Source organism: Stegodyphus dumicola, chromosome 4 (assembly GCF_044657685.1).
Source record: "Stegodyphus dumicola isolate Sdum_Otavi_A_Nest chromosome 4, ASM4465768v1".
Taxonomy (NCBI): domain Eukaryota; kingdom Metazoa; phylum Arthropoda; class Arachnida; order Araneae; family Eresidae; genus Stegodyphus; species Stegodyphus dumicola.
Genome location: NC_140771.1, coordinates 98,543,917 through 98,665,812, shown reverse-complemented (window position 1 = coordinate 98,665,812; position 121,896 = coordinate 98,543,917). Strand labels below are relative to the sequence as shown.

The window sequence follows — 121,896 nt, the reverse complement described above, 5'->3', positions numbered from 1 at the left end:
TCGAAAAGCACTTCTTAAATGTTTAAGGAAAGCTTTGTTCTTTTCAACTTCACTGATATTCGAAAGAATTCAACATCTTAGCAAGAATTAAATATCGGAACTTATATTAGTTTTTATCTCTGTCTGTTTCTGCAGTTTTAAATCTTTCTTTTTTAAAATTAATTTAATTTTAAATTTGCAGGAAAAATAATTTAAACTTAAATTATAAAGCAATCACTAAGATGTTTTCTTTTAACAGAAAAAAAAATTTAGCAAAAGTGTTTTGTATAAATATGTGCCATAAAATCAGCAGAAATTCACACAAAAATCAAACATTTTAATAATTGTTGTATTACAATCCAATGAATCCATCAATTTTTTGTTCGTTTGCTACTAACGGATAAAAAAGAAAGATAAAAATATAAATATGTTCAAATTTTTAGCTAGTCCATCATTTATTTTCCATACCGCATGTGTCCATAATCATCAAACTTCTTATGCGATTCTGTGCCACCAGTGCTTCTTCCGAACCTCATGTGCCCGTAATCGTCAAACTGTCTTTTGTTGATATTCTCTGAATCTTCGTCTTCAAAATCATTCATACCAGTATCCATCATCTCTGGTTCACCCTGTCGCCGAGTCAGGGAAGAGTAACCATCTAGGGACCGAGCGAGAGCGAGGGAGTGGCGTCCAGCTGGTGTTCCAACGTAGGGAAGGACAAGACGAGCAAGTCTTTGGAGCTGACTTGACTGCAAGGCCACTGATATGTGTAACAACATTATGAGAACGCTGACTGTCCCAAGGCATTTCATGACTGAACCTGCTGAAGAAAAGCATTACCGACATTAGTACATCAGCAATGATTTGTCAAGAATAATTAAAGTAATAAACAGTAAATAATTAAACAATGCGTGCGTTCAAGAAATGTTAACAATAAGTTAAAATAATAGTCAAAGAAATATATCACAAATATAACCTGTGCTATAATGTAAAGAGTCTTGAACCTCTAATCTTATAGAAAACAATGAAGTGCTAGCATTCTGCTAATCTGCCCTATGAATATAATATGCGCTCAAGTGAATCTGAAAGCAATGCAAAGGAAACTAGAAACTGCAATCTTAAAGTTAATAATCAAGCACTAGCTAGTTGCTAATTTATAAATCAATGTTAATTTTATACCATGAGCAATAAAGCGTGAGATGTTCGTGATAAATTTCAAAAAATTGCATTTGACAGTGAGCGCAATTTAATTAATATAAAGTTGAAGAAGATTATGGCTTATCTATTTGACAACGCAAGTAAATTAATAGATTTCGTTATTTAGGTGCATCACGCTTTTATTATTCGCGATATAAAACTGTAGATGAATTCTATAATAGAACTTATTTAATCTATTAATAAATTAAATAAGTTAATTATAGATGAATTCTATAATTAGCTTATTTAATTTATTCTATAAACTATACAATAATTTTTTTTTCTTTTAGTGCACTAATTATCATATATAATTTAAATAAAAGCTTACTGTATAAAAACAGTATATATATTTTTTTTGTCTCAGTTCTACGTTATCAATAATGATGTTTTTATTATTAAAACATATCAATAAATTATGCAAAAATTATGAATTAAAGAAAAATAACCAACTACATTCAGGGAATAAAAAAACTGCTTTGAATATTCATTCAGTTTCAGAAATCGGATATAAAAACAGTGTTACTTAACGAGCATTTTACCTGAAGCTAAATAATAAATAATAATAAAAAAAGAATCTCCAATTCGTTATGAAGTGTGCCGACATAGCAAACTTTGTCATTAAGTGCGTCTGCTTCAGACTCTAACATATTTTAAAGAAGAAATGCAGAAAGAACATCGCTCAACTAATATATTTTTATCATTCTTGTTTTAAAAATGCACGAAAAGTTTGTCTTATAATCTCTGTTAATTTAAAAACTTTATATCTGATACATTTTTAGATTTTGAAATTTTCAAATTATAAACAACCAATAATCTAAAACATCAAGCAATTTTCAAAAGTTCTTCCAAAATATGGAATTTAGGTTACAATTTTCATGTAAATTTTATTCAAAAGAATTTTTCAGCTCTATTCGACGGTGCAAACAGTAAAATTCAGATCTGCTTAGTTTGTTCGTTAAACGAAGATATGTGCGAAAAACCGTTTAAAAATTAAATTAAAAAAATCTAAATCAAATTTTGAAAAAGCATCCATACATTTCACATTCGTTGACCAACACTGCATGTATAAATTAGAGCTCTATAGCTCATCAGGAACAAGGTTAAAAATTGATGACAAAATTTCACTACAGTGAAACACTATGAGTGCGCTAAATAAAAGCTTGTAAAAAATTGCTTCATCGTATTGCATTGTCATCGACAAATAGCGAATGGCCAAAAGAATACGACAGCGTATCAGGAATAAAGTTAAAAAATGGTGGCAAAATTTTACCCACAGTCAAGCATCGTAAAGAAATAAAAGCATATTGTAAAAGAAATACTTGCAAGCTTTCAAAGTTTGAAAAATGAACACTGCTTCCAAAAATTACATCATCAAAGTAGAAAATTTACTTATTGCAGCCAACCTACACAATTGGTGAAAGGCGTTCATAAATTCGTGAAAAAAATTTCTTAAGCGATTTGTAGGATTTTGTCATTAGATTTCAGTGATTTATGAGCTTTATAACTTTCTCACTTAAAGGAAAATGATTATTTTCTTGGAATAAATATAAAAATTTAACTCGTGAATTTCAGAATAATAGTGTAATATGTTTATTTAAAAGGAGTGTTCAGTTTTATTTTGAGGGTTATGATGATTTAAATACCATGCGATAATTTCAGTAAACTGTATAAATAGTATGCTATAGCTAAGAAAACTGTGGTATATTAAAGACTTTAAAGTGTGCAATTGTAAAACTTTGATGTCTGCATTTCAAAGGCTTCTCCTCTCAATGCAATTCATTTAATTAAAAGAATAATCGCGCAAGGTGTGTAATGCCTGTGTCTAATAGTATTTTAGAAGCGTATTTCATAAGCATTAACATATTGTAACATAAACGTAAGCGTATTTCGCTTAAATATGTTTGCAAACATAAGCGTATTTCGAAGTGTTAACATGTTATTAAGTTGAATTTGAATTACCTTTTTCCCTTTTTACTACCGAACACTAAATATATAATAAATTGAACGGGAAGTATTTTGAAATTTCATTTGAAACAAAGATTTAGAAAAGTACTAACAATTCAAACTTTACTACAAACTGTTTACAATACGAAATAAATGCAAATAGATTCATGATTTTGTGATTAACAATTAAAGACAAAAATGATAAATTTTATAAATATCGTTCACTCATAAAATTATTTTTAAAGAAAAATATTTCCTTACAGTATAACCGGATGAACACAGTGAATTTGTTTTAACGTTTAATGACAATTTTCCAGTCGAAACCTGAGTTATGAACGATATAATATACACAGTATTTCAAAAGATATATTATTTTGAACCATAAAAATTCTCAATAGTAAAATTTAAAGTTCTGAAAAGGTAGCTATTGTTTTTGACAGTAGATTATATAATATAAAAATACCTCATGCTGAGCATTTTCTGAAATTACAATGCTAAATGAAATTCATATAGTGCAGTATTTAGCAATAATAACTTTTTGTAAACAAATGTGGCTATATTCGCTGAATTGTAATGACAGTAATTTAACTGCATTTGTATAAGGCTGTACAGAAGATTTATTTATATGGGTTTTCATCCGCAGAGAACAATCGGATTCCCTGTGGAAGTGATTCCAAAAATAAATGTTTAAATATTACTCTAACTATATTTGAAAGCAATGCTATAACAGTGCCCTTATAAGACTCATGATCCGAAAAGCTTTGGTTTTAAATGTCTCGAAAAACTTTCAATTACTTCTGCAAAATTCATACCCACGTAAAAATTACTACACCGAAGTCAATTGATTATACAGCAAAACGTTCCTAAAACAATCAACTCCACAATTCGAGATAATGCGAGTTTCCTGTAGCCTGACAAAACTATGAATGATTTTTAAGTCCTGTTATTTAATTATTGTCCTGACAAATGTGCCATTATCAGAGGTGGTCATTTAAGAAAATAACCACTATATGAGGTTTCAACTAAATGTAATTTTTTTCAAATAAATAATTCACTTTTTATACTCCCAAGACTAGTACATTTAATATTACATAAATCTTATTCACAAATCTACTTCTATTTCAAAAGCAATTTATGAAAAACACATTTGAAATTTTCTTCATCAAACTAATAATAATGAAAATTAAAGTATGCATAAAAATGATTATATGTGTTTTAACAAAATAGCACAAAATATTTAATGTAAAAATGTGGTTCTAGTCTCATACTTGTAAAGAAAAATAGACCAAAAAGAAAAAAACAATGTAAGCTACTATGATCATCTAAATTTTCACATAATTTTAGTAGTGGAAAAAAGATTCCTTAAGCTTGTATGTCTTGTCTACCCCATTCAATAAGTAATAAACACATTAAATACTTCAATGTTTATTTCATTAATAAAACTTACCTTTTTTGCTCGCGAAATATAATTAGTACATTTTTTAAAACGTAAAAATGTATTCTTTTTGCTCGGCCACATCACATTAGTCGAAAAATTCAAAATTGAATCATGCAAGATCATTTTTAAGTAAGGTATGCTCAAATTTATTAGTACATAATATTCAAATGATAAAGCATCTACATGAACAAGCTTTAAAAAAGTATTTCTAAACTGTAATCAAAAAAATAAATTTTCCAAAATACAGTTTCAGTAGAATGCAAAAACTACATTTCTGCATCTGCACACTGAAACAAATTATCAAGCCTGAAATTATCACTTTTCAGTCTTTAAGCACATTGTTTTTCAGAATAAAAGTAAAGATGGAAAATCAATTTCACGCTCAGAAACTCCATTTCACAAATAGTCAGTTATCAGCAACGTTCTCTCAAACATTAGACACGATTACACGTGCATGGCTTTAGTGGTATATTCATAGTCAGTGCTGGTATTTTATTATTTATTACTAATTTCTAAACAGTAAAACATAGTAAAATTTGTAATACAGTAAATCCTAGTAAATAATATATTGCATTACTACAACCACGAAGAAAATAACACCACCATCACACAACAATGACTAGAGCGGCGCCATATTTCTTGTTTGGGAAACTTCTGAGAGTGGGAGAGGGAGGGAGAATTTTTTTCTTCACGTCAGCGTTAACAGGGAGAAAAGTTTTGCGATTGTGAATGAACTTGTTCGCGTTAAAGAGATGTTGGTTGATACCGGTGTTTATTTGTAATATCAGAAATGTAAGTGCTTATGTGTGTGTATTCAGAGAACCAACTCGTAGCAAAAACCACCTCCCTAAGACTACCGCCTCTGAAAGAGACCAGTATTTCTGAAAACATAAGTATACTTTTTTATTGAATATTCCCTCTGTAAGGCGACCATTCACAAAGAAAATTCTGCAAGTGTGTCTGGTCGCCTTAGAGAGATTCATTCCGTAGATGCAATCTCCCTAAGACGACCACCTCTAAAAGATAAACGTATCCCTGAGAACGTGAGTATCTATTGGTATAGAGCATCACCTCTCTAAGGCGACCACTTGCAAAGATGAATTTTTATTTGCGGCTGGTCGCCTTGGAGAGACCTCGTTGTGTGTGGTGTATATGATTACTGTTATTGTTTCCGAAAAAAAAATTAAATACAAAAAATCAGCATATTTAGTAAAAACCCTCTCTAAAACGACCACCTGCGTTTACAGGTTACTCTGGTGGTCTTAAAGAGATCATATTTTCATTCTGTTAATTTTATTGTTTACAAGAAGTATATTAACGTCAGATAAAAAAATAGCACAAACCCATATAAACCAACAGAAGATTTATTATTATATTGATACCAGTAAGAAAACCAGCAAAAGTCAATATAAACCTATACAAACCAGTACAAAGTTCTGCCATTGAATGTTGGTTGTATGGGTGTTAATTGATACCAGTAAGAAAAACTCACAGAGATCAATAGAAACCAGTAAAAGTCAATAGAGACCATCAAAAATTCTATAGGTACCAGTAGAAAGTTTTACTGGTTTCTATGGGTCATTTTGAAACCAGTAAAAAAAAAAACCCACAGAGACCAACAGAAACCAGTAAAAGTCAATAAAAACCCATAAAATCTTATGGGTACCCATAAAAAGTTTTACTGGTTTCTATGGGGCATTTTTAGTAGGGTATATATATATTAGTAAATCCTAAATCTTTTGACTTATAGATCCAAGGTTTTAATGTAAGAAATGAAGCAAGCACAGTGGTACCTCGGTATACATCATTAATACGTTCGATATCCTTGGAAGTACGTGAAATGAACTTTTCCAGTAACAAATAAAAAGAAAATAATTAATCCGTTCTTATCAAAGATTCTATTGTTATTATTATTATAACACCATTTAATACTAAAATATAAATGCAGTACTTGAAATATAGACTGTATATAAATAAATTGCTACACGTTATACTGCACATAAATGTTTTCTGATATCGAAATCAAAAGTGATTTTTCAATATGCTGTAGCATCTCTGATCTTTTTTTTTTTTTTTTTTTTTTTTGTTTTGTTATCGATTTCACCCCCTTCTCAACGTTAGCCAATTTAATAGAGTCTTCTGTTTTTACTGTCGTACACACTGTCATTCTCGGAATACTGTATGCAATAGCCAAGTCCGGATAAGCATGTCATCTTCATACCTTTCAATAATCTTTTTCAGCATCTATGTTGATACGAACAATTTTCATCACTGTTTGACTCTTCTCATTAACTTTTTTAAAACTCACTGTTAATGAATTTACAAAAAATAATGAAAAAATTAAGCGTTATAGCTCGAGTTAAAAATTTAGAGTTATATCGTGGATTTTTTTTTTTTTTTTTTTTTTTTTTTTTTTTTTTTTTTTTTCTGAATAGTAACAGAAGGTTTGCTGACGTTCATGGGCAGACGCAGCCTTGTCTCGAAAAAGGTTAAGGATTTACAGTCGTGACTCATCGAACTCAAATCGTACTCCAAACAAATGTTGTAAACTAAAGAAAAGTTTTCATGCCTAGACAGGAAGTATATCATGTTGAGCGTGTTTCAAAGCGGACGTAATCTAGTTACTTTTACTTGTATATCTTTTTATTTACTATAGACTATATATCTGTAGACACATGACTTAAAGTTAAAGATATCAATTAAATAAGATCAGGCTACGAAATGGTTCGTCACTAAAAATCTTTTAATAGAATTTTACTAAATTTGAATTTTATGCAAGCTTCATATAACTTAACATTATCGAGAAAGGTGTTTTCTGAGGTCATTAACCAGCCTAATTCTTCTGCCCCCCCCCAAAAAAAGAAAAAATTCTAATATAATCAATATAATACTGAATTATTACAAATTAAATTTTCCGGAGACTCCATGCAAATAGCTCTGTGTATGTATGCTAACTTTCTGAACGTGAATTATTAAATTCCTAAATTGCCAAGCCATGATTTGTACCTTCTCTTAAAGTTTTAATGTAGGATAAAAGATAATTTACTATTTGGAGGTTTCTTTGGAGAAAGTTTATGTAAAACATTAAATTTTATATACATTAAAAGTGCCACTTGATTGAAATTTACGTATGTTGGGGTACTCTAAAGTAACCAGAATGGCAGCACTGCAGACCAAGTATTCGATTTTCGTGCCTTCTTGCCATTTTTGTGATGTTTGCCCAAAAAGAGCAAAGAATGTGAATGAAATGGTTTCTTTGTGTTTGTTAAGGAAAATTGTTTATGAGACGATTATTAAGATTTTGTAAAATTTTAAATATGTTGCTTTGAACAAATCACAAATGCATGAGTAGTTTTCCAGATTCAAAACTGGTGATATGTCAAGTAAAAGCTGCTACAAACTTAAGTATCCATTGATGAGCAGAAATATGAAAAGCATTTAGGAAGTGCTACAGAATACAGTGGAAGATCGTCGGACGTCCTTCTTTAGATTTCTGAAAGAATTATCTGTGTTTAACAGTTCTTGAGGAAAAGCAGCAAAATATTTGTACCTCAGTCACGCTACTTCCAAAATCATGTTCATTGAGAAACAACAAATCTTCATGTTCTTAATTTTTCATGACAGTTTTCTATTCCACGGATAAAGAAAGCCCACAAAAGGAAATTCAGTGATGTACAAAGTTCAAGAAAATACATTGCTTGCCTTACATTATTCCCTGATATTAGTTGCAGAAATTGTTTCTAAGTTTTCATCAGGAAACAAGTATCACTTCTGGTGAAAATGGCTGGTAGAATAACTTAATAAAATAATTACAGCTACTTTTGAGTAGCATCTCGTAATTAAAGCCTATCTTAAATTATCTGTTTCTTAATCTGGCGCTATGTGTCTACGATCAACCGTTAAAGAGATATTTAATAATGGAATCTCTCTGGAACACCCTCAAAGGCACAGGGTGTGAAGTTACGTATTCGAGCAACCGCAGGTCTTCATCAGTTTTCACAACTACTGGTTGGTAAACTTTTTTTGCTTACTTCTAAAACGCGAGTGCGTGGCAGAGTTTAAATACTAGTAATGTAACATTCAGATTCAAATCTTGGTGAACACTGTGGCTTACACGAGCATTTTAATGATTTACTCCATATGTAATTTGAATACAAGTCGGTTCTGCTTAGAAATTTCTCCACAAAGGCGTTCTTCCCCACGATTATTTTTTCGGAAGAAATATTTTTTCCAAGACAGTGGAAGAAATCAGCAGGTTCGAAATTTCTTCCTTAATTTTTTTCACTTTGTTGAAGAAATCTATTCCTTCTGGAGGGTTTTTTTAACGTTTTCCCACATGTCTATCTCCCCCCCCCTCTCCGATGTGGAAGAATCTTGCCAATCCTTCTCCTCGTCTTCGGAAACAGACCTGGTGTGCTCTGTCATATTCCCATAACCCATCTCAAAATGCGAGAGTACTGCATTTAGCACGTCGATGCTTGCTTCAGTATTTCATGAGTTTTTGCATTATTCGTGAAGCTCTATGCTTCGCATAGAACATCTTACTGGTTTCTTCATCCAAGAGAATATAGCAGAGCTTTCGAATCTGTGATCAGCGGAGTCCTAAGCGTTCTGCAAATACTTTCAAGGACTTCTCCGCCGCTCCAGGAAAATAAAATAAAAACTGAACGAATTAAAAGAATAAGAAACAAAAAGCAGGATCAAATTAGGAAATTTAGAAATCTCCTTTTGAACACGGAAATTCATTCATTTCGCATCTCCTTTAGCAGATGAGGCAGGGAAGCTAAACAATATGCAGAGAATATGTATCAATGCAGAACAAGGTATTTGATTGCAACTGTCAACAATCAAAACTAAAATTAGAAAACTGTGCGCAAAAATGGGACCACAGGTATCTTACTAATTTTTTGTTTTAAATTATGTATTAATTTCCACCTGCAGTGCATTCTAGTTACATAAGTAAATTTAAATTATAGTTGTCCTCTATAATGAGTGATAAAAATTTCAGATAAGAAGTGTTGAACGAATATGTAATTGAATTGAAGTAGCTTTCTGGAAATTTATTTACTGTAAGGCGCTGAATGATACTGTCAACAATAATGTAAAATATGGGCTGTGACATAAACTGTTTTGATTTTTTAAGATTTGGAAGAAGCTTTATATGTGATTAACTTTCATCAATACCACGGTGAAAATAAATTGAGATATTATGGTAAATTAAAAAATAATAATATAATTTAATTTCTTGACACTGAACAACAGCTTAAATATCGGTTTGTTTTACATTCCCCTAATATCTATACTTTTTTCTTAACCCTGTGTATTTTAAACTTTATTAACTTGTAAGACAAAGAATAGGCCGAAAAAGCTCCTCTAGAGGAATTGTTTCTAAGGCTGTACGAATTAAAATCTTTGGGAAGAGTTGCAATATTAGTACTCTGAAACGGTACTTGGTCATAATGACTAACACTAGACAGCCGTAAAAATACGTAAGTTTGAATATTCTATTGTGAATGACTAATATGAAATGGAATCAATTTCTCTACGGTTTCCCTCACCGCCAACCTTGACAAGTCGATGCAATATTCAAGTCTGAAATTTTTCATAGGGCTCTTTCCTTAATTATTTGAATAGTACTTCAGTTTCTTTCATATAAGTTATACTATTTAATTACTCTTTTCCAAATATGATACACATATTGAATTTATAATTTGTAAATTTATTCATATGACTTGCTGGACCAAATGTACTTGATATGTAATTTTAGGATCCATTTATACTTCTCGTACATTGGCTATAATTTGTATCGAGTTCGAATTTTAATTTTGTTATTGTTAACTATCCAACTTCTCTGGAACTTTGAATTTGGAGGTACATCAGTATTCAGCTGATTAAGCTTTAACCAATATTGTGGAGTATTGCCCTAAGTAGGTGGGAATTAATTAGGTTTTAAGCGTGAAAACATACTATCGATAAGAAAAATAATTAGCATCGAAGCATTCTAGCGTCACATAGAAATAGCGGAGCATATGCCATCACCTAGTGGCACAAAGAAGAGACATTCTTTTCGATTTCAGTCCATGCTGCTGTCGACCTGGAGTAATCAACATTTATTCATCGCCTGCAAAATTTATGAGAATTTCTGCTGCTTTCAAAAATAAGTTCAGAATATCCGTCGGTGACTTGACTTTCCTTAATCCTTTAAGCAGGGAGATGATTTTTCTTATGATAATCGTGAAATTCATGATTGATTGCATGTTTTCACCAGCTTATGTTGTAGAGTCATTAGGTTAATTGGAAGTAGAAAAGATGAAAAATATGCAATCGCCTTCGCCGGGAAATCGAACCACGGACCTCTGGAATATCGGCCCAGCGTGCTACCGTTACACCACGAAGGCACGCTAGGGAAGTGGGAGAAATACCTCATTATGTTACTTTTGATGTACCACTCCTGAGCATATTATTATATTTTCTTCGGGTCTGTATGGCTGGGAGTTTTCCTGCAGAGTTTTTGGTCAGCAGAAGAAAATTTTCAACGTGGTTTAGCTCACACGGTTGTGCTCCGGAATAATGACAAGCATGATTTTCTTCTCTTCAGCACTTGTGGGGTTTAAACTGCATTTAGCAGATGTTGTAGCCCTGAGGCATAGATGTTGTGCTTTGGCAAACCTCTGGAATTTATAGCACGTGACTAGCTCATTTGTCTTCGGTTTGAAATCCTCTGTCTCCATATTAATGCCTAGAATGTTGTTCGCTATTTTGTTTCATCCGTTAATATAAAATTTAGAATTTACTTCCCAAATATGCTCAGAAAATTTTGGTTTACAGTGATTCAAAACAGGTTTAGATTCAGGTGAGGCATCATTATTTATTTTAATTATTTATTATTAATTTTATTACAAGTTGGTCCCTGAATCTTAAATCTAAATCGCGTTAATACCTGAATTTAAAATTTTATTTTTAGACGGATAAAAATATCAGCATTCTAAAATTTTCAATGCTTCAAGGGAAATATTTTGCTTTTCATAATGCTAACGAAAAGACCAAATTTTAGAAATAATATTACTTGAATCTATCTAAATACTGCTATTATTTTATAAACATAATAGCTGTAATTTGATCACAGCGTATCTCGTACATTTTTCGCAATATGACGAATATATTTCCTAACGAAATTGCCGTCTGAAGTCAAATCTTTCCACGAAATAGACGAAAAAGTTGTTTCATAACTAGTTTTAGGATAAATTTCATCTGCTATCTGTTGTCAGTCGTTGCATAAAACATACATTTCAGACCGTTATCTGATACATACATAAGAATTTTTAACAAACATTATGTCCTGCTTTCTTTCTCTGGCCTTTTGATCAATAAACGAGCAAACGTTATGTGATTAACTTGAATCTTCTTTCCTGAGCATTTGAAAATTCAGCCCATAAAAGCAGGTCATCCATTTGGCATATAAATAAAGGAAAACAACTTAGGCATGCCTTTTTTCTTTGATCAATTATCATTACTTAATATCATATTTAAAATAATAAAAAAAAGTACAAGCTTACTATGTAATTAGTATGTCATATTTTCTCGGACTTTTCATCCCTTTTTGCTTCCTTGTACGAAAAGGAAGCATTGATCTCTCGAAAAATTTCGGATGTTATATTTCAAAGAAAATATCAATTTTGACCGCTCTCGAATCCATTTTAACGATTTTTTGCTGACATCTGTACGTACGGCCAAAATAAAGGACTTTACCCCCTTAAAATGGCTTCAGAAGAGAATTTTTCATGACGTCTGTACGTACGTACATATTTATGTATCTCGCATAACTCAAAAACGAGAGGCCTTAGAACGTTGAAATTTTGTATATGGTAGTATATGTAGTCGGCAGCACCAAAGCTGTATATATGTTCACTCAATATTTTTCGAAAAAAATGTCCACTGTGTAACCCGGCTCTGTGAAGTGAGTTTTTCTCTTGTTATGTTGGTAAATTGAACATTTTTTTGCTTTAAAAGTGATTGAATTATGTTGTTCTTATGCTTCAGGTAATGTTTTTATACTTTTAGTTTATCTGCATGCAATAATTGTAGATTTATTACAATTAAAATTTTGTTCAAGAGATACTAGGCCTAAAGAAGCCGCCATTTGTTTATATTCCATACTCTTAGTACAATAGCGAATTAAGCCAGATTCCACACCAAGCCAACACTGCCATATCAGATGACCGATGACGAAGTCATTGACTCTATTTTAAACTCGTCACAACAAGAAAACGATTCGACACCTATACAAATAGTGAATTTGATAGGAGTGAGGAAATATCTTTTAATGAGTGTTTGGAACATGGTGAAAAATACCTAAAATTTTTAGGGCAGCAGAGCTGTGTCACAGAGCAAGAGCTTAATGACTCTATACAATTTACAAAAAAAATTACTCTGGAGCAGCCTAAAGTTTTAAAACAAATCTCAATCAGAAAAATGTTTGAAAAAAATGAAATATTTTATGCTTTATTAATATTCTTATTTTTATATGTCTTTATTGTATACGTCTTAATGCTTTCAATATCCGTGTAGTCACTGAATTAAATGAATAATATATATGTTTATAAGAAAAGGAGGGATTAAAAAACCTAGTTAGGGCCGTAAAGAACATTTGAACTTCCTATCTAATTCCTGATATTACAAGTAAAACAATGTCGAATCATATAAATCAAAAGTTAAATCAAAATATGCACGCGTAAAAAACCTATCCAATCTACATATAATAGAAAAATTGTACAATAAAATCAAAAAATGTACGCGAAAAAAGCCTATCCAATCTACATAAAATATAAATATTGTACATATAAAAACATGGTTTATCTTCTCTGTTCAAAGCTTCAAACGGAACTTGTCAAGGGAAAAGTGCTTGAAGCCCTCAACTAAGTTGATTAAACCCCAAAATCATGCAAACACGTTTTGTCGAACAAACATATTGAGGATGAAAACGGCTTTCCTTGTCATGAATTTTCTTATTCTTCTATAGTTATATATAATAATTGAACGCATATAATAAATTAATGCAATAATTTATATGTATATTATTGTAATAATATATATATAATAATTTAATTAAATGTATCTAATATGCCTTTTTTTTCACTTTTAGTCTAAATATTATGATTTATTTTTTCTGTCCTGAAATTCGCAAAATTCTAAAATCCATACAACCTCTGGTCACAGATTTTTACGAATTCCTGGACTACTGTAACAATAATCGATATTTACATATATACTTATATATACACCTAATATATTTTGCGGACGTTTGCTTCCCTAATAATCGCTTTGTTTGGGAATGCTTTTAAATGTGAAGAGCACATTTTTCTGAGTCTAAGTTCGAAAAAAGTCTAAGTCGCCTGTTCGAAGAGATTCTACAAGCCGTGATTAAGATAATTTCTATTAATTTCTCGCCAAGGTGGAAATTTTTATCAGAACCGAAACGATATCATGTTTCAAGGTAAAGCAAGTAATAAAAAGACTTTCTAATTATTTACATACAAACGCATGTATTTTTATTTATGCATCCAAAAAATTAATTAATAAGAGAAAGACACTAGGTTGGCATTATTTATTTTTAAGTGTGGTTCCACTTGAAAAATTTTCTCTGGAAATTTAGGAAGTTTTCATAATTTATTTTTGTTTTAAGTAAATTATTTAATGAGTAATGTCGGCCTGAAAATTTAATATTTTGTTGTAAATATATTTGAATTCTAATCTATAACCAATAAAAATATCTTGCAGGTACCAAACTTTAGTTTCATAGTTCATTACTTTCTTTCCTCGAGATATTATTATTATTAATGTTTATGTACGTATTGATAAATATTTGGTAAGTGAAATTTAAAATTTATTTAAAATATTTTTGATTTTGTTAATAAAACGTTTTCATTTGGATAAATAATCTGCCCTTTCAGCTCTTTACAGATCACACATTCAGTCCGGATGCAATCTGATTTTGAAACCACTGACTTAAACAGAATAGAAGAGTAAGAATAATATATCAAAATGTGTTCCTTTTATTATTTTGAGTGCTGTATTTTATCAATATTCCCATTTAACATTTTATTTATGTGTGTAGAAATGAGTTTTTTACATATATTGGGAGGCTATTTCCTCAAAATAACTGTCTTCAGAGTTTAGAAGTTGAATAAATTCATTTAATCCTGGAAACGAAACTGTTACACTTTATCCCATCTTTGCATGTCTTTTCAACTTCGTGAAAATACATTCTTTAATGCTTTAGAGAGAACACATCTTATTATATTTTATTTTTATGTTTGAGTATTTCTGTTAAGAGTGATGGCGACTATCTTCAATACAATCTTCACAGTTCCTTGACTCTTCACAGTATGTTATATTGATTCAGAAATAACTACAGTGCTCTGTTATCTAAAATGATAACATGCATGAGAATGATATCAAATATTTCCTTATTATCAGTTTTTTGCAAACATGCTAAGCAAACATGTTAAATATGCTATTATTTTTATAAATACGTGTGATGTCAATATAGATGAAAATATTAAACTTCATTTAAATTAATATTTCACTCTTTTATACATCCTTTTAAAAATTCAAAAATAAATTCATTTTTTAAAGATTTAACCTTAGTATCTCCAAAGCTGTATATAGCCCACCAGCGGCCGAGCGGTAAAGTCGCTGAACACTGGTAGTTCGGTCCGAGGTTCGAATCCCGCGAATGGGCTGGTTGCATGGGTGTTTTCGTGGTTTTCCTCATGTGTAACGTGTATACGAGCCAGTTTCCCTTAGAACGTCCTCCACGAAGGCATCCCTCCCCTTAGGCAGATAGCCCTAGTGTGCTTTGCCATAATTAAATACTCCACCATACACCACCAAAGCTGTATCTGTCCAAATTAAATAAATGGTTGACTGTAGCTAAACACAAGAAACTTTATGATTGATAATTAAGTGATAACATTCTACTGATAAACTCTGACGTGATGTTGTTACAAACTGTTAATGTTTACCTCTAATGATATTACAGAAATATTTTTTCAATATTTTATACATTATTCCAACGTTTTCAGCTCTCTAGTACTTTATATATAGCGTGAATATATTTTAGGAATGAGAATCGTGGACCATGTGCGCTCGCGAGTGAGGGGCACAGATGACGCGTACGATTTGGAATGAGCAAAAATTTGTTTTATATTATATGCATAATATATAGGTTTTTATTGATGCAACAGTAAACCCGTAATAAAAGATTAGCTAACAATATTTTGAATAGTTATTTATCGCCAGTTCTCTTCCGAAAATTTTCTGTAAGTGCCCATGTCCAGGACACTTTATGAAAAATTAATTTCAGGAATTAGAAAGCTATATATACGTGTGTTATACAAGCCTGTATGACGGATGAAGTTAGTATGAACGAATAAGGGCAAATTATACGGCCTTCACAAGAACATGTTTAAGATATTTCAGAGCAGACTGTACAAATTTTGCAGTATTTTTTACTCTGAAGATGGTATGTATAGCTGGAAGTCGTGTTGTTCCATTCTTACATATTTTTATCAGATAATATTCTCCTTAGAAACTTTTTAGTATATTTTTAATGTTTATTAAAATCAATCACTACATGAGAATGGAATTCCCTTCCTAAATTAAATATTCTTTGACACCTGTAATCAATTTATTTCTAAAGATTAAATGCTCTTTGTAGCTGAAAAACACTTTGCACTACAGCTGGTTCACTTAGCATCGAAACTCATTAAAGAGATGTACAATCAATCTCATTAAAAAAATTCACGGATATTTTTTAATTTTGAACAAATTCTCGCATGTAGTTTTAAATCCCAAACGTCTGTTAACCCTACTGTATTGAAAAATACATAATTATATAGATCCTTTAGAAAATATATGGAATTTGATTTCAAAATGACGTATTGAGGTTATACAGAATTATTAAAAGAGTGCATCTGGCGCAAATTGTAATTACCCGTGCAGTTTCGAGCGGTATTCATTGCTACACGAAAGCGAAGTTCGCCAGTATATATTTTATTTACGGGCCTGAATCGGAGCAATAACTGAAAAGAGGTTACAATGAACTATTCTCATTTACCTTCTTTAAACACATACTCCGTTTCCATCTGCAGCGTTACAGATAAAATGCATGTTAGTGATATCTGTTTTCGGTTTACAATGTATATCACATCACTAGAAACTTTACGGAAAATGATAATTCACGCCAATAGAACTCTTTTATCCCTCACAGAATAGCTCTTTTACTACTTCAACACTCTATTAAAGGCACGCACATTAAAGTGTCTGTTTCCTTCAGTCTCTTTCTTCTACCTGCCTTTCTCCTTTTGCTGGATATTTTCCAAGCACACTATATTTAATTTTGTGCATTTATTTGCTTATAATTCCAACATTTGAAAATTTGGATACAAGAAAGGATTTCTTTTATTATGCATTTAATTAATACCTCCTTGAAACTCAACGCTATGTTTATTGGATAACTCTAACAGATCAGGGCTAGGCTTGAATATAATACTTGTAAAGTGTCTGAGTTATATTTTCCCTAATTAATGCCTCATATAAAATAATATTTTTAATACTTTACATATAGAGTAAAATGTGAAAGTGATCTAAAGAAGACTTTTCACTAAAAATAATTTTCACCGTAAATACAGATTCGTTTTTAACACACACACACACACAAAAAAAAAAAAAAAAAAATGCTTAAGAAGCTAAATATTAATTACAAGCAAGAGAAATCCGCAAAACTTAAATAATTTTGACCAATGTAAATTAACTTTCCAAAATTTCATTCCCGCATCTGAAGAATTCCTATATAATAACCTTCGAAACCATAGTCTTGCTCAATTACTCATATTACATCGACTCTGTTGCGCTATTACTATTATTCTTATTTCTATTAATATTTAAAAATATATTTATTCATCACACTCAAAATTCAACCGCATTACTTATAATGAACTCTCAACACAAATTCTTAGAAATATCAATACTTTCCATGAAATTAATTTTACTTTAATCTCAGCCATCTAGCCCTCTGGAAACTTAAGTCATAAAACTTTTGGTGTAAAAGATAGACCAAACTAATTATTTGGATTTCTGAAGCAATTTATGTAAAGCTTATTCAGCGGGCTACCCCCGCATTCCGAGAAATATGGCTTATCGTTTCGTTAGATTCGGTAATTCCACAAGAATTTCTACACTTTGATTTTTTATTTTAATCACTTATCCCAGTTTAAGGCCTTATCATCATGTAAACTCTAAGCAAACTTGTGTAACGCCATATAAACGTGCTCTCCTCACCTCTTTATGAATATGTAAGGCAATAAAGATAAATTATTCCAAGCACTTCCTTCAAAGATCTGTCTCCTTCACTCTTCAAATTACAGCTGTCCAACTTTTCAGGAAATATAGGTTTGTGAAATCTCTCCTAGAAGATTCACATAGGATTTCACTGTTATACTAGAATGCGCGTTTAGTGGTAGTACAGCCTAACAACTGCATATCAAAATCAATGTATCAAAGTTGAGTATAGTCGTTAAAAATACCAGACATTTCTGCCTAAAAGGAAGCAAAACGAAAAGAGGAAAGGGATAAAAATTTGCTAATAAAAACATTATTTTAAATTCTAAAGATTAAGAATAATGATAAAGCATTACTAATACACTAACTGAAGGAAAATGAAATCCCTAGTGCTAAGAAGAAATCACTTTACAAGAATCAAATATAGACAAGGTATCAGTCTTATGTAACATTTATTTGATTAATTTTCAAAGTCGCAGGTTAAAGCATGCGCGAATTGAGCCATTTCAATTGAGAAAGGATGGTACATTAATAACCGTTGTAATCGCCACGATACTGAATACAAGCATACAAGCGTACATGTGTTGTATCGTTTAGGTACCGCATGTTATTTTCTGGGATGAAGTTCCGTGCTTGTTGAAGCCCATGAAATCAGAAACGGTCCATGTTGTTTGTCTATGACGCTGAATTTGTCGTCCAGTCATGTCCCATACTTGCTCGATGAAAGAAAGTTCGGGTGGTCTCATGTGGACACTCTACAGAGTATGTTGGAGAGGCGTTATTCTTTTGGAAAATGCCCTAGGAATATTGCTCAAGAATGGCAGCATAAGCTGTGCAATTCTCAATCTGATGTACAAATTTATTATCAAAGTGTGTGAGATACCGATGAGAGTGCTGCTTCCAAGCTTTCGATCGGACTATTTCTAACCAACATATGGCCATCACTGGCACCAAAAAAGAAACAGATCTCATTTGAGAGCATAACAGGCATCCACTCCGCCCTCCAGTGAGCTCTAGCTTGACACCATTGAAATAGTAAGTGGCGCTGACTGGGAGTTAGTAGTATAGCAGCTACGTGAATCTGACTCGGGGCTGTCCTTCAAGTAATCGATTTGTTATAGTTTGTTGTGTCACTCTTTGTGTCAACAAAAGCTCGACTGTCCGCTGCAGATGCTGTACAATGCGCAACATGAGGCGAATACAACGATTTTTCATTTGAATGGTTTGCGGCCAGACTCCGGCCTTCTTGAGATAGTACCTTCCCCTGACTATGGCTGCCTACACGTATTCACAGTGGATACATTCCTGCCAACAGGTCTCTGCAATATAACGAAAAGGAAATATACTTTCTCATAGTCCTATTATACAGCTTCGCTCATTCTCAGTAAGCTGCTGGTACTATCTTCATCTCCTTAAAGGCATTCTTAATTCAAATCTCTCTCACAATTCCCAATCCAGAAGATAAATAAAGCACAGAATGCACATTTAAATCACATTTAAATCAAGTGTGATTTGCATGTTCATAGTATAGCTGCTAGCGCCACACTTATCCATTTAATGTGAAATTTAATAAACTTCATCTTTCAGACGTGCCTCCTAAATTTCATTTATCTAGCATAACTCCTTTTTGATGTCGGGATTTCATTTTCCGTCGATGTATTTCAAGCTATGGTGAGTGTTTGTTTTTTGTTTTGTTTTTAGACATATTCTAAAGCAATATTTAATTTTTTTGATTCTGCGGCCCATAAACGTATAGTTCTGATTTACTCCGACCGCATGCCTATAATTATTATGAAAATAAAACGGGGATTTTCGGAAGAAAATATAAGCACAATAATCGATTAATTAATAATAGATTAATAAGAAATCTTTGTAACCTGGCTCCATTAATTGATAATTACATATTAGTTCTCAATCACTGCTGGATACGCTGACAGAGTTAAGTAGGTATATTAAGAAAAATGTTTGCTTCAAAGATTTCCGAGACCCTCCAAAAATTCTCTCCCGAATTACTGGCGGGGCTCGATCCATATTTAAGGAATTACTGCCCTCGAAGGAGACGTTCAAACGCATATATATATGTATATATATATATACATATATATATACGCATATATATATATATATATATAGATAGATAGATAGATAGAGAAATAGATAGACGGATAATTAAGCAATTTTTCGCAGACTTGCAGAAGGATAAAACACACATTTTCACATTTTTGAAAAGCAATAATTAATGAAATCTTTTAAAACGAAACAAATTTTTTCTGCTGAATAACATTATTTTATTCTTTAAATAAAGTTATTAATTAAAGAAAGAGATGCTTTCATAATTTCATGAAATATAGTCTTCTAAAAATTAGAATACTATCAAAATAACTAATAGGAAATAAGTTAAACGCAAAAGATATGCTAAAATTAATGATCTAGATCTTTTATTTATAAAATGTATTGAATAAAATGTTTCTTTTTTAATAATTTCCTTTCTGTGAACATTTCGGTTAAATATTAAGACCAAGTTAGAAATAAAAAAGCGATACCAACTTTAAAAATGGTGCTTATCGTTACAATAGATAATTACTTCGTGGTTTACTTTCACATCAGTTTCGGAAACTTTGAATAGCTATTGAATAGTGGACTTATGAAACTTTTTCATGTATCCATTTCTATGTGGTAACAGCAAAACATCTGTTTTTGTCCTTAAAGAAATAAGTTTAAGCAACCACACTAATAAAAATTCTTCTTTTTCGATATTTAAATAATGAGGTTGGTAATAAGTTCATGCTTCAAGTGCAGCTTTAGACGATAGTTTTTATGCTTTAAAATGGGCCAGTTTATAGATAATAATAACTTGAATACATATTTTAAAATGTGCATAAAAATAGAATCTGTTTTTGCCACAAGAAAGGAAGAAATCGTTTATTTAAAATGAGATAAAGAAATGGTTCACTTTATTCTTCCGTACTTATGTATGTAAAAATCACTGCGATCCGATAAATTATACAGCGCATTTTTTAAAAGTTTTTAAACTCTCGTTACTGAAGAGGAGCATTTATATGTCCTTAATACAACAATAAACATTGACTTGAAAAAGCCATCTTCGATTATGTTTTCGAAAATATCTTATATATATATGAAGCTCTAGCTAAAACTAAGCATGTAGTTAAGTGAGAATAATATATATGACATATAATAGAACATCCGTATAAATTTCCGTAAAATATATCCGTATAAATAAATCTCTAGTATTCCAGAAATTCGAAATAATTTACGAGGTATAATAAAAAGGAAATTACCTCAAATTAGTGAAAAATATTTAATTTTTTCCATTAAAAAGTAAAAATATTTGATCAATGAGTCTTCACTAAAACGAGGTAAATTACTTAGCTAGAAGATTAATTAATTATAACTCTGAAAAGACTACCCAACTTGTATCATAAGATACTTCCTTTTTTTCTTGCTTTATTTTTCTCCTTCAATCGGCGAAGAAAATGAACAAATAAATATGCATTAGAGATAAACCAAAATTTTTACTTTATAAGCAATTATTTTATAAAATGTAAAGGTCTCATATATTGATTTAGACGTTCACGATTTGATAAGTCTTTCAGATTGTTTACTTTTGCGATAGTCTTTGCGTGCTTTGTCATAATCAATTAAACAAACATTTACTGTTGTTCGCCATACACCTCATTCCTTCTTTTGTGTAAAAACTTACATGGAGTACATAAGAGAGAGGAAAAATTCAGCAGACTGGAGATGATAGAGGTATAAAGCAAAAATATTCCGGAGATATCTGGAGGAGACATACAACAGAGAATAAGCAGCTTGAAGCAACTGGGTCCTTGGTTTGCGCTGTAAGTTTGAAAATGTCTCTCTACAGAAAAATAAAATGCTGGGAAGTTTGCAATATGTTTTGTAAAGTAGCAAGTATATAAAGGAAAGAACTGCATTACGAATTTATAACTCATTAGTTTGAAAACAAGAAAGTTACATTTCTTAATAAAGAGTTTAAATAGAAAAGCTGAAATTATGTTAATGCGGAAAATTTGTTTAGTTAGCATTTGTTTAGTTAACATATTCTGCAAAAATCTAAAAAATATCTAAAAAATAATCTAAAATATTATCAGACTACCCATTTAATACATTGAAGTTGTTATATTTTCATAGCAATCGTGATATCATTATTGCATTTTCATATACTTGTTCTCTTTAGAATTTGCGATCTATATTTAGCCAAACTCCGCCCAGACAGTATAGTGGTTAGGGTAGCCTACTTCGATACCGAAAGGCCCGGGTTCGAATCCTTGAGAAAGTATGGTCCCTTCATAGGAGGTAACTGCGGCCCACTTATTAGGTGCTTCGACCACAAAGTGGCCGCCACTTCAAGCCACTTAGAAGTGGCAAAGCGAAAGTAGCTAAGTCAATGTACTAAGTAATATTGTATCAAGGCGCGTGGTTGAATGTTCAATGCGGATGCGCAACAGCAGTTGGATGGCTATACTCAAGATGATTAGTGGGTAGAGGCGTTACCTGCTGGCTAATTGGAGACGAATTGATGCCTCTTCCACGTTTACCTCTACTCTTTTTCTTTGACTCGGTTGTCACTTAATATTTCCTCCTGACCAGGAGCAGTGTTTCTGATATCAAAGCCTTCAGGGTTAATCTTTACGAGAACCATCCTGTACGAATTCTAGACCCATACGAAATAGTTTACCTATTGTTCCACTGTCAAATCAAAAGGAGATGAATCACCATACACATGATTGAAGCAATATTTTTCTTTGGAATTAAAACCTTCTTTTGTCAAAAAATTATTCAGTAAACAGATAAAAAGAACGGAAACGAATTCACTAACGAATCTTTTAAATTTTTCCACTTAATATTGCCAGCAAATATATGAATGGCTGCCAAAAGAACTTAAGAACAAACAAATTTTTAAAGTGATGCCAAAAGCATTTTGACCCGCATGTTAGAATATTAGCTATTTCAACATTCTTGGTTCATATAGACTAAAATTAAAGGACAAGAGATAGCAAATATGATGGATTTAAAATCAAAATGATCACAGAGAAATTAGAATGAACTGAGCATAACTATTTTCATGCGCATCATTTCAATATTACAACTTCTGTTTCTCACTAAAATTTTGTTACTGTCCAAGCATAATTTTTCAGGAGCATCCGAAGGTTTTATTTTTTAGTCACCAAGAAGTAATGTGACTAAGACGTTTAGAAAATTTTTTTTATTACATTCAGTTACAATCAGTGTAACTTTAAGATATATATCTGTATTTTGTATGTATTTTAGTTCAAAAAAAGGAAAGTCAGTAATAAGAACGAAAGAATATCACTGCCTCTAAACATAGAAAAATTATTCCTTGTGATGGACATAACAGCAAACTACCGCACATGATGTCATCTTTATATCAAAGTCTTCCGTTCTCTCTTATCCTATAAAAGTACATGCAAGTCATTTTTCATTATTTCTTTGATTAATTTCTTTATTTCTTTGATTTTAGTCATTATTTCTTTGATTAAAAATCCCTATCTCATCGTAATATCAAATTCTATGTTTTTTAAACAGTGATGGATTCGCTTTTCATTAAAATTATTTCATTATTAGCAGGAGCACAGTAGCTGAAACGGAAGCGAACGATTTTGGAAAATTACCCTTACTTTAATATATAACATCCGGCTCTGGCACTGCCCGCAAAAAAGGCCATAGAGCGACGTTAAGTCTGCCAGGAGGGCCGTGCTGCGTCCCTCATATCGTATCGTATCATATTAAATCCGGGATTCCGAACAAACTGAATTTTCATTGTATTCGATGGTAAAACCATCAGAATTCCGGTATGAGTAGTTTGCTTGTTAAACAAGGATATATGAGAAAAATCTTAAAAAAGAAGTGTACATTTCATTTTGGGAAAAAATGGTCATTTTATCGATTATATTTTTAGCAAAGATATGTAGATGATCAAATATTCAAGAAATCCTATCATTAGAAAGAGTTTAGAAATCTATTAATAAAATTTGATCCACACAATCCGGAAAACAAAAGAATACGGAAAATGAAACTCTAATAAAGCATTTCTTTCTTGGACGACATTCTATGGGAAAATAGGAAAAATTAATTCTTATTAAAGTCACTTTCTCGCATTCAGCGGTCTTGTTCACTTGGTCGGTGACTTATCAAATCTATAATACTTTTATTATAGTAGATACATTTTTTCATGTAAATTTAAAGTGGTCCACTACTTCATCAAGTAATAAAAAAAATCTAAATTCATTTCATTTAGAAACATTTGAACCCGAAGGTGTGTTAGGCATTTAATTACGAATAAGGAATGCGTTTGACCTAGGACGCATTCATTTAGGACCTTGAAATTCATGAAAATAATTTTCTGCTTTGCGAACAATTTTTTTAAGATGTAAAATCAATGTAAACAAAGTCTGCTAAGTATTTGACGCCTTATCAATGGATATTATTAGAAATGTATTAAAATAAACTTTGTTAAATGATATTAAGAAATTTATTATGTAATGGTAAGGAAATTTTCTTGTTTAATTTTTTTTGTACATAAATTATTAGTTAGACTTTTCACTACACGGAACAACAACAACAATAAAAAACAGTTTTGTGTTTTTAAACCATTCTATATTCATAGTGAAAACTGTTTTCGTCAAATTTTTCCTAATTTTGGGAAACTTTGAAATTCGAAGTACACGTCTAACATTAATACTTATGATAACTAAACCTTAAGGGACCTATTGAAAACAGCGTGTGTGTTCGACGAGAGTATGAGAGAATAAAATTAGCAACTATTGAAAAAAAATCGAGTTTTTATATAAAATTTAAATTTTATCTAATTCTGAAACCGTTCCTTTATTTTATAAAAAAATAACTTTTTTGTGAATGTGAGACTTTGTGTTGTTATGAAGGAAAATCACACATGACAGATAGAAGGCGAGACATCCAAACTGTAGGTAATCTAGAATAGGCAACATATTTGGTACACTAAGAAACATTTTTTGAATTCTGAATTAAATTAAATATGCGCAAAGATAGTGAATAGGGGACAAAGGATGCTTGGAAAAGAATTTTAAAGTTTACAGCAAGTAGATATTAGAAAGTTTGGGGATTAGCTAAATGTTTATAAACAAATGAGCATCACCGAGTGGCTAGAGATGTACGGCAGAAAAATTATTGATAGTATTCTCCAGGTTATGTTTCGGGAATTAAACGGATTAACTACTCTAATTTTTTGGTATTTACCTCAACTGTAATATAAAACCGGTATACGTTTCCTTAGAAAAACGTCCCGAAGGCATTCTTTCTTACAAGCAGCAAGATAAAATATCCTTCGCTGTAACTAAATAATCTTACAAAATCTTCTCAAAAAGAATTTTATAACGCTCGAGATATCCCTTTCTGAAAACATATTTTAAACTTCAATTTTAGTATATTTAAAGTATAATTAAACATTCTTACTTACGCGCGTATTAAAATAAAAATTTCACTCATTAATGGCTTAGTTAAAAGTGCTATTTAAACTAAACATATGTTTAAAAGTCATAGTTTTTATGCTTTGAATCCTAAATATGCTAAAATATCATTAGTTTGAACTTGGTAATTGCAAGGAAGTATTTCTAAAACGATAATGCCTTATTTATTGTTATAATGTAACATTTAAGTTATTTAAATTTCACATAAATTCACTCAAATTCTAATCAAAGTAAATTTTGTAACTGTACTTGAAAAACACTTTGTAAAAATATTTTTGCTAGTGCTTTCTTTAGTAACAGATCTAACTAGTTTGAAGAGTGCTTGTGGTTTTTCATTGCATCCAAAGAAATACATTTTCAATAGCTATTTATATGAGTATTTATAACAAATTGCTCAGAGCAGGCTGAAAGCACCAGGAATGTTTCATTCTTTTTAGGAGACTGAAATGTAGATGTTTTCGAATATGTAACTAGACTTTCATCGTTTACATCTAGACTCATATTTCTTTTAACTTTACCACTAGGAAATTTAAATTTATACAGAAATTTTCATAAGTTCATTCATAAACCGTAATATATTTGTATAAATAAAACTACTTATTTTTACAGAACTTTTGGTGCTTATACCACAAAACTCTGCTACGTTCGAAATGCCTTTTATTAGAAGAAAAAGATATGAATTTGTCATTAATGGAGCACTATTTCATAGATATATTCCTTTGTGAAATTGAGTAGATGTAAACTCACCTTTTATACTTTAGCACGATGCTTTTTTTCCTTCATGTATCTCTTTTACCACTACTATAGAAAATCTTTCCTTCCCCCTTCCATTCTAAAACTCGAAAAAATACATTTACTTAGATTTAAATATTTTAAATTTCTATTATAAATTAAACCCCCAAAAGTGTAGAAAATATCGCAAAATACAAAAAGAATAAAATAAGTTTTTTATATTCATAAACTAAAACTAAATAAAAGTTTGACCGCATTCCTCCATAAATTATAAAATTCTTCCTTTGGGGGGGGGGAATTTTCTCCTGTCTGAAAACCTGCTTTTACATGTTCTCGTAAAAACGTTTTACTGCTGGTATGTTTACGAAAAATCGATTGATCTCACAGAATGTTTAGGATACACATCCGCAAAATTGCGTTGTAGCTAAACATTTAAATAATAAGCATCATGCATTTGCAGAAATTTTTATCTTTACGCTTACCTTTGTTATCTACTTATAACAAATCTCCCTTAACAATTCCGTCTCCTAACCTCCATATTATACGTATTTCCTCTCACGTTCATGTGGAACTGTTATAACTCAAGTTTAGCTCTGCAAAGTTAGGCATTTACGTATTCTCAAGACTACTATCAACATTTCTTAACATGCTTCAGTGAATACAAATTCTTTTTAGACTAACAATTAAGCAATTGAGTGAAAGAAGCCATATGGTAGCCTTATCGGGTTTTCCCAGTTAGAAATGGGAGGCATGATCTGATTCATAAAGAGCAACTCAAAGAATTCTTTATGAGGAACTGTAACAATTAAGCACAGTTCGCGCTATTTCAACCCACATAAGTTAAACGATTTCCGCCATTTTTATACATTCATTAAGTAAATTAGAATTAATATGGCTATAAACAGTTACTATGCAGTATTCCCTTCTGCCAGCCTATATACGTAGGAGAGTGCGATAAAGTCCCTAAAATCCTACGAGCGCGATAAAGTTTCTAAAATCCTACGAGCGCGATAAAGTTCCTAAAAAAGTGCGATCGGTCCTAAAATAGTGAGTGTTTAGTGAATAAGCACAAATTAAAGTCCTCAAAAACATTTTTAACAATAATGTATTTCTCTCTGTATCTCTGTCATCATTTAAGTAGTTGTATGAGACGATTTGGTAGATTTTTAAGTGAAAGTAGACAACCGGAAGTGGCACTTTACAGAAAGCCTATAACAGTCTTTAGAGGACAACTGGAAATGATACTTTACTTGAAGCCCATAATAGTTTTTAATAAAAAACTAAATTAAAATAAAATTCTAACTTTTCAGTTTTAACATTTTAGATTTTTATATTAATGCGAACGACATTATTGATTTGGGCTATAATTGTTGAAACGGAATAGAAGCTGCGAGCAGACTTTTGTAAAAAATATAAGATGATGAAAAACTTCTTAAATATGGTATTTAAAATAGGTATGTGATTGAGAACAACATATTAAATTTACAAGCTTTAAATGCATATTCTGACATATGTTGAGTGCAATGAAAATTAGCTCGTCAAGAAGATGAGTTCTCGTTATGAAGCAATTAAAATATATTTATTTATTTTTATTTATTACCACTGAGCAGGCTGCTGACCTAAGGTGTATACCAAACAGAATAGTACCTGCTTCAGAGGGAGATCAAGTACCTGCTCAGCGGTAGATGATTGAAAACTATTAGCCTCAGTTCGTCGATTTTGTGTTCTTTTCACTTTTGCGTAAAATAACGTTTCAAATAAACAAATTGCTGCCACCAAATGTTATCGCTATGTATTAGTTTTAAAAAAATAATATAACAACACTTAACAACTTATCGGGAATTCTAAAGGTACGCTGCTGTTGAAAATTTTGTGAATGTTAAACCACTGATATATAAATTCGAAACAATGTACGGTCAGAGAATATACTTCGATGGATGCAATACTTTCAGACCAAAGGATGAGAGTAGAGTTAATCATTGTCCATTGTATGGAAGAATACAATAGTAATAACAAATTTGTGTAGTGTTTATAATTAGCATTGAGCCATAAAATTTATACACAAATTATATTTAATTTACAAAGTGACATCCGTTTATTTAGAGGTTCGTTAATATTCCGCGTAGGAAGTCATGTGCTAGCTACTTCAGAGTTTTGTATATGCAATTACTAGACAGGTTTGAATAATTTCAGTTCTCCTTTGATTTCGCTTAAGAAACAGTCAAAAATCTTAGAGCTAAGGGACAATTTAACGAAACCATCGTTGAGAAAACCATTGTAGAATCAGATTCTACATATTAACCAGATTTAAAAATTGTTAAGGGGAATTTCAAGGCTTTACAGTATACAAAGTAAATGCACATGAAACCGATTACAATAAAATTCGATAATGTTTCTGTTTTGCAAAGGGTTTTTCTCCCTTTAAGTTTTAATAACTCGCATGTCTATTTTTCGCATGTATGCTTCTGTTCTAGTGGAGTCAATGCTCATATTCAGCTTCTGCTACTGCTCGGATTATGAAAAAATTCGACTTTTCAATTGAGCATATAAGAAAATTTTATAGCTGCAGATTTAATTTCAGAATTTACAATTTTTCAATGAGGCAGCGTAATTCAAGTGTATGAATATTTTTCTGCTTTCTGCCATATCCATGTAAATACGAACTAACTGTTCTAGGATCATACACAACGATATTATTTCCAAGACAGATAAATTGAGAAAAATATTTAGTATCAGATGTGATATAACAATGGCGCTATAAAGAATAGAAAAGATTAGTATAGCTTCGAAAATAAACTAAACTTTCATTAAAACTCTTTCACGAAGTTTTCAGTGTGCGGAATGAAATATTAACTTTTATTTTCCCACAGAATATAGAAGGGAGGCATACTTTTTACCTTTCAGGCACCACTAATAGCCGATTAAAAGAAAGACTGAATGATTTATAATCAGATAGTTCTAATGCGGTGATGAAAAACATGCAAAACTATTGGAGGTATAAACACGATTTTTCTGCGTAACATTGTATAATCTAGTATCCTTACCTATCATAAAATGTGGCTAGATCTACCTAAAGTGTGATCCTTAAAATTCCGCGTAGGCCTTGAAGATGAACACAACCAGGGATGGATGAAAAAGACTCTTTTATTGAATACAAAGTACTTAACATTAATGATTTTGTTTTGGTAAAAGTTTTCGTCATTAACTATTATTAATCATTATGCTGTATTCATAGAATAAAATGCGTTCGGATTTAAAAACGCTTTATATTAATTTGCAAAATTTATTAATGGTAATTTTTAATGGACTTGCACTCAAATATTACAGCATAGGTATAGTCTTTTTAAGAACCCAATACGTAGATCTATATATACGTCCTAATTTCTATTTTACCAATGAAATAAATTATTATATAGCTATTTTGTATGGTTTCTTGTATCATCCTTAAAGGTTTATGTTCTTATGCAAAATAATAGTTGTTTTTCTTAAATTACTCAATATTTACTCCTATCTTATAGAAGGTATATTCTACCGTTTTTACGTCATTTTATTCATTTTTTCTCATATTTCATCTGTACTTATCGTTCCTTGGTTCATTATATGACCAATTTTATTATTTACAATCATTGTTTCAATATATACATAAGCGAAAATACAGTAACAGTAAATACGTATGTGAGTAACATATATATAAGTGAAGTAGCATATATGTATATAGTAAGTAACATATATGTATGCTAAAAAATGCAATAGTGAATTAAATACCTTGAAGAAAGTTCTTGCGAATATTTTGAATATTTTATCACTTACTGTTATAAAATGAAGTTAATAAATAACTGTACCGTTTTCTATGCTCTGATTTACATATACCTTATTCACGACCAGAGCTCTCTTTCACTGAAAGCGAATTGAGCTATTAAAATGATTGGACTAGGTTGTTTGACTATGGCAAAATAGAATTCTAAACAGCAATACTTTATGATAACATCTCTCTAAAAGGATTTTAGAAAGAAATTTATGTGGTGTTATTCGAGGAATTTGTAAATCAGACTTTGAAAAATAAATTAATTCATACTATTTCAAAGTGAATGCCTATAATATCACAAAATTTGCATACATCTTCAAATCATTGTAAAAGATAAAGTAGATGCAGCGGCTTCGTCATAAATTGCATTTTGGACAATGTAAATAATTTATTAAATTCAGATGACTAACTTGATGAAATATTTGATGAAATTTCTATTAAGTAAAATTCATTTCTCGAAATTTATTGCCGGAAAACATTTAGATATTGCTAAAAATGACATATCCCACTCCATGATAACTGTTGCTATTTTAAAATTAATGACAACCATTATCACTATTAAAATAGGCAACTACTGTCACAATCAGGATGGATGCTTTAGGAAAAAGAGATAGATTATAAAATGAAATCATTAAACCATAATAAAGAGATTCGTAGAATGCAGTGCTCAGTTTAAAAGAAAACTTTAGGACTTTTCGTAGATTAGCACACAAATTTATTAAAATACCTCTCTATCTTTCTGCAGTATATGTCTAAAATGATGTCTCTGTAATTCAATAAAATGTTAGCCTACATGTCCATTATGTTCCTAACAACATTAAGAAAGTTCTTTTATCTATGGATGGGAGACGTGATATTACCGCTCTGTAAAGCTGCGCATAGTGTTTATGTGCAACATTTGTTTTAAGTATATCCTTAAAATATCCTCCAAAGTAGTCTTTACTGGAAGAGCTAGAGATCTTGGTGCCCATAGCTCTTAGATATGATTACATCCTACAAATGTGCTTCTCAACTTCACGGCAAAATCTACTGGATGACATGCCGAACCATCTTGCTGTATCTGACATAGATGTTAATTCTCCCACAAGAAAGTCGTCCCACATCGTCTAGAAAACATCAAAACAGAATATAAATCTTTAGTCTAATCTTCTTAAGAGACAACGAAATATCTTCAAATCGATCAAATGGGACAAAAGCCATTGCAGTAAATTTCTCAAGCAAATAAGATAAAAATGGAATTATTATTATACTGCTTTAACAAATCATTTGAATTTTCTTTTCCTATGAAAACACTTTTCAAACCGGTGGAAGGACGGGAATAAGCCGCCCAACCAGGATAGTTGTTAGCGAAACTGACTACCGTACAGAAGAGCCCGAGTTCAAATCCCGGAGAAAGCATGGATGTTTGTAAATGTATATTGTTTAATGGGGCATTTGAAATATGTGGCGACCCGAAAGTCCTCTCGAAAGGCTGCTGGTAGGGAAAGAGGTGGTGGATACCCTCGAACCCGTTCCCCCGAGTTGCTCTCCATCTAAATCGGGGGTGGAATTGTGCAAAACCATACCGTTCCCTGTATGGTGCTCAAGTCTTTTGACAACGACAGAACCAATCTTGCTGTCCTTGGCAAGAATAATTTCGTGGGCTTGTTCTGATGTTACTGTCAGAGAAGTGAGATAAGTCAGAGAAGTCATAGCAACAACAAATCTTTCATCATTAAAAAAAGGCCCTTTAGTACATTTCTGCGAAGCTTTTACTCTGCGGCATCGAAGTGATGTTTTCAACAAAATGTCAAGGATCGTAGCAAAACTGTTTCACACTGTCAGCAAAAGAACATTTTCTACTCTTTTCAAAATGTATCTAAAAAGTTAAGTCATTAAATGACTTACATGATTACATAAAAATCTGTGTTCTTCATTAATAATCTGTAGGCTGCATTTATTGCGTAATTTTGCATAAATGTAAAGTCCCATTTAAGATTAAAATGAACAAAATTTTATATGTCCAAAGAGGTGTTTTTCATATAATTGCTCTTCATACAGTTGCTTTTACTTAAAAAAATTTCGTTTTTTAAAGAAAATATTGATCCACCATAGCTTATTCTGATTACGATTAAAAGGAAGAGAATTTTACATGATCAAAGAGGTATTCTCAGATAACTGCTTTTAATATAAAATTCCTCTTTTTTGAAAGAAAATAGACCAGAATAGAATTTTATTAGCTCCAGTTTATCTAACGACACGGATATTGGAAATCATTGTACATCCAATATCTCAAAGTTGAATGGTCTTAAAAGCAGATTGCTGTGTCGCGGCCAACAAATAATAAAAGTTTCCATTCAGTCCTCTTTTTGACGGAGATTACAATTCTGAGCATAAAGAACTGTTGATGAAATATTGGTACATTTTTGCTTTTAAAGGCGATTTTCATTCCCATCTTGCAAATATCGATTTCAATTATAGTATCGGCATACCCACGAAGAATGGATTCAAAAAGCGCACTTCTTTATATACATATAAAAAGAATCTATGAAAATTGCAGCAATCATTGGATGTTTGAAATAGTCTATGAACAATCTGAAAGAAATCGCTGAACTTTATAGACCTTAGTAAGTACAACTGAAGATCAAAATCAGAAAATTTTTTGAGCTGTAAAATGAAAAGGTTCATATTTATTCTATTGATTAAAATTATGATACAGTGTATAAACTAAAAGAAAACTAAACGAATAATAATAATGAAATTAAAGTTACGCTAAGTATTCTTGATAGTTTCTTGGTGTATAAACAACATAATCATTTTACGTCATAAATATTCGTATTTAATATTTCCTTAAATTTAAATAAATATACATATGCCAATATTTGGTGCAATATATACCAGCAGAATGATATTAATACCTAAATAAAGCATACAGAAGAAGACTTATTATAATACTCAATTTCTTAATATACATAAAGAAAAGTTTGTGATAATTAGAAATTAAACAAGAGTTCTTCTTCAAGGAACATATAATTATTACAACTCGCAATGAGGAGATGAACGAGTATTTGCATGGGCAGACATTCACAAGCGCAGCATAGGCGCGAATAAAATTCTTCGTTTTTAAGCTCATAGTCCCTATACACTGACTACCAATAAGTATTTGGACACCTGTGATAGAATAGAAAAACTAACTTTATTCAAAATCAATAGTTGGTAGAGCCTCCAAGAGAGGTAATTGCAGCGTGGACCCTCCGGGGCATACTTTCCACAAGTCTTTGTATGACAACTAGTGGTATTTTCTTCCCACTCGGCTTGGAGAAGACATAGAAGTTCCTTCACCGATTTTGCATGGGTAGCGCACCCCTGAATTCGGCGATGCAACTCGTCCCAGAGGTTCTCGATAGGGTTCAGGTCTGGACTCTGGGCAGGCCAGTCCATTCGATGAACTCCATTGGCACCATACCAAGTCTTGATTAACGTCGAAACATGACAACTGGCATTGTCGTCCTGAAAGTAACAGGGGTCCAACCCGTAAACCTGCCACAACGTAGGAAGCCCATTGTCATCCAAAATAGTGCAGTAGGCAGCGGAGTTGAGCTTACCATGAATGGGGACCAAGGGTCCCAGCCCATACCAGGAGAAACACCCCCAGACCACAATTCCACCTCCGCCGAACTTCACTGTTGGCACAATGCATTCTGGCAGGAGACGTTCTCCAGGTAGACGCCAGACCCAGACCCTGCCATCCGAACGGTAAAGGGTGAACCTTGATTCATTACTCCAAAGAACCCGTTTCCACTGATCTACGGTCCAATTTCGATGTGCTTTGCACCACATTAACCGAGCAGTGAGGGTGGACTTTGTGATCAAAGGCTTATGGGCAGCAGCACGACCGTGAAAACCAAGCCGATGTGCTTACTTCATTGATGGTAATTCATTGAAACAATACTCCCGGATGTCTGTTGAAACTCCTCGCAGATGAGGGCCATCGGTTGGGTGCGGTTCTTCCGAATTTCTCTGGACAGCACTCGTCTGTCTCTATCTCCCAGTTTCGTTGGTCTGCCGACTCGGGGCACATACCGACAATCACCGCTCACCTTCCACTTCTTAATCACATGGGTCACTGTCGATTTTGGGTACTTCAGATCGCTAGATATGTCCCTTAAGGATCGGCCACATTTGTGATACCCGATAATTATACCTTTCTCGAAATCAGAGAGCTCCGAACTGCGAGGCATCTTGCATACGACTAAAGCCGATGCTGTTTCCTACACGATATATACCGGCGGAGTCCGTGACATACCTTTGGACCGCAGATATCGTCATTTGCATAGCTCTCCAAATACTTATTGGTATTCAGTGTATATAGGCATATAAATACGGAGGGATTCTCGATTTAAAAGTGCACCAAAATTTATCCGTTCTGAAAGTGGTCGGAGAGTGGTCTCCGAGGAATCTCCCAGGGAAGAATCCCTGTAAAATAGAACACTGTAGACTCCCTACAAACGACGTAAACTAGAACATTTAAGGCACAGTTCGTCGCAATATGTTCAAAGTCGAACTTCAATATTCTAAATCATCTCGAACAGAAATTTACACTTGAGTTCTTCTCCTCCATTGTACACTAAATAACAGTCTCGACTAGGATTTCTGTTGACCATCACTCAATGGACAACATAACGGAATTTCGCAGTGCTAAATACGTTGTAGAGAAGAGCACAGTACGCATATTATTACAGTCGGAACCCGATATTATAGGTCCTTTAAAGCTGGAATTGACCCATTTATGCCTTAATTCTTCTATTCCATACTAAACAGCAGTTTCAATGTACCATAAGTAATATTTCAGTTTAACTGATTATTATTTTAGTGGTTGATTCTTTGTTCATAAAGCCTTCGCCATTCTCTTTATAATAAACCTAGCTTTCCATCTCACACTATTTAACTATCCAGAAAACTCTCAAGTACGCACTAAATAACAATTTAATTTAATCGATCATCATATGTCTTCAGTACATTTTCTTTCATCTCTTCCATTTTCATCTCATTACTACTACTGTCTTCCATATTTCTATATTGTATCATTCACATCCCCCCTTTTTTTTTCGTTTCTTCTTCATTTCGCCAACTCTCCTCAGAAATCCCTTGCATATTTTTCTCCTTCCTTTCTTTCCTCTTTTTATCCATCTTCCCCCAACCCGCAGCATTTTTCACTATTTAACTCTTGACCTGATTATTAATCAAAAACTGACTTCTGAAGCAACTATCTTCACATGGTTATATAATGCTCGAAGAGTATATCACAGAACATTTTCTAAGCCAATTACAAGCACTCATGTATTAAAGTTATGGATTTTCCTTCTTTTTCACCAGAAAAAGAGATTAATGTATTATTGTAAGATCCTCCCCCATTTCTGCAAGTTTTGAACAAGACTTGTTTTCAACAGGTACTCGAATGAAATAAATTTTTTCAATTAAACTTTGTTTCTAGTTCTTTAATGCGCTGAAAGTCAATCAGCGCAAGTTACAGTGCTGCTTTCAGCATTTTCAATTGAATATAAAAAAAAATTCAAATTATTTTGTCAACTCCAAACGCAACAACTCTCCTTTAAACAATAATTATAGATTTCCGACCTAATCCGAACAAACAGAACTCTTGTTTTTTTTTTTTTTTTTTTTTGTTGGAAAAAGACATACCGTTCTAGTGACATCATGGTTTACGTTAGATTTGAATAGCTACAGTTTCATTTGAATGACATGTTGATATCCTACATGCACATTAGATCTCAAGTTACATGCACATTAGATCTCGTATTTTGTTAGATTGAAGCATTTGGAATCTCCAAAACGATGAACTGTTTGATTTTTAAACTAAATAAAACCTTCTGGCTTGAAGCAAAGCTAAGGCCCACAAAAGCAATTTTACTCCATAACTTCAGAAAAGCGTTGAGCAGGAGATCGTTACCGCTTTATGACTGTAAAAAATTCAGCGTTTGATTACAGAATTTTTCAAGTCAACATCAGATTTCATTTTCTTCCTTGCTTACTTTTGCTAACTTATAATGCAATTATATTTCTTTAATTTAGTTTAAATCCCTATTTTTACCATATGTTTGGCAAAAATAAAATACCACGCAGGTGCACAATTGATCACCAGACACATAATATTCAAGAAATATAATTTATATTCATCCAAACGCTTGAGTGAGTCTAATAATAAATATTAGTCTTTTTTTTTGCCTTACAATATTTACAATTCTAAACATATTGTGAATTTAAAACTTGATACTGGGAAATCTAGTTTCACGAACTTAATTCGTTCCTGAAGATAGTTCGCCCCTCAAAATATTCGTAAGCTGAGCCAGCATTTCTCGCAGGAATTAATGCAAAATGATAGCTCCTTTCCCTGATCCCAAGTGATTACTTAGAAGTGGCTTTTGTCCTATTAAATATTTCTCCACTGTGATTGGTTCCCGTCTACGTTTAAAAAATTTCTGAGACAAAACATGACATTTTCAAACTTTCGCTACTATTTGTGCTACGTCTTACTACTAATTTATCATGATGGTGATGTTCTATGAACCTTTGCCGCCCTATCCCATTTTGAGCAAATTTCGCGTATCACATAACAAAGAACACCCGTTTTTCCATCTTCGTCTTTTGAAGACTTTTCTCCACTGCGTTAATTGCAGGCTTACTTATTCGTTTTTCTAGGCATCGTTCATCATCCAAGACATTATTCATGAACCATTTTTTACGTGATCTAAATTTCCACGGTATTAGTTTTGATGACATGGTATTTGAGGTGACAGTACAGTTGGAGCAAATGTTGCGAATTCGCTCCGATGTTGGTAGCTGCCTCCTTTGCCAGTGAATCTGTTCGCTCATTTCCCTTATTTCCGACGTCTGTCTTTATTCAGTGAAGGTGTTAATTAAGGTGTCTGAAGCGCCATAAGTCTTTTGAAAGTTACGGATGTTATGAGAACTGTGGCCGGGCTTTAGAATAGCATGTAGCATTGAGAGGCTATCGCTATAGAAACTAACGTTAGCTCATTTGGGGTCTATTTTCGTAAGCGATTCCTAAGCAAAGCAGGCCAGTCTATTGGTGGTAGCATGGGAACTCCCGAATATTACCTCACAAGTTGTCCATTGAAATGCAGCAACTATCTCAGAATTCCAGGTACTACAGATGACAGAATCCCGTACTAACACTATATCATCAAACAAAAGGCACTCATCACAAAAATTAAGGCTATCGTAGATATCCTGACAGCACACAGGCTGGACTGTGTGATGTCACTTATTTCCTCAATTTTCGCATTCGCATAGTACATCCCTATAGTAATACGCAGTTTTTTCTAACATCGCTCTCACTATAACTCCTTTGCATACTTCTCCAAACCACAACATGAGGGGAATTCTACCACAGCAGGAAGGTGTGGGACTACACCTGTCTAACTGTCCAATATTATGACAAAGTATAGGTGTCCCTGTCTTTCATTATTTGTTACTTGCGTTAATTTTGCGAAAAAATCCATATTCAGTATTTTGAAAATTAATATGTATTGTCATAATAATAAGATTTCTATCTCAAAATTTCCTTACACAATTTTGGCAGCAAAGATTTATAAGGTTTTGACTTGCTTTGGTAGCATAAACTAGTATTAAACTCTTAACAGATATTAAGCGAACTATTGATATGTCTGGACAGAACTATTTTAGAACAAAATTTTTTATTTAATCATCTGATCATAAACACACGACTAGTGCCTACAAATGAGCCAACCATTTTTTGCGATGTAACGAAAAGTAGTAGTAATTTCAAATTTCAATTCTAGTAGCCAAGGGCTACACAAAGTATTTAATGCGAAATTAGCTGAAAATTTTCTACTGGTGTAACAATTTAAATGTCGGTAACTAAATGAAAAGCCAAAGAATCAATCTTATCTGAACTAAACGTGACCTTGAGAGGCAGAACACGCTGTGAATTAAATTTCCAAGATCTTCTTTTAAGTATTAACTCTTTCTCCCTCGTTCATAATGTGGTAGGAAAACGGAAGCGAGAAGTCACAGTGAAGATTCCAAACATAAAATAACTTAGTGAAAAATAAACTTATGGTTTTCAGATGTCTCATTAGCAATTTGTTTACGGAACCACTATCTGCAAAGGACCTGGAGATGTCACAATTAATCAAGATGTAAAGAAAGTCAATTCAATGTCGCATTTCAATGCACAAGAACAGAACGAAGTGCATTTTCTTAGTTTAATTTTCTTTAAATCTAAATATTTGTTTTTAGAATGATATTTAAAACTGTGTTCTTTAGGAGATTTCCCGCTTTAGGTATAAATAAAACTTGCCATTTTTATCTTTCAAATTCTCCCTTAAAAATAGTAAACCAGTGACTTTCCATTCATTCAGCTAATATGCTTCTTCGATTATTTTTTCCTTCATTATTGTACAGTATATAGTTTAAAAAAATAAAAGCCAACAAAAAAATATCAATGTACAAAGACAATATAACCCGATATGCAATACTCACAGAGTACAATGTTCGTCTAGGCTTAACCTACCTGCGCTATGGAATTGTGCTAAAAATAGAAGGACCGATTAAGATAATATTATACTTGGGAAGTAACATATAGTAAAGAGGTTGTGAATTATTTCCGCAAAAAGTTCGTCGAGATGAATTTCTTAGTTAATTATCACGCAAATCATATAACGAACAAGGAGCCCTATGGTATGCATGTAGCTCGTTTGGAAGGAAATCTGAAAAAGGGCCTAAGTCAACCACTAAATATTAACACTAAAACGTATTTTCTTCCTCCTTTCTCCATGCCTTCGTGGTGTAACGGTAGCACACTCGGCGAGTATTCAAGAAATCCAGGTTCGAGTTCCGGCGAAGGCGTTGCTTATTTTTATTTTCTCTAGCTTCAAGGAAACCTAATGTCTCTACAGCGGCGCCCGAACTTAAAGATGGTGGATGATGATTTTTAACCACCAGAATTTGGCGACTGGGTCTCCAAACCCTAGCTCGCTCTTTAAAAGAGAGAGTAATTAAGATATTTTCTCCCTTATTTTTGCATGCCTTCGCGGTTAACGTTAGTATTCTCGGAGCCTATTCGAGGGGTCCAGGTTCGAGTCATGGGCAGTGCTCATTTTTCAAGGAAACCTAATGTCTCTACAATACGTTTATTCAGTTAGAACGAAATTCCACTTTCCTAAATCTTTAAAATTCTAATCTAAACAAATAAGTAAGTACTTCTCTTAAACATAAGCATAAAATCGATTTAATAACCCGGGAAAGCAATAACTTTTGCAATAATAAATGGTTACTATGAACAAATTAATGAGATGCTTAACGGTAGATAATTGCCTAGATCATAAACATGAAACACATCATAAATTTCAAATTGTTTGATTAAGTAGTCTCAAGTAAGTTCCTTCGGTATTCTATTAAATAATTTCGTTCGGATACTTTTCTGCATCCTTTCTGTTACTTTCATGTTTACATGCAAAGAATCATTACAATTATGCGAATGAAAAAACTCAGTTTAACATATACTATTTTTTATTTGAATCTTGCATAAAAAGATGTATAAATAAATATTCGAATTAGCGGTTACAGGGTTACAGTTAGTTAACTGTATTTCACCGTTTTTCACTTAAAATATTTTGCGGAAATATTTAACATAGTATTTGTAGTTCGTCAAAATCAAATAAGTAAACAAAAATTTACAAATGAAAGAATGGAGTTAAAATAGTTAGCAGACGGTATAAATATGATGGATTTTGTTAGTACGTTTAAGTAACTGCAATTTTAGTAACTTTGCTGAGTGTAGAACACGGTAATTTATTAAGGATTGGTGTTAGTTGCTGTGAGAAATTAATGGAGCTTAAATTGCTTAGGTTAAGTATGGTAACGCTAAACTACTTTAGATAGTAGTCAATTAACGCAAATCCAAACTGTGTTGCTGCAGACTCTCTAATGCTATAGTAATTAGTGTTATAGAATTATTAAAAATATAGTATTTAAGTTTCTACAGTTTCAATAGAAATAGATTTCAGTCTGTAATAAAATGTATTAATTTATACGATTTTCCATATTCTGGATTAGGAATTTAACAGTAAAGGAAAAATCAAATAGCAAAAAGAAAAAAGAGGATGAAGGAAAGAGGAGAGGAAAGAAAAATATGAAAGGATTCAGATTTTCACGATCATCCAAAGAGGTTTGTTAAGTTTTATTTTACGCTCTCGCTGAGCTCGCAGTTTACTAGTCTGCTGTCGCACTCATTCCTCCTTATTTTTGTCTTTTTAGCTTTATAATTAAGCCTCATTTTCTTCGCATTTACTCTATATACAATTCAACTGCAAAATTATAAAAATTTTAACAGAAGAATAGTATCATATGTTTAGAATTTCGATGCAGTGATAAGTGTTCGTATATATTTTCCTACTTTTATAAGTCTTTTCCCAGTTCATCATATCAATGTTTTCTTTGTAAGATGGCTTGCAACTTCTTTTTTGTCTTTTTATTATCAATGATTTATATGCTAAATTTATTAATTAAACATCATGTTCTTCGCACTTACGCCACTAACAATTTTACAAAATATGAAAATAAATCTCGAAGTTCAAAATTCGGGCGTCTAGGTGCACATGTCAGGGTGAAGGACTGACTACATTATTCAAAATTTGACTGCCCTAGGCAGTGTCGTTTTTTCACAACGCGAGAAACATACATACATATAGTAGATTATTCATTATTTAATTCCTTTAAAAATAACAAAGAGCAATAATGCTTGATGGCAGCAATCTGAAAATTGAGGCAGCAGTTTATAGTAGATGACACAAAATCTTGTTTCGAGACTTATAGCCCATTCGGGCTAACTTCGTTTTGGGCTAGAAATCACTTTAGCGAAAAAAACATATTTTATGATATTCAAGACAGCTCAAAATTCTTAAGATTTAGTCCATTCAGCAACTTGTTTAGAATGGTTATCGAAAATTGTTTATCGAAAGTTGTCAAATCAAAGTACTAAAGTAATACAAAACAATGAAGAAACATTTTAAAATGCAGATTGAGGCTACAGTTATTATAACTTAATTGTTCTTTATACGTTAAAGATAAAACGTTTCATTTTCCAAAGAAAAAGTTGCATAGATTTGCAAATTTATGAATTTAATCAACATTTGTTTTATTTTTACTTATTTGCTTAGTTACATTTTTGTAGTCGAAAGTAAGATCTTCAAACATGTTAAAAAAACACAGAGGGAAACGAATTAATTTGGTTGAAATACATACATCCAAAGTTATTAAGGAAAATTCCGCTTGAAATAAAGGTACTTCGCATTTGTTAATTTTTCGAGCAAGTGGAGAAGGATAAAATGAAAGTTGTAATCTAATGCTGAAATTAAGGTATTGCTTCCCTCTTTCTCTGATAAAAACTTTTCCATATATATATATATATATATATTCAGAGAGAAAGGCAGATAGGAAAGAAAGATTCCATTTTAAGTAAGAAATATGAATGACTATGTTAATTTAAATATAAATTAAATACATAAAACTTACATTGAAATTTTACGCACTTACGACCTTGTGGTAGAAAAAAGACTGATTCATTGTAATTAAAGTCTAATATAATAATTAAAGTAATTTAATCTTAAAATAGTTTTGAAAAATGAGATCTGATTTATTTATTCTGAAGTTCTGAAAGGAATGAGAAGAGAAGAATCAGTAAATTATGCAAGTCGACTTCAGGGACGCAAACATTAAAATAAATTGCAATTTGAAAACTAGCCCGGCTCCTCTTACGCATTCGTTTGAATATACGATTAAGCAAACAAGCTTAAGCAGGCCATCGTTTCCATCTGTAATCCCCATAAGACACCTGAGGTTTTTTTCTTTCTTTTGAAAGATTTGATTTCATTGAAGATTAAAATATTGCCGTAGTGAGAGCTTGAAACTTACTTGAATCATTCAACTCATTTTTGTAAGAAGATATGTTTTGAAGTAGGTCAGATGGTACAACCATTTCTTATTCTAGAAATAACGAGATAAGACACTGTGCTTCTTCATCAACATCTAAACTTCTTTTCGAGTTTCATATATCTTCAAGAATCCCTAGAACTCAAATCCGTTTGCAACTAACGAATTTCCAAACTGAAAGGATGATTTTGATGATCTGAGCCTTTACATAATATTAAACGTTTTCTTTAGGGAATTACTAAACTCAGGTACTATTTTTTTGAAAGCCAGATTTTTGCTATGAATGCAGCTATACGTAGGTCCTCCATATCTTTAGTTTTAGCAAAATAAACTGAATTTAATACATATGTTACCGTGAAAGAGCGAAATTGCAGAATGTAGACTTTCACCGGAGAATATCAACATTCACCAAATCCGTCGGAGAAAGATCGAATATTGCATTACATTCTTGTGCATTTGGACCCTCACCGGTGTATGTCGACAATGACAGATATGCTCTGGTGTAGGTCGAAAACAGAAAAGTCGACAAAGAGGCGACTGGCTCTTTCCCGGCAAATTCTTTGTTCTGGTCAAAGTCAGTGAGCTTTGTCAGACATATGCAAGGTTTGATGGTGCAAGCAACGTTTTCTTAATTTTTTTCCGACACTCTAATTTATACTGAATGGATACCGCAGTGAATCGTGATCTTTTTCTTGAAAAGTTAAAAGCACTAATTGCGGGTAAACGAGAAGACAATTGTTTTTATTTTTCTCAAGAAAAGCTCTCTGAAATACTTTCTGAAGTGGTTTCTGCTAAAACTAAGTGCAACACATCTTTGGATTACAGACGATTAAAAATTTATTACGTTTTAAAAATTAATGATGAAAAGAAGTTAATTGTACCATTAAAACCAGGAGAAATGAATATGCAGTATTATGTTACCAATGAGGAATTGTTCAGTATACTATATGAAACTCATACCAGAATAGGCCACGGAGGAAGAACAGGTATGCTTAAAGAGTTGCAAATTAAATAAAAAATATTACATATGAAGTTGTAATGTTGTTTTTAAATTTATGCAAACAGTGTCAAATGAAACACAGTGCACCTTGTAAGGTATTGTTGTGAAACCAATGATCAGTTCTGAGTTAAACTCAAGATGTCAAGTTGATTTGATAGATCTGCACTCAAACAGAGATGGTGAATATAAGTTTGTTTCAAGATAATTTAACTAAGTTTGTCCAGCTTATGTTCTTAAGTTCTTATTTTAAGTCTCAAGTGCGTTTTTTCGCGACTGAATTACGGAGAAGAAAATATAATATTCTTTATATGTTCAACATTCAGCATTAGTACATTGTAAATGTCGACATTTACCGATGTAAGTTAGAAATAAGGGTATTTGGAAAATATTTCGGACATACACCAAGCGACTATGTGAATGTTGACATTCACCGGTGAAAGTCGACATTCTCCAGATTTCGGTGTTTCACTGTAACATATGTATATTTAAAATATCCAATATATATATGAATATATACAGTTCCATCGTCAAAAATTACCGCTTAATTTTCCCCTTCAATTTCTGTCTTTTCAATGAAATATTTTAAAACTCTGAAATTATCACTGTTGATATTGTGTAAAATTATTTGTAGCAATGCTCTTGAAGAAGTTAGTGCAGTATTCCATATCCTGTATGCATATATACTAAAGAGAAAATATAGCGTTTAAAAAATATTAGAATGTTGTCTACTGTACTTACTTTTGTTTTTATAATACTTATTACAGAATGAATGAATTTGGAGGTACAGAAGAATTACAGTGCAAGGTGTCGCATACTATGATTACTTAGCTTAGTGAAAATATTTTCCTACTAAATATTTTTTGTACTATCACCTTTTATAAAAATAATAACTGCAATTTTTAAGCAAATTGCAGTTATTTCTTGAACTTCGCAGAGATACGTCATATTTTTCACCTGCATTTTGTTTTCTATTTTGAATCATTTATAATATTTAAATTAATTGGATTTATGCCTACTTTTTTATTACGTTTGAACTCGGCTGCACCGAAATGAATGGTAATAAAATTAATTATACGTAATTACTTATAACGACAATGCAATTACTCATAACAACCTAACATATCTTTACATCGGCCTTTTTTATTTTTGTTCCCGGAGTTATATCTATTCTTGGACAGTTTACTTTCCTAATCAGGAAAATATGTTTCCGCCCTTGTTTCTTAAGTCTGATGAAAACATCTTTCATGTAGCAGTTTCCTACTGTACAATATAAACACTTAAGTATTATGTTTGATAAAATAATCATTCATAACCTTCAGAACTAAAAGAAATCTTCCATAATATTTTAACCTTCTGCCTAAATTATAAAGATTTATGTATAATAAATTCATGACTTATAATAAATTCATCATTTATAATAAATTTTGTATATATATCATTATTTTGATAACTACAACAAGTAAACAGATTTATATTTAGAGCAAAGCCTAATATAAAAACAAGCAGGAATTTGAAAAACGGCTTTTTCAGAAATCTCATTTAGCAATATGTTTGAGTGCTAACACATTTTGATTTGCAAATAGGTATTGATTTCAAACAAAAGTAAAGCAAATGTTGCAATTATTCGTGCAATATGGTCAGAAATCAAAATAATGAACGAATTCTCAAGAATAACAATACCTATAAACATTTTCATTTAAGTCTGCGCGTAAAGTATTTTATTTCTGAAATTACTGTTATATTTTCATTACATTTTCCAGAAATATAGTTCGAAATTTTTTGAAAACGAAAGCGTAAATAAAGGATATGCGGTAGTTCTGAATGTTTAATACGTTAGGTGAACGTATAAAAGTTATTTTACTCTCAGTAAGCTAAAAATGAGAAAAGTCAGTAGTGAACATGTAGAAAATAACACTTCTATTAAAAGAGCCTCTTTTTTTTTCTTTCAAAATACAAGAGGCCATGGATATTAGGAAAACTTTAAAGGAAACCAGAAAAGTACCTCAAGTTAAGATGAACTATATATATTTTTCAATAAAAGCAATATTACCAAAATATGAAAAAACGGACACTATACATGATATCAAGCAAACATAACGTAAATTCTAATTCAGAAGTCAAACAACAAAAATCAGCGTTATACCTACAAAATTTTCACAGGACTAGTTTCGATGGTTTTACCGAACCATCATCTTCAGCTGCAAAACCGCAAATGAACAAGTAGGAAATAATGATTAGATAAGATAAGAAAGCCTGGACAAGAATAAGCAAGTGGCGCCATCTGTTGGCAAAACCAGAACTAAAACATAATTTCTCTAAAAGCCGAAGGCAAATTTGGATTGGAATTAGGATCGTTAACTAGAACAGAAAGATTTTTATGAATGTGAAATGCCTCTAGAAAATCCAGTTCTCCAATGGAAGATGTTTTTTGAATAATTTTGGCAGCAGAAAAATTGAAAGAGTGATTTTCGGACCAACAATGTTGAGCAACAGAAGACTTCTGTGTTTCCTTTTTTCTAACATATGCCTCATGTTCTTTGACGCGAAATTTTAAGGCTCTCTTAGTTTGGCCAATGTAAATTAAACCACACTGGCAAGGAATCCTATAAATACCCCAGGAATTCATATCCGGAATGGGGTCCTTGAGTATAGAAGTTGGAATTTTATTGATGGGAGAATAAACAACCCGAAAGTTAAATTTCTGCAAAATATGTGCAACTTTATAGCTAATTGATGGAAAGAAGGGAATGACAACAGAATTTTTATAATCTCCTAAAATAAGAGTGTGGCTTTTAGTGTGTTGGGATGAGAATTTTTTAACTGCTTGATTAATAATGTTGGGTGAAAAGCCCCTGTCAATAGCTATTGCTTTTAAATAATTTAGTTCTTCATCAAGGGCTAGTTTGGAGGAGCAAACTTGAAGAGCACGGAAAACATAGGAATAAAATGAAGCTAACTTTTGCTTAGTCGGATGACATGATTTAAAGTGTGGTGGAAGGCAAACCGATGAAGGTTTACGGTAAACTGTAGTACTGAAGTTGGATGTGTTACGTGTGACCAGAATGTCGAGAAACGAAAGAGAATTGCAAGTCTCAAGTTCAAAAGTGAACTGAATAGCAGGATCAATAGAATTCATTGTTGAAAGAACTTTATTTAAATCATCTTTATTACCTTCAAACAGGGTAAAAGTATCGTCTACGTAGCGGAACCATGCCGGGAAGTTTAAAGTTTTAAACAATTTTGATTCATAATAATGCATGTAGATATCAGCCAGGATGGGACTGAGGGGGCTTCCCATGGCTAATCCCTCAGTTTGCTTGTAATATTTATTTTGGAAAACAAAATGTGTTTGTTTCAAACAGAGTTGAGTGAGAGAAATTAGCTCATCAATTTCGATGCAAGAGAAATGAAATTCGCGAAGTCTGGGTTCTAGACATCTTAATGCACCCTCCACTGGGACATTGGTGAATAATGATTTTACATCAAAAGAAACCATGAGTAAATTACTAGGAGAAATGTTTTTAACCTTTTTTACAAACTCTATTGAATTTTTTATGGTGTAAAAGTTATTGTCTAATAGAGTGGAAAATCTAGAAACTAAATATTTAGCTAAAGGATACGAGGCAGTACCTAAATTTGATACAATAGGGCGGAAAGGAATACCACTTTTATGAATTTTGGGAAGAGCATATAATCTGGCACAATTCGCAACAGATGGGATAAGCGAATGTTTTAAGTTGCTTGAAATGATTTGCGAAGATTTGATCGCAGTTTTTATTTTGGATAAGTCCGAAGGTGAACGATCTTTAGGGATCGGATTATATGGTCCTTCGTTTAAGAGTTTAGTGACACCATCGATGTAAGTGTTCTTATCCATGACGACTATCTGGCCACCTTTGTCGGCCTTTGAAATGATAATATCCGGGTTAGAATGAATTTCGCGCATTGTAGCTCTTTCTCTCGCAGTTAGATTTGGTTTCAAAGGTTTATTATTGAATTTAACATTATGAGCGATAAGATGCCTAATCATTTCTTTCTGTGAATCTGAAACTTTACTGAACTTTGATACAATAGGGCGGAAAGGAATACCACTTTTATGAATTTTGGGAAGAGCATATAATCTGGCACAATTCGCAACAGATGGGATAAGCGAATGTTTTAAGTTGCTTGAAATGATTTGCGAAGATTTGATCGCAGTTTTTATTTTGGATAAGTCCGAAGGTGAAGGATCTTTAGGGATCGGATTATATGGTCCTTCGTTTAAGAGTTAATGACACCATCGATGTAAGTGTTCTTATCCATGACGACTATCTGGCCACCTTGGTCGGCCTTTGAAATGATAATATCCGGGTTAGAATGAATTTCGCGCATTGTAGCTCTTTCTCTCGCAGTTAGATTTGGTTTCAAAGGTTTATTATTGAATTTCACATTATGAGCGATAAGATGCCTAATCATTTCTTTCTTTGAATCTGAAACTTTACTGAACTTTTTCACCCAACATTATTAATCAAGCAGTTAAAAAATTCTCATCCCAACACACTAAAAGCCACACTCTTATTTTAGGAGATTATAAAAATTCTGTTGTCATTCCCTTCTTTCCATCAATTAGCTATAAAGTTGCACATATTTTGCAGAAATTTAACTTTCGGGTTGTTTATTCTCCCATCAATAAAATTCCAACTTCTATACTCAAGGACCCCATTCCGGATATGAATTCCTGGGGTATTTATAGGATTCCTTGCCAGTGTGGTTTAATTTACATTGGCCAAACTAAGAGAGCCTTAAAATTTCGCGTCAAAGAACATGAGGCATATGTTAGAAAAAAGGAAACACAGAAGTCTTCTGTTGCTCAACATTGTTGGTCCGAAAATCACTCTTTCAATTTTTCTGCTGCCAAAATTATTCAAAAAACATCTTCCATTGGAGAACTGGATTTTCTAGAGGCATTTCACATTCATAAAAATCTTTCTGTTCTAGTTAACGATCCTAATTCCAATCCAAATTTGCCTTCGGCTTTTAGAGAAATTATGTTTTAGTTCTGGTTTTGCCAACAGATGGCGCCACTTGCTTATTCTTGTCCAGGCTTTCTTATCTTATCTAATCATTATTTCCTACTTGTTCATTTGCGGTTTTGCAGCTGAAGATGATGGTTCGGTAAAACCATCGAAACTAGTCCTGTGAAAATTTTGTAGGTATAACGCTGATTTTTGTTGTTTGACTTCTGAATTAGTATTTATTCGGCGTGTTATTGTGTCTTAATTATAACGTAAATTCTTGTGAGTACGTTTCAGCGAAATGTTTCTTAGAGGTGATAAAAGCGTGAGGTAAAATAATGAACAAAATATCAGTAGATTTAAGGGAAGAAAACATTCTGAGGAAATAAGTGATATTTTATTATTCTAGAAACAATATAAGGAACAAAATCCGAATATAGCAAAGCCAGTACTGGAAAGAGAAAATAAGATTTTAAAAAGCGCTCTTTTACTCAACCTAAATTCTACCTTTTTCATCAACCAATAATTGTCATCTCACAGCATTTACCATTTTTGAATAATGGGATAGCTACAAAAACACTTTAAATCTGATATTTATCCTAACTTGAAGGAAGTAGTAGTAAGAAAAATTTAGAATTTTGTAGCAAGGTCAATAAAGGGAAGTTTGTAGGATAAAACAAGAAAATTATTTTAAAGCAGAAATTCTCATTTCAGACATTCACAGTGGAAATAATGTTTTTATTAATCTAATATCACGTTCTGTATTAAAGGTGTTTCTAACTGTAAGTAAAGGCATAAGATATTTTTTACCTTCTTCCAGCATGCTTTTGTGGTGGAACGATAACACACGCGACTATTCGAGAGGTGCAGGTTCCAGTCCTGGCAAGGGCATTGCTTATTTTTCCTGTCTTCTGCTTCAAAAAATCCAAATAACTCTACAGTGGTCACCGAAACAAAAAGTGCTGGGTGATAATTCTTCACAACCAGGATTAGGTGATTGGATCCTCTAATTTCCGAACGCCCTTTAGAAGGGTCACTACATAAAGTATTTTCTCCCTCCTTCCAGCACGCCTTCGTGGCGTAATTGGAAGCATAATCAATGCGTATTCGAGAGGTCTAGGCTTCGAATCCCGGCGAGGGCATTGCATATTTTTCACGTCTCCTACTTCAAAATAACTTAATGACTCTGCATAGGATTTAGAAAAACGATTGAAAATAAGGTAAGTATGACGAACACTTATCAAAAGTCTTCAAAGTATTTCTTACAATAAGCTCGGTTATTTATATATTAATTCTTAGATATCTGTTATTTTATATTATCATTGCTCTATACCTATCTTTTAGACAATACTTGATTGTTAAAAATGGCATCTAAAAGGAAATAAAATGCATTTTCAAATTAATGACAAGTTAAAAGCAGTCATTGGACCATGTGCAGTATATAGTATGTCCATATGTATCACTTGATTTACGAGCATTACAATATATATATATATATATATATACACTAGAAAGTCCGGTGGTCATACGAAATGACCGCTGTTCTAGATATTATAAATTGTAATTAAAATGATTTCTGCAAAGGTGTCTGCTAAATTAAACTGAATTAACCAGGGCAGGCAGCGAGGACGTCCCTTTGCTTACTGCCCCACGAGGTTTCCCCCTTCTACTTGCTTAATTGCTTAAAGTAGAGTACAATGAAGGAAACCAATGGCGGTACATTTCTTAAGAGCCACCGCTAGCTCAATCAATAAAGGTGATTTAAATAATGAAATGTTAATTCACATGTATCTCTTTGTACACAACATTTCTTGTGTACATCTTTCTATCATTTTTAAGGTCGCCTTGCAGAGGACCATTCAATATTTTTAATTTTACGTCCGTTCTTTCACGAACTCTTGAACAGGCAAAATAAAGTTGACCGTGTCCAAATGCAGGCTCATGTAAAAAAATGCCAACACGCTTAAGCGTTTGGCCCTGAGACTTATTGATGGTCATAGCAAAGGCAAGTTTTATAGGAAATTGTCTACGTCTCAATTAAAACGGCAACCCTGTGCCGTGGCAACTTCACCCCATTGGCTAGCACAGTTACGCTAGCAATCAATAAACTATTGGCGACAAACAGACACTTAAGCCGCGTATATGTATATATGGGTTGAAGTAACATTATCTCCTCCGAAACGGCTGGCTCTCGGACTTAGCGAAGCCCGCCGTTGGATTCTGTAGGTCCGTGGGACGCCATTTTGACCATTCGCGTCTTCTTGGGACTTTAAATAGCCGAGATATTAATTAAAAACTAATTTTCCCAAACGTTTTCCCTATATTTTTCACTTTCTTTCTTGGGTTTTCCCTATTAGACGGATTTGGCTACGTGCCAAATTCTTTTTTCTCGAATATCTACGGAAAGGAGTTGAAATTCGAGACGCGTATCCTCGGATTCGAAAAAATTCTCAGAATCCATCGATACCGCTCTCAACTTCATACGACTTTAATCGGCCGAGATATTAATTAAAAACTGCGGAAACGTTAATTTCCGCGCTCATTTTTCCGAGTGGCAACAATAAACTATCGACGACACACACTTTAGTCGTTTATATAATTTAAAGATATGTAGCTTACTCTTTCTACTTCTTTCTCGGTATATATGTACACACACACACACACACACACATATATATATATATATGATGCGGTTTTCACAAAAAAGTACGAAAGTGCGTAGGCTTTTTTATTTATTAATTTTTTTAATGATGAAAGATTTGTTGTTTTTATTGCGACTTATCTCACTTTGTCTGAAACTGACATCAGAACAAGCCCACGAAATTCATCGTGGCAAGGACTGCAAGAAGACCATGCAGACATTACGACTTTGCTAAGTTCCGACCCGAGTGTTGACCCGGGGAGCCCGGGGAGCAAGGGTTCAAGAGTCTTCCACCCCTCTTTCTCTACTACCAACTTCTTAAGAGGATTTTCGGCTCGCCGTATATTTAGAGTGCCCCGTGCCGCATAGATAGTATGCATCCATGCCTTTTTTCCGGGATTCGAACCCAAACCATTCGGTATGGCAGTCAATCACTATTCATGTTGAGCGGCATGATGAAAGATTTTATTGCCACTGTTATATTTTCAACAAGAGATGGCACTGTAGCCATTTTGGAGAACTTACACTTCCTATGGGAGTGTGGGATGGTCACTCAGGTTCATCCTCAAAAGTTACATTACAAAATCTAACGCGAACAAAGTGAAAACAACCGATTTCCGTAATGATCTGTGAGCGCAAGATGGAAAGAAGAATAATTTTTACTTTCATATTTTTTATTAACTAATACATTTTCCTGATAAAGTAAGAAGGAAACTTAAGCATAGAAAATTAATACAACTTATAGCACTTAATAGAATTTTAAAACGTTATACTAAACTAACAAAGGTCATTAATAATCTACTTTATATAAAGTTTTTACTGATAATTTTTCATGAAAAGTATAATCTAAGAAAAGATTATAAAAAGGAAGGTAAGTAACTTATATAACGTATAAAAAATTTATAGCTGAATTATGAACAGATTTCCTTCACTATCTAATACTCTTATAGTGAAAATTATTTCTTGTTTTGTTTCAGTTTATTCTTAAAGTGTTACTAAAATTTTAATGCACAGCTTGCAGTCAGTTATTTGAATGTCGATTTGTTAGTTATGACGAAAAGTCAGCTGTATAATATTTCAGTAGGGTTTGGATTTATTAGATTATTCCAAAGCACACTACGGCTATCTGCTTAAAGGGTGGGATTCCTTTGTAGAGTATATTCTCAGGAACTGGTTCAAATGCACATTATACTTCAGGAAAATCACGAAAATCTTCACGCAGGTTTTGTTTGTTGGTGTTTTTTGTTTCTTAGAAATAATGTAAACTTGCAGTGAACCTTCTTGGTTACTATCTCCCTAAGACGAACTGTGTTTTTGAGAACAACAAACATAGGTTGTAATCATTACGCAAGTTCACCACATCCACACAGGATTAAAAAGATATGGAATTTTTAGTGGTCGCTTTAAATTGGATTGCTTACATTTACTTTTAGATTTAGACCACCCATACGGTATAGTGATTTTGGGAACCGCACTGCGATACCAAAGGTCCCGGGTTCAAATCTCGGAGGAGGCATGGCTGTAACTGTCCGTCCCTTCAAAAGAGGCAAAGGTGGCTTATTATGGAGACACCAGACCTTTATTATGGAGACACCAAAGCTGTCCTATTTGGTGTTTCCATAATAAAGTGACCACCACTTCTGGCCTTAGTAGCGGCCAAGCCGAAGTCGGCTGAGGGCTCGCCATTGATAAACAAAAAATAAAAAGTTTAGATTTAGAAATTCCTTATTAAGCACTTAAAAGTATTTGATTTAATGTTTCAAATGCATTTTACTCTAAAATTTTGTAATTACTAGTTGAACTTACAGTGACCAACCTCCTGAGACAATTTTAATGTTTCTCTTCTGTGTTTCTTAATTTTTCAGAATATCTTAATTTATGCCCTTCAGAAATTTGTTGCGAAATTAAAATTAATATTTCTGAGCAAGATTCAGAAGATTCTTTGTCCTCGGAATTCTTTACCTAGCAACTTTGAAGCGACTAATTTTTCTGAAATAATAATCTGAAAGTTCATGTGATGCAAAGATGGAAGGAGTTGATGTACAGCTTAAGTAGCGTGTTCCAGTATTGAAAGAAATACAATCACTTCACAAATTAAGTGTGTGTCTCCTAATACAAGTTGTACAGACACAAATGTGACTCTAAACCAGGATATTTCTGTTTGCAAAGGCTCAGATTCTATTTAAGACTCTGATGCAAACATCGGAACTGGCTTTCAGTAAAAAGGTAAATAACCACGTATTAATTGCTAAAATTACCGAGTTGAAGCGTACGCATGATGTGAATAAACTACAGAATGGTGAACAAACTGTTTCAGATTTTCCTGTGGAGGAAATGTCTGAAAGGACAAAACTTCAGATTATGATATGCAAAACCGAAATACTCCTGAGAACTACTATGAAAGAATATTTGACTTTAGTATAACTTAATGAAAAACTTGAGACGGAAATTTATTCTGAACTTTAATTTGTATAATTAAAAATTGTTATGTGGTTAATTTGTGTATCTAACTTGTAAATATTTGTTTCTTTAGTTACGTTATTTTTTTTTTTAAGTACACTTTGTTTGTATCGAATTTGGCCTCTGACCAAGGATTTTACTGCCCAGGACGTGCAGTCCTTGAAAGGGGGCAGTGCTACGAAATGTCAAGCTGCGGTAAGATAGCTTCCCCGCAAGGCGGGTATAGGATTGCTAGAAAATGCCAAGGGAAGACAGGGTTTCCATATTTGGTGAGAAATCGCCCATTTAGCAAAAACTGGCGACATGCTATAGATGTATGGAGAACCTTCTAGAACGAATTCTTACCTGTTTGGACCAAAATGTTCGCGAAGCCCAAAAGCTATATAAACTCTGCCTGCACGCGGAGTAGCAGTCAGTCAGTTAATAGTCAGTGAGTGAGAGTCAGTTACCAGTCAGTCAGTCCGTGCCTAATCCATTGAGCTGATCGTCAGTCCAGTCTCAAGTTGGTCGTCGGCTGTATCGCGAGATGGTGCATCGTTGAGGCCACGGAGTGTATCATCTAGTGTTTCGCTAGCTGTAGCGTGGAGAGACTCGAGAGTAGGTAGAATTCTGAGAACGACTTAACTGAGTCGGGAGCTGTACTCTCTGGTGCTTTGCCGTCTAGCTGTCTTCACCGTTATAGCCTGAAAGCTGTGCTGCTGATTGTTTCAGCGTGTTTGCCGTTTAAACACGCAACAATATATATATATATATATATATAGTAAGAAATTGTGAGCTAATTTTTCACAAAGACCAAAAAATGAAATTTATAATTAAAAATTTCAAATAATCCATTTGATGTAACAAAGAATTAAACAATTTTAAAAATGTTAAAAACAAAACTTTTCAAACAAGCAACACCGCAATTCAAAAAATTAATGAAATTTAAAGAAAAATGAACATAACAGAAGAGGAATTCAATCCTTTTCTGTTATGTTCATGTTATGAAGAGAAACATTGAATCCCTCTTCTACAAAAATAGAAATCTCTCGTCTACAAAATTTCTTGCTTTTCTTAAACATGCAAATAACGAAACAATACTAAAATCTGCAGATTAAAACGTAAATAAATAAATAATTGCTGGTAACAAAAGTAAAGCAAGGAACGTAATTAACCCAGGTTAGAAAAACAGGAAAAGGCTTGTTGTTAGGTGGCACTTCTGTAACAAGATATATGGGTAATATAGGAATATGATGCATAGTGTAGGAATTCTATACATAATAAAGGAACACTATTTCTCAATTATAGTAATAATACAAGATTTTATGCAACTTATCAATTAAATAATACCGCATGTTATAGGAATTAAATGCATAAACATTTGCATCAACTTAAATATTATAATGAAATAAAATAAATTCGCAAAGTATTAAAAATGTTCAAATGTCATTTTTAAATATATTACTTATGCATGTACAGTTTTGATTTGAAAGATGAGTCATTTTGAGTATTAATATCAGTACCTCCCACAACTTGCAATTTTTCCAGTCTTATGAATGATGCATTGCAGAACATTTGTAAGGTTCTATTGTGTTAATTAACATTATTTTATGCATCTTTACTGTCACTTCTACCTTCTGTTTTCCAGTCAGAATGCAATTTAGTTCGCTTTTATTTAAGGATAGGGTTTTGGAAATAAGGCAGAACATATTCTGCGTCTTGAGGCCACGTTGATAGGTTGCTAGATAAGATTTGCAGTATTCGGCCTTGCATTATACTTTTCGATAACTGAAACCCACGAAGGATAACTTGAGAATAGTAACTTCTCACACCACGTAGTTTGCCAGCATCACAATTTTAATAGTAATCGCGGAACTGCACGTGTGTATATAAGCAACGGTCAGACTGGTTTCTTCTCTTCTTCGCTCGCTTTTAGGTGAAAATGCTCAACCTAAAAATCCATTTGCCACGGTAACGTTCTAAAACATCTCAAGCAGATTATCAATAGGTGTTTGACTCCAGAATGTGCATTACCAGCGGTGTGTCACCACGTGATGATGTGTGTTAATGAAAAGTGAGTGTGAAATAAAAAATGTTGCACGTGTACTACAAAGATGAGGACACTGCACGAAATTAATATGAGAAAGTTTCGATTGAATAAATATGTGATGTAAGAAGTTGCAATTGTTAGCTAACGAACACGTATTCGGCATTCGTCTATTATTCCATTTTAGATTCCCACGTTTTCTAAGTTATGATATTTTGATATTTTATATGTGGGTCATTAGCGTTTACATTGAATCCAGAAAGTGCGTTTTTGACAAAATAAATGTGAGATTAGAAAAACAAATTTGTCTCCGCAAGTCTCATGCATGTGGGTTATTGGGTAAGTGAAATATTTAATTATTCTTGTTACTAGGGTTTAATTTGCAATGTACTGCCACTTAGAATTAAGGCCTGTAAATATTGGGCACATGTAAATTAGTTAAGGATTTCTAGACATATATTTGGATAGATTGTCACATTACAACACCTCATAGTAGTGCGCACCACTGCACTAGATAAGATAAGATTTGCAGTATTCGGCCTTGCATTATACTTTTCGATAATTGATACCCACGAAGGTAAAGTTCTGAGCCAACTTGGCGTTAATTGATCTGTGAAGCCCTTGACTGCTAGCTTATTAAAATTTGCATTTGACTTGCTATTACTTTAAGTTATCTCGCCGCAAGTGGTTGGCTGAGTTGCAAGCATCAAGCGTGCTTCTGTTCTTATTTAGCTCTAAATAGTCTTTTAAACCCTTCTCAAGTTTCAGTTGCTATTTTAGACTTGGCGATAATTCACTGCCTGTTTTCTTAAAGTTTAACGACAATTTGCGATTGCAAAGATTTCTAAACTTTATACATTGTAAAATGTGAGCAGTTGTCACTCCGCATGGCTAATTCATAATACATTCCTAAAGCTTAACTACCAGTACCTTGGTAATATATTCCTAAAACTTACCAGTATTCGGCAATCTTAACCAGTATTCGGCAGTCAAGTCACTACCCAAGAGGAGGAAGAAATAATAAACGCCAGTAGAGTGAACTAGATTGCATTGTGGTGGATTCAGTTAACTGGTGGATTCAGTTAACGGAAGTTTAATATTTAGTCATGGTGATGAAAATAGCTTCTTGTAGAAAATGGTATAAGTAATAGTGACTCTGATTTTAACTAATGATGGATAATTATAGCTTTTTAAAATGGAAGTAATCTGAAGCCAGGGATGATTAATGTAAAGCAAATCGCGATATGATAAATACTCAGCAGGAGAAATTTTTTCATGTCCTTGAAACTGAAATCACCCAGGCAGCAGCCAAGAAGATGCCAGGAAAGTACAAATCGTGAAACTCAAACATCTGAAAAGCCTTGAGAAAAAGGCTAGGTGCAAAAAAAAAAAGCTATAAAAATTAAATCCTTAAAGAAAGCTATTAAAAGGTTACATACCTAGAATAGATTAGATACTTTATTTAAATGAAACCCATAAGATTTTCGTTTGCCATTTAAATCTAATAAAAGTTCTGTTATTCAAACTGAGAATTAGGAAAGCGTAGTTGAATGTATTTACGTTTCATTACAATTTCTATGTAATTGAGAAATTTTGCTTTTTTTAACAAAATTAAGTGACATTAAATTAAAATGAAGTGTTACAGCCCGAGTGTGATTTAGGGTAAGTGATTAAAGAGGCAAAAAATAAAGTGTTTTTTAGATAGAGAATATGCTTGAAACAACAAGAAAATGCTATTATTACACTGTAATTGCCATGACGTTCCATTGATATAACATAAATGTAATGTTACACTGCTATACACTTATATGAAATAGGTCAATTAATTCGAATGACTTAAATATTTATTTTTTCTGCATATCATAGTAAGCAATTTCATTGTTCATTTAAAACGATAATTAGAAAAGACTTTATATGCGTTTTATATCGGTGAAAGAAAGCTCTGTTTTCTCATGAACAAAGTTTCAAAAGCATAGACCAAGGTTTTTAACTACACTTGCGTATTGAATACACACGGATATCTCTGAATAAAAACTGATAAGTCTTAAAATAGCTTAAAAATTAACAACTATATTGAATGGTAGTTCTGTATAAGTATAAAAAAAAATTCATAATCAGTATCCTTCCAATACAATGGATTTTGTTATTTTGTGTATTTAATTGACTATAATTCAAAGGTGACGTCTCAAATTAATTGATAATAAAATAGTAACTGTTTTTTAAATTTATAAATTTTTGCATAATTAATAAAAGCGATTAGAATAATTAGTTTGCAGTTATGTCTAATTCCTTTTTTATGGACAGTCTATTTTAACATTAAACCTAGTTTTAAGCTGTCTTCAAATAACCTAAAGTTGAGTACATCTATAAAATAACTTTGTGACGCACAAGGGTCATGTTTGACGCAAATCTCGGTGTCTATTGCGTGATATGATGGAACTCGTGTCATTAGACACGCATATTTGCCCATAAAAAATGGATAGAGACTTGGTGACATCCTACAAGAGATAACTTTAATGTAAATATATATAAATATTTTATTTTCTGATAAAGAGAACTTTTTTCATAAGAGCACTGTATGTTTTAGAAACTGTGAAGACTAAAAGTTTATAAAAAATTAAAGGATTTTTTTATGTACAATGTATAGATAAAATTCAGGATATTTTAAAAATAACCATAAGAACCTGCGGCCAGCAAGACAGTTAATTTATTGGCTTTAACAGCAAAAAAAAAAAAAAAAAAAAAAAGATCGAAATAAAAGAAACTATTGCATAGTCGCAATCAATTGTATCAGTGAGAATATTTAAATACAGTTTTCTAGTTTAGCTATCTTACATAAAAAACCTCAGAGTAAATCTGAAAAACGCAGTTACACTATAACTGAAAATATAAACATGCACATTCTTTTAATTTTTGAGGCTATTATGTTTCAGAAAGTATACACTGGCGGGAAACAGTAAATTATAAAAATTTGCATTATGTTGATTCTATTAAGAGTAGTACATTGAAAAGTAATTAGATGATAGTTCAAGGTCAGCGTTATCATATAGTCCAATGATATTCATCTTCATTTACACAAAAATACAGATAACATTTGTGGCAGTTCTTTCAGCACGTGTGGAAAGAGGTGTAAGGAGGTGCATAAAATTCAAATTTCCAATAAAAAAAAAAAAGGACTGCACGTGTAACTGGATTTAAGTTTCGCGTTTCGATGGTGGAGTGTGCCGTTGAGAAGACATCTAATGGAGTGGGACAAATGGCGTACGACAGAAGGAATGGAAGCATAGCAACGACATAGGTCTGTAAGGATCTACAAGTAGTCAAAAGCGTCATGTCATTAGATTATTTCGAAGCAGGCAAAATGAAAAATTAGTAACACGTCGCCGGGAATCGAATCGCGGACGCCTCAATTACGCGCTGAGCATGCAGACCACTACACTACGAAGGTTCATTAAGGAGGCGGGAGAAATACCATATATACTCCTCCTTTTAAAGGGCAACTAGGATTTTAGGGGACCCAATCGCCAAATCCTGGGTCGCTCTGCGCTAGCGACCGATCATCTTGTGGACAAAGGAATCGACCGGAAAGACTCACTACTTATTGTCTGGATTTAAATCCGATAGAAAATGTGCGCGATTCACTAGAACGCCGACTTCATCACTGCCTATCTTCAGGAGCTTTAACACTCTATTCACCGTGAATACATATTGTTATCGTTGGAATTCCCAGACTCTCTCATGTATACAATGAAAAATTTTTGTAAAACTTGTATTTCGATCAAGAGATTACCACACGTTTTACTATTATTTTCTACGTATTTCTAAAATATTGTAACACCACCTTAACACTATTTCGCTTTATATCGCGTTTCCTAACCTGTTATTTAAATCCTCCTTTTTTTTCCTCTTTCAGAAATAGGTAATTCTGCATTTTGAAGATATGTCAGGAATGACTAAACAAAGATCTTGCGCAAGCTCCGTGTTCTCAACTACAAAAGCATTTTTAATTTTTCTCGACAGAGCATTGAATCTGCCGTGCCGTATATATATGAGCTTCAATATTTTTTATGTTATTTATTTACCTTTTATATATATATATATATGGTGTTTATATAAGTACATAGACGTGCATCATGAAATATGTCTAAGAAATTAAGCATTACAGTAAAATTAAAAGATTCCGGGTATAAAGTACCAAAGCTATTATGCTATTGTAGTCAAGGAAAAATATCATTTTCATAGCAGTTTGGGAAAATTTACGGTTTCGGAGTCAAAACCCTGGCCGATTGAAGAAAAGATTTAAACTTCTGACAAATAAACGCTAGTTCATTCTTTCTTTCCAAAAGTCTAATAAGCCAAATTAAAAATTTTTACTTTCATAATTAATTTTCTCAAACACTACAGTAATTATCATAAGTTTTGAGTATAAGATAAGAGAAAAAAATCTTTTCTAATTTATATTTTAGGATTTTCGTAAATATTTTCTGAACTAAATTAAGTCAACCGAAAAAATAACTTAACAAGATTATAATCAATACTGGTACACCAGTGGCCGAGCATTAATGTTCCTGAATACTGGTAGTTCGTTACGGGATTCGAATCTTGGCATGCCTGGGCGTTTTCGTTTTCACGTGTATAACGTATGTACAAGCCGGTCCTCCCTCTTTGAGGCAGACAGCTCTCAAGTCGTTTTCCTAATTAAACAAATATAGACGAACCATAATGAAGACTGCAAAATTTTGAACTTTTTAAAATTAAAATACGTTCAAAAAATTGAAATAAAAACGAGGTAAATGATTAAATGTACTTTTTGTTAACTTTTCAAATTTTTTTTTTCATTAATTGTTCAGAGAACTAAACTAAAAAAATGATTTCTTTAAAAGGAAATTTGCAGTACGTACTTTAACTTAATTCCTCATTTATTTTTAAAGTACAGTATTTAGCACAAATGTTTGTTGGTAAAAATATTTTTAATGCAAAAAAGGGCGAATAAGGTAGCTGGTGTTTTTAAATAACTGGAAATATTTAGATTCTAATAACGGTTCTATGAAATTATAGATCTAATGAAATTGATCTAATGAAATTAATAGATCTAATGAAATTGAACACGGTTGGTATATTGTTTAATAGCAATAAAAATAATAAAAATAAAAACTATTCGAATATACTTAGCACCGAGAGAGTAGTCCACTAATCTTGACTGAGTTACACCACGAGAAAGAGGTAGCAAGAAAGCTTTGATCGACCGCATCGGTGAAAATATTGAAGGGTCTTTACTCATTTCCTCCCACTAACTACCTTTCAAAAGGACTTTCGGCTCGATAACACTTTAAGTGCTTTCATATCGCTATACTATTACAAGCAACACACTGTGAGGCTAAGGCCAAGTCAGTGGTCTTCCTTAGTGGCGCTCACTCACTCTCTATTACAAGCATCTTTATTTTCTCCAGGATTCGAACAAAGCACCAGAGCTGTGGCAACCAGCTTCTATAAGACCATGCCAACAGGGTGGCATTCACAAATGATAGTACTTAAAATTTATAGTAATTATGTATATATATTTATATATAATTGTTTCATAAGAAAAAAATGAATTTAATTAAATAAATTTAATTTAAATATAAATTTAATTAAATAATTCTTTGCGCCATTGCTGCAAGGAATGAAATTTAAATTTAAACAAATTTAAATTTAAATTTTAACAAACACATATAAAAGTAAAAAGCAAATTTAAAGCCAAAATAATTTTAAAAAAAATGTGCGAACATATAAAAGATTTCATTCTCGAACTAATCTACAATATCATTTAAATTCAGAAGTATAAGCAAATCAAGTGCAAAAACAATCCATGAAAATAAATTCAATAATTTAGCAAATTAAAATTAATTCAAATAATTTTTTAAAAAATGCATAAGTGAATGACTGTTGAGCAGGCAGGAGACAGACTCATCAAGGGGAAGTTGCCTCCAAACCTAACTCTCCAATCATTCAATTCGTGTTTCGTCATATTCATGTAGGCAAGGGCAAAAGTCAAAACCAAAAGTAAAAGGTGAAGAATGTCTAAAAAGAAATACCAATAAAGTGGTACCCTTATGTAGTATTTAAGTATTTTCTAGATATGAAATTATTTTTTAAGTATATATTTGTTTTTTTAAAAATTGTGAATTAGTTCTTTTTGTTTCTTATTGGTTTATATGGATTATGTCTAGTTCTTTTTTAGTTTCTTTTTATTGATATGCATATTCGTGTCGGGGAGGTTTCTGTAGACAAGGGATTCTAAAATACATTGGTTTCTAAATTATTTTTTATAAAAAATTAATTTTTAAAATTTAATTAAAAAAAGTTTAATTTAATACTTGACTTTACTTGCTTGTTTATCAAAAGACTTCATTAGTATTTTTCTTTTTAACTTTAATTCTTAAATGCTAATTTATAAGGGTACCACTTTATTGGTATTTCTTTTTGTGGACATTCTTCACTTTTTACTTTTGGTTTTGACTTTTACTCTTGCCTACATGAATGACGAAACACGAATTGAATGATTGGAGAGTTAGGTTTGGAGGCAACTTCCCCTTGATAAGTCTGTCTCCTGCCTGCTCAACAGTCATTCACTTATGCATTTAAAAAAAAATTATTTGAATTAATTTTAATTTGCTAAATTATTGAATATATTTTCATGGATTGTTTTTGCACTTGATTTGCTTATACTTCTGAATTTAAATGATATTGTAGATTATTTCGAGAATTAAATCTTTTATATGTTTGCACATTTTTTTAAAAAATTATTTTGGCTTTAAATTTAATTTTGGCTTTAGATTTGCTTTTTTACTTTTATATGTGTTTGTTAAAATTAAAATTAAAATTTGTTTAAATTTATATTTATATATATATGTAAACACGACGCAATAATGATAATACTAAGTTTGTTTCCTTCCACGTCTTATCGAAGGACGCACTAAAATGTTTACCCAGTTGAGTCTCTACATTTTGGGCAGCAGACGTGGGTTCACAAAGCTCAACCTACACCGTCTCGAAGAATAGCTTTGTAGAAGGGTGTATTTCTCCCGCCTTCTAGTACGCCTTCGTGGTGTAATTGGAAGCATATTCTGCGTGTATTCGAGAGGTCCAAGGTTCGAGTCCCGGCGAGGGCATTGCACTTTTTCGTATCTTCTGCTTCGAAATATCCTAATGTCTCTGTAGTGGCGCCCGACCTAAAAAAGGTGGTAGATGATGATTCTCCACCACCAGGATTTGGCGATTGGCTCCCGGGGGAGTATATAAGGTATTTTTCCCGCCTTTCAGCATGCCTTCGTGGTGTAATTAGAAGCATACTCGGCGCGAATTCGAGAGGTCTGAGGTTCGAGTCCCAGCGAGGGCATTGCACATTTTTCCTGTCTCCTGCTTCGAAATAACCTAATGTCTCTACAAGATATTAGCTTAACGCAGGAAGCTATACAGTCGATTAGCGAAGAGTGTAAGAGGCAGATGTCTTTCGCCATACACTCGGAGGATCAAAGACACCTACCCTCCAGGACAGCTTAGGCTACCCCTTTGAGTAGCAGCAACCCGGTCCCTGTATTTTATGCGCCCACAGTGTAGTTTGTATCAGAGTATAATACTAAGCCAGTATTTGCAACCCCAGGGCTGCCAGTACAAGTTAAGCTAAAGTTAGAATGTCTAACAAGTGAAAATTTGCATTAAAAATTCGATTATTTATTAAAATTGAAAACCGGATTGCAGAATCATCTGTCTTATATTCACCTCAGGACTTAGTTTTGAGGCGGATGCTTTTTAGATACATAAGTTGAAGACTTTTACTAGATTCCAGAACAGTGTGTTATTATGCATTCTGTTCATTTGTATAGAATGGAACCTATTAAAATTTATTATCATTTGAATGAGATATTCATTTACGAGTACGATAGTTTAGAGGAGATTTAACGTCGGCTGAAAGCAAACTAAAGAGATCTTGGCTTTTTTGATTAGTTTGTAGGGTTTCCCTTAATTTGTATAACAAATTATTCTAAGTTTGGTACCTTTCCTGAACGGTGAAAATATTGAAGGGTTTTCCACTTATTTTCTCCCACTAACTAACCACTCCCACTAACATTGTCCCCTCGCATTTTCTCGCCAGGATGAAAATTTAAAGCTAAGTGACGTGAGTATAAAATCAGACGGAACGAGTAGTTTATTCAGAGAGTAATTTCTCTAAACAGCGCACGTTACTATTTTGTCCTTGCTGTTACGCTGAGTTACTGATACGCCTTTTTGGCCATTTAATAAGTATATCCTATGTTAGGTTGTAGAGTCAGCCTAATTAGCGTTAAATTAAATTGCTAGTCCAGCACTACTCTTTATCTCTGAATTAATTGTGAAATTATTCAAGTTCCACCGCTAGTTATCTGTGTTATTATAAGCACTGTAGAGACATTAGGTATATTTTTGGAAGCAGACAAGATGAAAAGCAGCAACCACTTTCGCCGGGAATCGAACCACGGACCTCTGGAATACGGGCCCAGCGTCCTACCGTTACACCACGAAGGCACGCTGGAAAGCGGAGGAAATACCTTATATACTCCCCTTTTTAAAGGGCGACTAAAGTTTTAGGGGACCTAGTCGCCAAATCCTGGGTGTGGAGAATAATCATCCACAATCCTTTTTAGTTCGGGCGCCACTGTAGGGACATTAGGTATATTTTTGGAAGCAGACAAGATGAAAAATAGCAACCGCCTTCGTCGGAAATCGAAACACGGACCTCTGGAATACCGGCCCAGCGTGCTACCGTTACACCACGAAGGCACGCTGGAAAGCGGGAGAAATACCTTATAGCACGAAGTACGTGCATTTGTGTTAAGAGTTTGACGAATAATAAAGGGTGTATTTTACCTTTCTTCTGTGCTGGTATTACTCACGCCTGTGTGAGAAGTCGCCAGGTTTTCTAGTAAGATCCAGTTACTTTATGATAGTGAAAAGAGTAACAAATATAACACACTCGAGAGGTCCAGGTTCTAGTTCCGGTGAAAGCATGCCACATTTTTCACAACTCCAACATAAAAAAAATCTAATGACTAAGGCATGAAGTAAAAAAAGATGCAGATTTAAATAAAGAACCCCGGAAAGTTTACTCCGTCAATGCACATGCATACAACAATAATCTAAATTGAAAATCATAGTCCTCTGCTTTTTCTTCTAAGAGCCAGTCAATAACTGCTTTATTTTACCGAAGCAAACAATAAAATAATTACAACATTGGGAATAAAATGAAGCTTAAGAGCCATTAGTGCTACTCGGATTAATTGAAACTAGGCCTTTATGTAAATATAGTTACGGTATATATTTCGTCGTATGTATGCTGAAGATAAAAACTCCGTAAGCTTATGCTTCAGTTTGAAACTCGAGCTCACTAAATTGGAAACACATACACAAATTAAGCCTAATTTTTCCTAGGAATATTTCTGTCTTTTTTCTACACGTGAATGAGGAAAATATATCATTTTTAGTTGAGATTATGCACTAAAGATTGGTGAAAGGAGTACATATTTACTATGCACAACTGGATTATGCAATCTAACCTGAATTTTACAACTGCTTTCATTGAACTTATATTTGCGTTAAAAGAATCTCACTTTTATGTTGAGGAAAATAAAGCGTAATGTTTTGCATTTCAGTTTCTTAAATTATAAATTATCATTTATGTGTTTAGCCCTACTACACGAAGGGAGAGAAGTTTTCGTGGAGGGCCCACCAGCGGCCGAGCGGTAAAATCGCTGAACACTGGTAGTTCCGATCTGGTTCTATTTAGGTGAACGGGCTGGCTGCATGGGCGTTTTCATGTTTTTCCGCATGTGTAACGTATATACGAGCTAGTTTACCTTAGAAAATCCTCCACGAATGCATCTCTCCCTTTAGGCAGCTAGTACTCGCGGGCTTTGCCCCACTTAAATAAACCGGAAACTTAGTGGAGCATTTTCTAAGGGAAACTGTTTCGTATTACCACGTTACACATGGGGAAAACCACGAAAACGCCCATGCAGCAGGATTCGAACCTTGGACTGAAATACCAGCGTTCAGAAACTTTACCGCTCGGCTACTGGTGGGCCTTAAATTAGAAATCATATGCAGGGTGATTCAGAATTCATCATCAATATTTGGTGGGGAGGTAGGGAATAGGAAAAGAAGGATATTTCACATAGGAAAGTATAGGCGCAGACGAACGCATGGTGGTGTAGAGAGCGCTGTGTGTACACAACTTCCATACATAAGCGCAGCTGTTTGACGTGTGCAGCCAGTCGTCATTCCACTAGGTGTGCAGAAGTAACATGAACCGGTATACGTGGAATGAACTTGCAGATATGCCAGGCATATTCCAGAAGGTTCGGTTGTCCATGCAGCGCCGTTGAGTCATGCATTCTAGCACATAGTCAGCTGTTCGAGCACCTCTTGTAAGTCTGAAAAACTGATGCAAAGAAATATTACATGTAAGATAATATATGTTTTTTTCCTTAATACTTCCTTCTTAAGTGTTCTTTCCATCATTGAACTGGGTTCATTGGCATATGCATGCCATGTGCGCCCTTGTTGCATTCCTATGTGAAATCTCCTTCTTTTCCTATTCCCTACCTCCCCACCAAATATTGATGATGAATTCTGAATCACCATGTATAACAATGCTTCGTTACGAATACGTAATACCAACAGGTAAGTTTCTACACCAGTCACATTAAAAATAATATTTACTGCTGCCGTATTTCATATGCCATAATGGAATCTCGTCTATAGGGATTTACAAATCATTTATTTCATTAATTTAAAATAATATTCTGCCTAAATTGCGAAAATTGAATCAATAGATTCTGGGGCACAGTTATGTACTTCATTATATGGTACATTTACTCAACTGTTGCATTTATAATGTTATAAAAGAAAACTGCATGGTCATATAAGTAAAATAAAGCAAAATATTCAGATGTTCCGCCTCCCCCTTACAGACCGCATTGCATGGCTGACCCTTTTGGTGCTCTCCATATTGGGCAAGAGACGCAGGCTCAGCAAGGTTCGGAGGTCATAAAGCAACAAAACACTGAAAGTCCTGCCCCCGTCAACTTCTGGGAGGCAAATTAAAAAATCCCCAAACACATAACAAAGGGTGGGAAGCTTATGAATCTGGAGCTAGACTGGGCGCCAAATTTCCACCTGCACGGGCCTTTCCATGCCGATTCCCCTGTGGGTCCTCGAATTTAAAGGATTGTAGGCCTTACCCCACTCCGGCAGGTTACAGAAAACACAAGTTCGTTTATTTTATACCCCCAGAACCGAGGTTGTCAGAGTACAGATCTCAGCCAGTACAACAAATGACCTTGAAAGGACATAGAAAGCAAATAATTTATAAACACTTGTTGATAAAAAGTTACCCGTAAAAAATATTTAATGATATCATGATGTCAGCAGAGGAATTCGGGCAAAAACAGTTTTCAGAAAATTTCCCAATGTTTAACTTGACTGCAATACGCAAATAAAAATAAAGAAGTCTTTCCCCAGGATTATTCCAGGTAAATTGCGGTAGTGACTTCATCAATAACCGTTAGAGCACCGTTTGTAAGTCTTTTCCTTCTGATCTCTTTGCGCAGCAGATTGGAAGTCTCTGATCTTAATACTATTTGATATATGTGTAATTTATCATTCTCTTTGAGATGTGCGACATTTTAAAAGCATCTACAATTAGGAAGAAGAAGCTAATCTTGTGAAAAAAGGGGAACCTGATATTACTTCTACCCTTAGTGATTTAATAAATATTCCTTAATGTGAGGGCTTCTTAATGCAAAACTCATTTAATACTTTTATTTTATATCGTATTTTATTGAGGAAACATTCATGTATGAAATAAGCTATTAAGAACCTTACTCATCAGTACCGCACTCACTGGTGACCTGCAGGATTCTTGATGGGATGAGAAAAAGACAAAAGAAGAATAAACGAAAGAAACGATTAGATTAAGGTTAATAGATACATGAGGAGTGCTGATATGAAAAAGGGTTTTGAGATTGGCTGAACTGTTATATTTTAGAAACAAATAAATATGTTAAAATAAGTAAATCCAGGGACACAATCCAAAGTGCAGTTTGTTTTTTCTGCTATCTATTATGGGTTAAAAGGAACGGTAATGAAATTATGCTATTTTAATGTCTTAAATTTGGCTTCGTGTACAGCAAATCGAGAGTGTAACTAATCTAATTTTCACAAACTTCGTTAACAGAATTATCACCGTGCATAATCACCGCTCTGCACTTAAAAGCCAGAAAAACAATTTCGTTAATTCTCTACCTGAAAATTTCTCCCTGCTCATTATTTACCTTTAGGGTATTGGTTTCTTAAATGACTTCTTTTTTATAATTCTTTTATGTTGTTCTAGCTATTTTCCTTCCTACTACTATTTGACAAAAATTAGAAGGCCGGGAAATAGTTTGCCGCTGCCACAGAAGTCTTTGGCGTAAAGGCAAATGAACTAATTTAGGCTTGAATAGATTTACGGAACAGTGCCTGAGCTTTAGATAGTCAGCTTATTTGATTACTCGTTAGTTTATTTTATGCAAAATTTTGATTGATTGCAACTCTTATTCATTGATCGATTAAAAAGTATAAAAGGTCAGTAAAGTTAAAGAGTCAATAAGTTTAGGATGCCACTCTGAAAGTAAATTTATTTATTTGCTTTCAAACTAAGAGCAAAAAGTATTTTTAAAAAGCTCAACACTTGAGGAAAATTGCAGATTAAATTTATTTGATTAATTTTTTATTGAGTGAATCTCCATGAAAAGTTTACCTGATTTAAGTTTTCGCTTTTATTCCTACATTTTGACATTTAACATCAAATTTCAGAATAGATTTATTTCTCAACTTTTTAAAGGAAAATTATTCGTTTTCTTCTTGACATACTTCATATTCTTTAATTGCATATTGTTTCCAATATGCAATTAATAATTGTTCATTATAATTGTTCATTATATATGTTTACCTTTTGGATATTTTTATTCTTTGAGATCGCTAATAGAAATGAGTCAATTATGCCATATTTAATAACGCTATGTATGCCACATTTGCAGTTATGCCATATTTTTAAATTATCTCTTTCTGCGAGTTTCGCATAAGTTTTAAGTTTCAGAATTTAAAAAGAAAAAAAAAAAAAAAAAAAAAAAAAAGAATATTTTGATCAAACATTTGTGTGAGTTGTTTCACTTATCCCTTACACTATACAAGGAGTCTGCTATGCGAAGCCTGTAAAGCGATTTTAAAGTGTCCGCCTGTCAAATATCTAAATTCGAAATTTTAGATATATGAAAAACAAACAACCGTAATTGCCCTAAATAATTTTAGTAAAAATTCTTATTTTATCTTCGTCATTTTCACAATTGTAAGATCTGTACAATCAAATGTTTGCCAAAGCTGAATCTTAGCGACATCTAGATAACATTACATAATTAAGCCAATCCATTTCCGACTTCTAGAAACGACTGATTCGTCATACAATGAACTATTGTCTGCTCTCATTATCGTCCTATACCTTGTACAAGTATCGCATGCTACGCCTTACATTTGTAACCATTCTTTGTGTGCAAACTTGTTATTTCATGAATTCGTATTTAGAGTTGCAAGCAGAATACCGCCACGAAAAAAAAAAAAAAAAAAAAAAAAAATAAGAACCAAAATATATATCAAGTATATTTTATGTCAATTAATCTATTTTGATGATTTTTCTCCTATTCGTTAGCCCTCACCAGGACACAAGAGAGTTAAGGATATTTAAGGCGAAGGTTTTGAATGTTTTAGAGAGAGAGATTTTGACAGGTACAGGTATAAGTGGGAGGAGCACCAAAAACTTCAAAATGAATCCCACAGGTAAAGTTTCTTACCACTAACTATCTAGAGCAATAAGCACCCACACAGGGACAGAGAGTCCCCATGTGGCATCAGAAAAAGAAATGGCATTTGATAAAGGTCATACCGCCAGCTCCACCACCTCAAACGGCCACTAGGACTCTAACCCAACATCGAGCATTTATTAAATTTAACAAAATGATAGAAATATTACTGTAATACTATCCAATACAAATATAAATGGCACTACATTCAGAAATGGTAAAAGTATATTTAAACATAAAAAATATAACATTTGAATTTTGGGTAAAGTAAAATGATAATAAAAGTATGAAATAATAAATAATAAATATAATGAATAATGAAAATAATTTAAAAAGGGCACAATGTAACGTTATGAAAAGCAAAAGAGTTCATGATTATGTATAGTGCGTCTAAGAATTCATGATTGTTCTTAAGTTCATGACTCTCATAAATTTCGGACTCATTCACATATATGTGAAAAATTCATGACTAATTCATATATAGTATAAACACATGAGAGTTCATTATTGATAGCAAGAATCATAGAAGTTCATGATTATTTATAATATTTCATGACTCATTATATATTAACATAATAGCGGTATAAATATAAGTGGTAACACGTTGAAAAATGGCACTATGTAGAAGTATACTTGAATATAATTATAGCTTTTGAACTTATAATAAATAAATAAAGGATATGAAAATAAAATAAGAATGCGCATATAACGTTATGTAAATCAGAAGAGTTCATTATTATTCATAATAATTATAAGTATTCGTTATTGTTCATGAATTCATGTCTCAGTCGTAAAGTTCGAAACTCATCCATATATATATATATATATATAAGTTCATGACTTATTCATATAATAACGTGAGACGTCATCATTGTTCATTATAATTATAAAGTTCATAATTATTCATAAGATTTCATGACTCATTATAGAATAACGTAATAATATATATATTAATAATAAAAATAATATAAAAATAATTATTTTAAAACTGGCTTCTAAATCATAAGCTTCAAGATTCAATTGTTATTTGATGAAACTTGGCAGAGATCCCGGCCTAAAGTATTTAATTTTTAATGTACAGGGTGGTTATAATTAAAGTGACGCTATTGAGAACCTTATTTAACCCGTTCTGCTGATCGGATTTTGATGAAACTTGGTATATACGTTATATGGAGAAAAGATTTTTGCAATAAAAAAACGTTCAAATTTTGACCAACACATGACAATTTTCGAAAATTCCTTATATAAATTAGTCAAACCCATAAAGAGACTTGCAGTCAGAGCCAGAAAATCATTCTGCGTGCCTTTGTCATCGTCAATCAATGCCCTCACAGAAGAAAAATCGAGCCTTACCGGTAAAACTGTTTTATTAGAACTGCAGCAATAGCGTAGCTGCACTTTTTGAATACCGTCGTTTAAAAGGATTGCGAAAAGGACACATGTCGAAGAATGGTTTGAAGAAGATAATTATGAAATTTGTATAGAGTGGTCGCTATGACCTTTGATCCATGATAGATTTATTTTTGAGATTTTTATTTGCTATTGATAGATTATTGATTTCAAAGGCGATAGGTGAATGATTATTCGGCTAGCAAGTCGCTAGCTGGAATAACTGTGGCAAGCTGGTAACAATACGTAACTTCAAGGTGAGGCTACCAGAAAATCTCTAACTGTAAAACATTCATAACCTCAGCTTAAGCAGACAACAATAGATTCGCTTTCTGACGAGGACTTCCGAAAGAAGAATTTCAAATCATAATATTGGTTAAATAACATAAAATCCTGCAGCTTATTAAGATTTTCGTGAATCATTGTTTTATTGCTGACTGTGACATTTTAAGACCTAATTTCGGGCTGTGAAGTATTAGTAAAACGAGCACTGTACATAGAACCTTGAACTACAGCTAGTTTGTTTTTACCTCTCGCCAACATATATAAATTTGTATAGAAAGTAAGGTAAAGTTTTCAGTTTAAAAATACAGTTGTGAGCTTTCAGTTAATAAGCGCGAATTAGGGTCCACACAACAAGTTTTACGATTTTTAAATGACATTTGTGTGTATGTATGTGACGATGTTTCACCCACGAGAACTCATATTTCCAAACATTTGTATTTTCTACATTTAAACTTTCTGTATTCATGTGGAGAATTAATAAGATTTTTGGATAAATTGGACAATCTGAAATGGCACTTTACTTGAAGCCCATAATGTTTTAAAGGGACAATCAGATTTCATTCTTTCTTTGAAGCCCATAGCAGATATATTAAAACGTAATAGAAGCCCATAGCAGACCATAACAGGTATACTAAACTATATCAAAAGTTTTCAATTTTAATATGCAAAAGCTTATGTCAATAGGAACAACATATGAAACGTTGGCTAAAACAGATAAATCAGAGATGATATTTTACTTGAAACCCATAACAGTTTTTAATGAAAATCTTTATTAGCATATAATTCAAAACGTTTTAACTTTAGTATGAGAAACTTTCATATCAAAAAGAACAGCATATTTGAGCTAAAATCAATAAACTGGAAGTGATACTTTACTCAAAGCTATGAACAGATTTTCGTCAAAAAGTATATTACATACAATATAATGCAAAACTTCTCAAATTTGGTATATAAAACTCTTATATGATTGGGAACAATATATAAGATTGTGAGAACTATTGTGAGAACTGGAAATGGTACTTCAGTTAGAACTGCATCAGATTTTCATGGAAAGATGTAGAATCACTACAATAAGAGTTTAGCATGTAGGTCCGGTGAATGGTTCCGCTATAATCAGATTTTTACAGAAGACAAAATAAGGTTTACAGAGAAGGAATTTTCTATCTTATCTCAGGGATATATCTGCAGATCAAAAAGAAATTTAGATGTGTTGATGTTATAGAAATAATATACAGGAAAAATAAATTCTGATATTCCCTTCAAAACAATTATTTTAAATATATTATAAGCATTAAATATTCTTTAATTAAAAAAAGAGTTAAATTATACGCATTCAACTGCCAAATAAAATAGAATATTTAATACAAAAAAAAAAAAAAAAAAAAAAAAAAAAGGAAAATGTAATTGATCATGTTGCTATAAATTTAGAAAAATAGGTTTACTCATGGTTAATTATATTTAATTTATTTTCGAAAAGCTCATATTACAGACCTTTCTATTTATTGGAATAACAAATTAGATTCTATTTGTAAACTTGATTACTTAAAGCTCGTTTATAAAGTTAGTATTTATAGCATCAAAATTTTGGAAGGTCATATTCTGGTCACATCATATTCTTATAAATCTATAGCTTTTCCTGCAAGATTTTGAAAAATACATAATAGAAGATATTACGATACGTACATTTACATATAATTTAATATTCTCGTGATAGGGTCGTATATAGAAAATGATGTATTATTTGTAACTGACCCAAATTTTCACAAACCTGGCATGTTATCTTTTGATAATTCTGATAAAAACTATGCATGTAACGTTTCTATATTTCTGCCATACGTTTTTTATTCGCAACTACAACTAGAAATTAGGTTAACATTTATGCTAATTAAGAAAATATCACAAAAAGCAAACATTATAAAATTTGAGAGACGTGCTTAATTGAGTTTATGTTCTGCTTATCTATAAAAAATTTCAAAAGTGTAAGAACGCAAACGGGAAATGGAAATTAAAAATAACTATGCATCGAAAGTAAATATCATAAAAATAAATATTAGAAACCTACGAGAATTATGGAAAAATACAAGAAATGACTAACTAGATCGAAAGCCATAGGGAAAATGGAAGGAGAAGAAAATGCTTCGAACATGGAGAAAATGCTTTGAGACAGGTTTCTAAAATAAATATTTCATAACATTTGCAAAACTACACTTGAATCTTTTCTAAGATGGTTTCTTTACTTTTTAAATCTTACATATAAAATTAATATTTTATAACGTGTGTTTGTTTCATCTTCAACTGAATATCCTATTCACATCCAACGCATTGTATTATTTCCCTCTCTTATCCAATGCACTCTATTATTGAAAGTTCTGCTTTCTGTCTCTTTCGTTACATTTTAAAATCAAGATAAGAAGTCTTCCTGTAACTAGAAATTATTTGAGTTTCCTATAAATAGCCTTAACAACTACAAACTTTTCAGTTATTTCTTAAGATATCGCCAAGTATTTTATCCCTTTCTTTTAAACATTTATTCTATAAAATTTAAAAGAAAGTTCTAAATCATATTTACCTTACTTTTTAAATGTGTATAACCGAACCGATACTGATCCGACACATGATGAATATCTGTATTTATTGAGCTAATATGTGACGTTGGACTAAATGTAAAGAATAACGCAAACTTTATCTTTGTTAACGATAGATTCTTATTCCATTCTTACTCTAGCAATTATGGCTAAGTATTATACATTCAGATCTCGGTCTTCGAGTGATGATTTAGAATTATCTTATTGGAAAAGGACTCGAATGATAATTTTCTTTTATATAAATGCGTATGTAACAGATTTAGTGAAATAATCAACTCCATTTAGTAAAATCAGTAAAATATTTGTTATATTTTAAATAAATTACACATAAAATACCTGTCACAAAAAAAAAAAAAAAAAAAAAAAAAAAGTTTAAGATTGTCCACCAAATGTAAGGCGTGCAGCTAAAAGAGAGTTCCATATTGTTACTAATGTTCACTTCTCTGACGTGTAGTCAGCCCAACCCCACGAAATTCCTCGTGGGAAGGAGCGCTAGATTACGTCGGTCATTGGTAAGAGCCTTCAGCACCATTCAGGTGCCAGTGCGATTTAGCTCAGGTCTGCCCCCAATTTTGATGGAGAGCACCCCGAGGGGCATATAAGCATTCTATACCGCGCCACGTACATAGGGAAAAATCCCTCCTCGTGATTGCATATAGCTTCCGATGACATCATTTCCTCTACGCTTAGCAACGCCTTAACTTTGCTTGGGCTCGAAAGTACACCTCCATACCGTTTGGTAGCAGTACCGAAAAGATTGCTATGAGCGTTGCATTTTTTAATTAAATTAAATTAAATTAAATTTATGACTATGTCATTACGCTTTTTACAACACTGTAGTGTGGTGAATTTAATATAAAAAATGTAGTGATTTTTTTCTTAGAAAGGAAATGTAATTCTTTTTGTGCTAACTCCGTAAATGCATATTAATATTAGTTCAGAGATTTTTAATAAATATATTCTTAATTTAAAACCCTTCATATTAAAGGTGCTGTGATTATTAATTCATTATTTCATATTTATTATATATCCATTTTCTGCAGATGCAATCTCCAAAAGCATGAGACAAGTCAGTTTTCAGAAATATCAAAAGGTCATTGAGAGCTAACATAGTACGCAGTAAATTAACAATACATTTATAATCAGTCTGAAAAAAATGAAATCTATTTTTGAAGTTAGGCTAATATAAGATTTGGAATAGAGAACTAGCAATACGTATTTTAAATTGAATAATATTATGAATATTGCCCCTTTTTTAATGTGTAACATCTTTTATACCTTTGCATAAAGTAGTGTTTGTCAGTGAAGGAAGTTTCTTTTCTTATACCACGTGTATTAAATTCAGCGACGATAATGAATACACTTTTTTTTTTCATTTAAGACAACAATATTAGAATGACATAAGCATTAACATCGAAATAATATAATATTTGCAAAGGACATATTTTCTGCAATGTGAAATAAACATAATGCAACAAAATTGCAATAATAATACTATACTTTTCTAGTACACAATGTCTTTACAGTTGGATCGAGATCGTCGCGTTTTGGTTTTTGCACTAAATTCATGAACTCAGCTATTTATATAATCCTAACATTTAAGACTGCTTGATATTAACAGTCTGATATTAACAGCATCTTTGAAAGATTTTATAATTTTATTATTCCATGAAACAGTAAGCCATTTGCAGAACGCTGCAGCTAAATATTTCCGTTTCAAAGAAAATAAACGATAATTTTCACGCTTCCATCTCACTCATGCTCGTCATTCAACAAAACAAATCCGTAAGAATCCTGCCTAAACGGATGTGTCCAATCACAAGTACGAATTTTCCCCTATGTGCATGGCGCGGTACAGAATGCTTATATGCCCCCGGGGGAATGGGTCCGAATATCTTCCACACTTCTTCCCTTCCACCAAACCACACGCGAGGACTTTTGGCTCGCCGCATAGTTAGGGTGCCACCATGCCGCACCGACACTATACATTTACAAGCATCCATGACCTCTTCGGGAACAGAACTCGGGCCCTTCGGCACGGCAGTCAGCGACGCTAACCACTATAAAAGTTGGGCGGCGAGTTGCATGTTTTGGAGATTAATGGCATCGTATTAAGTAAAACAGCAGTAGTGTTTAAATATGCATCTGGTGTCATAAAAATATAATTTGAGCACATTCTCCAAATTTTGCATGCAGACACACGAATTTTATTCGTATGTCTGCATGCAAAATTAAATCCAAAATGGCATATTTTGGATTTAATTCGTTTATTTTACTAACGGAATTTTTTCCCTGCAGGAAATGTATAGAGTTGTGTTTTCTGTTTGCACAAATCTCGCACCAGTAGCGGTGAAACTATTTTTGTAAAATGCTTTGTTTTAATTAAGACACAATAACACGCCGAATAAATACTAACTCAGAAGTCAAACAACAAAAATCAGCGTTATACCTACAAAATTTTCACAGGACTAGTTTCGATGGTTTTACCGAACCATCATCTTCAGCTGCAAAACCGCAAATGAACAAGATAGGAAATAATGATTAGATAACATAAGAAAGCCTGGACAAGAATAAGCAAGTGGCGCCATCTGTTGGCGAAACCAGAACTAAAACATAATTTCTCTAAAAGCCGAAGGCAAATTTGGATTGGAATTAGGATCGTTAACTAGAACAGAAAGATTTTTATGAATGTGAAATGCCTCTAGAAAATCCAGTTCTCCGATGGAAGATGTTTTTTGAATAATTTTGGCAGCAGAAAAATTGAAAGTGTGATTTTCGGACCAACAATGTTGAGCAACAGAAGACCTCTGTGTTTCCTTTTTTCTAACATATGCCTCATGTTCTTTGACGCGAAATTTTAAGGCTCTCTTAGTTTGGCCAATGTAAATTAAACCACACTGGCAAGGAATCCTATAAATACCCCAGGAATTCATATCCGGAATGGGGTCCTTGAGTATAGAAGTTGGAATTTTATTGATGGGAGAAAAACAACCCGAAAGTTAAATTTCTGCAAAATATGTGCAACTTTATAGCTAATTGATGGAAAGAAGGGAATGACAACAGAATTTTTATAATCTCCTAAAATAAGAGTGTGGCTTTTAGTGTGTTGAGATGAAAGTTTTTTAACTGCTTGATTAATAATGTTGGGTGAAAAGCCCCTGTCAATAGCTATTGCTTTTAAATAATTTAGTTCTTCATCAAGGGCTAGTTTGGAGGAACAAACTTGAAGAGCACGGAAAACATAGGAATAAAATGAAGCTAACTTTTGTTTAGTCGGATGACATGATTTAAAGTGTGGTGGAAGGCAAACCGATGAAGGTTTACGGTAAACTGTAGTACTGAAGTTGGATGTGTTACGTGTGACCAGAATGTCGAGAAACGGAAGAGAATTGCAAGTCTCAAGTTCAAAAGTGAACTGAATAGCAGGATCAATAGAATTCATTGTTGAAAGAACTTTATTTAAATCATCTTTATTACCTTCAAACAGGGTAAAAGTATCGTCTACGTAGCGGAACCATGCCGGGAAGTTTAAAGTTTCAAACAATTTTGATTCATAATAATGCATGTAGATATCAGCCAGGCTGGGACTGAGGGGACTTCCCATGGCTAATCCCTCAGTTTGCTTGTAATATTTATTTTGGAAAACAAAATGTGTTTGTTTCAAACAGAGTTGAGTGAGAGAAATTAGCTCATCAATTTCGATGCAAGAGAAATGAAATTCGCGAAGTCTGGTTTCTAGACATCTTAATGCACCCTCCACTGGGACATTGGTGAATAATGATTTTACATCAAAAGAAACCATGAGTAAATTACTAGGAGAAATGTTTTTAACCTTTTTTACAAACTCTATTGAATTTTTTTATGGTGTAAATGTTATTGTCTAATAGAGTGGAAAATCTAGAAACTAAATATTTAGTTAAAGGATACGAGGCAGTACCTAAATTTGATACAATAGGGCGGAAAGGAATACCACTTTTATGAATTTTGGGAAGAGCCTATAATCTGGCACAATTCGCAACAGACAAAAGCCGACAAAGGTGGCCAGATAGTCACAGAAAGAAATGATTAGGCATCTTATCGCTCATAATGTTAAATTCAATAATAAACCTTTGAAACCAAATCTAACTGCGAGAGAAAGAGCTACAATGCGCGAAATTCATTCTAACCCGGATATTATCATTTCAAAGGCCGACAAAGGTGGCCAGATAGTCGTCATGGATAAGAACACTTACATCGATGGTGTCACTAAACTCTTAAACGAAGGACCATATAATCCGATCCCTAAAGATTCTTCACCTTCGGACTTATCCAAAATAAAAACTGCGATCAAATCTTCGCAAATCATTTCAAGCAACTTAAAACATTCGCTTATCCCATCTGTTGCGAATTGTGCCAGATTATATGCTCTTCCCAAAATTCATAAAAGTGGTATTCCTTTCCGCCCTATTGTATCAAATTTAGGTACTGCCTCGTATCCTTTAGCTAAATATTTAGTTTCTAGATTTTCCACTCTATTAGACAATAAGATTTACACCATAAAAAATTCAATAGAGTTTGTAAAAAAGGTTAAAAACATTTCTCCTAGTAATTTACTCATGGTTTCTTTTGATGTAAAATCATTATTCACCAATGTCCCAGTGGAGGGTGCATTAAGATGTCTAGAAACCAGACTTCGCGAATTTCATTTCTCTTGCATCGAAATTGATGAGCTAATTTCTCTCACTCAACTCTGTTTGAAACAAACACATTTTGTATTCCAAAATAAATATTACAAGCAAACTGAGGGATTAGCCATGGGAAGTCCCCTCAGTCCCATCCTGGCTGATATCTACATGCATTATTATGAATCAAAATTGTTTGAAACTTTAAACTTCCCGGCATGGTTCCGCTACGTAGACGATACTTTTACCCTGTTTGAAGGTAATAAAGATGATTTAAATAAAGTTCTTTCAACAATGAATTCTATTGATCCTGCTATTCAGTTCACTTTTGAACTTGAGACTTGCAATTCTCTTCCGTTTCTCGACATTCTGGTCACACGTAACACACCCAACTTCAGTACTACGGTTTACCGTAAACCTTCATCGGTTTGCCTTCCACCACAATTTAAATCATGTCATCCGACTAAAAGAAAGTTAGTTTCATTTTATTCCTATGTTTTCCGTGCTCTTCAAGTTTGCTCCTACAAACTATCCCTTGATGAAGAACTAAATTATTTAAACGCAATAGCTATTGACAGGGGCTTTTCATCCAACATTATTAATCAAGCAGTTAAAAAACTTTCATCTCAACACACTAAAAGGCACACTCTTCTTTTAGGAGATAATAAAAATTTTGTTGCCATTCCCTTCTTTCCATCAATTAGCTATAAAGTTGCACATATTTTGCAAAAATTTAACTTTTGTGTCCTTTATTCTCCCATCAATATAATGCCGAGTTCCATACTCAAGGACCTTATTCCGGATATGAATTCTTGGGGTATTTATAGGATTCCTTGCCAGTGTGGTTTAATTTACATTGATCAAACTAAGAGAGCCTTAAAATTTCGCGTCAATGAACATGAGGCATATGTTAGAAAAAAGGAAACACAGAAATCTGCTGTTGCCCAACATTGTTGGTCCGAAAATCACACTTTCAATTTTTCTGCTGCCAAAATTATTCAAAAAACATCTTCCATTGGAGAACTGGATTTTCTAGAGGCATTTCACATTCAAAATAATCTTTCTGTTCTAGTTAACGATCCTAATTCCAATCCAAATTTGCCTTCGGCTTTTAGAGAAATTATGTTTTAGTTCTGGTTTCGCCAACAGATGGCGCCACTTGCTTATTCTTGTCCAGGCTTTCTTATGTTATCTAATCATTATTTCCTATCTTGTTCATTTGCGGTTTTGCAGCTGAAGATGATGGTTCGGTAAAAGCATCGAAACTAGTCCTGTGAAAATTTTGTAGGTATAACGCTGATTTTTGTTGTTTGACTTCTGAATTAGTGCTTTGTTTTATTTCACTAAATTTTGAAAATACATAGCTATGATTAATGTTTAAGAAAAAAGATACCTTTTTTTTTTCATTTGTTTTATTTTGAATAGGGCAAAGCTTACAATCTGAATCTGCCTAAGGAAGTGACGCCTTCGGGAAGAACGTTTTTAAAGGGAACGGACACGTATCGACATTGCACATCGGTAAAACCACGAAAATGCCCATGGCACAATCCCGTTCCTCTGTAATCGAACTCAGGTATTGAACCAGTGTTCAACTACATTACCACTCAGCCGCCGGTGAGCAAAGACGTTTTTTAATGCACTATTTATGCATGCAAGACAGAAATATGCAAATTAAAATTCTAACTTTTTCAGCAGGCTCTGAACTGTTCATTTTAATTAGGTTATATCCTTTGTCCATTTTAAATCCATTTTTAAATTGAATTCACCTCTTATAATAAATCTATCTAAATTGCGTCATTTCAGAATTAATTGAAATCTTTTGGTCGTTGTATAATGCTAATGATGCTGTTTTTATGAAAGTCATATCAAATCAAAATTTCAAGGTGCTTAAAAATTTAAATTTCAATAATTACGAAGGATAAGCTGAATAAAGAATTTGAATATTTTTCAGGCATTTTATTCAGGGTTATCTTTTAATTTAATAATAACTAATTTTGAGGTACTATGAAATATGAAAAATAAACGAAATAATTTTGAAATTAGTATACAAAATGTATTACTAAAATTGTCATACGAAAGATGAAAAAATATTATTTATATAAGAGAAGACTGTATATTAAAGGCATGACAATTCTCTATTTTTTATGCGTAACCGCACGAGAACTTTACCTTATTTCTTAAACTACTTTAGCAGAATTATTACGCAGTTCTAGAGATTAATTGATGGTCCGTTTTGGTAACAACTTAATTCCTTTCATTTGCGATTTTTAAGAATCATAAATGCCGTAGACATCTTGGTTATCAAATGTAATAATAGGTAAGGGAGGCTTGGTTTGGTTTATTTGATTACAGCAAAACACATAAAGGCTATCTGTCTTCGTGGAGGACTTTCTAAGAGAAACTGCCTTGTAAACACGTTACAGATGGGGAAAACCACCAAAATGCTCATTCAGCCAGCCTGCTGGATTTCGAACCCAAAAGCGAATTGCAAGTGCCCAAGGACTTTACCTTTCAGCCGCTGGTAGGTCTAGGGCAAAAGAGAAAGAGCCACAAAGCATCAGTCCCCAAAATAGAGACTAAACAACATTTTAACTGCCTTGGGAAAGGAAAAGGAGGAGTACAAATATCCGATGCTGCGGACTGCACTTGCGATGACTGATAACTGAAAAATGAACCCTAATTATTGAGCTAGGATTTGTGATTTGACTTATGGGATCCATAATAAGTAAGCATACGGAATATCTGTCCTTTCTTCTGGTAGATTTAACAGAAAGCATTAGCAATTTCACCTCGCTTCTGGTAAAGTTAACAGTGAGCATTCACAATTTCGCAGCCACAGTATGTCCTCGCATCACTACAGCCATACTGCGTCAAACATTAGCAGCAGGTTTTCTGGAAAGTAAATGTTTTCTTCTTACATTCGAAACTCTGATGGTATGTCTTCTGTATTCTTTCACAACTTAAGCAGTATGTACTCAAGAGAAGCCAAATACAGTAGAATCAAAATGTGCCTTTCCGAAAGTTTCCAATGCTGTAGACCAGTGTAAAGCGACCAGAATTTTTTTTTTTTAGCATGATGAAAAATTTTCATCACTAAAATAAAACATTTAAAACTTAATTTTAAATTTTGATTATTAAATATTTAGAAAATATAAATAAATTAACAACAATAATAATGCAAAGCTAAAAAATATCAAATTTATATTTCTTTTCTATCTGAAATCTAAAGTTTGATTCTGCAAGACATTTTTGTTGGCTATACTTTGTAACTGAAACAAATTAATAGCTAGATATTAATATTTCAAATAATTGTAATATGTTTAATTAATCAATTAAATAATTTACTTTAATTTAAATGAAAAATAAATAAATTATAAAAAACTTTCTAAGTTTCCGGAGAAAACGTCCCAAGTGAAACAAAACTTGAGAGTAAATAATGACAATTTAGTCTCTTTCACTTATTTAATAAGCTTTTCTTGAATGGGTAAGTTAAAAAAGACATTTTATGTGCAAATAATTGTAAATTTGGCATAACAAAAAATTTGTTTACATAATGTCCGCACACTGGAGAAATGTACTAGAAATGATCTTCATCATGGATTGTAAATGTCATCCGTTAATCGTTTGATTTCTTGTTAGTTTTCAAATGTGAAAGATAATCTGTTCACCTACAAATGCATTCCCAAATGAAGTGATTATTCTTTGTGCAAAATTTCGTAGCTATATGCACTTAATGTTTGACAAGTACGAATAAAAGTTAATCAAATTTGTATCTTAAAATTTTTTAATAAGATTTATATCACATTATAAATTAGTTAGTGCAATTTATAGATTTTATAATTAGTTATTCACTTTAATTCTTTAATGGTAATGAAAATCATTCAAATAATTAAAATCTTGAAATCTTTGTACTACAGTAGTTGTAACAAATAAATAATTGAAATGCATTCGCTGGCCGCATAAAATTGCTTCTGGTGTGGCATGGGGCCCATGGACATCCAAGTTTAGACCATTTCTGTAGACGACGTCGAATCTTTTTAAGTTAGGATTTGCAATGTGCCTGTGAGATATAAGTAAGATATGTATGCTCTCGTTGATGTGATGTGATGGATGCACTGTGATTCTTTACGTCAGTGATTGTTGCCTGCATCATCCATAGACTCCATATTTGCATTACTATGACACATTCTGTCTATCATGAGAAGTACTTTCCTGAAAAACATAATTCGCTATATAAGGTGTGACACACACACACACACACACACACAAAAAAAAAAAAAAAAAAAAAAAAAAAGACTGATCCAGTAAATTATTGTACTTACAGAATCAGTTCCCCGTCACATTATCACCTTCAAAGTAGGTGAAGAAAACTTCAAAGTTCCGATTCGTACTCCTTGGCATTGTAAATTTAATGACCAACAGTGTACATTTAATTTTAAGCAATGAGTTTCTGTAGTAGCTACGTAATTGGGTGTTAACAAATAATTGAACACTCGTTTCCAGGAGAAGATATTTAGATGTAAGACCTTGCATATGGTTGAATTGAAAAGAAGATATATGAAATATATTAGGCTAAAATTTTATAAGTATTTCTGTTGTTTTTTTTTCCACCGAAAAATGTCACATGTAATACTTCGAATATGTAAATCTTCGGAGAACATTCTGTGTAGAAAAAGTCTTCTTAAAAAGTATTTAGCATACATAAAGAAGAAAATTATCCAGCTTTCCGTGCTTCTTAATATTTAGAAGATAAAAGCTTTTTTGGACATTTTTCGCGTTAACTACCTTAATATGAAATTTCGAACCATATAAAAGAATTTATTGTATGAAGAGATTAATATTAAATCATAATATAAAGCTAAGTGCGAAATTTACTGCGCCATTTACTTGCAAGATACATGTATAGAATTTTCTTTGGTACTTGATCTGAAAGCATGAAGCATTAGAGAGCACATTCTGCAATATTCCCTTGGTTAGTCTAAGTGGATTTTAATTCACAATATTTATCTTTCAGATTTTCATTACTAGACACCAATTTAACCCACAATAACACGCCGAACAAATACTAATTCAGAAGTCAAAAAACAAAAATCAGCGTTATATTTTCAAATTTTCACAGGACTAGTTAAGATGGTTTTACCGAACCACCATCCTCAGCTGCAAAAGCGCAAATGAACGAGATAGGCTATGTAACGATTAGATAAAATAAGAAAGCAGGACAGAAAATAAGCTAGTGGCGCCATCTGCTGATGAAACCAGAAATAAAACATAATTTCTTTAAAGGCCGAAGGCAAAGATGGATTGGAATTAGGATCGTTAACTAGAACAGAAAGATTATTTTGAATGTGAAATGCCTCTAGAAAATCCAGTTCTCCAATGGAAGATGTTTTTTGAATAATTTTGGCAGCAGAAAAATTGAAAGTGTGATTTTCGGACCAACAATGTTGGGCAACAGCAGATTTCTGTGTTTCCTTTTTTCTAACATATGCCTCATGTTCATTGACGCGAAATTTTAAGGCTCTCTTAGTTTGATCAATGTAAATTAAACCACACTGGCAAGGAATCCTATAAATACCCCAAGAATTCATATCCGGAATAAGGTCCTTGAGTATGGAACTCGGAATTATATTGATGGGAGAATAAAGGACACAAAAGTTAAATTTTTGCAAAATATGTGCAACTTTATAGCTAATTGATGGAAAGAAGGGAATGGCAACAAAATTTTTATTATCTCCTAAAACAAGAGTGTGCCTTTTAGTGTGTTGAGATGAAAGTTTTTTAACTGCTTGATTAATAATGTTGGATGAAAAGCCCCTGTCAATAGCTATTGCGTTTAAATAATTTAGTTCTTCATCAAGGGATAGTTTGTAGGAGCAAACTTGAAGAGCACGGAAAACATAGGAATAAAATGAAACTAACTTTCTTTTAGTCGGATGACATGATTTAAATTGTGGTGGAAGGCAAACCGATGAAGGTTTACGGTAAACCGTAGTACTGAAGTTGGGTGTGTTACGTGTGACCATAATGTCGAGAAACGGAAGAGAATTGCAAGTCTGAAGTTCAAAAAGTGAACTGAATAGCAGGATCAATAGAATTCATTGTTGAAAGAACTTTATTTAAATCATCTTTAACAAACAGGGTAAAACTATCGTCTACGTAGTGGAACTATACCTGGAAAGTTTAAAGTTTCAAACAATTTTGATTCATAATAATGCTTGTAGATATCAGCCAGGATGGGATTGAGGGGGCTTCCCATGGCTAATCCCTCAGTTTGCTTGTAATATTTATTTTGGAAAACAAAATGTGTTTGTTTCAAACAGAGTGAGAGAAATTAGCTCATCAATTTCGATGCAAGAGAAATGAAATTCGCTAAGTCTGGTTTCTAGACCAGCATATGTTAGAAAAAAGGAAACACAGAAGTCTTCTGTTGCCCAACATTGTTGGTCCGAAAATCACACTTTCAATTTTTCTGCTGCCAAAATTTCAACTTCTCTGCTGCCAAAATTATTCAAAAAGCATCTTCCATTGGAAAACTGGATTTTCTAGAGGCATTTCACATTCAAAAAAATCTTTCTGTTCTAGTTAACGATCCTAATTCCAATCCATCTTTGCCTTCGGCCTTTAAAGAAATTATGTTTTAGTTCTGGTTTCATCAACAGATGGCGCCACTAGCTTGCTTACTTATCTTATCTAATCATTATATCCTATGTCGTTCATTTGCGCTTTTGCAGCTGAGGATGGTTATTCTCTAAAGCCATCGAAACTAGTCTTGTGAAAATTTGAAAATATATCGCTGATTTTTATTGCTTGACTTCTGAATTAGACACCCATTTCTTTAGTTATTTTGCACGGAAACCAAAAAACTTAATTTATATTGTACAGTCATTAGGATTATTTGGATGTAGACGAGATGAAAAATTAGCAGTCGCCTTCGTCGGAAATCGAACCACGGACCTCTGGAATACCGGCCCAGAGTGCAGAACCACTACACCACGAAGGCACGCTAAGAAAGCGGGAGATATACCTTATAGGGAGAAATACCTTATAATATGTTCAGGTGAAATTTATTGATGTATTATGAACTGAAAGGCAAAATAAAAAGAGGTACATGCTACAAAATCATAATTGTTTGAGGGGGAATGGTATGTATGAATATTTTTCTGGTAGACTGTCATAAATAATTGGAAATGTTGCATTTAATCCAGTTGTAACAAGACCAGGTTTTATTATTTCATAAAATAAACTTAGATTTTTTAAGATATAAATTTGGATATTATGTCAGACTTTATATTTCATCATAGGTACAGAGCAATGAATTGGAACTTGCTGATTGTGTGGAATCTCTAAAGGAAACTGTAAATCACATACTAATGACTACTTAATGACTACCGAAATACAGAAAGATATAGGAATGCAGATTGCGTAATTTATTTTATATATATTCTTTTTGTCTCAGAGCATTCAATTACATGTAAGCATAATTAACTACAGTAATAAAGAATGAATTAACAGTTTAACTAATGGGAGATTCAGGCTGACTTCGGTGTATGTAGGTAAATCTTTCAGAAAAGTTATACTATTAAGCAGCTGCAATTCTGAAAGGGAAGTGGAGAAAGATTGAAAATGTAACTTTGATCATTAAGTGTGGGAAAAGATACATATGTATGGAGACTCTTTCCGTCTGTCTTTCTCTCTCTTTAAAAGAGTAATGAAGGTAAATTCATTGATGCTTATTTAAAATCATTTGACCAGTCGAATATATATAAACTCTTTAAAATAGAAACTAAAATTTAAGTAATACATTAGTTTCTTAAAATATAAGTTTCTCGTTTCTATTTGAGGGATATGGTAAGGCTATTATGGACGAATATGAAAAATCTCGTTCATTATTATCCAGTTTTTTAGTAACAAAGTAAAACGAAATTTTGTCATTGCACTGCAGTTTTGCTATTGAGATGAACTTCAAAATCCAGAATCATTGGTATCACAACCCAATGAAAGTAAAATGAAAATGAAGGATGGAAGTAATTTTTTATTCATATCAGTCAAAATATTAATTATGTAATCTTGATTTTATTTCCATGGGTCCAATATTTAAAAATATTTAATTTTTATTTCCGTGCAACAAAACGCAAAACTATATTTAAATCATACGGCTGTAGCTCGGATATTTGCCGTGGGTATTTGATAAACAAATACCGTGCATCTGCGAATATACCTAGTCACTGAGATGGAACTATGTTAAAGTCATCACGAAATATTATATGTTTGAAATGAGAAGACAAATTTCTGGCAGTAGCCATGTACAAATACTGTACAAATCTAGTATACTTTTATTGATTAGAACCGTGTAAACGAGATATCCCTGTAATACGAAATAACCAAAGCAGAAAGCATGAGCCGAAGACGCCATTTGCACGATGAAATGCTTTGGAGGATAAGCGGGATGTTGCAAGTTGGTGCAAGCCAATCCCATGTTGCGAGAGAGCTGCATGTGCATCGAAGTGTCATTAATAGGCTGTGGAAGCGTTACCAAATGGATAAAAATCCTGTAGAAGACAGGGGTCTGGACGCCAGAAAATTACCACAACGGCAGACGATCGGTTCCTTTGCTATGTGCAAGATGCCATAGATCACTAACAGCAAGACAGCTGTCGTCGCACTTCTTCTGCTGTTGCAGAATGGCTCATATCCCATTATTCTGTGTCGCATCGACTGCATGAAGATGGACTGTACTCCCGACGACCTGTGGTTTGTGTTCCTTTGTCCCGATCTTATTTACAGCGCGGTTGAACTTTGCACAAGAACATTGCAGTTGGACATCAGAGTAGTGCATTCACGTAGTCTTTACGGACAAGTCTCGATTTAATATCCAGAACGATTCCCGAAGGGCAATGATATAGCAAGAGCCAGGGACTCTCTACGTCCAACGAACGTTCCAGCCATACGTCGTCGAAATAACCCATTACAAAAGGAGAAGGCTTACTTGAATAGGGTGGGAGAGCAACGAACGGCCGCACCGAACTCCGTGATTCCTGGTGGTTTTTCCAATATCGCGGAGACGTTCTACACACTTTTGCGTGTTCTTTATCACTGAAATGTATTCCAACGTGATATTTATGGATGCTGACGCCAGCCCGCGTAGAGTTGAAGGGGTGCAGAGTTATTTGAAGAGTATATAAGGTATTTTTCTCGCCTTCTTAGCGTGCCTTCGGGGTCTAGTGGTCTGCATCCTGGGCGCGTATTCCAGAGGTCTGCGGTTCGATTCCCAGGGAAGGTGTTGCTCATTTTTAATCTTGCCTGCTTCCAAAAAAAAAAAAAAAACCTAATGTCTCTACAGTGGCGCCTGAACTAAAAGGGTAGTGGATGATGATTCTCCACACCCAAGATTTGACGATTGTGTCCACTAAAAACCCCAGTCGCCCTTTTAAAGGGGGAGTATATAAGGTATTTCTCCCGCCTTCTTATCGTACCTTCTTGGTGTAGTGGTTTGCATGCTGGGCGCGTATTCCAGAGGTACGCGGTTCGATTCCCGGCGAAGACGTCGCTCATTTTTTTACTTCTCCTGCTTCCAAAAAATACCTAGTGTCTCTACAAATTAAGTTATATCTTAGTTAAAATATTACTCATCAGCCGGGACCTGTTAGATCATCGGACTTGAATCACATAGAGCATGCGTGAGACATATTGGGAGATAGATAGCAAGTCGCAAGCACCCTCCAAGAGCTCCGATATAGGTTACTACAGAAATGGGTGCTACTGTCACAACAAACCATCAATACACTACTGCTAGCTTGCTTCGCCGTTGTCAAGAGCATGCACTTTAGCTAGAGAGTCATACCCATTATTAGCGTGATGTTTAATCATTTGGTGTTTGGCGATGTGATGCTCGTAATACATGTGTTTTTGTATGTCTTTGCTATGTAGGTTTTTGCTATGTGATGTAGTAATGCCACACCAGCCTCTTGGATCAATTTCACTCACACATATACATTAAATATATTTTTTCCGTGTTTTGCTTTTTTGTTTATTTTTAAGAGGAGTGTATTATCCTGAAAATATGAACAAAATGATGTAAAAATATAAATCTGCAAAAAATTGATTTTTGAAAATTTTTTATTCAACGGCTAAATCCTTTACTAGCCAAGCAGTCGTCGGGATTGGCCGACTCCATCTGCCATTTTGCTGTTTCATCAGCAAGAATGTTACCCAGGTGCACAACAGGAGGTGACAGAATTAAACCCACAGAATAGGGTATATTCATCCGAACTTTGTAGGAAAAGACTCCAAAGAATGAATCCGTGGATATCTCTATTCTCTACCGGAAAGTTCTCGAAAGGATTTTAGCTTGGCAATATTTTAAGCGCTTCCATGCCGCAAAGATGCTGTTACCTTGCAAACATCCATGCCTTCTTTCGGATTCCAGCCCAGACCCAAAAGTATAGGAGTCACTCTCCTACCACCAGGGTGGTCGCTGTTCTAAACAGCTTTGCCGATAGCAGAAAGAACAAAAGAGCAGATTAATATGGCTACACATAGGAGCAGGCCGACATGGCTGCATAAAGAAACAGGCGTATGACTACACAATGGATTTTGATTGTGAATACCCAGTACAAGAATGGCGAGTGTTATGCACAGAGATTTACAAACAACATCATTTTGTTCAAATTCTGGGTGTGAAAATGCACCTAATGAAACAATAGTTTACAGACTGATAACAAAATTTGAGAACACATGTTTGAAAGTAGACGTTAAATTACCATACGCCGCATAACCGGGATAGTGGTTAGCGACGCTGACTGCCGCACCGAAGGGCTGGGGCTAAAATCCCAGAGAAGGCATGGATGTTTGTAAATGTTCAAAATATGTCTGTGCGGCATTAGGCACTCTAAATATATGGAAGCCAAAAGTCCTCTCGAGAGGTTGGTAGGAGGGGAAGAGGAGTGGGACACCCTCGAACCTGTCCGCTCGAGGTGCTCTCCATCAAATTTGGGGAAGGAACTGAGCAAAGTCGTATTACCTGTATGACGCTCGAGGTTCTTGCCAACGATAGGCGCAGTCTTGCAATCCTTGCCACGATGAATTTCGTGGGTTTGTTCTGTTGTTACTATCAGAGAAGGGAAAAAAGTCACAACAAAAACAAAAAATTACCACACCCATGATCAGCCGTCTGTTGAAAAAGTCTCTGTTGTGCGTTAGTGTTATTTCAAATGCAAAAATATCCGAGCTTAAAGAGAAACAATAAAAGAACTTAAAGAGCAAATTGAATTTTTCATTACCTATCACGGTAAGCAGATATTTGAAAGACTAATTACAAATTTCATCGAAAGAGTACGGTAGTGGAAATTAAGTCATGAAGGACATATGTCAGACATTAATTTTCATTCATAAATCGGAACGTTTACCTTTTCTGAGCATGTAAAAATATTTTTTTGTTTTCTAAAAATAAAGCCTTTTATTGGCCATATTCCAAGACTTTTGTTAGAACACCCTGTTTCTTAGTGCAATGAGAGAATTGTCTTCAAGACAGCGTACAGCGAATAACAAAAGGATGAGTACTAAGTATGTTTATTTATACATGAGAGTGTACGAGGAAAATCCCAAAACACTCTACTGTGAAACACTCTTTGTGAGGAAAATGTCTGCGAGAACTTGAATATTAAAAGTGTGAAAGACGGAAAATAAGTCAAAAGCAATCATATGTCTTTGGAAATACATGTAAAAGATAAACTCCGAAAAGTTTTGCACAAGCTAAAAATGAGAACAGAAAACCAGAACGAAGAAGAAGTAACATACCTGATGGATAAGTTACATTTGCTAAATTTGGCTCGGACATTTTCATTTATTTTAAACTCATTTATCATTTATTTTTTACAATGCGCGAATTGCTTCAAAACATTTTTCTCTTCTCTTCGTGGACACGTTCTAAAAAAACTTATTCGAAGTTATTTAATTTTAAACTTATTAATTGTTATAGGACCCAGAGTTATTAAATTTAACTGTAAATTTATAACACAACCAAACATTATAACAAAATTTTATATATATCAACAAACATTTCCAAATAAGTATGTATGTCATTAAAATAATGTAGTTAACTCTTATTTTAATTGTTATTTTACAATACCATTAACTGTGCTAATTTAATTCATATTAAATCTTTCGCTCTAAAGTCTCTGCATTATTACTTTTAAAGAATTTTTTTTTTCGTCTTTAAAAGATTACAGAGGCCTTCTACATATCCACACATATTGTTTTATTTTTTCCTTACATAAAATGCTCGCTTGAAACGAAATTTGATGGCTTTATGCGCCGCAACTTAAAAGGACGAAAATATTGTTGCAGCATTTTTGAAAAGTATAATCCCCGTCAGAGTCAGACATAAATTGCATAAACCTTTTTCATAATATCACCGTATAATAAATAATCCTTAAATCTGTGTAATGCTTTACATATTTATTCGTAAATATGACTAAAATATACGAGATGTTGTATACAAAGAGCACGATTATTTATTTTTACCCCTCATGTATATTAGATTTTAGGTAGAATATTTTGATCTTGAAAAAATAATTCAGGCTTTTTCTGTTAAGGAATAGGTTCAGCCTTTAAGAAGGCTTAAATCTCTTTATTATATGTATGAAATGAAACGTATTTAAATATGCTGCTATTTTTTAAGGCTCTTGTCACATAATATTTTATTTTGAAAGCCTCTACTATTCTTACAAAACTGTTGAAAAATACTCTATACTATTACATTATGGTTTCTGCTTGAAAATATTTGCAATTTTTGGTCAGTTTCTTCCCATATCCGAAATCATTCAAATCTCATTTCAGAGCTAATTTTTTTCGATACATTCAAATTCTAATGTTACCAATAACAATAAGTTGTCAGTACTGTTTTCAGTAACAATAATTTATATTTAAAAAGTAATTTACATATTCAAAAGCAAATGATATTATGCATAATTTTAAATAATTTTCCTAACCTTTTAAAGTTCTTTTTCAATTTTTTTAAACCTCAGAAATGCGGTATTACTTTTCAACGGTCACGAATCTCACGTGCTACATAATAGATATTATTGCCACTTTACTTATGAAAAATATTTTAAGCCTTATGATCTAAACATTCAGGGGAAAATGTACGTAGATACTAAGCCTTTTATTGATTTAACAATAAGTGCGAACGAAGTTAGTTTATGATCAGACAGGATAAGAAGACCCGCTGCCGTCCCTATTATTTTTATTTTGAACAGATCATTTTAAATGCATGATTTTATCGTTCTTAAGTTTTTAGTTATTAATTCTTAAACTTGTATATAGTAAATGTTTAGCTTAAACTCTTTTCTAGGTGTTAATTTAAAATTTAAACTTGAAGAGGACACTGCAATTTTTCAAGCTTTCATGTTTTTTATTTCTAACTGATTTAAATTTATTAGTCCAAAAGGTTCTTTGTTTAGGATGAGTGATTTCAGAGTGCAATAATTTTCATCAGTGGTGAAACCCTGTGCCTTTGTTAATGATTCCGGTTGCAGCCTCCATGGAGGTAGGAAAGGGAGGAGGGGCCATTCCGCGCTAGAAGTGAAGCACTGCTTTGAAGCTTGGGTCACCAGACGGGGTGTTCTTTGTTTACATTCAGAAGCTCGCTTGACAAGATTCTGATAGTATTTCGACACATGACAGCTCCATAGAAATCGAAAAAGGGACACTCTCGCATGAAAGAAACATTCATAGTGTGATGGATAATAGCAATTTGTATAGTTTACTGACATTTACGCAAAAAACACATCTTGGTTATTTTTCGATAACTAACAACAGCGACTTTGATTATGAATTTGTTTTATAAAATTCTAAGCTGTTGCACTACAAAAATATAGATTTTAAGAAAATTGCTAAAAGAGATCTGCCAAAATTTATTTTCTAGAAGATTTGAAAAGTTTGAAACTTGATGGCTAAATGTAAATATAAAATTATGTATGTTAAAATATTTGTAATTAGGCACATAGGTCAGATTAAGTTTTTATTAAATAGAGTAACGCATGCAAGGGCTATCTGCCTAAAGAGAGAGATGCCATCGGGGAGGAATTTTGAAGAAAAACTGACCTTTGAGTGGGTATTAAAAATAATACTTATAATTTTCATTCAAATTATATTCATATATATTTTTTATGTAAAACTTTCGGGTGTATGCTAAATTAGTGTAAATTACTTTACACGAAAAATATAGTGAATGCACAGAAATTAAAGATTTGCACATGCCGGAAATGATAAATAGGAAATATGTATGGGTATTTATGCATGTGCTTGCAAAAAGCATGTATCTGCCTTTGACAAAATACTTAAATATTCATTAAATTATTTATAAATGTATTTGAAATTAAGAATTTATTCACTTATAAACAACTGTGAAAGTACTGTGAAGAAATCTAATGATTAAATGTATCTAATTTATAATGATTATAAATGTTATCTAAATATATAATAACCTTAATATTGAATTGTAAACATATATTGAAATCCTGTTGACAAATACGTTATAAAACTATTTAAGCAATAATTGTTCGTATTGGAAAGCAATCTGTTAAAAGGTATTGTAAAGCAAATGCTATGAGATGCGCACTTAAGAACGTAATAAAGAGTTTTGGAATATGTATTGTTGAAATGAAGGGTAAAAAAAAAAATCTGATAAGTATAATTAAAAGAATTATTCCCTTTACATTTTATAATAACTCAGTTACAAGTTTTAAATAATACTTAAAAAAAAAAAAAAAAAAAAAAAAAAAACTTATTTTATTCCCTTTCAGAAATGTTCAGAGAAAGTCAAATACTATTTAATACCTATTTAATTATTAGGAATTAGCGAAATACTTATTTAAAGTATTTCGCTAATTCCTAATAATTATCTAATTTAAAATGAACCGAATAGAGCATTAATTATAAATTGACTTACATTTTTCGATTTAAAAGAAGCCAAAAAATCGTGTCATATTTAAGAAAGTATTTTAGGAAGAAGCTCTATAAATAGAAAAGAAATAATGCATAATTTTAATATTAATAATACAATAAACTTTGATCTTAATTTTTGTACCTTAACCGAATAAATTCGAATTACCTTAATTTTTTTTCCTAATGTAATTAACGAAAACTTGTGAAAATATTTCATTCAAATTAAACCATTCTGAGAAAACTGTCCTGTGAAAAGTATAGCATTTAATTCCGTTCAGAATGAAATGTTGTTTAAAAATATGTTGTTTTCACATACTTAGGACTCTGAAGTGTTGTAGAAAAAGAAAATATATACATTTATATGTATATTTGCGACGTAATTACAAAATATTTACACCCGAACGCGTCAAATCCCATAGAACTCAATGGTAAATGACCCAATGTTTTGGTCACCACGTAGGGATCGCCGATGCTTCAGAGCAGGGTACGGAGAAACTTGTTTAGGGCGACTCCATCTTACTTCCTATCTCCATGGCAGCCTCGAAGGTCACTTCAATGAACAAAGAGATAAAAGAAGTCTTTTCATCAAGGTCAGGAGATGGACACTTTGTTACATATGAGTGAAAGAAACTCGCCCCCCCCCCTGGGAGTTCAGCGCAAGTAAACACAGGAAGATATGTGTGGCTTCCTGAGAAGAAAAAAGAGTTTTCCCGCTCACTGCTCCCTCCATGGGATTTATTCTGGCATTTTTCATCACCATGCCCATTGTGGAATTACATCAGGTTTACAGGGAAGTACTGTGAATGCAGTAGACCCCCTGTATAAATACTTCTGTATCAAAGTATCAAAGTAAGAAAAAAGAGACTTAACTGTTTAGAGCTATGGGTATGTTGGCCGGCAAGAATGATCAATCCTCCTGCATAATGCGTTAGAGCATTTTTTCTGTAACAAAATTCTGAAATTACGGCTCTAAATATACCCAAGTCCCATATTGTCAAGATATGCAAATGTTAAGGTTTTTATCTTATTAAAATTCATGTTATTGTTAAAACTTGAGTTTGAAGTTCATTTCAACCCTGTGTCACAACCCAGGGTTTGCGTAGCGGATTCGGTCACTACACCACAAGGTGTTAATTAAAAATTTTAATGTGAAGAGGACACTGCAAGTTTTTAAGCTTTCATGTATTTTATTCTAACTGATTTAAATTTATTAATCCAAAGGGGCTTCGCCCCTGAGGGACTATTGGAAGAAATTAAATAATGAAGAACCTGCATAAATGTATATATGTTTCTCGCATTGTGATAAGACAACGGTACCTAGAGCCATCACATTTTGAATAACGTAATCCTACTGCGAATATAGGCATCTGGAAGCCCAAATTTTAAATTTGGAATTTGTTTTATTATAGGTTCCCTATTTTATAAAACTTTAACGAATTTTTGATTAACAAACTCAAGGATTTCAAACCGAGCAATAGCAACGTTGTACAGAAAAAAAAAAAAAAAAAAAAAAAAAAAAAAACATTTTTATCTCCAGCGCGCGAGACTGTGTATCAAAAATTTTAAAGATATGCTCATTTTAAAATTATTTTGCGACATTGTTGTTGAACTGAATTTTATGGTTTAAGTGCGAAGAACGTGATATATAATAATTAAAGGTAACACAAAATGTTAAAAAAAGCCCCTTTGGAAGTAATTTAAAATCTGAAACCTTTCGGATTTTCTTTTTTTAGTTAATTTTTTTTGTTTATTTATTTTGAAGTTTTTAAAGGTAATTTCTTTTTTTGCAATGTTACAGTGTGATATGAAGCTGTTATGATTTTATGTTTATTTTTAATCAAGATAACGTTATACTCTTACAGTAAAAAAAAAAAAAAAAAAAAAAAAAAAAAAAAAAAAAAAAAATGCTTTTTCTGTATATTGTTTCCTTCTGTATTTTTACGAAATACAGAATTTCCTTCTGTACTTTTACCCTTTTCTTTAGTAATTTTATTGTCCGAAATTCGAAAGGGAGACGTTATGCGAATAATGTAATTTCTGAAGGACGCAGTTACAAGAACATAATAAGTGAAAAGTAATTATGGATAAACTACAGGTTACTATTTCAATATTATTCTTTAATAGAAACCTACAGTCAGAATATATAGTAATATTAATATTATGATATCAAATTATATATCACCATTTTTACTTTCCTATAATTAGGGTCTCGCCTGTTATTATTGGCTCTGCTACTTATTAGGCCTCAAGTCATGCGTAAATAATAGAGAAGATGAATGTGCAACAGATGTACGAAATCGTAGACTGAGTTCTTGCTCGCTTCGCTGTTATTAGTCGGTTTTTGTATTAGGCTAGCATAAAATTCAACACTTAGAAGGAAAAGATTAGACATGAATTTTGCAGGTAATTTGCAAGAGTTTATCTTTGTTAGAAGGGGAAGATTAGACATGAATTTAGCAGGTAGTTTGCAAGGGTTTGTCTTTGTATCATGAAAGCAGTCACTAGGTGGACGAGTCCATTTTAAAATTATGGAGAGCTCGTTCTCTGGACGCACTCTTGAAGGGGAAAATTATGCGAATATCCTTTAAAATTTTCCAGAAGATGGTCGTAAAATGCTAGGAAACCAAGGAGGTATGGTATTTCGAAATGATATTAGCAATTTGTACCAATTTATTTTGAAATGCCAAATACGGAAGTACATCGAATTTTTCGAGGAAGGAGAATTCATACACAACTGTTGTAATTGCCAAAAATTATTAGCAGCGTATTTTATTTCTAACGCGTAGTTTTAGAGTAAAGTTTCAAATTTAAAAAAGCGCACCAAAGGAATGGCAGTATTTTTCAATCTGCACTTTATCTTAGCCTCATTTTTTCACAGTGTTAAAATTACCAAAATGTTGCCATCAATTAAGAAAGGGACTTTAAATTTTCTTTTGTTTTCTTTAAATTCCAATAGATTTACAAAGTTTTAAGAGAGAGTTTTCAGTAGTTTTCTCAAATAGTAACTAATCCCTTGATTTTTTACATAGCTTTATTTTGCCTTAAAACGTGATCTTTTTTCTGTGTGACACTTAATTAAAATTTTATTTACGACTAGATTCTTTCCTTTATGGATTTTCCGTTACGTATTACTCTAGATGTTCATGCCGTAGAGATATGGCACTGTCACTGTGTAAGGATCTTAAGTTTTACTAACGTTTATTTTATTTTAAATCTTTACTATCACTTCTTATTTTCTACTTCCGGCCAGAATTAAAAGCTTTAACTTATTTATGCAAATTTGTCTTGCGAACGCCAAGTACTTAAGTTGTGGCTTTTTGCCAAGCAAGAGAGAGGAAGGTGTGATTAGGAGCAGGCCGCTTGCCATTGCAGTTTTACTCGGTTGCTGGTTGCCTTCAAGGCCAGAGGTTTAATCCGCTTGATAATTTTAAACGTATCGTAGTGTTAACAGTTCTCTGTACTACATACGGCTTCCTGTTAATATAAGGCCAATCTTCCACGTAGGCCCTTGTTTATTATTCCAAAGTTAAGTTAGAGTTTAGTTAATATTTTTATATTCTTACGTTCAGACCACAAGTGGTTGGTCTCTGTATTCCGAAGTCCGGAAATCATTGTAAAGAGTGAAAAATAAAGGGTTTCATATACCCTTCCTGTCTATCTTGTCTACTTCCCACATTTATTGAATATAGCTTTAGTAAGCTCCCTGTTCCGAGTCAGGTCTTTGCATGTTCCCAAAGCAAGTAAGGCGGAACATTGAACCTGATAGTGGCGCCCGACGAAGAAGAATAACCATGGCCGAGTTTCAAGAAGAACCTGTGCTGCCTGCAGAAGCGGCTCAGAATCCAGAAATGCCAGCTGCCGCCCTGGAAGGATTTGGTTACATCGTCCAGACCATGCGCGCAGCGATGAAACCAGAAGCAACATTTAATGGAAACTCACCGGTAACCAGTTTTCTGGAAAAACTAGATGACTACTCCATGATGTATCCCGCGCATGAGTTCCAAAAAGTCACCTTAGCTACCAGCGCTTTGAGAGGCCAAGCGCTTAATTGGTTCAAATGCATAGGCAGAAGTCTCTTGGGTCAAGCGGGAAGTCCCACCTATACTTACGAAAATTTCAAGACTGCCTTAGTAAAAGCCTTCCCTGTCGTAAGGGATCGTGCGAAATTAGAAACGGAACTTTTCAGCATATATCAGCAAAGAATCGAAAATCTTTCCACCTTTATTTTAAGAAAAATTCACGTCTTCAAACTCTTGTATGGAAACCGTCCGGATCTTGAGATAATTCAAGTGATTTTGCCGAGGTTACTTCCCCAAGTACAAGACTTTATTGAATTAAGGAATCCGACTACACTGGAAAAGTTATTTGAGCTAGCAATCCAGTTTGAAAGTAGAAGAACGGCGGACATTGAAAGAAGACGCCAATATCAACAACGAAACCAATTTGGTGAGCCAAGACCACAGCAAAGTCAAGCACACGGCTACGGAAGCAAAGCGAATCAGTGGGCAAGGAAACACGAGCATCCAAAAAGAGCCGGAGAACGTCGACAGTTCAATAGCAATCCAGGAGAAAAGTCTCAAGGCCAGTGGAAAAAAAAGGAAAGCATGGAAAGGAAAATGATTTAAACTAAAACGGATTTCTGCTGACGGAGGGTGCGGAAATCCGAAGGCCAAGAAAACTCCTCTTCCTTCAAGTTAAATACAGTAATGGTGAAAAATTTGACTCTTCCGAAGATTGAAGTGTTGGAGAATAACATCCCAGCCAGCGCACTCCTGGATACAGGCGCACAGTGTTACTGTGTGGCAGAAGATTTTTTTAGGAAGTATTTTCGTAAATATCGCATATATAATTCGGATAATACGACAGTGTTAGCTGCGCAAGGAGAAAGATGCAAGTGCATAGGTAAATTACCGTTATACGTCCGTATCAAGGACGAACAAGTAAAGGTTATGTTTTTTATAGTAAAGAATCTACAAGCACATATTATCTTAGGGATAGATTTTCTTTCAGAGGCAGAAGCAACGCTGGATTTTAATGAAGCATCCCTTAAGCTGACGATGAAACCAGTTCGAGAAGAAAAAACGGAACCGCCAATGTTAAACCTTGACCACTTGCCTAAGGAAGAGCAACAAAGAATCCGACAAGTGGTAAGTGAATTTGCTTCGTTATTTAGTGATATTCCAGGATTTACTCAAGTTACTAACCATAGTATCGACACCGGAGATTCAATGCCAGTTCGCCACAAACATACCGGTATGATAAGAATAAAGAAAAAATTATAGAATGGCATATTAGCGATATGTTACGTAAAAAGATCATAACGCCCATCTCAAGTAGTTTTGCTAGCCCGGTGGTTTTATGTAAGAAAAACAATGACTATCCATTAACACATCCAAAAAGGTGGCGTTTCACGATTGGCTATCGTAAATTACACTTCATAACTAAATATCCGGTATATCCCTTACCTATTATTGAAGAAATTCTAAAGAACATAACATCTACCAAATACATGACGACTTTAGACTTAACGACTGGTTATTTTCAAATAGGGGTTAGACCGGAGGACGTGCCTAAGACTGCTTTTATAACCAAGTCTGGCACTTATGCATTCCTGCGTATGCCGTTTGGCCTTTCAGGGGCACCGGCAACATTTCAGCGATGTATGGACATTGTGCTAAGGCCTGTTCTTGGAAAGTCCACATTTATCTATTTAGACGATATCATTATTACTAGTGATAATCTTTACCAACATGTACAGGATTTAAGACAGGTGTTTTCATTATTAAATGAGGCCGGTCTAAAAGTTAATGTCGAAAAGGGCAAATTTGCAGCCCCTGAATTAAAATACTTAGGTTACAAAATATCTCAGAAAGGAAGCGAGACAGACGAATCAAAAATAATCGCTGTACAAAAGTATCCGCCGCCAAATACGGCGAAGAAGCTCTCTTCTTTTCTAGGACATTGTTCATATTATAGGTCCTTTATAAAAGATTTTGCAGCTATTGCCGAACCATTGTTAAAATTAAAAAGGAGAAAGGCAAGATTCTCGTGGACGGCAGAAGCCAATAGTGCTTTCGAAAAATTAAAGCAAGCCCGGTTTTGAAATTTCCTGAAAAGGATGAAAATTTACAAATTTCAGCGGATGCTTCGGATTATGCGGTAGGAGCGGTACTTTCGCAAAATCAGCAGCCCGTGGCATTTTTTAGTCGAACTTTAAATCAAACACAAAGAAATTATTCCGCGACCGAGAGAGAGGCACTTGCAGTTTTGTTAGCAGTGCAAAAGTTCCGAGTCTATTTTGGAAGGGCGCCAATAACAGTGTATTCTGATCATGCGGCGGTAACTAGATTGTACTCAGGGAAAAACTTATCCCCAAGGTTAATAAGATGGGCACTCAAGCTACAAGAATATAATCTGGTAATCAAGCATACCCCCGGAAAGGAAAATATCGTAGCAGATGCCCTATCCAGAATAAAAATAGATAAAGAAGCTAATACTGTAAAGGTGGCAATGCTCACAGCATGTACAATAAATTCCCGAGAAACTGTAATAACCGAACTGGGTAAAGATCATGAGTTTGGAAACATTTATGAGTATTTAAAGGATCCTGAAAATTTTAGCGACCAAGATATTGTGGCGATAAGAAATAGGGTGGCCCATTACGAACTAATTGATGTTCTATTATTTTATACAAAAACTACAAATTCCAACAACGAATTTCGACCTGTTATCCCAGCTAGTCTTAGATTAAATATCCTGCATTAGTTACACGACAGCCCATTAGCTTCTCATGCTGGTATTCGAAAAACTATCCAACGCGTACGCGAGTCCGTCTATATTCCTGAACTGCAAAAGTTAACAAGGGCGTATGTCCAGTCCTGCCCAACATGTCAAGCAGTTAATTATATTAATTTCCGCCCGGCCGGGTTTCTAAGTAGTATTAAATCCAATTTTCCAAATGAAATAATTGGCATCGATTTATTGGGCCCTTTCCCAAAAAGTCAGTTAAATAAAAGTCGCTATCTCCTTGTTATGGTTGATCATTTTAGTAAGTGGACCGAAATTGTTCCCTTAAAACGAGCCTCCGCGAAATTAGTTACTGATTCTATTTTAAATAAATATATTTTAAAATATGGGGTGCCCCTAAAAGTTATATCGGATAATGGTCCTCAATTTGTAAGTAATATATTTGAAGACATGTGCAAAAAACTGGGCATACGTCATTTAAAATTGTCCCGTATCGGCCGCAATCAAATGTAGTGGAACGGGTCAATAGAAATATAGTGAAAATTATCCGTAGTTATGTTAAAAATTTTCATAAAAGCTGGGATAACTATGTCAATGAATTTGCTTTCGCCCTTAGGACCGCAAAACATGATACAACGGGCAAAACTCCTGCTGAGTTATTTGTAGGCAGAATGATTATAACGCCGTTAGAAAAATTATTTTATGTTCAACAAAGAGCCCCAGAATTTAAAATGGGTGATATAGAAAAATTAATTAAAGAAGCAAAAAAGAACACTGAAGTAGCACAAAGAAAACAGAAGCTCTATTATGACATGAAACGATGGGGAGTAACTTATAAAGTAGGAGATGAAGTATTAAAAATTAAGCATTCACTTTCTTCAGCACCAGAAGATAAAACCGCCAAATTTTTTCCACGATTTGAAGGACCATATGTCATAGAAAAAATAACTCATGCTGTAGTGGTGTTAAAAGCCAGGAATGGTGAAACATGCTCCGCAAACACTGATCAGATAAAACCCCACTATGACCGTAATAAAATGCAAATATTTAAAGATCTTTTGCAGGATCCGGCACGGCAGGCACTGCAGGCACAAGCTCCAGAGGTGGAACAACGACAAGCACAAGGGCAAGCCATTAGGAGGCAGGAGCAATTGAAAAGAAAGTTTCCCCGTTGGAAAATTGAAGGTAACAAGAAAAAGAAGCCGTTCCACCGACCACAAAAGAGAGCGCACGACCACCCCCAGAATGAAGAAGGGAGAAGTACGAATACAAAGAGAGCCAGGAGAAATAACGGCAACTATAACCCGGCTCCCAAACGAAAGATCTACTCATCGGACAGGACTCTCCGCAGCAAATGTCGCCGAACTGCGGAAGGGCCACCAGCGGCGGAGGAAAAGATACAAGGAAAATTTGAACGGCCAGCAACGAGGTCCAAGCAGGAACGAGAGAGAAGTGTCGCGGTTCCGCCAAGACCAGCGGCCATCAAACGGCCAGGACCACAGGCAGAGGCGAAAAAGAAGGTATTCAAGGGTGACCGAACTGGAGGGAAAAGAAATCTTCTAGAGGAAGCAACTGAAGGGCGAGCCCGTACAAGAAGGAGGATAAATCAAACTAGAATCTTGGCTATCTTCCAGGACTGGGCTGAGAAAAGAATGTCCGAATATCACAAAGATAAGTAAAATTTTATGTTACTTTGGAAACTTAAGTTAATCTTTCATTCTTACTGCAAGTGGCAGATTTCAAGACGTTTTACCTCATGTGAGGTCTACCTTTATCGCCAAAAAGGCGAGAAATGAGTTGTTACCTATTTTGGTATTATGTTTTTCAATTACTCGCGTGTAAAACTAAAGTTGATGTATAATAGCGATGTGTAAATACTTAAATATTGTAAAAGTTATTGTATAAATTTTATTTAAAACTTTCTGGCAAGAAAGAAGTTTTAGTCTGAAAGACTTTTTGAAATGTAGTATTTCAATGTAGAAAAATTGGCACTTGCTTTGAAAAGAATACAAGTTAACAATGTACTACTAATGTATGTTTTAAATTGCGTAAAATTAACGGCATGTTAATATGTCCTTATATACAATGTGAACTGTTATTTTAAATGTTGAGAAATACTGTGATATGGTAAAAGTGAAAGTAATGCCAAAAATTTTAAACTTATTCGTGTGACTGTAAAAAGACCAAATTATTGTGAATATGTGTTAAAGTTTGAATGAATGTAGTTAGGCTCTCTGACGTTACACTTCAGAGTTAGCCACTTTCAGAATAGTACCTCAGGGTTTAGACATGAAGATAAGGTGTGTTATGAGGTCTTGTTATGTTGAATTTTAACACGTTAGTGTTTTGATTGTAGACGGTAGTGTTGAACACTGGTACATAAACACATTCGTGTTCGGTGTTTTCTTTTTCAACACATGTCAGAGAGCATGGGGAGAGATAATTAAATAAAAGTCATGAATGAAATAAGAATGTTAGGAGAAATATAAATATTCATGTGACTTGCCATTTAATTGTGTAACATTTCATTAAACTAGTTTTCCTTCCAGATCTCTGGAAGGAACCAGATTCCAACTAAAAGCTCCTGTTTAGATGCAGTACAGATGAAAAGTAATTGTCCATGGAGCTGATAATGTAAAAACAAATTTTTTTTTAAATTTCTAGTTTCTAGTGAGAAATGTTTGTAAAAGATTGGCCTCGCGTTAGATTCTAGAGCTAAAAGTTTCCAACAAGGTCGTTTTAGACCTCAGTTTCAAACTAATTAACTCTGGCGGGAAGTATGTAAAGATCTTAAGTTTTACTAACGTTTATTTTATTTTAAATCTTTACTATCACTTCTTATTTTCTACTTCCGGCCAGAATTAAAAGCTTTAACTTATTTATGCAAATTTGTTGGCGAACGCCAAGTACTTAAGTTGTGGCTTTTTGCCAAGCGAGAGAGAGGAAGGAGTTAGTAGAAGCAGGCCTTAGCAGTTTTTACTCGGTTGCTGGTTGCCTTCCAGGCCAGAGGTTTAATCCTCTTGATAATTTTAAACGTATCGTAGTGTTAACAGTTCTCTGTACTACATACGGCTTCCTGTTAATATACGGCCAATCTTCCACGTAGGCCCTTGTTTATTATTCCAAAGTTAAGTTAGAGTTTAGTTAATATTTTTATATTCTTACGTTCAGACCACAAGTGGTTGGTCTCTGTATTCCGAAGTCCGGAAATCATTGTAAAGAGTGAAAAATAAAGGGTTTCGTATACCCTTCCTGTGTATCTTGTCTACTTTCCACATTTATTGAATATAGCTTTAGTAAGCTCCCTCTTCCGAGTCAGGTCTTTGCATGTTCCCAAAGCAAGTAAGGCGGAACATTGAACCTGATAACTGAAAATGATTTTTCTTTAGCTTGGTATTGTTTTGTTAGGGTGATATTATTTTGTAAAAACTTTCCATTTCAACCCCATTTTGCACAACGTTCGAGCATTAGAAAACTAGAGTAATTTTTCTTTCTTCTTCTTCCGATGACATTTCCTTCACAATTGGCTTTCGAACTGTTCGTGATGTAAACCGAAATTCCTTAGTAATAGATTTTCCAGTCTGCTACTGACGGGCATTTGTTTAATTTTATTCAGCTGGTATGTGCTGCTATGGATTCTAAAAAACAAGAAGCTATAAGAATTTTGTTATTGCTAGAATGTGTTTGAAAGTGCACATAGCGCTAATCTGCTTCGTTTCATAACTAATTAACCAAACTGCTAATCACAGGAAAACAACAGTGAACTGCACGAGTAATGAGAAGTTGCCTTGGTTAGAGAAAAACCGCTTTGAGAAGTCTCCAGCAATCAGAGTATTGGTGAATATTTTGCTTGACAATGCCTAATTTACAAAGGACATTTTTTAAAGGAAAGATAACATAATTCCAGTTCTACAAAAAAGCAATAGATAAAAATTCTGAGAAAGAAAATTTCTTACTTCAGAGAATTTGTAACTGGTTGTAGACAGAGTTTGCATTTTCGAAGGAGGAAACAGGGAAATATTATTTATGCACTTACCGGGATACAAAAATCGGACCTTGCAACTCCGAGTGGATGTGCTAAATACATATACGAGAACGAAGAGGGTAGAAATGCAATAATTCTTTACTTTCTCTATCTTTTAATGAGCAAATGTGCAGAGGTACGAAAATCACTCGACGCAACCCAAGTTGTAACGAGTTATCATACCACTTTTCTTTCTTTAATTTTTTTTCTAAGTTTTCCCGCCATTGTAAGAACAATTATAGATTTTAGAGTAGAAATACAAAAACACGAACTGATCCAATGTAAAGATTCGAAGCATGGATCTTCGAATCGGTAATCATATAAACTTTCTTACCACATATACCCTAAGAACATGATTGAGGGAATGTGGTAATTCCTTCGAATTTGATGGATTTGTTTTACTCCTTTCGCTTAATGGAATTATCATCACACTTTGGCAAAGTAAAATATAACTTTTTATTCCTTTATTTTGCAAATCTGTCATCTTATGGGATAAATTCCTTTCCCTAAATGAAATGATACAGTAAACTTAACAGCACTTCTAAATTCAGGAAAACTTCCATAATTGTTTCCTGCAAATTTTCCAGGACATGTATGCTGTGTCTAACAATTACACATTGGAACAAGGTTATTCATTGAAAGAAGGTTAATTATACATTGGAAGAAATACATTTGTTTTCTTCAGACTTCGGCTTTTATGAATTCAATCCAGTCCATGAGAGTTCGGCTTTTTGTGAATTGAATCTAAATACTATTCTGGAATATGAATTTATTTTATCATTATTTTTCTGCTTATCTCGTCCGTGAGATCAAATTCCTTAAATCGAATATAGTGGGAGAAATAATACGCTATTTATCTGTTCAATCTGTGTTTTGTAACGCAATTTTTTAATATTATGTGTAAATATGATTATCAATTACAGGAAGATGGAAGTCTAATTTACTTAACTTTAGTATGCATAAACTTGAATAAAAACTAATAGTGAAGTGATCGATAGTATTCTACAGTTCTCATAATTTGTTATCGGTGAAGAAATTAATTGCAGCAATATGCTAATCAAAATAATACAGAAACGAGTCATTCCGATTTATTTGCTGTATATTAACAATCCATCTTTATAATACATTAGAATAAATGATATTCACTTGTTAAACTATGCTGTTGCTCATGACAACAAAATGAAATGTTGAACAGAATAGGAAATAAAAAGCATAACGATAGTTCTTTTAAAACAATGGCTCGTAATGATTACAATTTGCATGCAAGTTTGTTTTTTCTTTTTCACAGGAGAGGGCGTATAAGTATTTGGTAAGTGAGTAAACAAAATTTTTTAATGGGCAATGATAGTCTGAAATATCCAACTCTTAGAAAAGGCAAGATAGTGACTTCAAAAATCCTTTTTTTTTATTTATTCAGTTATCATGAATATGAAGAAATAAGTAATGTTTAATAATAAATGCGTGGCTTTAAATTTAAGTGAAAATAAATTATGTATAATATATAGTGCCCTGTGGTTTTTAAAGTGTATTCATAAAATACGTTGAGGATTATAATCATTTTAACAAAGTAAGATGATGGTGTGATTTACTGTCTTTTTATCAGTTCTCTAAGTTCTAAAGATGTAGAACACAACCACGTTATAAAACATAATTGTTATATTAAGGATATTTAGCTGTATATAAGTAAGAATTAGTTGCAAAAAAAGTAAAGGACAGGAACAAAATCTCTACAGAGATTAGAAAAAGTTAGTTTTCTGATCTCTGTAATTTAAATGAAAAATTAGATGGCAAGAATTAGGTGGAAAAAAAAAATTAGACAGAAATGAAGCAGAATAGAATTAGATGGAAAATATTAGATAGAAAAAATTACATGGGAACGGGCTAAAACCCTTTTCATAGCTAATGTTTCTCAAATCATAAAACGAATTATATATACGTGTTTCATGAAATAACAGTTCAATAATTTTTCATTTAAATTTTACATAAACAAAGAACACAGAAACATGCAAAAATTTACATAAGAAAAGAAATATATATATGTATTTCACCATTTTTACTTTATTTTTTAAACCTCATTTACGTATTGTATAACGTATAAATTTAAATATTCTAAGTTAAGGTTTTATTCTTTCCCTGAAGAAATTGGAAAAATGAAGTTTGTCAACTTATTGATTAAAAGCATTAATTTATTCATTCATGTAAATAGATAAGAATAAATTATTAAAATTTGTACAGGCATCAGATTTATCGGCACTTATAATAGCTTCCCTTTATAAGTGAAAAAATATTATTTGTATGCTAAATTTCAATATTTTAAAATTTGAGATAAATATAAATATATATTAATATATTAGTATAAAATTATCTAGTAATAATAATTATTTAGTTATATGAGTATAAAATATTTCGCCTTAATTAAACATATATCACTTCTCAAAAATTAGAAAAATTTTCCATTTATAAAAAGCAATTGACTAAGCAATTTATTATCAAATATTAATTTTAAGGAAAATCATTTAATATTTTTAATAATTTTTATTCATTTTTACTTCATTAATAGGATAATATTACCAAAAATATTTTAAAGAAAATTTTACTTCATTTCACTGCATGATCGCAGTCCTATTACAAACATCTCGAGAAGATATTAAGCTCGCCGCATATTTAGAATGCCCCTATGCCGCACAGACATCATACCTTCTGTGGGATTCGAACCAGGCCCTTCGGTACGATAATAAGAGTGACTAACCACTATCTCAGTTGGGCGTCAGACTAACATCTAATTAAGAAAGTTGCAGGAATTTGCAAGAAGAACCAACATCAACCAATTTTACACCCAATCAGAGTGGCAGCCAGCATTACATGCTATTAGAAACACACAACACAGTCGCCGATAGTGAGCAAAATTCAACTTATTAAAATCGACAACATATAACTTACATTAAGTTATTAGCTTAAAATTACATCTCGTATAAACTATATTCCATGTAAGCAGTCACCACAGCATGGAATTATGAATTATGAATTTAAAGTCACCATACAAAGACCTTGAGCTGTTTACTAAATCACACTAAACTCAATATGCTGTCAAGTGTTATCAGATAAGAATCTAGCAATGGTAACTTATTGCTTAACATTTAAACACAAGCAAACATGGAAACCAGCACAGCACTTTTATAAAAACATTTTACTTAGGATTAACTGCAACATAATGTTTTCCTGGCTGTACTGAAAACACATACAATAATTACAATAGTAACAGTAATACACAATAGCTGAAAAAAAAAACAATTATTTTCTCAGTTTTTATATTATTAAGTTAATAATACACTGCATGTTATGCGGCTTTTATTTTCACCCCCGTTTGTGGCAGACATATACTTCCAGTTACAAAAACTTTAAAAAGATGCAAAGTTTCAAATATCTATATTTTGACATATTTTTATTTAAAAAAATCACGAATTTATACAGTTATCAAGTTCCTATAATTATTTTTTGAAAATTTTGTACTCATTACAAAAGTTGACGCAGGAAATTGTCCGAAAAAGTTGACCAAGACATTTAATTTCAAAATTTTGTGTTTTTGACTTCATTTCGATTTGCTTTAAATAAATTACAATAATTCAAGTTTCATGTTTTTGCTTTAAATGCCATTCAATGATGTTCTTCCATGATTTAATATGCTGCAATATTTCTTAATTTATTGTACCGCCTAACTGCTGCTTAAGTTCGTCTTATGTAAATACACAATCCCTGGATTCAGGAGGGTCACACAGAATGACATTAGGCATCTCAATGGCTATCATCCACGCTATTACCGAGATGATGATATCCTATCTTCACTGCTGTTAGAAATCGTACATGCACACAACTTACCATGGGTTAATAAACTGAATATGTTGCAGAACATCAAGGATCCTCGTATACCATGCGATGATATCTGCAACATTTCGGATTGTCAACAAGATGATCATTGCTTCTCGTGATCTTGCAATACAAAAATCAGCGTCCGGTACGTTCAACGACGAAAGTGGATGCATAATTGACGTCAAGTCTTTTTTTTTTCTGCCGAAATCCTCTTTTTCTTATAGATCTTGACGACCATATATATATCCACGTGGAAGACGCAGAGAAGAAGGATGAAAACTTAAGAAAGCACGCTAGAAACTTGATAGTTTTACTGTGGTATCAATCCAGTTGTTAGACTGATGAAATAGGATGCTACTGGATACACAAATCAGGCCGCGGATTTGGTGCTTTGAACAGCCACCGTTTCATTACTGAGGTTTTAATGCCGTGGCTGTACCTTATCGTCAGGGTCTCCGTTGCCCCACTTTTCCATAAAACAACACGAAATCGCATTTTGAATACGTAATGCTACGTTTCCTGAATACATAGGCAGATAACATGCCTGGCTGTATAACAGCTGATACTATAGCCATGGTTAGAGGCTTTCGGTACTGATTTTTGTATGCTCTGTTTCTCTTTTAATTACTTCATTCTTTCCTTACAATATAGTTGTAAAATAATTATTCCTATACTATCTGTTTTTCTTTATAGAATAGCAAGTTTAATGGTTATCAATGTTACAATTCATCTTCACATATTATAAAAGATTAATTCAAAAAGCATTATGTCCTATCTTAAAGAACGCATTACTTAACTAAGAGTGCCATTACTTATTTTCAAATTAAAAATAACTCGTAAAGCAAAACAATTTTTTTCTTTACTGCAAATAAAGAGAAATAGTGATTACTTCTTCTGCTTTTGAAAAATTATTGCACTTGTTAAACACACGCTTCTTCCAATTTATAATTAAATAAGCCTGCATTTTCATATCATATGCATAACATTTTTAATTCTTCAAATGGTTTCTAAAATGTTCTTAGCGTGAAGAAGCGAACAAAAGTCGGAACACATAGCTCAAAACTAACGGAATTCATTAGCTCTATCACAAGTGTTTAAAAGTGTAACATTATCTGGAGAAAGGCATTTTGCTATTAATTCTGGACGAAACTAATTTGCTAATTATCCCGTTATAGCTAATTTAAGTATTTTGAAATAATAATGTCATAAACGATGTTATTTATTACATTATTTTGAGCATTATTATCATTATTAACACAAAACAAATTACAATATTTCTTTTTTCACTGTAATCCTCCCATCCCGCAAAAATACATGAATGAAACTTAAAACAATATATACTACAAATCTCTCCTGACATCAAGGGCCTTGTGATGCACATGGTCAGTTAGAATAGTGTGTACATACTTTAACAGATAGAATATGCAAGCTGTTTTCGAAGTTGAATCGCATTATCATTACAATATGCAGCGTTGTGTTTACGTAATACACGTCGCTACTCTCACGTCTGTAACAGATGGCATATGACGTATTATAGTCAATAAAAAAAGACCTTGGAAGACCTTGATAGACCGCAGATAATCGTTTATACTAGAGGTCTTTCTTCAAGAAATAATGACGATATGCGCAGCCTCCTCGCGGAGACAGTAACCAACGTAGTTTAAGCAGTCGCTCGCCGTTGTGTTACGTGTCTAGTCATTAATGATTTCTTCTTCGACATTCTGAGCAGCATAAGTATATGTGCAGCTGTAGGTACGAAGATTGTATTAAACCTAACCTAACCTATGATATGCAATAATAAGTATTATAGTAAATAAAAAATGACCTTGGAAGACCTTGAAAGACCGCAGGTAATCGGTTATACTGGAGGTCTTTCTTCGAGGAATGATAACGATATGCGCAACCCCCTTGCAGACATACTGCCCAACGTAGTTTAAGCAGTCGCTTGCCGTTGTGTTTTTTTACGTGTCTCGTCATTAATGATCTCCACTTCGACATTCTGAGCACCCTAAGTAAATGTGCAGCTATAGGTATGAAGATTGTATTAGACCTAACTTAACCTATAATATGTATGATTATGTTAACCTATAATTAAATTCGCTATTAACATACAATAGCGAATTTCCTTTAAAATTTCCTAAACTCATTTTTGCAAACCTTGTACTGTTTTAGTTCTAGAAGATAATGTAGAAATATACTGGGCTGAGTGGTAGTGTGACAATATGGTTGTATGGTGGGGGTGGTCGTGTGATAATATGGTAGATGATAGTGGTGGTATAAGGTGGAAATTTGAGTGAATTCCTTGTTTTCACCATGAGTTGAACCGACTTGTATAGTGATCACTGCGCTCATTAAAATTCCCGGCGAAGACGGTTTTTCATCTTTTCGGCTTTTCCAATCAACCTAATGTCTCTACAGTGGCGCCCGAACTAAAAGGGTGTTGGATAACGATTCTCCACAGTCAGGATTTGGCGATTGTGTCCCCTAAATACCCCAGTCTTCCTTTAAAAATGGGAGTATATAAGGTATTTCCCCCGCTTTTCTAGCGTGTCTTTGTGGTGTAGTGGTTCTATACGCTGGGCCGGTATTCCAGAGGTCCGTGGTTCGATTCCCGGAGACGGCGGTTGCTAATTTTTTATCTCTCCGGCCTTTTTCAATTAACCAAATGTCTCTACAACGCAGTCCTCCAAAAAATATATTACATCATCACTAAAGATATTTTCCGATCAAGAAGTAGATTACTCTACAATTACAGATTTAATGTACCCTTAATTTTCAGAATTACTCATTCTTATAAAATTTGATCTAACTTTAGTACTTAAAGGAAAATAAAAGAAAGAAAATTGAAAGGGATATGAAATTATTCCCCTTCTTATTTCAGATAATGCTCTTTAAGAAACTAGGTTACGTACTTCTACCATAAAAAGTAAGGTGGTTCCACCAGCGAAGGCCAAAACAATGCACTATTATAGGAGATGCAAGATACATCAGAATTCAAGAAAGAGTATCGGTTACTCGATCAGGATAGCTAACATTTCAGACATACAAAACTTTCAGAAATGGAATTTTGACTTCGTGATTTGCTCCAGAGTATATGATAGAATTTTAATAAGTAATTAAAGAATGAGACAGTATTGATGGATACGGCGTGTCGCTTAGAAACCCTGTGCGCAACTGAACCTATCTGCTAACATATCTTGAATAGTGAAGGAAGATTGATCGTCAAATCATTGTAAATCACTGGCATTTGAAATAAAGGGGCCCTCTACAAGGCTTGAATATCACCGTTCAACGAATCTGCTGCACGTGGGTTACAGACCAGACACTTTTTAACAGAACACATAATATATATCACAAACAATGAGCTCAGTTTGTACAAATGTACAAAACTGCATCCTAGTCAAGTACAATCTATACCAAGCAATATCAAACACAAGGGTATGCTAAATTTCGGAATTTAAAAACAACCCGAGAAAAGTATCCCAAAATAAATGCCGTTGCCGAAGAAACATTATTAACTTTCCTTTCTCTTACCTAGCAGAGGCAGGCTTTAGTGAAGTAAATAATTTACTACACAGGGCAAGAACCAATTTTTGAACGAGAAGAATAACGAACTAAATTAAGCAGTTTATGCTTAATATTAAAAATAATTGTGTCTATATATCCAGAGCATCTATCACATGAATTAAATTCGAACTTTTGGGAAATTAAAATTTGTGATTTTGTTTCTGACAATTTGTTTATATTTATAAAATTAAATATATGAATAATACAAAATAAATAAAAAACTAACACATCATTTGTTTTACAGAACTTTTGTTCATAAGTTTATCTGGAAGTCATCTATGTACAATTATTTATAGCTGTATTATAAAGCAAACCGTAAAAGGGTCGATGAAGAAAACCGTTCTTTTAAAAGAGATCGATCCAAGAATAAAGACAAGGAATCCCTGAGTCACGTTTTGTGAAAAAAAAAAAAAAAAAAAGTAGTCCGAAAGTAACTGTAATTTTTTTCTTATTAGATACATTTTCAGTTTGCCATGTAAGTTAACAATTTAGAAAAGGAAAAACACTTAATTACTAACAAGAATCCAGCGTTCCGAAGGATTTAAAAATTATTTTATGATTAAAATGATTACTTAGACGTAAATAACTTAAAATTAAACGTACCAAAATTGCTTTCTATCCCTCTGTGATGAGATGATCAAGATGAGTGATGAACGTTACCAGTGGAAATGAAAGATTCAGCTACCTCAGAGAGAAATCAAGATTCCTAGCAAACGCTCCGGAGCTATCGAAATAATTCTCATTTTATATCTTGTTCCCTGTAGTGGGAAGGCGTGGCTAATCTTGTGACGTTGCGTCTAGAAAACTCTTTTATTGGTTCGTGTAAAATGAAGTGTTGAAGTCGTTGTTAGCGGAAACGTGGGAAGCACATTTCGATTTGTAAGAATGTTACTTCCAGTTACTTTAACAAGTCCTGCATGTTTCATCATCTCGTTCCAGTTAACAGGATTAATTTATTTAACTTAGACGGAAAAAAAGGGTTAATTTTTTAAGGTTTTTCTCGAATATTTTTCTCTCAAACAAAATTAAGTATACCAGGGTTAACGATTACAAATGAAAAAGGATTTTAGAGCTTACTTTTCCGATTTAAGAAACAAAGAATTTAATTTTTCCCCACGCAGTTTTATTGCATTTTTAAAAATAAAGGTGTTATGTCAATTTCTGTATAATAGATAAACACAATTTTCGACTAAATTGCATGGAATATTAGTAAATAAAGCACGAATTTTATGAGAACAGCAAAATGGTATAAAAGGTAAACGTTTAAGTTAAGCTGCGTGAAACACTAATAAATGAAACAAAATCTTAAAGAACCAAATTGTAGAAGAGAGACACAATTTTTATCAAGTTATATGACACTCTATCCTAAAATAATTTTTAGACATTTATGACAATATGTACAAACCGAAGGCCCAAAAATCATAATCGCAACCACCTAGCTAGCTCTCATTTCATTTTTACTCTATTCTGTTTTAAGAGAGACTCATTTAATTGTTGTTTAAAAACAGACTTAAACTTTACCGAGTTTTGTTTAATGCTGTGATTGAAAATTAAGCTAAGCAATAAGGAATTAGTTGTAGAAATATCTGTCATCATATCTTAATGACATTAAAATTTGTCCATATTTTAAGAAATAAATAATTTATCAGAAGATTATAAGCAACTATGTAAGCGTAACTTTTATTTTACATCAGAAGTCTAAGAGCTCCATTCTTAAATTAGCGGCCTGCCTGCCGGGATGGTAATTAATAAAAGCTAGTTCATATTAGCTTTCTTCACCAGAATAGAGACTCGCTTTCCTGGCATTCCTGTATAATTTGTTCTAAAGAATTAACAGACTTCCCAGATATTTCTGAGGAATAGCAAATTATTTTAAGTTCTAATATGATGATGTGAAATGACATCTGGGGGAAAAAAGAAAATAAAATTGAGCATTTTAGGGTTTAAAGGAACACAAGTTTTATCTAATAAAGAATTTACTGCTCAAAAACTTCTCAGTTTAAAAACATCATCGTCGTAAATATAACGCTGCAAAAAGTAAAGCACCCACAAAACATCGCATGGCGATAAATTGCAGACATGCTTTTTACAGATTTATATGTTGTAAATGCATATTCGCATAATGATTTCTGAGCGCAAGAAATAATAAGGAATATTTTTATTTTTATACTTTTGAATTAACGAGTAAATGTTTGCTGAAAAATTAAGAAGGACACTTAAGCATTCAAATTCAATATTCATTTATATAATATTAATAGGTTGCTTTTTACTTCCTTGTATGAAGTAAGGGAAGTACTGTAATCACGAAAAATTCCAGGTACCATATTTTAACGAAAATATCCATTTTGACGGCTAACGAATGCAATTTCACGATGTTTTTGCGTGACATCTGTACGTATATACAGAAGAAAGACCTCTTTTTTCTCCAAAAAAATTATAATTTAAAATGGATTCAGAAGAGATTGTTTCATGGCATCTGTACGTACGTACGTGCGTATGTATATATCTATCTCGCATAACTCAAAAAACGAGTAGCCTCAGAACGTTGAAATTTTGTATATATAACAGCTATAGGATGCAGTTGTGCACCTCCATTTTTGGTGGCCGTCGGCCACACCAAAAGTACATAAATATACATATACCCACTCTGCTACTCGGCTCCGTGAGATCAGATTTTTTATTCTTATATGTTGATAAATCGTGCATTTTTTGCTTTAAAAAGGATTGAATTATGTCGCTCTCATCTTCCGTTGAAAGTTTTTATGCCTTTAGGTAATCTGCATGCAATATTTGTAGAATTAACAACAATTTGTTTAAGTGCGTAATTTTTTGAGTATTTTTTTTACCATAGCATTCATGCTTGTTTACATTTGAAACTTAAGCAGAATAGTGGATTTGTTTTCAATCTAAAGAAACTTAGCTTCGCAACAACAAATGTTTCTTCTTTATTTGTCTGATTTCTTTTATACATCGTTTTCGATTTATTATAGTATTTGAATAGAACATGTGGCAAAGATTAGATAATTCTTCAGATGATCTAATGTTTGCTCATTCTGAGTTATAAAATGAATGAGATGCAACTTTGTTAAGTGATCCTAGTGCCACAATGTTTCTATGGTAAAAAAAAAAAAACGTAGTGAATTTTAAAAAGTGCATTTATTCTATTGCGGTTAAGCGTTATCGACGAAGTAGATTTAATTCAATTCAATAAGTTTAAATGAAATGGAGGAAAAATACGTATAATTTAATATTCCGTGCAAAGATATGGTATACCTATCAGATTTTGTAATTAGCGTAAGAAAAAACATAAATGAAATATTTTTCACAATGAGAAGTACATTACATTACGTTTTATATTGCAAATAATAAAAAAATATTCACTTAATGCTATTAACAAATCTGACATTTAATATTAGTTAATTAGTTTTTCTCGGTGATCTGTATTAAGTATTTTTTCTGCTGACAAGTACAAATAGTTATCAACATTTCCGTTTGAAGAGTATTTTTCTTTTCTACTTTTTTCCCTTATTTGGTGCGTTTTTCTAATTATCAATATTTCTATTTCGAAATTTGTTGTTATTTTTATGCGTATCGTTAAATATGATATAATAAAAGGCAGACTAAGATATTTTGGATAAGTTGTACTTTAGTGCCATTGATGAGGTTTTAAGAAAGGAACTGAATTTCAAGGATAAAGGGTTTAAGCCTTTCAGTGGTATAGTTTCTCAAAGTGAAATTGGCAAATGAATAACTGTAAGATTTATCTTTCAGACTTTCATTCTTGGATGAGAATCGTAAATACTTTCCAGAAAAGAAGCAGTACTGTGAAATAATTTTATGAGCAAGGTCTGTATTTTTATAATTATGATAAATTTGTATTGAAGAAGCTGAAGTACTGATTACTGTTAATAGTTCTACATTACCTCTGTAAATATTAATTTGTATTATACTTATCTTTGTACTGTAAGGTACGGCAATAGAACGGTGTACTAAACACAACGTAAAATACGTATAATTTTAGTTTAAAATTCAGTTTAAAATAAGTAAAGTATTGTGAATTTTTTCTGCTACGGGTTTTAAAGTTTTAAAAATAAGAGCGGGAACAAAATATGAAACTTTGCATTTTACTTCTTTATGCCTTTCGTAAAACACTGGCATTGGACAAGTATATTTCACCCTCGTTGGCCAGTGACACTGTATAGTAAAATCATGAAAAAGTTTTAATTTGTTAAATTTCAAACTTATTAATATCGCTGTAAATTTCTGTAAATATTTGAGTCTATTTAATTGTAATCTTATTTTTGTTTGTTTTTGGACCATTTTGTATTGTTTTTATTAGATTAAATAGGCAATTTGCCCAGAAGCAGTATTAATTTCGTTTTTGCATTTTACGTTGGTTCACTATAAATGTCGGTTCACTTTTCAGATTGTTGCCATCAAATATCAGAGCCCTGTATTATATTTAAGGAAATTAAATCCTGAAGAATCTGCATAAATGTATATATGTTTCGAGCATTGAGCCATCAAATTTTGAATAATGTAATTCTTCACCGATTATGGGCATCTGGAAGTCCAAAATTTGGAATTTGATTTATTATCAAATTCATATTTTGTAACACTTTAACGAATTGTTGATTAACAAACTCAACGATTTCAAAGCGAGCAGCAGCAACACTGTACCCCCCCCCCCGCCAAAAAAAAATCTCCAAAGCGTGAAACTGTGTATCGGAAATTCTAAAGATATGCTCATTTTAAAATTATCTTGCGATATTGCTGTTGAATTGGATGTTAGGGTTTCAGTGCGAAGAAAATGATATTTAATAAATAAAGGTGACACACAAAACGTTAAAAAACGCATCTTTGGGCGTAATGTAAAACCTGAAAGCTTTCAGATTTTTTAAAATTTATTTATTGCCTAAAAGGCAAAACATTTTAGGTGTATACTTGTTTAATTAAATTTGTAACTAGGCGTTTTGTATATACGTGCTTATTTCTGGTATATAATTGTACTTTTCACTACCAAGTGCTCAACGAAGATAGATACCTTCGTCCCTATGTAGCCTTCATTCTCAGTGAAAACCAAGACTTTCCCACGTAACTTATGAAAATGTCTTGTACAGTTATGACACTACTTTTATGCAGATGTATTTTATTTTCATAGTTTGATTCCTGTAGATTCCAGCAGGATTCTTCAGTTACAGCAGTGTGGGGGGGGGATGCTGTAACTCCATCTGAACCAAATTTCTGCTTGTTGTGCTATGTAGCTCCTGTCACTGAATTTTAGCACCTATGATTTGTATAGAGCAAGGTTGGCCAAACTTCATGTCAGTAAAGGCCGCACGTTTGAATTTGGAAATGTTCGAGAGCCGCATCTAGATTTTCTAAAAGCCACAAGTTCATATTTACATCATTATAGAAGTAGTGTAGGAGGTTTTAAATAGAAAGAAATCCCTGATAAATTCGTCAAAACAACCTAAACTAATAAATTACTTCCTTTTGGACACTGAATAGTTTTCGTTTACCATATTTCATACATATATTTTATATGCATGAGCCGCACAAATTGCCTGCGAGAGCCGTATCAGGCTTGCGAGCCGCACTTTGGCCGCCACTGGTATATAGATTCATGGACTGCCTTCTGCAGCTAATTATATATAATCTTATATATTTATTTATTATTTATTCCACTGTAATGTATTTTGTCTACTGCACTTTTGGATTAATTCAATCCAAATCGCGTGATACACGCAATCATGAACTCTGATTTGATACGCTATTATCAGCATTGTTATTCAAGTTCATCTGCATAGCCATTATGACTGTTATAAGTCTGTTTTATGTATCAATAACTCACCCACCATCCATCCTAGCTTTCCTTCTGGACTCGTTGGCCAAGCAGTCATTCTACTTGAAGCGCCCCTAAGTGAAAAATACATTTTTTCACTTAAAATATAAAATTTAGCCCAAGGAAAATAAAGTCCGACTAGGAAACAAGACTACGAGAATCTAGAAAGATCTCTTGGCAAGTGGTTGGTACCTGCAAGAAATTTCTGTTGGTTATATACCAAGTGGTTATAATTAAACTTCGCCTATAAACGGCATCCTACAGCACAAACGTATGAACGGAATGCAATGATATTTTGCATATGGGCTATACATGAGATGCGCTCATTGAATTTTGAAAAAAAAAAAAAAAACTTTTAGTTTCAAAATGTCCACCAGAGGGCGCCTTTTCGAGAAAAACAGGAAACTTAACACAATAAACGACCAAAACGGGATGCAGAAACAATAGTAACATTTATTGACTAGTTTCTGATCACCTTGTCGTCGAACAACATTAACCGTCATTACATTACGTCAACATTAAGTTAAAAGAGATACAAAAACAGTTCAGTTTGCAAACAAGAATAGATTAGGACAAAATTGCACAAAAGGAGCAGTTGTTAATCGCGGCCAGGACGATGTAGGGAAAGGTGCTCCACGTGACCACCCACATTCATCTGCAAAATTTCATGTCGATGAAGAGTGTGTTCAATAGCGGATCGTAAGTGATCAATTGTGAGGCTTCGGACATGAAGCTTTATGGAGTTCTTTAAGTCATTCAACGTCTAGCACGGAGTTAAATACTGCGAACGTGGTGGCCATGGATTAGGAAAGGAGCAACTAATAACACGTTCCTCTGTGATGCGTTGGAACAATAACGCCTTTAGGGATCCATGGATATGTGGGGGCGCACCATCCTACATAAAAATGGTAGATGTAAGGAGCCGCCTTTGCTAAAGTTGCGGCACAACAATCGTCTGCAGCATGCCATGGTACCAACGGCTCGTAATGAATCATGTGACAGGCCCACGTTCGCTGATTTCCTCAAAGAAGACTAGCCCAAGGATGAATGTCGCCGTGAATCCACGTTTGGAGATTCTAGGGGCATTTCAGTGTGGATCCGCCGTTGTTCCATAGGCCAAATGTGGTAATTCTGTGTGTTGACTGTTCTATTGCGGTAAAAATAAGCCTCGTCGCTCCACAGAATATTCCAAGGCCATGACAGATAAACAGTCATTCTATTGAGAAAACTGACTGCGAATGAGAGATGTTGTGGCTTGTCCCTATCAAGCAGCTCTTGGGTATGACGGCTCTTGCAATGGAAGTAGTGCATATGTTTCTGAATACTTTTTGGACGGCGCTGTAAGAATAGCCTGTCTGTCGAGAAACTGCACGCGCGCTACTGCCCCCAAACTCTGATGTCTGCGATTGTGCGTCAACAGCTGTCTTGACGGCCTCAACAAGTACCGGTGGGACATGTTTACGGCTTCTTCTATGTTGAACTCCTAATTTCCCCGTCTCTTCAAATCTCTTAATCATGGACCCGATTAGTTTAATCCACGCCATAGGTTCTTTCTACGACGAAATTCACGAACTGCAGAAGAAGCATTTCCCTTGTTTTCGTAAAACCAGACTCACCAATAACGCACGTTCAACTAAACAGACCGTCATTAGTACAGCTGGAAACATCGACTTAAACATCGGTTTCCTTTTCTTCTCAAGCATACAAATCTCGACATTTTCCCCTACAACTGGCAGCTTTTCCTGGTTTTGCATTTTATTAATCATAATTCTAGTACTAGGTTGTTAATATTGTTTCTGTATTCCGTTTTGGTCGTTTATTTTCCTAATTTTTATGTTTTTCCCGAATAGGTGCTCTCTGGTGAAATTTTGGAACTAAAATGTATTTTCCGAAATTCCGTGAGCACATCTCGTGTATACTTTATATGCAAAATTTCTTTGCATTCCGTTCACCCGTTGTCACACTCTGTAGGATGTCGTTTATAGGGAAAGTTAACCACCTGGTACTTTGCAATTCAATCATACTGACCGTTAAGCACTGAATTTTAACCTGATGTTTACTTCAGGTAATTCTAATATGTTGAATGTACCATTAGATAACTTACTTTTAACTTAAACTGAAAACACTAGAATATTGAAGCGTTACCAGCTGTCGAATAGCAAATTAAATTTACTGATGGTAAAATCCTTCAAAACTCTGCCACTTTACTCCAGTTACAGGATCCGGTGTATAAGCATACGGTGACAAACCCCCAAGGCAAATAAGCTCAGTCCATATTTTTATGTATGAAAATATAAGCACCATATTTGCAACAAAAAGATATTGAACTGTATTCGCAGACCGCATGGAATTGCTTCGGGAGTCGCATGCCTCCTGCGGCCGCGTGTTGAAGACCACTTGCGTAACCGGTAAGAGTTTGAAATTATTTAAAAAATATTTTTGAAGTGTTAAATGTAACCTTTTCTTTAATAAAAACAGCATTCAAATACTAAACAGTTTTGGAGGGGGAGGAAGGAGCCATAAAAGGGTACCTTTTATGTAACTGGAAGTATAAAATGATCAATGATTGTTTCACAATCTTGAATTTTGTCCGGGAAAATTGTAAAATGATTAGCTAATTTTTGTTGTGAGTGGGTGCATATTGAGCTATAAATATACCTCCCACAAAAGGAGTAGTTGTGGGAACTTGTTCAAATTATATTGTTTAGATTTTCTCTTGGCTATTATACCCAGCTTGTTTTACACAGAAAATTTTAAATTACTTAATGCATTACATTACGATATTATCTTAATTTTTCTCCTGCTTATTATCCTTTTCATTCGCGGAAAAGGAAATTTTCGTATGAGATTTCATTTCAAATTTTATTAGAAATATCAAAGTTTTTTAAGAGATTGTATATTTGCAAAGGGAAACTTGGGTAATTTCAGTGTGATAAAATGCGTACTTTACAAATTCCACTTATTAGTTCAATTTCTATCTGATTACTTAATTCATGTGCGTAGGTAGGAAATAAGTAGGTAGGAAATAAGTTCGTAGGTAGGAAATAAGTAGGTAGGAAATAATTTCGTAGGTAGGAAATAAGTAGGTATAATGTGTATCTATATATCTGTGCGCAGACACATACAAAATGAAAAAGAAATGAAGAAGTATTTACCTCTTTCGCGAGAGAGTCATCTTTGTCAGGAGGTTGGTTTAACAAAAGAACTACATGGACAACCTTGTTTCTGAATTGACAGGGACACAAATTTACAAATAAGAACTTCAATCTACGGCAAAGTAGTTTGTGTCCTTATTATTTCAACTCCTGGAGGATTGATTAGGGAGAGCAAACCTGTTCTACGTTTCAAGATAAACGGATAAAAATAACCAAGTTAAAAGATTAAAATTAAAAAACGTGCTGAATAGATTGAGTCTAAAAACTAATCTAACAAGCCATAAGCGAACAACACATGAAACATTAAGCACATAATAGAGCCAATTCCCAAAACTGTAACAATCTGGCTAAATTTAGAGAGCAACTATTTATTTCAATGTAAAAATTAATAAATGCTATGAATTAAACTCGAAAAACAGATAAGACACAAATCAAAAACATTTATAACATTTTTAAGCAATGGCCTGAGTTGACTCTCATATGTGCCTTTAATCAAAATCAAACGGAATTCTTAAAATAAAACATTGAAAAATTGTCTAAAAATAACTTTCTAAAGAAACATTTTAATGAAATCAAGCACAAAAAATAAACTGTAAAGGGGTGAATTGCTTAAATTTATATTACCGTAAAACTGGCATCATGCAGTTACAAACTCATCTCTCGAAATGATTATGCTTTAACCTAAATTTGCTCGAACGAAAGAAACAGTTGTAGTGTTTATTGTCAAAATCAATAAAAATATTTTAACAAACGTTGGGGTATGTAATTAATATATAATAATTAAATAGATGTTTAAAGGAAATCAGCTTGTTTCTAGTAAATGCAATGTTATAAGCAAAAGTGATTTTTTTTAAATGAGTTAGTAAATACTTAATATTTCAGTCAAGAATTTCAGCCTAACGTCACAAGTTATAATTAACCCTAAAGAATAAATATGCCAAAAAAAGAAAAAATGTATAATTTGTTTTAGAACACAGAAGTCACTCAAGCGGGCTGCCATGAAAGTTAGAAGTTGGAAAATTTTATGGTAAAAAAAAAGATATACTTAGTGTACACACACCATTTTTTCCTAATTATTTTGTTAGTAATGAGAAGATAATGAGATAGCTTGATTGAAGTGCATGTTTGCATACGGTCTTTTCTGCTCACGTGATGTAATTTTAGCATGTGTTATGGCACAATTTTATTTCAATTAAGAGCCCCGGAATTCATTTTTGTCATATTATGCTCTTTTATTTTAAAAAAGGAAAAATGTCTAGTAAGATTGCTCATAAAATTTGTGCCCGGTATAGATAAAGTGCTGTTTCAAATTGATATAGTTCAAAGGTGAAGTTTAAGCGTGGAAATTTTAACCTAAAAAATGATGCCCTCTCTTTACTACTATCTTTTGTAAACAAGCATCTGTTAAAGAACCTATCGCTTAATATCCGCGTTATACAATTCAAGCACTATCAGCGAGGCTAAATATCTGCAAAAAATACAGTACATGATCATTTGAAGGAGACTGGGTACGTAAGCCGTCATGGCCTATTCGGTGCCCCCTTACTTTTACAGAGCAGAATATGCTTACTCGACTTCGGCATGTGGTTCTTTACTGAAAAGAAAGTAATAAGCTCAATTTTGAAACGGTTAATTACTGGCGGTGAGAAATTGATACTGTACAATAACGTTGCAGGAAACAGAATATTGAATATTGAATAAGAAGCCAAAAGAGCCTCCTTTAGTAACACTGAGAAAGTAGCTGCAGACCAAAAGTAATGCTTTGTGTATTGTGCAAAAAGTATCGCGTAATCCTTTATGGAATTCTTAGTAGTTCACTAAGAATTGTTGCCATCAAATCACACAATAAATTCGGACAAGTTCTTTTCCCAATT

At 33.2% G+C, this 121,896-nt stretch overlaps 1 protein-coding gene across 2 annotated transcripts; it reads right to left on the bottom strand.

Annotated features, from left to right (window-relative positions):
- Nucleotides 1-295: 295 nt before the first annotated feature.
- On the bottom strand, nt 296-111,761 carry Dsk (Drosulfakinin). 2 transcript variants are annotated; one of them, XM_085814257.1, is made up of 2 exons: nt 111,626-111,761; nt 296-802 (listed from the first exon to the last, which is right to left on the bottom strand). In XM_085814257.1, exon 2 carries the CDS (start codon nt 789-791, stop codon nt 435-437), a length of 357 nt encoding a protein of 118 aa, XP_085670383.1. In that variant the 5' UTR covers nt 792-802; nt 111,626-111,761; the 3' UTR covers nt 296-434. The 2 variants fall into 2 exon arrangements, with proteins under 2 accessions (XP_085670383.1, XP_085670385.1); XM_085814259.1 differs by having other exon boundaries at nt 296-799; nt 111,626-111,739.
- Nucleotides 111,762-121,896: the final 10,135 nt, after the last annotated feature.

Coding starts and splice junctions, on each gene's coding strand:
- Dsk (XM_085814257.1), bottom strand. CDS start 791: ATGAAATGCCTTGGGACAGTCAGCGTTCTCATAATGTTGTTACACATA.